Source organism: Cajanus cajan, chromosome 4 (genome assembly GCF_000230855.2).
Source record: "Cajanus cajan strain Asha chromosome 4, NIPB_CcT2T_4, whole genome shotgun sequence".
NCBI classification, from domain to species: domain Eukaryota; kingdom Viridiplantae; phylum Streptophyta; class Magnoliopsida; order Fabales; family Fabaceae; genus Cajanus; species Cajanus cajan.
The window spans coordinates 9,743,213-9,865,277 of NC_138520.1; the positions used below are offsets into that span (position 1 = coordinate 9,743,213).

General features: G+C 29.9%; 10 protein-coding genes across 11 annotated transcripts; all 10 read right to left on the reverse strand.

Annotated features, from left to right (window-relative positions):
- Window positions 1–1,556: 1,556 nt before the first annotated feature.
- Window positions 1,557–6,097, reverse strand: LOC109802420 (BTB/POZ and MATH domain-containing protein 4). The gene is made up of 5 exons (XM_020363789.3): window positions 5,506–6,097; window positions 4,661–5,006; window positions 4,239–4,524; window positions 2,310–2,588; window positions 1,557–1,902 (listed from the first exon to the last, which is right to left on the reverse strand). The coding sequence occupies exons 1-4, from the start codon at window positions 5,898–5,900 to the stop codon at window positions 2,314–2,316; spliced, it is 1,302 nt and encodes a 433-aa protein (XP_020219378.2). The 5' UTR covers window positions 5,901–6,097; the 3' UTR covers window positions 1,557–1,902; window positions 2,310–2,313.
- Window positions 6,098–15,667: 9,570 nt separating this feature from the next.
- On the reverse strand, window positions 15,668–18,649 carry LOC109801709 (BTB/POZ and MATH domain-containing protein 4). The gene is made up of 4 exons (XM_029272002.2): window positions 17,804–18,649; window positions 16,859–17,213; window positions 16,468–16,747; window positions 15,668–16,085 (listed from the first exon to the last, which is right to left on the reverse strand). Exons 1-4 carry the CDS (start codon window positions 18,184–18,186, stop codon window positions 15,850–15,852), a joined length of 1,254 nt encoding a protein of 417 aa, XP_029127835.2. The 5' UTR covers window positions 18,187–18,649; the 3' UTR covers window positions 15,668–15,849.
- A 7,448-nt stretch (window positions 18,650–26,097) lies between these two features.
- Window positions 26,098–30,482, reverse strand: LOC145956691 (BTB/POZ and MATH domain-containing protein 4-like). Its single transcript, XM_083072205.1, has 2 exons — window positions 29,528–30,482; window positions 26,098–29,154 (listed from the first exon to the last, which is right to left on the reverse strand). The coding sequence occupies exons 1-2, from the start codon at window positions 29,977–29,979 to the stop codon at window positions 28,644–28,646; spliced, it is 963 nt and encodes a 320-aa protein (XP_082928331.1). The 5' UTR covers window positions 29,980–30,482; the 3' UTR covers window positions 26,098–28,643.
- Window positions 30,483–34,376: 3,894 nt separating this feature from the next.
- Window positions 34,377–38,479, reverse strand: LOC109803038 (BTB/POZ and MATH domain-containing protein 4). Its single transcript, XM_083072204.1, has 2 exons — window positions 37,502–38,479; window positions 34,377–37,128 (listed from the first exon to the last, which is right to left on the reverse strand). Exons 1-2 carry the CDS (start codon window positions 37,951–37,953, stop codon window positions 36,618–36,620), a joined length of 963 nt encoding a protein of 320 aa, XP_082928330.1. The 5' UTR covers window positions 37,954–38,479; the 3' UTR covers window positions 34,377–36,617.
- A 3,879-nt stretch (window positions 38,480–42,358) lies between these two features.
- Window positions 42,359–47,745, reverse strand: LOC145956690 (BTB/POZ and MATH domain-containing protein 4-like). The gene is made up of 2 exons (XM_083072203.1): window positions 45,484–47,745; window positions 42,359–45,110 (listed from the first exon to the last, which is right to left on the reverse strand). The coding sequence occupies exons 1-2, from the start codon at window positions 45,933–45,935 to the stop codon at window positions 44,600–44,602; spliced, it is 963 nt and encodes a 320-aa protein (XP_082928329.1). The 5' UTR covers window positions 45,936–47,745; the 3' UTR covers window positions 42,359–44,599.
- Window positions 47,746–59,085: 11,340 nt separating this feature from the next.
- On the reverse strand, window positions 59,086–61,556 carry LOC109802458 (transcription initiation factor TFIID subunit 13). Of its 2 annotated transcripts, XM_020363839.3 has the most exons (6): window positions 61,363–61,556; window positions 61,072–61,212; window positions 60,964–61,001; window positions 60,800–60,859; window positions 60,640–60,714; window positions 59,086–59,294 (listed from the first exon to the last, which is right to left on the reverse strand). In XM_020363839.3, the coding sequence occupies exons 2-6, from the start codon at window positions 61,178–61,180 to the stop codon at window positions 59,199–59,201; spliced, it is 378 nt and encodes a 125-aa protein (XP_020219428.1). In that variant the 5' UTR covers window positions 61,181–61,212; window positions 61,363–61,556; the 3' UTR covers window positions 59,086–59,198. The 2 variants fall into 2 exon arrangements, with proteins under 2 accessions (XP_020219428.1, XP_020219427.1); XM_020363838.3 differs by having other exon boundaries at window positions 61,072–61,555.
- A 3,041-nt stretch (window positions 61,557–64,597) lies between these two features.
- On the reverse strand, window positions 64,598–67,936 carry LOC109802248 (Ribosomal protein L25/Gln-tRNA synthetase, anti-codon-binding domain-containing protein). Its single transcript, XM_020363530.3, has 3 exons — window positions 67,461–67,936; window positions 67,254–67,383; window positions 64,598–65,378 (listed from the first exon to the last, which is right to left on the reverse strand). The coding sequence occupies exons 1-3, from the start codon at window positions 67,872–67,874 to the stop codon at window positions 65,155–65,157; spliced, it is 768 nt and encodes a 255-aa protein (XP_020219119.1). The 5' UTR covers window positions 67,875–67,936; the 3' UTR covers window positions 64,598–65,154.
- Window positions 67,937–79,371: 11,435 nt separating this feature from the next.
- LOC109802119 (guanosine-3',5'-bis (diphosphate) 3'-pyrophosphohydrolase, putative (DUF2215)) lies at window positions 79,372–85,309 on the reverse strand. Its single transcript, XM_020363333.3, has 10 exons — window positions 85,114–85,309; window positions 84,721–84,943; window positions 83,506–83,663; window positions 82,967–83,112; window positions 82,793–82,855; window positions 82,620–82,712; window positions 81,749–81,913; window positions 80,978–81,084; window positions 80,216–80,385; window positions 79,372–79,977 (listed from the first exon to the last, which is right to left on the reverse strand). Exons 1-10 carry the CDS (start codon window positions 85,214–85,216, stop codon window positions 79,661–79,663), a joined length of 1,545 nt encoding a protein of 514 aa, XP_020218922.1. The 5' UTR covers window positions 85,217–85,309; the 3' UTR covers window positions 79,372–79,660.
- Window positions 85,310–90,217: 4,908 nt separating this feature from the next.
- On the reverse strand, window positions 90,218–92,977 carry LOC109788788 (Formyl transferase). The gene is made up of 7 exons (XM_083072206.1): window positions 92,799–92,977; window positions 92,023–92,583; window positions 91,668–91,779; window positions 91,275–91,451; window positions 91,046–91,172; window positions 90,732–90,859; window positions 90,218–90,615 (listed from the first exon to the last, which is right to left on the reverse strand). Exons 2-6 carry the CDS (start codon window positions 92,405–92,407, stop codon window positions 90,746–90,748), a joined length of 915 nt encoding a protein of 304 aa, XP_082928332.1. The 5' UTR covers window positions 92,408–92,583; window positions 92,799–92,977; the 3' UTR covers window positions 90,218–90,615; window positions 90,732–90,745.
- A 1,733-nt stretch (window positions 92,978–94,710) lies between these two features.
- On the reverse strand, window positions 94,711–102,068 carry EGY1 (Peptidase M50 family protein). The gene is made up of 10 exons (XM_020363397.3): window positions 101,563–102,068; window positions 100,369–100,830; window positions 100,041–100,181; window positions 99,320–99,421; window positions 98,406–98,617; window positions 97,524–97,574; window positions 97,311–97,380; window positions 95,448–95,516; window positions 95,036–95,086; window positions 94,711–94,929 (listed from the first exon to the last, which is right to left on the reverse strand). The coding sequence occupies exons 1-10, from the start codon at window positions 101,899–101,901 to the stop codon at window positions 94,771–94,773; spliced, it is 1,656 nt and encodes a 551-aa protein (XP_020218986.1). The 5' UTR covers window positions 101,902–102,068; the 3' UTR covers window positions 94,711–94,770.
- Window positions 102,069–122,065: the final 19,997 nt, after the last annotated feature.

The window sequence follows — 122,065 nt, forward strand, 5'->3', positions numbered from 1 at the left end:
GAATATAGTTTATTTATTTAAACGAGTAATTTAAGAATTGACAATAACAAACACACAACCAGTGTTTTAAAACCCGGACCCACCCGGCCGGTCGGACCGGTTAGACGGGGAACCGGTGGTCCAGCCGGTCCGAATCTGAAGTTGGATCAGTTATGCAGTCGACCCGTTTCAAACCGGATTGAACCGGTCAATTTTTCGGTTCAACCGGTGAACCGGTGGGTCAAACCGGTTCAACCACTTTTTTTTTTTTTTAATTTTTTAAGGGACCATAAATCACAAAAATAATAATGAAAATTGAATCTCTTAATGAAAAAATAAGGAGTCTTATTAAATATAACAATGACTACTTGTTCTAATATATTTGTTTACAATATATACAACTTAAATAACTTTTATAGTATATTATTAATTTTAAATTATATATTTAATAATTCAATATCTATGTAAATATTACATATATTATTTTGTGATATTAATTACAAGCATATTATATATGTATATATTATTTATATTTTTAATTTGTATTAATATACCGTTTAACATGTAATTTTTTATGTATTTTTTTACAAAATAAAAATAAAAATATTTTAAATAAGATAGAAAAATTTAAATTTAAAATAAGATATGAATTTATTAAAATTTATAAGTATAAATATATTTAATATGAATATTTTTTAATAAAAATAAATAAAAATCGAGTCATGCGGTTCAACCAGTGACCCACCGGTTCAACTTTTGACCCACTGACCCAATACCTTAACCGGTTCGATGACCTGTCCGATTTTTAAAACTATGCACACAACACAAACTACTTTAAGCTGGACTGAAATGAAGCGCATAAACTTTACTACGATTTGTATAACTTATATATAAATCAATTGTTTAATATCCCTATAATATGTTTAAATTTATTTTATTTATTTATTTATTAATCATCAAAAAAAATTATTTTATTAAAATTTGACAAGCCAACCTAAACCGCATTACCATGGTAGGTTGGTAGTTGTTATGATTTCCAACCTAGTTTTCAAATAGTCTAACTTAACCAAACTTTTTTTTTTTTTTTTTGACAAATTAAAGACAAGTTGAATTACATGTAAAATTGTATAAATGATATAGTGGTTTATATTTATATATTACCTCCATCCTTGTATAAAATCCATTTTAACTGGCCCATAGGAATTAAAATATTTAATTGATGGCATTAAATTTTCTTAGCCATTTCTACCAAGTTTGCAAAATTACCTTAAAAGCTATTGAAACTCGTCATTTCACCTTCTACCCAATTAATTAATGTGACTAATCTTTCTCAATTCTATAAAAAATATTAATTTACAACATTTGATGCTTATTTATTAAAAAATTTACACAATACTTAAATCCCTTGAGAAGTAAAAAAAATTAATACAATCTCTTTTTGAAGTCTTATAAAATGAAACAAATAAATTTAAGAAAACCCTATCTAAATGGATGGAGGTAGTAATTTCCGTTTCTTGACACAACATATATATAGGGAGGGAGGGAGAGAGAGAGAGAGAGAGGAGGGAGAGATAGGGTGCTTCACAATTCACAAGGATGAAGATTCCCACGGTGTAAAACTACATCAATCGTGCATGAAATGTCCTGTGTTCACTAACCAGGGTGGACAACCTCCCACCCTAAGAAAAGTTCTAGATACAACCAATGTTCAACTAGATACTGTTTTGTCCCTTCATGTCATTTTGTTAACTTGCTACCTGCTAGCACCCATTGGTGTTGAAAGATACATCACTATGGTTACAAGATTAATCTGCTATTCTTAACCAGTTCCCCCCGAAAAGAAAAAGAAAAAATGCGGCTTGCAATGGAATCCCTGCAGGCTGGTCTTGTACCAATGACCGTTTCCTTGTCCCAACGGAATCCCTGCATGCAACGATTCATGGTTTTCATCATTTTTTAATTGAATTGGACTTTGAAGAAACAAGACCAGACCAGAAAATACTGCTAATTGGTCCTTTAATTTTTTATAGCCAGAAAATAAATTTCATTATGAAATACAACCATCAAGTAAAGCAAGACCAGTTCTTCATGAAACAAACTTCCATACAATGATCAATGTTATTTCTTATTGCTACCATTTTATCTCAGAAATTATCAAAGTAAACAATACAACACATGTTACAGTGGTGGCAGTATCTCAGCCTTCTTCATTTACATTGTTTTTGGATCCCTACCCCTTTGACGGCCAGCCCACATAATGGGTTAATTTTGTCCCTGCAGTAGCATTTAATCTACCATTTAAGTTTAACTGATAAATGATGGTAGCTTACCTTCTCAAGCTTCTTGCCCTGGACTCCTATCATTGTTGTTAACACCATCAGAAAGGTGAACCCATAAGCTTTGACTTCTTTCGACTCCATTTTCCCAGGTTTGTTGTCTTACACTCCTATCATTGGTGTCACCACCATCAGAAAACTGGGCCCACACACTTCTACACTTTCCTTCTCCACTAAATTCCTCCTCGCATCCTGCCACAGTCTTTAGCAATTCTGATTGCAGCAATGGACAATTTTCCTTGAGATACTCGAATCCATCAGATTGCATCACAGCTGCAAGAGACAGAATAAAGAATGATATGAGAATCAAATGTTCTACATCTGAGATCGGCTTGATTGTTACATGATGTTTAGGCTGTTAACAGAAACGAAAATCCTAAAAGACAAACAGAACTGAATACAAGATGAGATGCCAATATTTGATCGAAAAATCTAGGGAACACAAATTGATATGCATACAATCACAAACTTGAGAAGTGCATAATACTAGTAAATAGAGAGCAAACAAACATAGACCCGAGCAGCGGAGCAGCCATCAATTAAATTCAGAATAAAATGTATGAGGTGAAGTAAAATGAAATGAAGAAAGCTATAGATAAGCCGTTTCCAGAAACTTCCAAGGGTAGAACATAGAAAAGAAATAGAAAATGAAAGACAGATGATAGAAACTAACTATTGGTGCCTCTGTGATCTTTTCTCGCTACCATGGGTCAAAATGCCTGTTCATCAGGCTCAAATAATATGGGAATAATACAATCAATCAAAATGAAAAGAACTTCTCCAGAAAAGGATACTACTTCTTCAATTATCAGAAGTATAAAAATTTTAAATTAAAAAAAAATAAAATCAATCAGTTGTCGATCAATTAAAAAAAAATCTGCTATATAATATAGCAGATAGCATGGCGGGCCAATAATGAAAGCTGCATAGCAGCTTAAATATAATGTCTAACAATTATATAAAAATAAGCTTAGAAGAAAAAAAAACTTTTAGAAGAGCAGAAAAAACTGAATTTAGAAGCGAAAAAAATAAAAATAAAAAACTTAAATCTAGAATAACTGGATAAAAAAAATACTTCAAATTTAGAAAAGTTAAAAAAAAAAAAAAAAAAAAAAAAAAAAGAGCAAAACTTAAAATTTAGAAGGAAAAAAGACAAGAAATAAAAACTTATAATTGAGAAGAAATAGAAGGAAACAAAAAAAAAAGATTAAAAAACCAGAAAGAGTCAATAAACGGAAAGATGAAAGAGATAGAATTGGAAAATAAAAGATAGCTTAGGCTATTTAATTTAAAAATCAAGTAAACCCAATATAAACAAAAACAAAAATACTACAAGATAATCATTATAGAGCCACAATAGTCATGCTATTTGACAACACTAATACAATCCTTATGAAAGAAACTTAATCATGAATTCATGATTCAAGATAAAAGGTGCTGCTATATCTGCTCATGATACTGAGAATTAAAGCTTATTTCCATACAAACATGTCTGCAAGTGGTGAAAATTTTCATTAGCGTGAGAATGAATTCAAAACAATGAGTTCGTTTACATATAGCATGTTAAGTGTGATACTCTGTTCTGTGAAGTGCATGCAGTTTCTATCCTGTTCCTGTTATATATCAATTTTTACATATAAGAAAATTTTTAAGAAAGTTAAGTCATTTATGCATGCCACCAGCCTCATTATAAGTGAGGTCCTTCAGACAAGTTTTTGGGTAGAAACCAAGTAGATAGCCAGAAACAAAAAGACAAGCAAAATGTATGTATGATACAGTGGTTAGTCAAACAACAAATAAAATATCACTGAAGAATATTATACAAAATACTACAGAGACCAAACTAATGAGAATATATTATTTGCTCAAAAGTAGCTGTGACTATAAGTTCAAATGTAGACTTGGATAAGCAGGAAAACTCACCAACAAGGTTTTCAGCAGAAAATTGCAGACAGACAGACTTCAATTCTGTAGCTTGATAACGATCAGCAAGAGCCAGAATATAGGCAACAGAATCTATAGATATGTCTTTGCAAAGTACAGACTCGCACATCAGTTTAAGTCTTGGCAAACCATACTTTTCTGCAGCAGCTAACAACTTCGCTGCAAATGATTCAGACACCGAAGGCAAGAATGACGAAGACGATCGTGACGTAAAGAGCTCTTCATCATCAATAAGAGAGTCTCTATAAATAAAATGAAGCAAAGCCTGCTCAACAATGGAACACAAGAAACATTAGATGGCCAAGCCAATGATATGCCACACTGAAACTGAATTAATTAGCATGTAATAACTGCAAAAAGATAGGAATAAATAAGACAATTTTAAGGAATCTATATTCTACCTTGAAAACCTTAGGTTCCATATCAGTAACAACTATGTCACGATCATCTTCCTCCATCCCATTAAAAAACTCGGTTTCAAATGCAGTTGACCGGGCAGCCAAAACAAGCTTATGCGCATGAAACCTTTCTCCACCTACAGAGAAAGTAACATCCGACCCCTCCTCATTCTCTAACAGCATCCCGAAATGCGCCCCAATATCAGACTCAGGAACTTCTATCGTGTTTAACTTAGAACAATCAATGGACGACACCACCACACCAACAGTGCAGTTTATCTTCAAGCAATCATCCTTGAGGAAAGTCGACGCCTCGAGTTGAGCCCGTTTGAAAAACCGCTTATACCCCCTATCACAACCAATTCATCATTCATCACTCCATAACGTACACCACATAAAACAGCTAATGAATCAGGATGACATCCAAAACACACAACAAAATGACAAAAGGTTGACATTAGCGTGTTAAAATCTAAGCAAAAGTGATATGGTTTTAGTCACCTCACCTGGACTACATCCAACATGGATTTCTGTTAAAGAGTAAAGACTAAAAACCTACTACATTTTCATAAGAATTTCAAGATCATTAACTACCTAAAGCATATTTAACCATTTTTTTTAAGGAGAAGCAATCAAGAGTGAACATAACATACAGCTTCTTATTCAGACACACGCAGCCACAGGAAGTAAAATCCATCCAACAAAGCACTAGCACAGTCTCAATTTCAACATCCGCCGAAACCGTGAGCACTTAATTTTGACCTAAACCTCACGTAACGCTAAAAAACAGTCACCGAAGCAAAAACCTAATCAAGAAATGAAAAAGCAATCGAAGAAGCAACACTAACCACATGCTGCCGCGGTATTTGAGAGTGTAGGGGCCGCTCTCGAGCGAGCGATCGAAGTGGCTATGGACCTTGTGCTTGCCGTTGCCGCTCTGGTCGAGCAGCGTGAGTTCGAAGAGCGCGCGAACGTCGGTGCCCTCGGAAGCGAGCGCGATGAAGACGGAGACATAGGCGGAGTTGTCCTCGGGGTTCTTGCCGTCGGGGTAGAAGTAGATGGCCCACTGGTAGCCTCCGACGGTGAAAGTCTCGCTGGCGATGTGCTTTCCGACGCCGATTCCCTTCGCCAGAGAGTAGCCCTTGATCACGAACTTGTGGGAGCCGTTCACCGTCTCCGTCACCGACCGCGAACTCGTGCGCGACGCCAGGACGCTCCTGCTCGCCGCCGCGGGGTTGTACATCTCACGCGCGATGACGATCAACACCAGACCATGTACGGATTTCTAGGGAAACGGGATTTTTTTTTATTTTTTTATTTTTTATTTTTTATTTTTTGGGGGAAGTGGACGAAGATGGATCTGCGCTAGCTCGTTGGTTCGAATCTAATCCACTTCTGGCTTTCCTTCGCTTCTTTACTTAAAATAAATATAAAAAGCAAGAACGAAGAAAATGAATTAATGATTTGAAGATTTTTTCTTTTTTCTTTTTCTTTTTCTTTTTTCCTTCTTTCTTTGATCTTGAAGCTTCCGTCGCACGAGACAACCGGGTTTTTTCCGTCCCCAATATCCATTGCACAAATTAAAAAGAAAAAACTTTAATCTTTTAAAATTGAGATCAACTTATTTTTAGTATTTAAATTTAAAATTAGTTTCTTTTAATTTTTTTAATTTTAAAAAGTTATTTTAGTTCTTCTATATTACTAATGACGTGATTAACAAGAACAATAATCACGCATTATTTACAAGTTTAATGTAATATTTTTATTAAAAATATATTAGTAAATAAATTTTGTATGACAAATTTGATAATGATAGGTGGATCCATTTAACAAATTCAATAAGGAATTATAAGTAAAGAAATTGAAATAAGATTTTCTTTGAATTTCAAAACTAAAAATATATATATATAAGGAGCACGATAAGTGCTAAAAGAAGTACAAGAGAGGACATAAGGCATTGGGATATTAAGGAACTAGACATCTTAGGATATACAAAGAAACATGCATATGCCAAGATACGATTTCTATAAGGAAAAAATCTTTGCAAACCAACACCTCAAAAACATGCAAACACAAAGTCTAACCATTAGGTGATAGTCCTCCACTACAAAAACAAGCCACCCTAACGATAGTAGGTAGATGGTCCTAAAATTAAAAGACTTAGTTGTCTTAAAAAAAAATCTTGGGTGAGATTCTAAGCCTATAGATGCATAACAAGGGATTGGATTCCCAATAAGAAAAAACTACATTTAAACTCCTTTTCTTGGCTTTAAGCCAACTCCAAGAGACAAATTTGATATTAGCCACCAAAGAGAGACACATGCATTTGTTGAAAAGTGGATGATGTTATTAGATATGTGCTATGTAATTGCTTCGTGATATAAAGTGTTTCTGATCTCTTTATCCTTATACGAAAATATGACTCTTTTTTTTCTCTTAGAGGTTATCCATCATTATCCAAGTCAAATTAAAATCATTTGTCTCACACTCCTTAACTCACTTTTTGTCTCACCAATAATATTTTGTCACATCAATTAAAAAATCACATAACTTACTTTTACTTCCCAATTCCAATCACAAAACCATGTTTCCCTTCCACGTGCTTGCTCCTTCCTTTCTACGGTGACATCTTCCTTGCATTATTTCACATGATTTTTGGTTTGATTTTAGAGTCAAAGTCTGTACGTCAAGTTTTGTAACTCCCCTAATGGATGTGAATAGACGAGCATAGGTCTGAAGTGAGACGAGAAGCCAAAAAGAGATAGATGATTTGAGTAGTCACATTCATCAACCCCTTACTGTGTCGAGCACAAACCATATAACTTCTTATTGTTCACATCAAACCTTTGTTTTCTTACGTTCATAAACTAGCCAAAGTGGTTTTAAAACAATGGTTTTGACGAAATGTCACTTATAGATGAGGATTAGTTATGTGTTGGTGTTATAAGTGAAACTTAGAGTTTAGTTTGATGTTTTGGATACCTTATTCTAATAAGACATAACATCATAGTATGGAATTCCATTTTAGTTATAGTTGGATTTATTATATGTCATTTTACATTCTAATTATCTTGGTTTTTGAAACATTTGTATGACCTTTGAAGTGTCACAAGTTTATTTGATTGTTATATGTTTTCTTTTATTCAAAGTTTGGTTCCAATTAGCTTGTGTATATGATCATGTGATTATTTTACCACCTCAAAAACGTTTTAATGTTTCAAAACTTTCACATATTTTTGTTTTAATTTCCTTAATATTTATATATATATATATATATATATATATATGAAAGATCTACTTACTCTAAGTGTAAGTCTACCTAAACTCACTTTACTCAGTAACTCAGGTTTTACACAATTTTTTTTTTTGAAATGGATGTTAAGCAACAAGAAGGAAGGTTGAATTGTTATGTTATTCAAAAATTAGTTCTTTATGAAAATATATATTCAAAAGGTAATTTATTTAGTGTTCAAACTTAAGTTGTTTTATGAAACTAGTTTCTTAGCAAGTCCGTTTGCACAAAAAAATATGTAACAATATATGTAAGATGCAATAAAGTAATTGAAGCAAGTAACCTTGTGAGATTTTCTACTATCACAACCAATTGTTGTTCAAATTACAACTTCGACCACCTACTGATACAATCACTCCTCTACACAATCACATGTTGTTAGTTTTTCTTACTTAGTTACCTATTGAGATTCCACCCTCAACAACATGTTGAGACACCTAACTTCACAACCACTTGCTATGAGATTACACAACCACTTATTGTGATTTATTTCTTTCCTTCCTATGCCTTTGCAACTCAAGTTTAGGTAGGATAGGGTGTTTATAAAAATAGGTTTGTGTATCCTAGCTGGAGCTTTTGCTAAGGAAGATTACACTTTGTTTATCTATTACAAGATTAATGCAAATGTAGAAGTGGAGTTTTCTGAAAAATAGAGTGTGAAGCAATGATTATAGATTTGATAACTTGTATTTTGATTACTCTCTTTTATCTTGCTCTCTTAAAAAATGTAGCCTTGGTCTTCCTTTTATAGCCTTGAAAAATAAATTCATTAATGCTAGCTTAGTTTTAAGTAGTGATAACATCAACTGTACTTTCCTTTGCTGGTCCTGTCAGTTTTTTCTTCATAAGTTGTTATATTTTAGGTTAAATACCTCTTTTCATCCCTGATAATAATTTTTTATTTCAATTTAGTCCTACTTTAATTTTAGGTCTCAATTTGGTCCCCAATAACTTAAATCATTGCAATTTGGGACTTTCGTTCAAATGATTTAAACGGGGTTAACTCCTGCTGACGTAGAGGCCAGGTGGATGCCACGTAGATGCATAGGTGGATGCCAAATGACATGAATACACCTGGAACCAGAACGGGCCATTCTAAAACCAGAACGGTCCATTCTGCATGCACATGTTATGTGTTAATTTTGCAAATGGAACGGGTCGTTCTAAATGCAAATTTAACACAACATGATTGCAGTAGAACGGGTCGTTCTGAAACCAGAACGAGTCGTTCTGCTCTTAGAATGGGCCGTTCTGAATTCAGAACGGCCCGTTCCAGAACGCCAACTTCATCCTTTTGTTCTATTTTTTTAAAATTATATCTATATTAATAAAAATATAATAAATAAAAATACAATAAATTAATATTTATTTATGAATAAAACTTAAAAAAATTCAAATAAGATAAGACCTTCCAAAATCTTTCTTTGATTTGAATTTATCCAGTTCAAAATCTTGATCCTAAAATGCCGCAATGTGATTCAAAATTTGAAAATAAAAATTCATAATATATCATAAATTCAAAGACAAAAACATGGTTCAGAAACTGAAAATAAAAATTCAGAATATAACATATATTAAAAAAGTTCAAAGAAATTATTTCACTCTAGTTTGACTAATAATGAAATAAAACATGTTACCATTGTCCTTAGTGATACACTGTATCATCCTTAATAATACATTGTATAGCCCAAATGTTTAGCAATTGAAGTTACCAATCTCCATTAACAATATTACCAAATCTAGTGTTTGAAATGCTTTGTACCGTGTTTTTTTTTTACGAAATTTTGGAACCAGAACGGCCCGTTCTGGTTACACTGTTAGTGTGTTAAATTTGCATCTGGAACGGCCCGTTCCAGGTACAAATTTTACACACTATTTGTGTAACCAAAACGGGCCGTTCTGGCTCCAAGTGTCTTCCAGTATTTTGGGATCCACCTACGTGGCATATACGTGGCATCCACGTGGCCACCAGTTAACTTCGTTTAAATCATTTAGACGGAAGTCCCAAATTGCAATGATTTAAATTATTGGGGACCAAATTGAGACCTAAAATTAAAGTGGGACTAAATTAAAACAAAAAATTATTATCAAGGACGAAAAGAGGTATTTAACCTATATTCTAAGTAAACTTTCTCTTTAAGCCTTCTATGCAGAGAATTTAGTTTAGTACCAATCTTCTGAGAAGTTAAGTTTTAATTGAAACTTTATAGTGAATGGTTCAAAGAACTAGTCTCTTGAGCCAAGTCTTGAAGGCATTTTCCTTGAGAGGAAATTTTCAGCTTAAACTTTCTTGATAAGTAGACATTTTGTGCTCCTTAAAAAACTAAGACCTTGGATTTACAAGACAACTCAAGTAGATTGAATGCTATCTATCGAAGCTTATGGATTGTAGTACTTTGTTAAACTTATGAGTACTAAACATAGTAGTTTTGAAACACTTGAACAAATTTGTTAGCAATCCACACAAGAACTCTTCAACATTAAAACTTGAAACTAAGAGTTTGTCATTGTAAAAGAAAAATTATCTCCAAGCAGGATTCAACAATTTTAACAATTCAACCATTAAATTAAAAGTTCTTTATGCATAAATCAAGTTTGTAATTTTTTTTAAATAAAAACTATTTAATACTTCATTTCATTAATTCAAATTTACAAATATAAACTTCATTACAAATTGAATAAACAACATTGATAAAGTTGGATATACAAACTTAGCTTTAAGAGAATATCAACTTCTTCATCAAGTTTTTGTATAACTATGTTATTTTCACTAATGTCTTCAAGGAAAATCCTATTCAAACACATGCCGAAAATGCTCAACCCATACAAAGGATAAGATGCATTCATATATAGGATAAGATTCACTGCCTTCAAAACTTCAATGTTGTGCCTTCAAAACTTCAATGTTGTGAAACACATTTGGGATTATTTTTGTTGATATAGAACCTTATTTTCACTATGAAATTTAACATTCACATATGAATTCGCACACATGGAAATTAATGACATCCTTTTCCTATTAATTCTTTGGTAGACATCTAGGATTGGGAACCTAAAATTTCACGAGAATATAGTACCACCATTATCTTGAAGAGGGTGCGGACAATTGAAAATTTGAAAATTTTGAAGCTACTACCACTCGCTTCGCCCATTAAAAATACACTACAACAAAATTTGTTATTAAAAACAATTATTTAATGACAATAATTTAATTTTCGCTATTTAATTATATAATAAAAATATTAATGACTAATATATAATAGTCACTAAAAATGTATTTATATTATACTAAAGTTTACTATTAACAACAATTATTTATTGGAAAAAACTTAAGTCTCACATCGATTAGAGATAAGATAATTAAATAGTATATAAGTGAGTAATAATTATCACCTTACAAGTTAATTTTATAAGGTTGAATTAGACTCCTAATTTACTATTCTAAATTGATATCAAATCACTCATTATTACCAAGTTCAATAGTGTTATAAAACAATTAGAGAACAACTTTCACCTTATAAATCTCACATCTCTTAAGAGACAAGACAATTAAAAAAATATATAAATAGAAGACAACCGTCATCTTACAAATCTTATATTGACTAGAGATAAAAAAAATATATATAAGTTATGAATTTAGAAAAAAAAATTATAGGAATAAATTATTTAAAGTTTTACTAGCAAAAGATAAAAGTCACTAAATGGATAGAAATGAGACAATTAAAAAAAATAACTTTTAATAGCCTTTAAAATGGTTGCTAGTCTTTACCAGCATTTTATATAAATGTTGGTAATAGTATTAACGACCCTAGATACACCAATCATTATTTAAATGCTGGTAAAAAAATAATGATCATTTATATGGCCATTAAAAAATAAATTAATTGCCACAAAAAATTAATTTTGGTGTAGTGATAGAAGTGTTAATAGATATTTTAATAGTTTTTTAATGTGTGTCCTAAGATACACTTTAACAATTATTAAAATTCACTATCCAATATATCTTTTTAGTATATTTATGTAAAAGAGTAAACAATAATAAATAGTATATATTAACTCTGATTTTAAAATTAATTTGATGTCATTTTTAACTCTGACTTTCCATTTAATTTTTTCACTCTCAATCAAAACAATAATAAAACATATTTTAACAATATTATACTTAAAGTAATAGGCATTGTTTTATATTTTTTTAAACTCTATTATATTTTTGTTGTTGTTTGGTTTTTTCTATTACTGTCATTTATATGTTTCAAATTATACTCTTATATTCAAATTTTAATTTTATTAAAAATTTTAATTCTTATATTTAAATTTTAATTTTATTAAAAAATTATTAATTATTATCATATAATATTTTATTTATTAATATAAAATATTATTAAACCAGTAACAACAAAAATATAACATTGTTAAAAAATATATAATAATGTCTAATATTTTAAGTGAAATATTGTTAAAATCTATTGCATTATTGTTTTGATCGGGAGTGAAAAAAGCAAATAGAAACACATGATTAAAAATAACATCAAATTAGTTTTAAAATCAGAGTTAATATTATTTATTATTATTTACTTTCTCACATAATAAATATATTAAAAAGAGACATTAAATAATAAATTTTAATAATTATTAAAGTGTACCCTATGACACGCATTAGAGAAACCGATATTTTAAAAACATGGTATGCATTTCAAATATCAACGGAAATGTATTAATTAGAATCTTAAAGAGTTCATTCAAATAATGGTTATATAATATAGTGTTGTTCATTTATTACAAGAATATAGTGTTATTTTCATAACTGTTTAATTTGGTTATATTTATTACTAATATTTTAATATTCTATGCGGTACAAACTAAATATTTATTAAATGTAATTATAAAATTTAGGATAAATTATATATATATATATATATATATATATTATGTTTGAATATATAAATTATATTTAAATTATGTATATATACTACCTTGTTTTCACTATGAAATTTGTAGAAGAACATATGCACAAAGTTTTGATAATGTCAAAACATTGTTGAAAATAAAAGGTCAAGTTAAAGTAAGTTGATCAAGAAACAAGATACCAAGAATTAACTAGATAAGTCTTATTAACTTAGTTAAATATGTAAAAGGAACTTTTAAAAATTGCAAATTTTATTTGACCATTAAAACTATAATTTCAAGAAAACCTCAAATAATCTTTTTGAATATAAGAGTAAGTTTTTTTTATATATCTTTTTGAAAAGAAAGTGAAAAGAGTGTTCAAAAAGATTTTACAAAAATATTTTTTTACTGATAATTAGAAAAGTTTCTTATATCAAAAGTTTGTACAGCAAATGTTTTAATATGTGTCTGGTAATCGATTACCAGTTTAAGTAATCGATTACTAGAGTAAGGAAACTTCAAAGTTCGAATTTCAAATACAAAAATAAGTTACGGTAATCGATTACCATCCTTTGTAATCGATTACCAGACGAGGGAACTTCAAAAATTTGAATTTAAAGATACAACGTTTCAAATTATTTTTTAATTTAAAATCGTTGTGTATATTTTCTGAAAATTATAAAGGGTTACAACTTTTCATGAGAAGACTCAACCATAGGAATACTTGTCTATAAATACCTATAATTCTTTTAGAAAAGGTTATGAACTCTATTGTGAAAAAAAAATATTTACAAAACTTTTTGGTTAAAGTCATTTGCATTATTCTCCAAAGAGTTCAATAAGATCTTAAAAGTGTAATATCTACTCTTCAAATAGAGTTACTTTGTTATACCCACTTGATCATTTGATCTGTAAAGGAGAAATAGTTGTTCTCCTTAGTTTGTTGGTTTTTGAATCTCAACACAAGGAAAGAGAATTCCAACGTATTGGAGGATTCAAGTATTGTAAGTATTACAATAATAGTAAAAATCTCAAGTAGGAGAGTTGAAGACTAGACGTAGGCAAGATTGGCCGAACCAGTATAAAACAAGTTTGCAATTCTTCTTTCCCTATACTTTTAATTACTTGTTATTTAATTGTGTTTGAGTAATTTTGCATTAATAAACTTTATATATAATTTGTCTAAGAAATTAAATTTATAAGAAAATATTTCTAAAAACTCATAAAAAAGAAAAATTGGATAACTTAATTCACCCCTCTTAACTTATACAAAGGCTACTTGACTAACAAAAATTTATCATTCACAGATAAATTCACACACATAGAAGTTAATGGCATCCTCTTCCTACTAATTCTTTGGTAGACATCTAGGATTGGGAACCTAAAATCCCATGAGAATATAGTATATATAACCACTATCTTGAAGAGGGTGTGGACAATTGAAAATTTTAAAAATTTGAAGCTCCTACCACTCGTTTCACCCATTAAAAATAGAATTGTTATTAGATATTTTAAAAACATGGTTTGCATTTCAAATATCAACGGGGAATGTATTAATTAGAATCTTAAAGAGTTCACTCAAATAATGGTTATATAATTTAGTGTTATTTATTTATTTATTACAAGAATATAGTGTTATTTCCATAACTTTTTAATTTGGTCATATTTATTACTAATATTTTAATTTGTATAATATAAAGACTAAATATTTATTAAATGTAACTAAAATTTATGGTAAATTATATATTTAAATAAGTATTATATTTGAATATATAAATCATATTTAAAATTTGTATATATAGATATTTTTAAACATATAAATTATATTTTAAATTTAGATAAGTAATTTATATTATTGGGCAATATTACTTTTATTTATTAAAAATTTATTTTGAAAATATTAAAATTTAGGTAATAAATAAAAAAATGAATTAGAGAAAAAATTTTAAAAAATTTCTAAAAACCCTCTCATCGAATAAATGTCTCTAAAAACATTCTTACGATAGAAGTTTGTGTTTAATATATAGGAAAATTCATTTATTGATTTTAAATGAATTGATTTATTTGCATTTTGAAAAAACTAATTGTAACTTTGTAAAAAAAATAGTTATAACAAAGACTAATTGAATAAATAAAATTTATTCTGTGGAAAAAATTTCACCCACACAATATATAATTTATATGTGAATAAAAAATTGATTAAATAAAAAATGAATTAGATAAAAAGTTTAAAAAAAATTAAAAACTCTTTCATAAAAAAAGTCTATAAAAATGTTATTGCAATAAAAGTTTGTGTTTAACATATAGGAAAATTGGTTTATTAATTTTAAACAAATTGATTTATTTGCATTTTGAAAAATTGTAAAAAGAATAGTTATAACAAAAACTAAGTGACTAAATAAAATTTATTCTATGCAAAAAATTTCACCCACACAATATATCAGATGCGTTAAAATTTAAGAATCTAGAAAAAAAAATATTTTGTGAAATATATAGTAAAAAAATAAAGAAATTAGTATATTCATAAGTATCAATATAATAATAGAGTAGTTTTTTTAAAATATTAATTATTCCTAGAAAACAAAATTTCAAGTTTCAACATATCATAATTATCATAATATGCATACTTGTTCAGCACACTGTCATGATTTAACTACGTACGTATGTAGCCTTCGGATATTAGTTTAAATTTAGTTATAAGCACATTATTCATCTGTATGAATATCTATTTCATATTCATCGGTTAACAGTCCAATAGATATATACCAATATACCATAAAAAACAAACATATATATATTGAAATAGAAGCTACCAAATCTCACTTCAATGTCGTCATTTGGTATATTTTGAAATCTTAGATTTTGAAGATATCATTACCACCAAAGAAAAAACTCGTTTCCATTAAAATCTTTCATTCATTTAAATGTATTTAAGATAAGCAAAGCAATATTAAAGTTTTTAATTAGTAATTTTTACTTAACTCCTAGCTAGATAGTTAATGATTATATATCCCTAAATATCTGCAATGTCTTCAATAGTCTTTCGAGATCTCTTTCTATTTTTCTTCTTGTTAATCCTCTTAGTTTTGCTGATATTACCACCATAAAGTTGGCCACATACACTACTTTGACTTCCTTCTTCACACGAATTCTCTCCACTTTTGTATCCTGTCACAATCTTTTGCAGTTCAGTTTCCAACCAGGGGCAATTTTTCTTAAGATACTCAAAACCTTCTGATTGCACCACAGCTACCAGAGACAAAATAATGAAAGAAGTTATTTAAGAATCAACTATTATACATTTTAGGTCGGCTTCACAGTTTCATTGAAAGGTAGGAAAGGAAAGAAATGAGTACAGATGGTAGAAACTAAATATTGGTGCCTCTACAATCTATGCTCACAACCAAACAGGTTTAAAAAATGTTAAAAAAATATGGAAGTAAATATAATACAAACACTTAAATGTAAGAATTCAATACTCCAGAAAAGGGTACTTCCAATTAGGCCATAAAGAACATAAAATGTGGGATAATGCATACACCAAAATAACCATGAGAATATTTACAAGCCAAAATGTAGGTGACTATATGAATTCAAATATGTAGACTTGGGTGGGAGGGTTAAGACTCACCAACAACGTTATTAGTAGAAAATTTTAGACACAGGGACTTCAATTCTTCAGCTTGATTACGATCAGCAAAATCCATAATATAACCAACAGAATCTATAGATATTTCTTTGGCAATTGCAGATTGGCACATCAACTCAAGTCTTGGAAAACCATACTTTTGTGCAGCAACTAGCAACTTCCCAGGAAATGATTCAGATAACGAAGGTAAAAATTCTGAGCATGACATTAAGAGCTCTTCATCTTCTTCAAGAGTGTCTGTATAAATAAAATGAATCAAAGCCTGCTCAACAATAGAAATCATTATTAGATCACCAAGCAAACGAAATGATATGCCAATTGCATGAAAAAGAAAAACAAAAAAAGAAAAAGGCATTTGTGAGGAGTATGCTACCTTGAAAACCTTAGGTTCCATGCCATCAACTACAATGCATTTGTCACTATTAGGACCCTCCTCCTGCTTTCCAGTGAGAAACATAGTCTTGAATGCCGTTGACCTAGTAGTCAAAACAAGCTTATGAGCACGAAACCTTTCTCCACCAACCAAGAAAGTAACATCTGATCCCTTCTCATTCTCTAACAGCTTCCCAAAATATGATCCAATATCAGACTTAGGAATATTCACCAGGGGCTTGGGAACTTCTACGCTCGTTACCGGAACCCCAACAACGCAGTTTATCTTCAAGCAGTCATCCTTGAGGAATGTCGACTTCTCCAGTTTATCCTTTGCGATAAAATGCCTGATCCCCCTATGACACAAACCATTGATTCATCATTCATCACACCAAAAAAGATAATACTATATATATAATTTAAAAATCTATAAAAAAATTAACCAAATAGAGAAAAAATCGAGTCATTGGTATGATTAATGAAATTGATATAGATTTTCTTAAATAAGGTTTCAAATATCCATATGAGAATGAGCTTCCTTAAATAACATCTTTGATAATGTGTTTTTATATAAAATTTAAAACCATAATAGACATTAATCAAATAGAGAGATAAGTCATAAATTTCTTGGTCCGAGTAAAATTAGACTGATTAATCTTATATTTAATTCTTATAGATAAAAAAAAAATATAATTAAAAGAGAAATTTCATTAAAAATTATCATCAAGACTTTCTAAAAAAGATTAATTACTGATAAAATATACAGATACATTACATTAATAATAAAGTTAAAATAAATGGAAGAGAAAGAAATAACCAAGACTTCTATTTTCAACCAGCCACAAGTAGAAAAAGACAGTTGAAAGAAGAGAAAATGTTGAAGTTGGTGCACATTTGGCATTGACAAGATATTTAAAAAGAAAAGCATGAAAGAGAGAAGACGAACCAGAAGGAGCCAAAGTGGAAAATTTGGGGTCCATCGATGAGGTTGGTGGTGAAGTAGTCATTGACCATGTGCTCCCCTTTGTCGCTCTGGTCGAGCAAGGTGAATTCAAAGATGGCACGAACATTGGTGGCTAAGGAAACGAGTGCAAGGTAAACAGAAATGAAAACGGTGTTATCTTCGGGGTACTTGCCATCAGGGTACAAGTATATGATCCACCTGTGTCCTCCCGCGTCAAACTTCTCACTCTTGACGTGTTTTCCAACGCCGATTCCCTTCAACAGAGTGTAACCTTCGACCACGAACAGGTGAGAACCGTTCAGGGTTTTCGTCACTGACCACGACTCACTCTCCATGTCTCTAAAAATGGATCTTCTGGATCGCATACAATGAGAATGAATGGATGAATATGAATTCACTTTGCGTTTCTTTAATCTTTCTTTGCCTGAAATAAATGCCGAGGGAAATATTTAAAGCCTTTAAAATGTTAAATATTTATTTAATGCTCCTATTTACTCATGTGCATGAGACAACTGCGTTGTGCTGCCCTGGCTGGCCGACTCAACGTTCACTAACAATAAAATTAACAATAAAATTATGTGATTATATTATAATTTTTGTATGTTATTGTATGTAACACTTTTTGATAGTGTTTATGTTATAATTTTTTTCTTTATTGGTATATATATATATATATATATATTATTTCTAAACAAAATTGTCTTGTAAATTGTGTTGTGGTTAAAATATTTTTTTAGTTTTTATATCTTCACTTATTTTATCTTTTAGTTTTTATGATTTAAAATAAATATTTTTAGTTTTTAAGCTTATATTTTTTAATTTTTTTTAATTTTTACAGTTTAAGATATATATTTTAATTTTAGTATCTATAGTTGAAAATTTTCAATCATTTTAAATTCTATTATTAATTTTTTGTAATGTTAACTATTTTGTGTTGATGTGGTAAATGTCTTTAATTTTGTGAAACTTAAAAAAGTCTCAACAATGGATATCACAAATAAGATACAAAAAAGGTATGAAGCATTAAAAGATTTAATTTAGAGTAATTTTAATAAAGTAAATTCAATATTAGACATACAAAGTTGAATTAATATATATATATATATCATGTCGACACAAAAAAATATATCCTTTTAATTTATAATGTTAATTTTCTTTTGTAATATTGTCTATTTTGTGATTGATGTGATAGAAGTTTTTAATTTTGTGAAAGTAAAAAAATGAGTATTTTAACATTAATGAATATTATTGGTAAAGTACAAAAGAGATACGAAATGTTGAAATATCTAATTTAAAATAATTCCAACAAAATAAATTTAAACTTATAAAATTGAATTAGTACATCTATCATGTTAAAACAAAAGATATAACATTAAAAAATAATAATAATAACAAGACTATTTTTTTTTATATAAAAAAAACGGTTATTATATGGTCTAAAAAAATTATCTTAAATTATAGGGACAAAAAATAATTAAAAAAATAAATATATGACTAAAAATATAATATTTTTAATTAAAAATTATTTTTTGTTTATGTTATAATTATAATATATGTTGATATATAATTCAAAAAGTGTATATATTAGTTATAGTAACATATAATATATATATATATATATATATATATATTGTTTAAGTGTTGAATTTCATTTAAACTTAGCAAAAAAATTGTGTAACTATATTATCAATTTTTGTATATCATTATATGTAACACTTTTTTGTAGTGCTTGTATGTTATAATTTTTTTTTCTCTATTATTGGTACATTATTTTATTTTTCTAAACAAAATTGTCTTGCTCATTGTATTTTAGTTAAAATATTTTTTTAGTTAAAATATTTTTTTAGTTTTTATAATTTTACTTACTTTAACTTTTGTCTTTATGATTTAAAATAAATATTTTTAGTTCCTAAACTTTTATTTTTCAATCCTTTTTAGTCTTTATAGTTTAAGATAGATTTTTTAATTTTAGTTTCTATACTTGAATTTTTTTTCATCGTTTTAGATTCAATTATTTTTTTTTTGTGTAACATGAACTATTTTGTACTGATGTGATAAAGGTCTTTAATTTTGAAAAAATAAAAAAGAGTCTCAATAATGGACATCACAAGTGACATACAAAAGAGGTATGAAGCGTTGAAAGATTTAATTTAGAGTAGTTCTAATAAAATAAATTTAATATTAGACACACAAAGTTAAATTAATATATCTATCATGTCCATACAAAAATTACATCCTTTTAATCTCTATTGTTATTTTTTTTTTGTAGCATTATATGTTTTGTATTGGTGTGGTAAAAGTCTTCAATTTTGTAAAAATAAAGAAATCAGTATCACTGATGAATTTCAAAAGAGATACGGAACATCGATAGATCTAATTTAGAATAATTTTGATAAAATAAATTCAACATTAAACTTACAAAGTTGAATTAGTACATCTATCATGCTAACATGAAAGAGATAACGTTAAAAGAATAATAACAGAGACTAAAAAGATTAAAAAATTATTATTATATGAATTAAAAAATTATCTTAAATTATAGAAAAAAAATGATTGAAAAGATAAGTATATGACTAAAAATGTCTATTTTAAACAAAGTAATAGGAAAAAATAATCCTTTTTTATTGTACATGGTATTAAGTATTAAATGTTGAATAATAAATTCTATGAATTTAATTATTTGTTCACTAAGTTTTTATGATTTGAATTTTAAAACATATATTTAATGAGACATAACTGCTGACTTGAACAGAAAAAAATTACTATGAGGGTTTTTTTTATTATAAATATTTTGCATATGTTTGATTTTACGTTTAATTTTATAAAATTATAATAAAATACTAATTTTAGGTAATTTTTTTATATTTTTAATTTTATATTGAAGAATTGATTTTAAGTTCATAATTGATTATGAATTGAAAATAACTTCAGGCAGCAGTTTGGTGTAAGAAAAAAAAAACTTAAAGTAGTTTTTTGGTTCAATAAAAAATTTATATTGAATTCTACTATTACAATACTAATTTTTTTAAAAAAAATTAAATATGAATAATGTCACTTCAAAAATCAGTTATACTGAAAATTTTCATTTAAAATTAATTTTTTAAATTATCGTCCCAGTAGACTCTTACCAATAGCAATGTTATAATTTTCTTTAAAAAAAATTTTATGTCTAAATTAACTTTGTATGATTATCACTTTCATATGATTTTCTTATTAGAATCAATCTAAAATTTTTCTCGTATGAATTATTTTCTTAAAAAAATACCTTAAACTAAAGTAATTTTTTCTTGATTCAATAAATAATTTGGTGAAGTAAGTATTTCATTAATCTTAGAAGTAGTTGTTTCTAAATATATAAATTTAGAATAAATTTAATATTATTAATAAAATTAATTACTAATTTTCTTAATTAGAAAAATTAAGTAATAGGTCTAATCACTACAACAAAATTTATTATTACCGATAATTATTTAACGTCAATAAATTAATTATTTTTATTTTATTATTTAATAAAAGTATTAACGATTAATATATAATGGCCACTAAAGAGTATATAAATAGATGATAACTCTCAGCTTACAAGTTTGTTTTGTAGGGTTGAGTTAGACCTATAATTTACTATTCTAAATTGGTATGAGATTACTCACAATTATCAAACTCAATAGTCCCTAAACTTGATGGGACCGACTATTAATAAGAAAATTTAAAAAATATATAAATAGAAGACAACCCTTATCTTACAAGGCCCACATCAACTAGAAATAAGAAAATTAAAAAAAATATATATAAGTAGAAGACAACCCTCATCTTACAAATCTCACATCGACTAAAGATAAAGTAATTAAAGAGTATTTTTACTCATCTTACAAGTTTCACATCGACTAGAAAGTAAAAAATGTTACAAAAAGTTAGACATTTTTTTTTTACTATTATAAAAGTTTTTACCAGCATTTAGAATAATTGCTACTAAATATTTTAGCGACACTGTATATAATGACTAATATGAAAATGCCGATAAAAGATTTTATAACAATTCTTATTGCCATTAAAAATTTATTTTATTGTAGTCAATAAAGTTGACGCGTTAATATTTTTTATTTATTTAAGAATATATAGTCAAGATGATAAGAAATATAATTATTGCCAATGAAGCATTTAATTTAACGTGTACTCTTTAAAATAAAACGCCCATAGTTTTTTTAAAGTTTTTACCACTTTCTAAATGATAATAGTTTAAATTAATGCTTTGAAACTTGGTTCAGAATCCGTTAACACTAAGCGTAAAAGTTAGTGAAATTATAATTTTAATGTTTTATAAAATGAAAATTTATTCAACCTGATTACTATATTTGATTAATTACATCAAGCATTCAAAATTTTATACAATTTCAAAAGTTATTTTAAAGGTTCATCATATTACTTAATTTAACATGAAATATAATATTCAATATATATATATATATATATTATTAGTTTTAGTTGATGAACAATTATTTTTTATTAGTTTTAGTTCATTAACTTTTGTAGGTTTTCAATTTTAGTCTTTAGTGTTTGACATCAAATTTTTTATTTTTATGGAGAAGATTTTTAAGGATTAAATTTAAATAAAATTTTGTCTAAAGAGTTAAAAATATGTTTAATCCTATTGTGGTATAAATGTTTTCAAAATTAGACATGTCATTGAATAAGTCTAAACACTAGTTCAAGATCCAATAGTTCAATCATGATCGTACTGTGATCAAACTAGTATTAATTAATTAATTATTATTATCATCATCAATGTAAAATTAATATTAAATAAATATAATATTATAATTTCATAACACTAAATATTAAAATAAAATGTTATTTATAGATTCTTAACGTATAATATACACGTAAAATTTTAAATTATATACATAATATAATATATTTAATTTTAAAATTTTAATAAAATATAATAATGTCCACTAATAATAACAAGCTTATATCTAGAATAAAAATTATTAAATTAATATAATATAAATTATTAAAATAAAGATATTAAAAAGTATAAATTAACATAAATTATTAAATTATATTTATCATCAAAGTAGTATAAGAGAAATTCATTTACTCTAATAATATCTCTTAATAGAGTTAATCCACATAATAACTCATAGAGTACATTAAATTTCAATTATTCAAGTAGTAAATTAATAGTTCTTATTGTATAGGCAAATGTACAAATTTTTGCAAATTAAAATTTGAAATCATTTTGATGTTTCATTACATGACCTCTAATTAACATAAAATATGTTTTTTATTGATATATGTTAATTTGAATTTACTAAACAAAATATCAAATAATTTTCAAATTTTGCAAAAACTTGTACACCTAACCTATATAATAAGAATTTTTAAACTTAGCATTTAGATTGTTGAAATTCAGCGTAGACAATGAATTATTGAGTGAAATAAATTTACGAAGAGTTATTCAATATAAACTTGATCTAGAGAGTGAGAGAGTATATCCAATAATAATAAGTCTTATTATGAGAGATGAAAAAGCTAAATAATAGATATTTTATTATAAATATAAATAATTAATTCTAAAATTAAAATTTAATTATATATACACACTCACATGTAAGATCATTATTATTTTCGCCTCCGCAACTACCACTATCACCACTACCATTATCACAATTATCACTACTCCTATTATTGTCGCCACAACCATTATCATTAGTGTTGTTATCATCACTTGACAATGTCAACAATGGTAGTGACAACATCAACAACAACGACGAAGGTGACAATGGTTGTAGTGGTAATGTTTAATGGCATTGATGGTGGTTGTGGTGGTATGTCATTGCTAACATCAGTGTCGTCACCACCACCCACATTTGCCTCCACGTGACGATGACGATAGTGATGATGATGATGACAATAATGGGTGGTGATGGCAATGCCAACAATGGATGGTGTTGATGATGGTAGTTGTGGAGGTGACAATAGTAATCATCCTATTGGTGAGTGTCTTTAATTAAAGAAGGAGTACGAGACCTTGTCACATGTGTATCTACGTGGCATCCACGTCATCTACATTTAACACCGTTTGTGAAATTTGGATGGAAAGTCTCACATTGACATTTTTTTAAATTATTGGACCAAATTGAAACAAAAAATTATAGAAGGACGAAATTGAAACTATTAATTATTAAAAGAGACTAAATTAGGTGTTTTGCCATTATTTTTATATATAATTGTTTGTCAAGACTTATGTAAAGATTCGACTACCCTAAAACGATGACTAAGAAGTGTCCAATTAGTTTTAAAAAAATTTATATAATTGTGAGATGATTTTTTTATATTATTTTCTTAAAAATTATCTCTAATATATTTATTTTATCTAAATATAAAAACTACAATATGATTGTAAATTTCTATTTTTATATCATTAGTTTTTAATGTATTATATTTAGAAAAAAGTGTAAAATATGATTTTGATCTCTATAAAATTTTTCAAATTTTTTTTATTCCTTAAAAGTTTTATCTTATTTTGATCCTTTTAATTTGGAGATGTATCACTTTTAGTCTTCAAAGCTATTTAATTATGAAAAATTCTACAAACTCCAAAAACGTATTCCGAAATACGTTCCAAATCTTTAAAAAATTAATTTAAATTATAAAATATTAAATTAAATAATTATTCAATAGTAAAATTATTATAAAATATTAGTATTTTAAATTTTCGGACGTTGTTTCTGATCCTTTTCAGAGGATATAGCACTCCTCTTTAATTATATATAGCGTGCTTTATATATAATAAATGATAATAAAGAAGTAACTAAATTAAATGAAAATTATAGTACATAATTTTTTTTAGATTTGTTAACATTATATTATCTATTTAATGTAATCAAACATGTCACACCAGTCAGATTTGTTAAAATTATGTTAAATATTTATATATAAGGACTCATGCACTCAATCTTTTTAAACAAAATATCAAGATAACTAGCTAGATTCTTAGGTAGAAATTACTCACTAGTGAAATCGATGGATACATTGTATCAATAACATGAATATCAAGAACTATAAAGGTCCATATCTATCAATTCATTTAAGACCCATAAAAATATAAAGACCTGCGTCCTAGACTATTATTTAGTCTTCTCATCTCTCATAATAAGATAAAACATATATATTATATAACTCTCTCTATCTATATATCTATCTCTCTCCCTCCCTCCCTCTAATATATATATATATATATATATATATATATATATATATATATATATATATATATATATATATATATATACACACAAACACAAAGGAGCATTCAATGATATAACAAGTATGTCTTATTATATGAGATGAGAAGAGTAAATTGTAACCTTTAGATTATAGATAAATAATTAATGGTTAAGATTTTAAAACTCAATATTATAGACATCTCCTTACAAGATTATTATTATTTCTTCCATAACTATCAATATTATCACCATGCACTGTCACAACTATCACCAACGTCATTGCTGTCATGTGGTGCATGGTGGTGGTAATTGCATCAATGAATGGTGATGATGATGATAGTTGTGTTGGGGATTAAAAAAAATAATTTTGTAGTTAATTGTATAATTGAATTTTAATCTTAACTATTAATTATTTTTATATAGAAGTGATAGTGATGATAATAATAATAACAATATTGACTATGACGATGGTGGCGATAATGTTGTCACTAATGTCATCATCATCATCATCACCACCACTATTAGTGTTGTCATGTGATGATAACGACAATAGTGACAATGACAATGATGATAACATTGATAACATTGCTCGACAACATAACATTGATGGTGTTGACAACAATAATCGTAGTAATGATGATTGTAATAACAATACTAGTAATAATAGTAATAATCTTATATATATATATATATATATATATATATATATATATATATATAATTGAATTTTAATCTTAATTTTTATATATAATTTAAAGACTAGGATTCATTTCTTTCATTTCTAATTACTATCAACATTGTCATCATCTCTATTATTATCGTTTTCATAATTACCATTGTTATTGATAACAACAATACTGGTGAATTGGTAATGACAATGGTAATTTTAGTGGCATCTTCATCACTATATCATTACCATTATGATTATTACTAAAATCATCATTGCCAATATTGTCAAATTAAATGATGTCACCAACGTTGTAAACATATTAAATAAATAAACATGTTTTTGTTCAAATTAAAGAAATTTATCTCATATCTAAAAAAATTGAAATGTTATTTTGACGTACTAAATTTGATTACAGAAAAGTATCATATTTGTAAATATATTAAATAAATAGACATTTGCATTTGCTGATTACAAATGCAATTAATTAATGTGGGATTTGAGAAAAAAAAATCAATGTAATAGGAGTTGTCCAAAGAAAAATTAAATGCAAAGAAAGTGTCAACCCTAATTAGTCAGTTAATAGTTAAAACTAAATCTGACAGAATGCATGACTTTTTTATCATATGAATGCGTGACTTAATCGTATAAATCTTCATTGTAGATATTCCTTTGAAATTTTAGACTTTAAAGATATTACCCTTCATAATTTACCATTAAAATCTTTCATTTAAATGTATACAAAGGATAAACACAGAGAAAAGTTATAATTTGTGAAACTTTTGTGTAATTCCTAAATATATGTTTAATTTGAAATGCTATTGTGTAGTGTATACATCATTTAAGATTTTGAAATATGTGTCTTCCTTGAACTCTTGACATCATGTAAAACTTGTTAATACATTATGAAAAATGATACTTGTAAAAAAAAATCATAAAATTAAGAGAGAGAAAAATAAAATAAATAATGTAAAGAAATTTTTTTTTAAAGAAAGATTAACAACACATAAATTGATATTATATAAAGTATACTAGAAGAGGCACGTTGTGTTTTTTTTATATATTTATTTTAAAATAAAATAAAATAAAAATAAAAATATACAATCACGATACAAACTACAAAGAAAGGGAAAAAAAATTATTTGTCTTTTCTTATATGAATAAATGAGGAAAGTTAAAGAGGGATATAGCAGTTGGTTTTTTAATTTAAAAAAAAAAAAGTAAAAATGAAAATAAAAAAGTGAGTAGTGAATTATGCAAGTTTTCATTTAACATGATAATAATAATTTGAAAGTAAAAATGTCTGAAAGAAATATTGAACACAAAACATACTACAATATATATGTACCCCTTCATATATGAGTAAAGATTATTATATGTATAATTTATTTTTATATACATCACACTTCATCCTCATGCTACAATCACCTCCTCCGCGGCACACTTCTATGGTCTCCCACTTTCCACTTTCACGACTATCTGAGTTGGCAACATCCTTCCATTAAAAAAGAATGGTAAAAACTTAAAAGATTCAAAACTTCTACTACTAAAAAAAAAAAAAAAAAAAAAGTCTAAAACTAAAAAAGTAAGATAAAGAACATGAGTCTTACAGGAAGGGATAGAACAGATAAGAATGCACGGTTCCATTTTTACTTTTTCATGTATTTTGATATATACATGAAAAGAAAAGGAAAAGAGAGGGGGAAGGGTTTGCGTTACCAATTTTATGAATAGGGTCCATGATGACTCCATGAGAGAAATAGGTTGTCAGCAGATAAAGATGTGATTTTAGAATAAAACTTTTTTGTTTTCTATTAATATCCGGGTAATCATACAAGCTAATTAAGTAAAAAAGTCATAAAAATTGTAAAAACCAAACTCAAATGTTATGTAATAGATAAATTTTTGTATATATATGTCACACTTCATCCTAATTGTTGTCGTCAACAATAATAAGTGAGACATTTTGATTTTGTTCTTCTACCCTAGCTTCTTCTTCACCTACCGGCACATCATTTGTTAATTTGCCCTTGCATTCAGCCACATTCTGCACGCATTCCATCATTTCCAGTTCTGATAGCAGCAATGGACAATTTTTCTTAAGATACTTGCAACCTTCAGATTGCAACACATCTGCATTGTAGTAACGAAAATAAGACAAGATGTAGGATAATGCTAAAAAACCAAAATGATGACAATACATTAGTTAGAGGCTAAAAAGTATCAAGTTTAAATTCAAATGTAGAGTTGGGTGGGAGGGTTAAGCAAGAAAACACACCATCAAGGTAATCAGCAGAAAACTCAAGACATTTGGACTTCAACACTATAGCATCATGACAATCAGCAAAAGCAAGTAGATAGGCAACAGTCTCTACACATATGTCTTGACACAACAAATATTCGCAAAGACTCTTGAGTCTTGGCAAACCATACTTTTCTGCAGCAATTAACAACTTCGAAACAAATGATTCAAATACAGACTCCAAAGATGCCGAACAATGCCTAAGGAGCTCTTCATCCGGTAAAAAATTGTCAATATAAATAAATTGAAGCATAGTCTGTTCAACAATACAACACAAGAACATTAGATAACCAAACAAACAATACGCTGCAACATTTTAAAAAGCAAAATAATAAACATCAATCTTCATATATAAACATTTTTAAGTATAAGCATTAATAATATATAAATAAACACATCATTTAATTAAAGATCACATGTTTTATTGCATTAAACAAATAACATGATGTTTACATATTTTTTTTAAAAATGTACTATAATTTTTATAAAATTTACTTCTAAATTATCATTTATTATAAAATATTATATCTATAATTTTGAGATTGTGTATATATCTTCAAATTAAAACATTAAAATAAAATAAAAAACTAAAACCAAATTAATTTAAATTTTAGGATAAAGCATATTTTACCCTTTTAATGATTGTAATACGTACATTAAAAAAGTTAACAATAGAAATAACAGGATTATGTCCCGGCTGGCTCTGATTGGCCACACTGAAACTGGATTTACCTGCACATTCGTATTCAAGTTGCAAGGAAAAAATGTCATTTTAAACGAATGTGTTACCTTGAAAACCCTAGGTTCCACGTCTGTAATAACTATTTCACTTTTATCTAACCCTTTCCCTTCAAGAAACCGAGTTTCAAACGTTGTTGAGCGTGTAGTCAGAATAAGCTTATGTGCATAAAACTTTTCTCCATCAACTACGAAAGTAACATCCGATAGCTCCTCATCGTCAAGCAGCATCCCAAAATGTGCCCCCATATCAGACTCAGGAACTTCTATTGGGTTCAAGTTAGAACAATCCATCGACGATGACACCAAAACCCCAACCACGCAGTGTATTTTCAAACAGTCATCCTTCAGAAACCTCGACGTCTCCAGCACTCTCCGTTTGAAATACCGCCGAAACCCCCTGCAGACACACAAACTCACAAACACTACATCATTAATATATCCACAAAACACACGCAACATTCTAGTTAGATATAAGTTTAGAAGAGTTCACGAGAGCTTCTTAACTCAGTATGAAACTCTCAAAAACACTTCTAACTAGTATTCAAAGAGACTCTAATTTACATCAGAAGTCTAGAATCTAAAATCTTATTTAAATACGATATAATAACTAGTATTCAAACAAACTCTAATTTAGATCAGAAGGGATCTATAATCTTATTTAAAGAGATCAAATTCAGCACGATATAATAACTAGTATTCAAACAGGCTCTAATTTAGGTCCAAAGGGATCTAAATTAATACGATATATAGTTAAGAAGATTTTTACTAACCACATGCTGCCCTTGAATTTGAGGGTGTGAGGGCCAGCGTCGGGGGTGCGGTCGAAGTGGCTGTTGATCTTGTGGTCATCTTCACCACTCTGGTCGAGCATGGCGAGTTCAAAGAGGGCACGAACGTTGGTGGCGTCCGAAAGGAGCGCTACAAAGATGGAGACATATTTGTTGTCCTCTAACTTGGAGCCATCAGGGTAAAAGTATATGCCCCACTCGTACCCTCCCACGCTGAAACTCTCACTCTTTAAGGGCACCCCTACGCCCATTCCTTTCGTCAACGAGAAGCCCTTTATTAAGAAATCATGTGACCCGTTCACCGTTTCTGTCACGGATCGTGAACTCGTATGAGTAGACTCTATTCCGTTCCATCTCGCCACGGTTCTTTTCTGCATCTCCATTTGTGAAAAAGCGACACAAAATGGATACGTGTTGCCTCCAATGAATCTCATTCACTACAGCTGGTTGTGGATTTTGGCTTCCCTCTGTCTGAACTAGCTCTCAAATAAATAATCCAACAGAAGGAAAACAATTTAATGCTTCGAATTTTTTTATTTATATTTTTCTTCTTGTTATACTTTGACCTTTTTTGGATTCTTACACTCCAGTCATATGCTACGTACCCTGGAACAACAGTCACACTTCACAAACAAAATATACGTTATAATTTTTTTTCTCTTATTGTATATTTTATTAATTAAATGACATGCATTATAATGAAATTAGTTATTTTTTTTACTATAGTAAATACATTAATTATTTCAATGAAAAATTTATTGTAATATTATTAATTAAGAAATAAATGTTATATAACATATTAATTAATGAATGTATTAAATGGCATATTTAATGATTTAATTCAACACTTGTTGACTATATATTGTTGATTTGATTTGACCACAAATATCTTTAATGAGAAATTAATAATTGTGCCTGAAAGAGTATGACTTGAGTTAAAATTCTTTTTTAAATATTTTATTCAACGATTTTACAATTTATTTTTGGTTTTAAGAAATGTTCGAAGAAATGGTTGTTGACTTACTCTTTCAAAAAAAAAAAAAAATATATATATATATATATATATAGAGAGAGAGAGAGAGAGCTCTAATTAAACTTTTTTTATCTGGTTTTTTATTTTTCAAATAATGGAATATTATCATTTTTGTCTAATTTAAATTAATAATATTAAATTTTTATACATATGATGATACATGTCTCCTTTTTGAGCATTAGAGCATCTCTATTGGCAGAATACATTTCAGATCTAGAAACAATTTTCGTATATCTCCCAATTTCATATAAAATTTAAGAATTTTCTTTATTAATTTTTTTTTTAAAATTTTGAAAGAACCTAACTTCACTTTTTAATCCACTTTTAAATATTTAACTTAAAAATTTTATAATTTATTTTTACTTTTATGAAATGGTTGTTAGGTAAATTACTTTTTTAATATATATATATTGTGTGTGTGTGTGTGTGTTTGTGTGAGGAGAGATTTACTTATTTAAAGAATAAATTTACTTCACTCAATAATTTATATTCTACATCAAATTTTAAAATTTAATTGTTAATTAAAAGTTCTTAATGAATAAATCAAGTCTACAAATTTTTTGAAAACTTTAAAGTTATTTAATACTCTATTTTATTAATCTAAAATGACAGATAATTATAAAAACATTTTATGAATTGATTTAAATCTACAGTATCTATGATTTTCAACTTTTTTTTTAATTTGTAAATTTGATCCATGCATTAATAAATTTATTTCAACGGTTGAATCATTAAAATTTGATGTAAAACATGAGTTATTGAGTGTAATAAGTCTACTGAGACTTATTCTTAAAGTAATTATATACATAGTTAGGATTTGTTGACACTAAGTGTAAGTCTAAACACTTACACCAAATCTTATATATTCAATAACCTTTTAATACAAATTTAATCGATTTAACCTTTGAATTATATAATATTATACTCAAAATTATTTATATAAAATTTCACATGATTCCAAAATTATTTAGTAGTTTATCACATTTTTTTTATTTTAATATATAATAAGATATTTAAAATATGTGTAAATATTCATTTTTGAAAAACATATCTAAAAAAGTTATATTCATGTGAAATTTGATATACATAATCTTGAATATAATATCACATGATTCAACGAATGAATTAGTTAAATTTACATTATATAAAAAGTTATTAAAGACATAAGATAGTTTGGTATAAGTGGTTAGACTTACACTCAGTGTCAACGGACCCTAACTCATATATATATATATATATATATAGGCATTGATGACTTAAGTACGAGTTGGTGGGTCCAAGGCCCCATTTTTTAAGGGACACCATAAAAATGCTATTTAATATTCTATATAATATAAAAATTAAAATTTATTTAATTAAATTATATAAAATGTATTAGTGAAAATAAAATAACTGTGAACAATTAATAATATATAATTAATTTTCCTACTAGTCAACAAAAAACTACCCATAATTTTACGGAAAAAAATCAGTAATATTAAATGTAACGAGAAAAATATGATATATCACTAAATTATTTCTTTTCCTTTTTTTCTTTTGTCGTGAATTTCCTAATTGTTAATTTGAAATCATAAATAAGGATTGTCTTTAACTTTTTTCCTCTTTTGTTTCTAATTTCTTTAATTCTCTTTCTAATTTTCAAATTGTTTTTCATCTGCTAAAATCTCAAAATCAAATTGTTGACTTTCACCTCTTTACTATAAGCTTATTTGTGATATATCACCGTTATCAATCCAATTTTTCAGTATTTAGTAATTTTTAATGATAACTCACAATCTCATACGAATTTAAGTTTAGTGGTTTATTTTAGCAATTGCATGTTTTATTGTTAGTGTACTTTATACTTTTAGGTTTGAAAATAAGATCATAAATAGTATTCAAATTCAAATAATTATATAGCATCATTCTTTCACTTCGCTCATGCACAAAAAACTCAAGGTTGGTCTTATATATAGGAAGGATACACTTACTCTAAACGGGTGTTTGGAATGTGAAACATTTTTTACTTTTTTGGGAAAATTAAATTGGGAATCTTGGTTTCCCATGCTTGATAATTGTTGAAAAAAAGGATTTCCAAGAAAATAATTTCCCGGAAGCTATTTTTATTCCACTTTTCCACAAAAAAATTTTTTTGGGGAGGTGAGAATCTAAGGGCATTTCCAATGGAAGCAACTCGTTTTTGAGTTGCTTCATGCATTGAAAAATGAAAAAAGTGGTCCTTAGTGTGTCATGTAAGTATTAAACAACTCAAACACAAATTTATTCCAATGGTAAGAAACTTTAAGAAATTCAACTTTTAAAATTTTTTTTCTAATCATTTATGAACCAATTTTAAATTCTTATTAAAAAAGATAATTGCACTACAATGAAAGAAAATAAATTACGAGAAAAAAAATACACAATAAGTAGATATTAAAAATAAAATAAAGTAATAGTAAATAGATAGACATTATACGAAATTATTTTTCATCATTATTATTTTCGAAATATTCCCAAATATGTTTAATAAGATCTGGTTGAAATCTAGTAAGAAACAGTTGCTTGAGGAAACAACTCTCTCTCTTCTTCAAGCAACTCATGTTGCCACGTCAGAGTCCTCCAATGACAAGAAACGGGGGCTTGAGTTGCTTCATGGGACAAACAACTCCCATTGGAATTGCTCTAAGGGGGTGTATTAAATTAGGATTTTAAAAGACTTTTTTAGTTAAAAAAAATCCTGCGAATTTTAAAAGACTTTGCATCTTATTATTTCTTGACCTTGCCAATTTTAATAATATTATTAGAGTCTATTTTATTTTTATAGTTTAATAGTATTTGCTAATACTTTTTATTTATTTATTTAAATGAAATGAAATAATATATTTTTGTCTTTCTTAATTATAATGTAGTCTTTTTATTTGTTCACTTCTTTTGTTGAATTATGTATTTAAATAATTTTAACTATAAGGGTTGTATTAGTTTAAGATTTCATAGAATTTTAAAAGACTTTTTTAAGTAAAAAAGTCCGTTAGTATTCGATAAGGATTTTATGTCACTTAAAAATAATTCAGTGGTATTCAATATGGATTTTCAAGATTTTTTAAAGAGTCCATTAAAATTCATTGGTATTCATTTGAGACTTTTTACAACCTAAAAACAATATATTGGTATTCAAAAATATAAGAATTTTAAAGGATTTTTGTATTAGAGGAATTTTGAAGTACTTTTTAGTGGTATCTATAAATACTAAATTCATAAAATAATCTCATTCAAACCCATCAGATTTTGAAAGATTGTTTGAAGTGACTTTTCAAGAGCTTCAAGAATTTCCAAGTGAGTTTTCATCTTTTTGTTTTTCTATGCTCATGTCTTCTCCATTTTTCTCTTGCTAATAATACTGCACTACTGCTCATATATAATATTGTACTACAGTTTCCATTCTATTCCCCTATTTGGTGAAATTTCTATATATAAATGATAGTGTCATTGACTTGCTCTATTTTTTTCTCCATTCTCTTTAATTGACTTGCTCTATTTTGTTCTGTTTAGTTGAGATTGTTCATCGGTTATATAACACAAAAAATGCTTAAATTTCAACTCTATAATTTTTTTATAACACGCATCAAGATAAGGGAAAAGTGAAAGCTAAAATTGATATCATGATCTCTATAATCAACTGTAGATCTTCAAGACCTTGTAACCAATTTAGATTTATTAGAACAAGAAAAAATAATATATATATATATATATATATATATATATATATAAAAGATGAACTTGAGTTAAAGTTTTTGTAAGTAGAATGAGATAAGAATGAATCTTAGCTGCGGGAAGAATCCTTTCAGCACAAAAACTATGATCTCTTTCCCTCTCTTGAATTTGTTACTATTATCCTTTCCCTTTTATGACTCAACAATTATTTTATTTCTTTTTCTACTATTTTATTTTTTAAATTTTTATATTGTAAAATTAAGATTTTTTATATTTTAAAAAAGAAAATTAACATAAGACATTGTAGTATCTTATAATTCAATACTAAAAATATTTCTTCATGAGTGAATAATTGAAAGTAATTAAAAATTAAAAAAATTGTTTTGTACCTGTAACAAATTTCAGATATATTTTTTTTTCTAGTTGATGTTTGTAAATTTCTACTTCAGTATCAATATAAAATGAAGGAACATATTTAGTTATAAGAGAGTAGGACAACTGTTTTACTATTTTTTTAATCATTTATAAATTTATAAATAAAATATTTTGAATCACAAATTATAAAAAATTTGAAATATTGTTTAAAATAATTTTTAGCATGTGCAGTACTACATAACTTTCTTCGTAAAGAATGTCATTCCGATGAATTTTCAATTGGAGTGATGGACGAACCTTCATATCTTGCAAAAAAATATTTGCAGAAATTTTTTGCGAATTTTCCTGCAAAAAAATATTCGTAGAAATTTTTTGCGAATTTATTTGCGAAAAATAATTTACATATATTTCTTACAAATTTTGCTACAATTTTAATGATCAAAGAAATTTTTTTCCATGGTAAAAGTTTGCAGTAAATATTGTAAGAATTTTATTTTATGTCTTGCAAAAATAAATTTGCAAGTAATGTTTACTAAATGATAGAAAAATTTTGCAAGTAACTTTTCTTGCGAATTTTCCTGCAAATTTTAATCAGTAGGAAAAATTAAAAAAAAAATTTATAAGTTTAATATTTTAAAAAAACTTCAAGTCTCACATCGATTGAAAATAAAACAATTAAAGAGTATATAAGTTGAGGCAACACTTATCTTACAAGTTGATTTGTATGGTTGAGTGTTAGGCTTATAATCTACAATCTTAGAATTTAAAAGATTATGTATCACATGTTGGAGGCATGAAAAAAATGCTTCGGATGAATTCATTGTGAGCATTTGAAATTTTAAGAATTATTGATAGAATTTATAGTAATTTCTTTAATTTTTTTTCATAAAAATATTTCTGTAGAATTTCTTGCAAAAACCAAACTCAAATGTTATGTAATAGATAAATTTTTGTATATATATGTCACACTTCATCCTAATTGTTGTCGTCAACAATAATAAGTGAGACATTTTGATTTTGTTCTTCTACCCTAGCTTCTTCTTCACCTACCGGCACATCATTTGTTAATTTGCCCTTGCATTCAGCCACATTCTGCACGCATTCCATCATTTCCAGTTCTGATAGCAGCAATGGACAATTTTTCTTAAGATACTTGCAACCTTCAGATTGCAACACATCTGCATTGTAGTAACGAAAATAAGACAAGATGTAGGATAATGCTAAAAAACCAAAATGATGACAATACATTAGTTAGAGGCTAAAAAGTATCAAGTTTAAATTCAAATGTAGAGTTGGGTGGGAGGGTTAAGCAAGAAAACACACCATCAAGGTAATCAGCAGAAAACTCAAGACATTTGGACTTCAACACTATAGCATCATGACAATCAGCAAAAGCAAGTAGATAGGCAACAGTCTCTACACATATGTCTTGACACAACAAATATTCGCAAAGACTCTTGAGTCTTGGCAAACCATACTTTTCTGCAGCAATTAACAACTTCGAAACAAATGATTCAAATACAGACTCCAAAGATGCCGAACAATGCCTAAGGAGCTCTTCATCCGGTAAAAAATTGTCAATATAAATAAATTGAAGCATAGTCTGTTCAACAATACAACACAAGAACATTAGATAACCAAACAAACAATACGCTGCAACATTTTAAAAAGCAAAATAATAAACATCAATCTTCATATATAAACATTTTTAAGTATAAGCATTAATAATATATAAATAAACACATCATTTAATTAAAGATCACATGTTTTATTGCATTAAACAAATAACATGATGTTTACATATTTTTTTTAAAAATGTACTATAATTTTTATAAAATTTACTTCTAAATTATCATTTATTATAAAATATTATATCTATAATTTTGAGATTGTGTATATATCTTCAAATTAAAACATTAAAATAAAATAAAAAACTAAAACCAAATTAATTTAAATTTTAGGATAAAGCATATTTTACCCTTTTAATGATTGTAATACGTACATTAAAAAAGTTAACAATAGAAATAACAGGATTATGTCCCGGCTGGCTCTGATTGGCCACACTGAAACTGGATTTACCTGCACATTCGTATTCAAGTTGCAAGGAAAAAATGTCATTTTAAACGAATGTGTTACCTTGAAAACCCTAGGTTCCACGTCTGTAATAACTATTTCACTTTTATCTAACCCTTTCCCTTCAAGAAACCGAGTTTCAAACGTTGTTGAGCGTGTAGTCAGAATAAGCTTATGTGCATAAAACTTTTCTCCATCAACTACGAAAGTAACATCCGATAGCTCCTCATCGTCAAGCAGCATCCCAAAATGTGCCCCCATATCAGACTCAGGAACTTCTATTGGGTTCAAGTTAGAACAATCCATCGACGATGACACCAAAACCCCAACCACGCAGTGTATTTTCAAACAGTCATCCTTCAGAAACCTCGACGTCTCCAGCACTCTCCGTTTGAAATACCGCCGAAACCCCCTGCAGACACACAAACTCACAAACACTACATCATTAATATATCCACAAAACACACGCAACATTCTAGTTAGATATAAGTTTAGAAGAGTTCACGAGAGCTTCTTAACTCAGTATGAAACTCTCAAAAACACTTCTAACTAGTATTCAAAGAGACTCTAATTTACATCAGAAGTCTAGAATCTAAAATCTTATTTAAATACGATATAATAACTAGTATTCAAACAAACTCTAATTTAGATCAGAAGGGATCTATAATCTTATTTAAAGAGATCAAATTCAGCACGATATAATAACTAGTATTCAAACAGGCTCTAATTTAGGTCCAAAGGGATCTAAATTAATACGATATATAGTTAAGAAGATTTTTACTAACCACATGCTGCCCTTGAATTTGAGGGTGTGAGGGCCAGCGTCGGGGGTGCGGTCGAAGTGGCTGTTGATCTTGTGGTCATCTTCACCACTCTGGTCGAGCATGGCGAGTTCAAAGAGGGCACGAACGTTGGTGGCGTCCGAAAGGAGCGCTACAAAGATGGAGACATATTTGTTGTCCTCTAACTTGGAGCCATCAGGGTAAAAGTATATGCCCCACTCGTACCCTCCCACGCTGAAACTCTCACTCTTTAAGGGCACCCCTACGCCCATTCCTTTCGTCAACGAGAAGCCCTTTATTAAGAAATCATGTGACCCGTTCACCGTTTCTGTCACGGATCGTGAACTCGTATGAGTAGACTCTATTCCGTTCCATCTCGCCACGGTTCTTTTCTGCATCTCCATTTGTGAAAAAGCGACACAAAATGGATACGTGTTGCCTCCAATGAATCTCATTCACTACAGCTGGTTGTGGATTTTGGCTTCCCTCTGTCTGAACTAGCTCTCAAATAAATAATCCAACAGAAGGAAAACAATTTAATGCTTCGAATTTTTTTATTTATATTTTTCTTCTTGTTATACTTTGACCTTTTTTGGATTCTTACACTCCAGTCATATGCTACGTACCCTGGAACAACAGTCACACTTCACAAACAAAATATACGTTATAATTTTTTTTCTCTTATTGTATATTTTATTAATTAAATGACATGCATTATAATGAAATTAGTTATTTTTTTTACTATAGTAAATACATTAATTATTTCAATGAAAAATTTATTGTAATATTATTAATTAAGAAATAAATGTTATATAACATATTAATTAATGAATGTATTAAATGGCATATTTAATGATTTAATTCAACACTTGTTGACTATATATTGTTGATTTGATTTGACCACAAATATCTTTAATGAGAAATTAATAATTGTGCCTGAAAGAGTATGACTTGAGTTAAAATTCTTTTTTAAATATTTTATTCAACGATTTTACAATTTATTTTTGGTTTTAAGAAATGTTCGAAGAAATGGTTGTTGACTTACTCTTTCAAAAAAAAAAAAAAATATATATATATATATATATATATATAGAGAGAGAGAGAGAGCTCTAATTAAACTTTTTTTATCTGGTTTTTTATTTTTCAAATAATGGAATATTATCATTTTTGTCTAATTTTAATTAATAATATTAAATTTTTATACATATGATGATACATGTCTCCTTTTTGAGCATTAGAGCATCTCTATTGGCAGAATACATTTCAGATCTAGAAACAATTTTCGTATATCTCCCAATTTCATATAAAATTTAAGAATTTTCTTTATTAATTTTTTTTTTAAAATTTTGAAAGAACCTAACTTCACTTTTTAATCCACTTTTAAATATTTAACTTAAAAATTTTATAATTTATTTTTACTTTTATGAAATGGTTGTTAGGTAAATTACTTTTTTAATATATATATATTGTGTGTGTGTGTGTGTGTGTTTGTGTGAGGAGAGATTTACTTATTTAAAGAATAAATTTACTTCACTCAATAATTTATATTCTACATCAAATTTTAAAATTTAATTGTTAATTAAAAGTTCTTAATGAATAAATCAAGTCTACAAATTTTTTGAAAACTTTAAAGTTATTTAATACTCTATTTTATTAATCTAAAATGACAGATAATTATAAAAACATTTTATGAATTGATTTAAATCTACAGTATCTATGATTTTCAACTTTTTTTTTAATTTGTAAATTTGATCCATGCATTAATAAATTTATTTCAACGGTTGAATCATTAAAATTTGATGTAAAACATGAGTTATTGAGTGTAATAAGTCTACTGAGACTTATTCTTAAAGTAATTATATACATAGTTAGGATTTGTTGACACTAAGTGTAAGTCTAAACACTTACACCAAATCTTATATATTCAATAACCTTTTAATACAAATTTAATCGATTTAACCTTTGAATTATATAATATTATACTCAAAATTATTTATATAAAATTTCACATGATTCCAAAATTATTTAGTAGTTTATCACATTTTTTTTATTTTAATATATAATAAGATATTTAAAATATGTGTAAATATTCATTTTTGAAAAACATATCTAAAAAAGTTATATTCATGTGAAATTTGATATACATAATCTTGAATATAATATCACATGATTCAACGAATGAATTAGTTAAATTTACATTATATAAAAAGTTATTAAAGACATAAGATAGTTTGGTATAAGTGGTTAGACTTACACTCAGTGTCAACGGACCCTAACTCATATATATATATATATATATATAGGCATTGATGACTTAAGTACGAGTTGGTGGGTCCAAGGCCCCATTTTTTAAGGGACACCATAAAAATGCTATTTAATATTCTATATAATATAAAAATTAAAATTTATTTAATTAAATTATATAAAATGTATTAGTGAAAATAAAATAACTGTGAACAATTAATAATATATAATTAATTTTCCTACTAGTCAACAAAAAACTACCCATAATTTTACGGAAAAAAATCAGTAATATTAAATGTAACGAGAAAAATATGATATATCACTAAATTATTTCTTTTCCTTTTTTTCTTTTGTCGTGAATTTCCTAATTGTTAATTTGAAATCATAAATAAGGATTGTCTTTAACTTTTTTCCTCTTTTGTTTCTAATTTCTTTAATTCTCTTTCTAATTTTCAAATTGTTTTTCATCTGCTAAAATCTCAAAATCAAATTGTTGACTTTCACCTCTTTACTATAAGCTTATTTGTGATATATCACCGTTATCAATCCAATTTTTCAGTATTTAGTAATTTTTAATGATAACTCACAATCTCATACGAATTTAAGTTTAGTGGTTTATTTTAGCAATTGCATGTTTTATTGTTAGTGTACTTTATACTTTTAGGTTTGAAAATAAGATCATAAATAGTATTCAAATTCAAATAATTATATAGCATCATTCTTTCACTTCGCTCATGCACAAAAAACTCAAGGTTGGTCTTATATATAGGAAGGATACACTTACTCTAAACGGGTGTTTGGAATGTGAAACATTTTTTACTTTTTTGGGAAAATTAAATTGGGAATCTTGGTTTCCCATGCTTGATAATTGTTGAAAAAAAGGATTTCCAAGAAAATAATTTCCCGGAAGCTATTTTTATTCCACTTTTCCACAAAAAATTTTTTTTGGGGAGGTGAGAATCTAAGGGCATTTCCAATGGAAGCAACTCGTTTTTGAGTTGCTTCATGCATTGAAAAATGAAAAAAGTGGTCCTTAGTGTGTCATGTAAGTATTAAACAACTCAAACACAAATTTATTCCAATGGTAAGAAACTTTAAGAAATTCAACTTTTAAAATTTTTTTTCTAATCATTTATGAACCAATTTTAAATTCTTATTAAAAAAGATAATTGCACTACAATGAAAGAAAATAAATTACGAGAAAAAAAATACACAATAAGTAGATATTAAAAATAAAATAAAGTAATAGTAAATAGATAGACATTATACGAAATTATTTTTCATCATTATTATTTTCGAAATATTCCCAAATATGTTTAATAAGATCTGGTTGAAATCTAGTAAGAAACAGTTGCTTGAGGAAACAACTCTCTCTCTTCTTCAAGCAACTCATGTTGCCACGTCAGAGTCCTCCAATGACAAGAAACGGGGGCTTGAGTTGCTTCATGGGACAAACAACTCCCATTGGAATTGCTCTAAGGGGGTGTATTAAATTAGGATTTTAAAAGACTTTTTTAGTTAAAAAAAATCCTGCGAATTTTAAAAGACTTTGCATCTTATTATTTCTTGACCTTGCCAATTTTAATAATATTATTAGAGTCTATTTTATTTTTATAGTTTAATAGTATTTGCTAATACTTTTTATTTATTTATTTAAATGAAATGAAATAATATATTTTTGTCTTTCTTAATTATAATGTAGTCTTTTTATTTGTTCACTTCTTTTGTTGAATTATGTATTTAAATAATTTTAACTATAAGGGTTGTATTAGTTTAAGATTTCATAGAATTTTAAAAGACTTTTTTAAGTAAAAAAGTCCGTTAGTATTCGATAAGGATTTTATGTCACTTAAAAATAATTCAGTGGTATTCAATATGGATTTTCAAGATTTTTTAAAGAGTCCATTAAAATTCATTGGTATTCATTTGAGACTTTTTACAACCTAAAAACAATATATTGGTATTCAAAAATATAAGAATTTTAAAGGATTTTTGTATTAGAGGAATTTTGAAGTACTTTTTAGTGGTATCTATAAATACTAAATTCATAAAATAATCTCATTCAAACCCATCAGATTTTGAAAGATTGTTTGAAGTGACTTTTCAAGAGCTTCAAGAATTTCCAAGTGAGTTTTCATCTTTTTGTTTTTCTATGCTCATGTCTTCTCCATTTTTCTCTTGCTAATAATACTGCACTACTGCTCATATATAATATTGTACTACAGTTTCCATTCTATTCCCCTATTTGGTGAAATTTCTATATATAAATGATAGTGTCATTGACTTGCTCTATTTTTTTCTCCATTCTCTTTAATTGACTTGCTCTATTTTGTTCTGTTTAGTTGAGATTGTTCATCGGTTATATAACACAAAAAATGCTTAAATTTCAACTCTATAATTTTTTTATAACACGCATCAAGATAAGGGAAAAGTGAAAGCTAAAATTGATATCATGATCTCTATAATCAACTGTAGATCTTCAAGACCTTGTAACCAATTTAGATTTATTAGAACAAGAAAAAATAATATATATATATATATATATATATATATATATATATATAAAAGATGAACTTGAGTTAAAGTTTTTGTAAGTAGAATGAGATAAGAATGAATCTTAGCTGCGGGAAGAATCCTTTCAGCACAAAAACTATGATCTCTTTCCCTCTCTTGAATTTGTTACTATTATCCTTTCCCTTTTATGACTCAACAATTATTTTATTTCTTTTTCTACTATTTTATTTTTTAAATTTTTATATTGTAAAATTAAGATTTTTTATATTTTAAAAAAGAAAATTAACATAAGACATTGTAGTATCTTATAATTCAATACTAAAAATATTTCTTCATGAGTGAATAATTGAAAGTAATTAAAAATTAAAAAAATTGTTTTGTACCTGTAACAAATTTCAGATATATTTTTTTTTCTAGTTGATGTTTGTAAATTTCTACTTCAGTATCAATATAAAATGAAGGAACATATTTAGTTATAAGAGAGTAGGACAACTGTTTTACTATTTTTTTAATCATTTATAAATTTATAAATAAAATATTTTGAATCACAAATTATAAAAAATTTGAAATATTGTTTAAAATAATTTTTAGCATGTGCAGTACTACATAACTTTCTTCGTAAAGAATGTCATTCCGATGAATTTTCAATTGGAGTGATGGACGAACCTTCATATCTTGCAAAAAAATATTTGCAGAAATTTTTTGCGAATTTTCCTGCAAAAAAATATTCGTAGAAATTTTTTGCGAATTTATTTGCGAAAAATAATTTACATATATTTCTTACAAATTTTGCTACAATTTTAATGATCAAAGAAATTTTTTTCCATGGTAAAAGTTTGCAGTAAATATTGTAAGAATTTTATTTTATGTCTTGCAAAAATAAATTTGCAAGTAATGTTTACTAAATGATAGAAAAATTTTGCAAGTAACTTTTCTTGCGAATTTTCCTGCAAATTTTAATCAGTAGGAAAAATTAAAAAAAAAATTTATAAGTTTAATATTTTAAAAAAACTTCAAGTCTCACATCGATTGAAAATAAAACAATTAAAGAGTATATAAGTTGAGGCAACACTTATCTTACAAGTTGATTTGTATGGTTGAGTGTTAGGCTTATAATCTACAATCTTAGAATTTAAAAGATTATGTATCACATGTTGGAGGCATGAAAAAAATGCTTCGGATGAATTCATTGTGAGCATTTGAAATTTTAAGAATTATTGATAGAATTTATAGTAATTTCTTTAATTTTTTTTCATAAAAATATTTCTGTAGAATTTCTTGCAAAAACCAAACTCAAATGTTATGTAATAGATAAATTTTTGTATATATATGTCACACTTCATCCTAATTGTTGTCGTCAACAATAATAAGTGAGACATTTTGATTTTGTTCTTCTACCCTAGCTTCTTCTTCACCTACCGGCACATCATTTGTTAATTTGCCCTTGCATTCAGCCACATTCTGCACGCATTCCATCATTTCCAGTTCTGATAGCAGCAATGGACAATTTTTCTTAAGATACTTGCAACCTTCAGATTGCAACACATCTGCATTGTAGTAACGAAAATAAGACAAGATGTAGGATAATGCTAAAAAACCAAAATGATGACAATACATTAGTTAGAGGCTAAAAAGTATCAAGTTTAAATTCAAATGTAGAGTTGGGTGGGAGGGTTAAGCAAGAAAACACACCATCAAGGTAATCAGCAGAAAACTCAAGACATTTGGACTTCAACACTATAGCATCATGACAATCAGCAAAAGCAAGTAGATAGGCAACAGTCTCTACACATATGTCTTGACACAACAAATATTCGCAAAGACTCTTGAGTCTTGGCAAACCATACTTTTCTGCAGCAATTAACAACTTCGAAACAAATGATTCAAATACAGACTCCAAAGATGCCGAACAATGCCTAAGGAGCTCTTCATCCGGTAAAAAATTGTCAATATAAATAAATTGAAGCATAGTCTGTTCAACAATACAACACAAGAACATTAGATAACCAAACAAACAATACGCTGCAACATTTTAAAAAGCAAAATAATAAACATCAATCTTCATATATAAACATTTTTAAGTATAAGCATTAATAATATATAAATAAACACATCATTTAATTAAAGATCACATGTTTTATTGCATTAAACAAATAACATGATGTTTACATATTTTTTTTAAAAATGTACTATAATTTTTATAAAATTTACTTCTAAATTATCATTTATTATAAAATATTATATCTATAATTTTGAGATTGTGTATATATCTTCAAATTAAAACATTAAAATAAAATAAAAAACTAAAACCAAATTAATTTAAATTTTAGGATAAAGCATATTTTACCCTTTTAATGATTGTAATACGTACATTAAAAAAGTTAACAATAGAAATAACAGGATTATGTCCCGGCTGGCTCTGATTGGCCACACTGAAACTGGATTTACCTGCACATTCGTATTCAAGTTGCAAGGAAAAAATGTCATTTTAAACGAATGTGTTACCTTGAAAACCCTAGGTTCCACGTCTGTAATAACTATTTCACTTTTATCTAACCCTTTCCCTTCAAGAAACCGAGTTTCAAACGTTGTTGAGCGTGTAGTCAGAATAAGCTTATGTGCATAAAACTTTTCTCCATCAACTACGAAAGTAACATCCGATAGCTCCTCATCGTCAAGCAGCATCCCAAAATGTGCCCCCATATCAGACTCAGGAACTTCTATTGGGTTCAAGTTAGAACAATCCATCGACGATGACACCAAAACCCCAACCACGCAGTGTATTTTCAAACAGTCATCCTTCAGAAACCTCGACGTCTCCAGCACTCTCCGTTTGAAATACCGCCGAAACCCCCTGCAGACACACAAACTCACAAACACTACATCATTAATATATCCACAAAACACACGCAACATTCTAGTTAGATATAAGTTTAGAAGAGTTCACGAGAGCTTCTTAACTCAGTATGAAACTCTCAAAAACACTTCTAACTAGTATTCAAAGAGACTCTAATTTACATCAGAAGTCTAGAATCTAAAATCTTATTTAAATACGATATAATAACTAGTATTCAAACAAACTCTAATTTAGATCAGAAGGGATCTATAATCTTATTTAAAGAGATCAAATTCAGCACGATATAATAACTAGTATTCAAACAGGCTCTAATTTAGGTCCAAAGGGATCTAAATTAATACGATATATAGTTAAGAAGATTTTTACTAACCACATGCTGCCCTTGAATTTGAGGGTGTGAGGGCCAGCGTCGGGGGTGCGGTCGAAGTGGCTGTTGATCTTGTGGTCATCTTCACCACTCTGGTCGAGCATGGCGAGTTCAAAGAGGGCACGAACGTTGGTGGCGTCCGAAAGGAGCGCTACAAAGATGGAGACATATTTGTTGTCCTCTAACTTGGAGCCATCAGGGTAAAAGTATATGCCCCACTCGTACCCTCCCACGCTGAAACTCTCACTCTTTAAGGGCACCCCTACGCCCATTCCTTTCGTCAACGAGAAGCCCTTTATTAAGAAATCATGTGACCCGTTCACCGTTTCTGTCACGGATCGTGAACTCGTATGAGTAGACTCTATTCCGTTCCATCTCGCCACGGTTCTTTTCTGCATCTCCATTTGTGAAAAAGCGACACAAAATGGATACGTGTTGCCTCCAATGAATCTCATTCACTACAGCTGGTTGTGGATTTTGGCTTCCCTCTGTCTGAACTAGCTCTCAAATAAATAATCCAACAGAAGGAAAACAATTTAATGCTTCGAATTTTTTTATTTATATTTTTCTTCTTGTTATACTTTGACCTTTTTTGGATTCTTACACTCCAGTCATATGCTACGTACCCTGGAACAACAGTCACACTTCACAAACAAAATATACGTTATAATTTTTTTTCTCTTATTGTATATTTTATTAATTAAATGACATGCATTATAATGAAATTAGTTATTTTTTTTACTATAGTAAATACATTAATTATTTCAATGAAAAATTTATTGTAATATTATTAATTAAGAAATAAATGTTATATAACATATTAATTAATGAATGTATTAAATGGCATATTTAATGATTTAATTCAACACTTGTTGACTATATATTGTTGATTTGATTTGACCACAAATATCTTTAATGAGAAATTAATAATTGTGCCTGAAAGAGTATGACTTGAGTTAAAATTCTTTTTTAAATATTTTATTCAACGATTTTACAATTTATTTTTGGTTTTAAGAAATGTTCGAAGAAATGGTTGTTGACTTACTCTTTCAAAAAAAAAAAAAAATATATATATATATATATATATATAGAGAGAGAGAGAGAGCTCTAATTAAACTTTTTTTATCTGGTTTTTTATTTTTCAAATAATGGAATATTATCATTTTTGTCTAATTTAAATTAATAATATTAAATTTTTATACATATGATGATACATGTCTCCTTTTTGAGCATTAGAGCATCTCTATTGGCAGAATACATTTCAGATCTAGAAACAATTTTCGTATATCTCCCAATTTCATATAAAATTTAAGAATTTTCTTTATTAATTTTTTTTTTAAAATTTTGAAAGAACCTAACTTCACTTTTTAATCCACTTTTAAATATTTAACTTAAAAATTTTATAATTTATTTTTACTTTTATGAAATGGTTGTTAGGTAAATTACTTTTTTAATATATATATATTGTGTGTGTGTGTGTGTGTTTGTGTGAGGAGAGATTTACTTATTTAAAGAATAAATTTACTTCACTCAATAATTTATATTCTACATCAAATTTTAAAATTTAATTGTTAATTAAAAGTTCTTAATGAATAAATCAAGTCTACAAATTTTTTGAAAACTTTAAAGTTATTTAATACTCTATTTTATTAATCTAAAATGACAGATAATTATAAAAACATTTTATGAATTGATTTAAATCTACAGTATCTATGATTTTCAACTTTTTTTTTAATTTGTAAATTTGATCCATGCATTAATAAATTTATTTCAACGGTTGAATCATTAAAATTTGATGTAAAACATGAGTTATTGAGTGTAATAAGTCTACTGAGACTTATTCTTAAAGTAATTATATACATAGTTAGGATTTGTTGACACTAAGTGTAAGTCTAAACACTTACACCAAATCTTATATATTCAATAACCTTTTAATACAAATTTAATCGATTTAACCTTTGAATTATATAATATTATACTCAAAATTATTTATATAAAATTTCACATGATTCCAAAATTATTTAGTAGTTTATCACATTTTTTTTATTTTAATATATAATAAGATATTTAAAATATGTGTAAATATTCATTTTTGAAAAACATATCTAAAAAAGTTATATTCATGTGAAATTTGATATACATAATCTTGAATATAATATCACATGATTCAACGAATGAATTAGTTAAATTTACATTATATAAAAAGTTATTAAAGACATAAGATAGTTTGGTATAAGTGGTTAGACTTACACTCAGTGTCAACGGACCCTAACTCATATATATATATATATATATATATAGGCATTGATGACTTAAGTACGAGTTGGTGGGTCCAAGGCCCCATTTTTTAAGGGACACCATAAAAATGCTATTTAATATTCTATATAATATAAAAATTAAAATTTATTTAATTAAATTATATAAAATGTATTAGTGAAAATAAAATAACTGTGAACAATTAATAATATATAATTAATTTTCCTACTAGTCAACAAAAAACTACCCATAATTTTACGGAAAAAAATCAGTAATATTAAATGTAACGAGAAAAATATGATATATCACTAAATTATTTCTTTTCCTTTTTTTCTTTTGTCGTGAATTTCCTAATTGTTAATTTGAAATCATAAATAAGGATTGTCTTTAACTTTTTTCCTCTTTTGTTTCTAATTTCTTTAATTCTCTTTCTAATTTTCAAATTGTTTTTCATCTGCTAAAATCTCAAAATCAAATTGTTGACTTTCACCTCTTTACTATAAGCTTATTTGTGATATATCACCGTTATCAATCCAATTTTTCAGTATTTAGTAATTTTTAATGATAACTCACAATCTCATACGAATTTAAGTTTAGTGGTTTATTTTAGCAATTGCATGTTTTATTGTTAGTGTACTTTATACTTTTAGGTTTGAAAATAAGATCATAAATAGTATTCAAATTCAAATAATTATATAGCATCATTCTTTCACTTCGCTCATGCACAAAAAACTCAAGGTTGGTCTTATATATAGGAAGGATACACTTACTCTAAACGGGTGTTTGGAATGTGAAACATTTTTTACTTTTTTGGGAAAATTAAATTGGGAATCTTGGTTTCCCATGCTTGATAATTGTTGAAAAAAAGGATTTCCAAGAAAATAATTTCCCGGAAGCTATTTTTATTCCACTTTTCCACAAAAAAATTTTTTTGGGGAGGTGAGAATCTAAGGGCATTTCCAATGGAAGCAACTCGTTTTTGAGTTGCTTCATGCATTGAAAAATGAAAAAAGTGGTCCTTAGTGTGTCATGTAAGTATTAAACAACTCAAACACAAATTTATTCCAATGGTAAGAAACTTTAAGAAATTCAACTTTTAAAATTTTTTTTCTAATCATTTATGAACCAATTTTAAATTCTTATTAAAAAAGATAATTGCACTACAATGAAAGAAAATAAATTACGAGAAAAAAAATACACAATAAGTAGATATTAAAAATAAAATAAAGTAATAGTAAATAGATAGACATTATACGAAATTATTTTTCATCATTATTATTTTCGAAATATTCCCAAATATGTTTAATAAGATCTGGTTGAAATCTAGTAAGAAACAGTTGCTTGAGGAAACAACTCTCTCTCTTCTTCAAGCAACTCATGTTGCCACGTCAGAGTCCTCCAATGACAAGAAACGGGGGCTTGAGTTGCTTCATGGGACAAACAACTCCCATTGGAATTGCTCTAAGGGGGTGTATTAAATTAGGATTTTAAAAGACTTTTTTAGTTAAAAAAAATCCTGCGAATTTTAAAAGACTTTGCATCTTATTATTTCTTGACCTTGCCAATTTTAATAATATTATTAGAGTCTATTTTATTTTTATAGTTTAATAGTATTTGCTAATACTTTTTATTTATTTATTTAAATGAAATGAAATAATATATTTTTGTCTTTCTTAATTATAATGTAGTCTTTTTATTTGTTCACTTCTTTTGTTGAATTATGTATTTAAATAATTTTAACTATAAGGGTTGTATTAGTTTAAGATTTCATAGAATTTTAAAAGACTTTTTTAAGTAAAAAAGTCCGTTAGTATTCGATAAGGATTTTATGTCACTTAAAAATAATTCAGTGGTATTCAATATGGATTTTCAAGATTTTTTAAAGAGTCCATTAAAATTCATTGGTATTCATTTGAGACTTTTTACAACCTAAAAACAATATATTGGTATTCAAAAATATAAGAATTTTAAAGGATTTTTGTATTAGAGGAATTTTGAAGTACTTTTTAGTGGTATCTATAAATACTAAATTCATAAAATAATCTCATTCAAACCCATCAGATTTTGAAAGATTGTTTGAAGTGACTTTTCAAGAGCTTCAAGAATTCCCAAGTGAGTTTTCATCTTTTTGTTTTTCTATGCTCATGTCTTCTCCATTTTTCTCTTGCTAATAATACTGCACTACTGCTCATATATAATATTGTACTACAGTTTCCATTCTATTCCCCTATTTGGTGAAATTTCTATATATAAATGATAGTGTCATTGACTTGCTCTATTTTTTTCTCCATTCTCTTTAATTGACTTGCTCTATTTTGTTCTGTTTAGTTGAGATTGTTCATCGGTTATATAACACAAAAAATGCTTAAATTTCAACTCTATAATTTTTTTATAACACGCATCAAGATAAGGGAAAAGTGAAAGCTAAAATTGATATCATGATCTCTATAATCAACTGTAGATCTTCAAGACCTTGTAACCAATTTAGATTTATTAGAACAAGAAAAAATAATATATATATATATATATATATATATATATATATATATATATAAAAGATGAACTTGAGTTAAAGTTTTTGTAAGTAGAATGAGATAAGAATGAATCTTAGCTGCGGGAAGAATCCTTTCAGCACAAAAACTATGATCTCTTTCCCTCTCTTGAATTTGTTACTGTTATCCTTTCCCTTTTATGACTCAACAATTATTTTATTTCTTTTTCTACTATTTTATTTTTTAAATTTTTATATTGTAAAATTAAGATTTTTTATATTTTAAAAAAGAAAATTAACATAAGACATTGTAGTATCTTATAATTCAATACTAAAAATATTTCTTCATGAGTGAATAATTGAAAGTAATTAAAAATTAAAAAAATTGTTTTGTACCTGTAACAAATTTCAGATATATTTTTTTTTCTAGTTGATGTTTGTAAATTTCTACTTCAGTATCAATATAAAATGAAGGAACATATTTAGTTATAAGAGAGTAGGACAACTGTTTTACTATTTTTTTAATCATTTATAAATTTATAAATAAAATATTTTGAATCACAAATTATAAAAAATTTGAAATATTGTTTAAAATAATTTTTAGCATGTGCAGTACTACATAACTTTCTTCGTAAAGAATGTCATTCCGATGAATTTTCAATTGGAGTGATGGACGAACCTTCATATCTTGCAAAAAAATATTTGCAGAAATTTTTTGCGAATTTTCCTGCAAAAAAATATTCGTAGAAATTTTTTGCGAATTTATTTGCGAAAAATAATTTACATATATTTCTTACAAATTTTGCTACAATTTTAATGATCAAAGAAATTTTTTTCCATGGTAAAAGTTTGCAGTAAATATTGTAAGAATTTTATTTTATGTCTTGCAAAAATAAATTTGCAAGTAATGTTTACTAAATGATAGAAAAATTTTGCAAGTAACTTTTCTTGCGAATTTTCCTGCAAATTTTAATCAGTAGGAAAAATTAAAAAAAAAATTTATAAGTTTAATATTTTAAAAAAACTTCAAGTCTCACATCGATTGAAAATAAAACAATTAAAGAGTATATAAGTTGAGGCAACACTTATCTTACAAGTTGATTTGTATGGTTGAGTGTTAGGCTTATAATCTACAATCTTAGAATTTAAAAGATTATGTATCACATGTTGGAGGCATGAAAAAAATGCTTCGGATGAATTCATTGTGAGCATTTGAAATTTTAAGAATTATTGATAGAATTTATAGTAATTTCTTTAATTTTTTTTCATAAAAATATTTCTGTAGAATTTCTTGCAAAAAAATTCGCAGGAAACTTTCCTGCGAATTTTCCTGCAAATTTTTTTTTGTAGGAAACTTTCTTGTAAATTTTTTTTTTTGCAGGAAACTCTCTTACGAATTTTTTTTTGCAAGAAAATTCGCAAGAAAATTTCCTGCAAATTTTAAAATTCGCAAAAATATATTATCCACGAAGGTATTACCTACAAATAAAATTTCGCAGAAAAATTTGTAGGAACAACGATTCCTGCGAGTTTTTCATAAAAATTTGTAAGAAAAGTCGCATGTAATAAAAGAAATTCTAGTAGTGTCTTCAACATTACCGATTAATGACAATTATAATTTTGAGCCTATTATTAAAACCTAAGAGCAAGAGCGAAAATATGCTAATACAATACTTAGAGGACTGGTATAGTTATGGATATGTGAGTGAATGTTATTTAGAAGGACATGATAGTACAAAAAAATTATTATTATTATTTATTCAGACATTATTTTTTTATTATTATTTTTGTCTTTGACTCTTTTTAAATTTGAATGTATGAAAAAAAATATTGAACTCTTATCATATGTCAAAAATCTACAAAATTCTGCAAAGTTCACAAAGTCCCGTAAAATACATTAAAATCTTAACTTAAAAGTCATGAAAATCCTACAAAGTCTTTTAAAATCCAAAGACCTTTAAATTCCTAATCTATACACCCCTAAATTTTTCACTTTTTAAAATAATTTAATGTCATAATTGTAATAAGATATGAGTAAATAAGTATATTTAATGAGTTTATTCCAATAAAGAATATTTTTGCAAAAAATATTCATATACCCATAAGCATATACTATTGTAACAAAACATGAAAATCTTTAATTTTCGAGAATTTTGTATGAATATTCTCAAGAACTTTTATAAGCAGCCAAACAAATTTTAACTATTATCAAGAATCATTCCTAGATTTGTAATTTACAGGAATCATAATTTTTAAGTATGAAAAAACTTCTCTCCTACCAAAAGTCTCCTAAGAATAAGTCTTAATAGACTTACTTTACTTAATAATTCATTCTACATCAAATTTTAATAATTAAATCGTTGAATTAAAAAAATTTAATGTATAGATCAAGTATGAAATTTTTAAAAAAATTTAAAACTATATGATATTTTATTATATAAATTTAAATTAACGCATAAAACATTTTTATAAGTTATTAAATGAAATAATTTTACAAAAATTTACTTTTAAAATAAATAGTCATATATATATATATATATATATATATATATATATATATATATATATATATGCGGGTGTATTTACTAACTTACACTTACTTATTTTTTTAAAGGAGAAAGTTAACGAGTTATAACTAATTCTTTTTTAAAAATGTACCGATGTGTAACTTATTAACTTATTTCTTATAATAATAATAAAAGGTGTCAATTAACAAATGTTTAAAATTTAGAGTGTTACTTGGGTTACCAAATATTAATTCTGGATTTTATTAACATACACTTAGTACGTATGTGCGTATATTTACAAAGACTAAAAATATATATTCCTACATGGGAAACAATTAAGAGGGAATTAGAACAATCATTATACATGTAAGAAAATGAGGAATAAAAAAACAAAATAAAGAAAATAAGTGGGAGATTCTCTTTATGTAGGCTAGGTCAATTGGACAATGTCATATAGTTTTTTAAAATAAACAAAATTCAACAATGAGTAAAAGTGCAAGCGGGTTGGATTTGGTCGAGTTTAGATAATTCGTTACTCGATTTGATCAAAAGTTAATAGATTGGGTTGGATTGAATTTGTGCAAATTTTTTTTAAAATTTCAATCCAAACCAACCTAACTACCAACGGGTTATATTAGATTGGGTTAATCGGGTTAACATAATTATATTTATTTATTTTTTGTAAATTTTAAATATTTTAAAATAGATATAAATTCCCTTAAAAAAATATATAAATTATTTGATACATTATTGCAAATTCTAGGTTATCAATCTATAAAGCAAATAATGATACAAATTAAATTTTAAAATAAATTTATTAATTTTTTTATATTATTACAAACTCAAAAAACCAACATTAATTAATATAAAATAAAATTTAAAATAAATATATTATATTGTTATAATATTATTAATTTAAAACACAAAACTTGTGTTATTAAGTAAGAATGATAATGAATATTATTCTGAGCAAATAATCATTCAAATATTATTATTATTATTATTATTATTATTATTATTATTAATCGGGTTGGGTTGAGTTAGAAACACAAAACTCATTACTCGGCCCGTACATTACCGGATTTTGATCGGATTAGATTGGATCTGACCCGAACAATAAAAAAAAATTAATTCAAATTCATTAAATTGATTTAAATCAATTTAAATCAATTTAAATTGATGGATTATTGTAACCCGCTTACATCCCTAACAATGAGTATTATTCCCTTAAAATAATCCATATATCAATCCAACACATCCCCGGACAACATATGCTTGAAACTTGAACATAGGAACTGACCTTATCCTTCAACCTAAGCTAAGTCCAAGTACCTATAAGCCAGTCTAACGATATTCCTCTATCAATCAAAGATAATTCACACCAGATTCTTAAATCTTGACCTGGTGTCAAGTTAAGATATGTTTATTCATTAATTTATGTTTTATTAACTCAATAAGGACAACAACTTGGCCAAGGTTTTCCGCCAACCATTTTATCATCCTACCCTTTTAAATTGATGAAATGAAAGTATTAATAAATTTCATAGTATAATACTTAAATAGGATGAAAATAATATGATAAATTCTTGCACCGATAGATATTATTTCTCTTAGTAGATATTATTTATGATGTTGATAAATGATGCATGCAAAATAGAAATGGGAAAATTAATGTACCTTGCACATAATTATTACACGAAACTAAATCCAAATTATTGTTTCGAAAGACTAAACAATTACTGATATCGTAAGATTGCATTCTATCTATCATTTAGTTAAATTCTCTACTTATTTCATAAATAATTTGTCAATAAAAACATTAGGTTCAAAAAGATTTGTTACCCTAGTAAGTATAAATGAAAGTGAGAATTGTTGTGGTCATTCAATGACCCTAGGCTTGTATTGCCTTTTAAATCTTCTAATTAACTATGAATGACACACAATAAAACTAATAACCCTAATGTAAAGGGAATGCACAATTATATTGAAAATTGGGGGAAATATAGGACTTTAATCACAAGATCGATTACTAACTTACCCATAGATTTAGCTAATTATTATAAGAGAAAATCAAATCCTAAAAATATCAATAATTACAACAATAAGTATCTAACTACGTAAGAATAAGGAAGACGTACACAAATTTCTTTTTCAAATTAATGATTACAACCTTAAATACTCAAGAATCCTATCGCGCCCATGAGTCTCAAAGATCCCTTACGAAACTCAAGAAAAAAGTTAATGCCATGTATAGATGTAAAACATGCTCAAAGATTACCGATATCAGATAAAGAAGTAAAAGAATAAGTTAAATATGATGATATATTTAAATGAAAATTCTTGTGCTAGACAGGAGTATCATTAATATTTAAAAATCAAGATTAGGCTTAAAATAAAAATAAAAAAGACCAAAATTACTTATTTAATAATCAAAACAGGCACAACCACTTTTGTTTATATGCATAATTGTGCTAGAAATAAACATAGTTGTGCCACCACTTTCTTTTTTCAATTGAAGCTAAATGGTTGAACATGGCATGTTGATGGTTCATTAGCCGAAAATAAGGCATAAAAGGTACATTATAATTCAAAAACAATGCATGTTTCCTTCCCACTAAATATGTACAAGTCATTAGTCACATCAATCTTACAGCAAAATAAAGAAAGTTAGGTGAAAGGCAGGGTAAAACTTATGATAACATTAAAATTAGCGTTGTTTCACTTCGATTAACACATAAATAAGGGGTTTATTAGTTACGTTCCTTCCACACATATTTTTGATTAACATATTTTAGTGTAATATGTGAATTAGATTAATACGATGGGGGCAATTATTTACTTCTGTCACATTAATTACAGAAGGTATTTTTTTTAAAATATTATTTTTAATTTTTAAATATTTAGATACAAATTTTAATATATATTAATTTATATTATTATTGTTGTTGTTATTATCATATAAGGATAATTTTCTTTACCTTGAGTTATTTAGTTACAAGTTGGGTCATAATTTTTTTTAATGAGTTATTAGGTCATTTTTTTCTTTGGTCATCTTCAACCTTTCTCCTTTAATGAGAAAATTGTTCTTGAAAAAATTAGAACAATATCTAACAATCCTAAGTAATAGTATACTTGTCTTAAAACTTTTTTACTATCTTCACCAATTTGAAAAGAACAAAGATTCATCATGATACACAAGTTCACTACCGTCGTTACTAATTATAAAAATCTTAAAAATAGGTGAGTTTATTCTTTTTGTTCTAAGCCCCATTTTGAACCCATCTTGATTTGCTAAAGTTATCTTTCCTTCTCATTTCCATGTTTGTTACATTTGAATCGAGGAAATATGTGACTTAGGAGTATTGTTGTCTCTATTACCATTGCAAATGGGTAAAAGGAAATTCTAAACCATGTTCTTATATCAATTGATGTTACTTTAATTTGATTTACTCTAAAATTAATACAAGAACATGGTTTAAAAATCTCATTTGTCTACCTCTATTTGTAATGGTAACAAACACAAAATACCTAAAAAAATGTCATGTATTTTTTTTATGCAAACATAACAAACATGAAAGTGAGAAGTATAATTAAAAATAAGAAGGAAAAATAACTTAAGCAAAACATGGAACCGATTCAAAATGGAGTACGGTGCAAGAAGTATGAACTCACCTATTTTTAGAGTTTTCACAATTAGTGAAGACGTGGGTGACATTATAGTGAATATTTGTTATTTTCAAATGGTGAAGATAGTGAAAAAATTCCAAAATAAACACACTATTGCTCGAGGCAACTAGATCCTATTCTAGTTTCTTCAAGAATAAGGGTTATATCTCCATTAGACAATAAGGGTTAAAAATAATCCAATGAAAAAAAAATCTTAATAATTTATTAAAAAAATATGATCTGAAGTAAATAATCCATAATAATTTTTTTATCCTTATATGATAATAATAATATAAATTATATATATATATATATATATATATATAATATTTAAAAACTTGTCTTCTATAACTAATGTGATAGAGGTAGATAGGTGATCATACTCTATTAGTATAACTTATAGGAGATACCAAAACATATTAATGAAAAGATGCGTGAAGATAATAGTCTAATTAATATTGATTTACATTTTAGATTTATGTGAAAGAGTTAATAATAAATGTATGCATCATAAACTAGTTTACTAAAGTATATCTCAATCTGGGTTAACTTATTATATCCCATATCCTTCTTTGGAATAGTTTTAAATAGATTCATAAACTATATTAAGTTTCTTTAGATATATAGGGATGGATTTAAGTTAAAGAAATTGGTCTAATCATATTTTAGGTCCAAGTTAGAAAACCATCTCATTTTTTTTATCAGCCAATGACAGAACTATATTATATATAGGTACATGGAGAATACCCTAACCATCTATACGATATCCAAGATTTTACATACCAGTCTAATAACGTTGCCATCAAATTACATATATAACATGCAAGCTACCTGCTCATTCTAATAAATCAAGAGATGATTCAAGTAAGCACTAGTAAAGCAGAGACACAACACCACTAAAACAGGACCATAATGCTACATGATAGACCTACAAACTCTTCAGGCATTCCCAAGGGTTCATTGACCACTGAAAGAAGGAAGATGAAAAACCTTTTACTTTCGCCGTTAACCATGGTCTAAATTTAATCAAGTCAAAGACATACCCACCATATATAAGGTGTGACATTGTTAGAAATGACAGCATTCCTGTATAACCATATACACCATATAGAAAAACCATCTCATGATCATTCCCTGTTGAATGCTATAAAAATCCTAATGACATTTATTTTACGAATAATTTAATCAACACGCATTATATGGTTTATTAAATTTTGAGAAAATATTTTATGAAATATAGTAATAAAAGATAAATTAATTCATAAATAATGATGATAATTAAATAGAGTGAATTCGGAAAAAAAAAATTAAAATAAGAATGTTCCTAGACATTAAAACTTCTATATCATAATTGTCAAAATATGCAAATTAGATCGACAAACTTGACAATATTTAATTATCGTGGACTCAAGAATTAAAAAAAAAAAAGTTTAGTTGATTAATACTTTAAATCCTCTTTTATTTTATTTTTTTCATCAAACAAAAAAAATTGAATTTAAAAATAAATAAATAAGGAATTTAACTAATGTAATCTTTATACTATTGGCAAAATTTAAATGATATTTCAATGTTTTCCTAATTTCATTAACGACCAAGTTTTAATTTTTTTTAATTTTTTATGTTGGTGGCATCCAAAATAAAAGTAACAGTCACAAACTAAATTATAAGATGGAGTTCATCGGAAATCCTCTAAGGTTTGCTAACACAGTTGGTTGAAGTTCTGGTATGTTTTTCTTTACTTGCCAAGAAATAAAAGATAAAAATATAAATAATAATAATAATAATAATAATAATAATAATAATAATAAAATAATTAAAAAAAGTTAGGGCCTGCCCAGTAGTCTATTGGCCATTGCCTTTATATTGTTGTGTTGGCCTGTTGGGTTTGGTTATCAAATACTGCCACTTGGTAATTCTGGCATAAGTGTCGAGATTTGATTATAGACCAATGTACTGAGTCTTTGTTCTGAAGAGGAAAGCTATGGAGTTGGTTGGATGTTTATTACTTGTATGGTTGTGATAGCATGCCATTGCTGTAATATAACGGGGTGATATGGGTGCCCTGTCATGTGTACTCTAACCCTTAATACTTTGTTTGGATAATGACAAAATTATAGCAGAAAAAAGTAGGATTAAAAAAAGAGAAATAAGTAGAAAATAAATAGTTTTAGAATGTTGAAATTAAAATAAGAGAAGTAAAACAAAATTAGTAAAAAAATTATTTCAAATGGGTCCCACAAATTTTATGAACTTTTTACAAAATCTTTACATTCATGAAGAATTTTTTTTTTTTTTTTACTATGGACCTCATTATCTTTTTTCGGTCTCTCACTTCTCTCCTCTTAAAAACAATTAAAAAGTCTATTTTCACTTCCACTTTCTCGCATACTTAAAAATCTCTTGAAACAAACAATAGGTAAAAGCTAGTACAGATTTGACCCATCTCATCCAAATCTAAAATTAGATTCATAAATGTATTGATAAAATTCACTTTTGCCATACTTTTTTTTTTGTCAAATTTTATCATATTTAATAATAAAGAATGCAATAAATGAAAACATATAGTAATTATTAGATTGTTTTAACTATATAATTAATCTAATTATCAAGCAATCAAGTAGATTTATAATTTTTTCTAGAGCAATCAACTTAATCTGTTTATATAAGAAAATAATAAACAATACATATTACAATGTATACATTTTTATACCAAATCACATGAAATTGAAATATTTTATAAACTATCGTCACTATTTAATAAAACTAAATGACTATTTGTTTTTAGGATTTTTTATTCGTCAATCGAATTCTTCTGATTCAAAAACCTTTCTTGCTTGTTTCAGCACTTCATTCATAGACAGGAGTTCTGTACAGCGGTTAAGTTTTGACAAATCCTGCAGTACATAATTATATATTATAGATATTAGACAAACAACAAAAGATTATCATGAAACGACAAACAAATATTATGTTGTAGTGTAATCTTGTTGTTTTAAGGTAGATGTTATGAACTTATGACAGCCTAATGCCATGTTGGCTCAAGATTTTCCCTGTAAAGACTACAACATTTCAGATTTTTTTGCCTGAGCTGCATCTAGGCTTGTAAGACAATTCCAGATTTCTTATGTGACTTTGATAATTAACAAAAAGATTATCATGTACTTGCAATTAAATATGACGGTAGTGAGATCATGTTTAAAAGGTAGATGACATGAACTTATGACAGCATAATGCCATGCTAGCTCATGATCTTGTCAATGAAGGCTACAACATTTCAGGGTTTTTTTTCTGAACCAAGTCTAGGCTTGCAAGACAACTTAAAATTTCTTAACTGCTATATCCGGGATAAGACCATCCAGAAGTTTGTTGGGTAATCAGTTCTCCGTACCAACCACCAAAGCAGTGGATTCATTTTTTTCTTCACTTTTTGAACAAAAGATTATGAGTTAGTCTTCATTAGCTTCTCATAATATCATGGTACATTTGCTCAACTTAAACAATGGTGCGGTAATGTTAATGTAGGAAGGGTTTCTGCCAATGCTTATACCTTTGGGGAACCAAACTAACCTCTGCTAGTGTCAGTAGGGTGCTACTTGCCTACTTCTACAATCTATGGTACTTACTGAGTACCGACATTTAATTTGTTCGCAATACTTAATGTTAATGATCATTAAGACACTGATAACTCGGCCTAAATTTTGATCCATGGAGATCTAATGCTAATGATTGATGCTACAAAAACCAAAGAGGAAGTCTAGAGAAAAGCGGAATATAAAGAACATAATTATTTATGCATTATGCATGAGTGGTTCTCCGTTCCCTGCAGACTCAGGGTCAAATAATAGTACCTCAGTCCCTAGTATTAAAATGAGGGTGCAAGTACTAAATAGTCACCGAAATATTCTTCAGATTCCTTGGCTGGTGAAGGTAATAGAATGCTAATAGTGATAATATTGATTGCTAGAATGCAAATCTGATTCCAAATCAACTAGGAAATAAACACTTATAAAAAGATGGGTCAATACTGTTCTAAATATTTAAGTGTTAAAGAGGAATTTTCCTTTAGCTTGCGCTGGATTCCTCTTTAATTCATTTATTCAGTTGTGTTTTCTCTTCCAATACATAATATTGGTTCTATATTTACTAAAAGGATGGACTATATGAAAAGAGATGCAGAGGAATTCAAGGTTCCCCAATAATTATTAATCTTGGTAATAATTATTGAGAATAAAAATGTACCTTGCGAATCAAATAGAGGAAATCCTCCACTGATAGCTTCCCCCTCTGAGATCCAATATCTTGGGCTTTATGTACCTTTGCAGAGAAAATTAGCATGAGGACAACAAAGCTAACTAACTAGTCAAACTGAGCTGAAGAACTAAAGGGTTAGGAGTCTTACCAATTCTGTGACATATTCCACAGCAATGTCCTCCATAAGTGCCACACTTTCAGGAAGTGGCTAATTACAGTGGCAAACAAGAATAAAAGTTCAAGTTAATAGACATTGCTCTTTAAAATTTACATGAAAAGAAGATGTATAGAATGATAACACTAGAGACTTACATTAGGGTCATCTCCAAAGCCATACATCATGTGCTGCACTATAGCAACCAAAGGAGACTGATAAGAAAGTAGGGTTAAATGTTGAAAATTATGAAGAAAAAAGCTTACATTCTTTTTGGAAAACTCCTCTTTTGCGCTTGGATGAAGTTTCTGATGGTTGCGAGGAAGCTGCCCTCGGTTTTGATGATGTTCCAGTTCCAGAGGAGGAATTGCTCATTGCAATTACCCAATGCTTGCACAGTGAGGGTTCTGCTCAGCACACAAAATGAAAAGAATTAGAGAACCACAGCCAGTGTTATTAAAATCGGAGATAGGATCGTTGGGAGGTAGGATCGTAGCAAAATCGCGATTTTTCTCGTAAAAACGTATAATCGTGGATTCCCAACGATGTTGAAAAACCTGAAAAATAATTCCCCCAATTGAGAATCACTCATTGGCCACACAACCCTATTTCGGTATTTCCTTTTCCATTTGTGACCTCTTTGCTTCCATTGAAGCAGCTGGTTATCAAAGTTGCACTGTCACCACTAACTTGCCTCCAGAGACCATACCGAGTTGTGTTCCGCATGAAGTCATAGAGATAAATTTAAGAAAGGATTTGGGTTTAGGGAATTGGCCCATGAGCTTTCAGTTTTTTTTTTTTATGGTTAGGCTTTTTCTTGAAATAAGTTTAACTTCTTTTAGTTGTTTTTAAAATCTTTATCTTTATTATAATAAAAGAAAGGAAGTTTGTAACTCATTTTTCTCTCAAAATAAGGATATTTATATAACTTTATCTTATCATAATTATTCTGAATTTTATTTTTTTAATTTAATAAATTCTAAACTTGTAGTACTTCTGAATAGAAGAAAAACTCTTTCTCTTTCTTTTTACTTTATACGTTTCCCATCAAATTGCTTTCACTTTATCTTCTAGAGGAATTATGGATATTTATTTCTTATGCATTGATTATAGTTTTTTAATGTCAATTGATAATTCTTATTAACAAAGAAACATTGCACGAGATCTGAACCCAATCATATAATACCATAAACCCTTCCTCTTCCTCTTATTCTCTGCTTCATAGGTTTTTCATTAAATTGTTTGCGCACTTTGTCTTTCACTCAGAGAAGCAATTATGGATATTTATTTCCTATGTATTGGTTGCAGTTTTTCAATACCAATTGATCTCAACTATCTTCTCATTTTTAAGGCATTTTTCTTTTCAAAACTTCATTCTGATTGTCTTATTCCATCATAGTCTCTATTTCTAAAAATACTCTCTCCATATATACATTGTCCACTTTCTGATTTGGGTACTTTTGAATTTTTAATATGAGGATTCACACTTTCTCTATCAATCATAAGAAAACCATTTTTAGGTAAGTCTGTATGAAGTTTTAATTTTAAAGGTTGGTTGTTTCAATGTTGATGTATAGTGAACATATTATTAAAAGTTTTTTTTTTATACTTTTATCTTCTTTTTAGAGGACATGACTCAGAGATTTACATTACTAAAAGATATTGCAGCAGAGAAAATTGATTGGAAGATAAGAGTTTGTATAATAAGATTGTGGAGGCTGCTAGAGTTTAAGAAACTACTGTAAACAAATTTCTTGGAGATGATTTTGGTGGATGAAGAGGTTTTTTTTTCTTCATAAATTATAACAATTATAAATTTCATTATTGGATAGTGTAGTTTTTTGTTCTTGCTTCTGTTTGAAATTTTTATCTTCACTAAAAAATTATGATTAGTAAGAACATTGTTTTCAAAATCAATTACAATGAGTCAATGATTTTAGTAAAGACATTGATAAACTTTTTTGCACGTATATTATTTTTTTAGAAGCTAATGTATTTTTTCCCTTTATTCTTTTAATTATTTTTACCTATTAATAATAACCTTATTTTAAAATAAATGAAATTAGTTTGATTCAAATAATAACCCTTTGTAAATATATTTCTTTAATTCTTTATTTTTTATTCATATTAATATATTAGCTTTTACTTAATACTCTTTCCTTAATAATTATTATTTCTGGATTATATTCTTGCATTTTTAATTGATAAAATCCTATTTAGTCTTACTAGATTTTTTCCAATTTGACTTTTCTATCTTGCTGCCAAATCATTACATGACCTAAAGTTCAATTTTTTCTTCTGATAGTATTGTTTTAACCTAAATAAAAAATATTTATACATAAGTTGAAGCATTTTTTAACTTGATTGTATATTAAATAGATATTAGTCTTTCCTTAATATGTTTTTTAAGTTCATTATTATTACTATTAATTAAGTAGATCGATATTACAAGGTTTTAAAATTAAATAATTCTTATTTCCTTTTCATTTCAAATTTCTTAATATATTTTTTAGTCGATTGACATAATTTTATTCTTTTTAGTTGATTTATATATTACTCTTTGCTGAGACTTGAGTTAACACTGATCACATACAATTATTAATGACCTTAGTGTAATTGCAAATTTACTGATTTGATTCAATTAAGATATGAAATAATATTTTTAATCAATTTTTTTTATTAAAATACAACATGACTACTTTTTAGAAGCTAATGTATTTTTTCCCTCTATTCTTTTAATTCTTTTTACCTATTATAATTCAAATAATAACCTTATTTTAAAATAAATGAAATTAGTCTGATCCAAATCTTTCAAATTTTTTTCTTTTTTTACCAAATCTTACAACTCAATATCTTTTTAAAAAAAGACTTACCGTCACTTTTGTATGTACAAATCATTTGTTTAAGGCTAATTACTTGTTCCATTATCTTCTCAAACATTAGACAAGATCATAAGGATTAATCAGTAAATCTACCAAACGAGACACAAACAAAAAATAACAAATTTCTAACATCCTCATAGAATTTGGGAAATTGTGTATCGAATACAGACCACACACTGTTTTTTTTATACTTACATGAGTTGGGTAAGGTAATAAATGCTAAAAGTGAGGAGAGAGGAGATAATAGTAAGGAAATTGAAAGAGGAGGGAAGAGAATAATGTAAAACTAAAAAAATTAAAACTACCTACCAAAATAAGTAGGGTGAAAAAAAGGTAAGAAGGTATATGTGAAAATTGAAAAAAGGAGAGAAGATGTGTGAAAAAAAAGAGTACTAAATTAAATGTTATGGATGTAAAATAAAAAAATTAAGAATATTTTAAAAATTTAATTATTTTTTTTATAAAAAAAAGTGTACTTATAAAAAAAACGAAGTGTATATATCATGAACCATCTGACTTTGTACCCAAACAAAGCCCAATAACCTAGTTAAATTAGAATGACCCGGAATGGGCCGAGTCAGCGCATCAGGCGACCTCCATTTGCTTCTGCTCATATTCTCTGCTACAAAACTTGGGGGGAGTGGAGGCTGAAACTAATCTTGAAAACACAAAAGGCCAATAAGAGAATTTTTACTACTTTACATCTACAGATTTTTGCGCCGGCTAGAGTTTACCTTAGTAAATTACTTCCACTCGTCGGTCGACCTTTGAATGCTAGATAGCTGATTTTGTAAACTATAAGACACATTTCAGCGATTGAATTTCTGATCATTATGAACTATTTATCCGGCTACGGCATAGAATCACAAGTCACAACTAAAAGGATTACTTTACTCATAAAACATGATAATAAAACATGACAAGAGAGTTATACCTCCTATAATTATACAAAAAAATTATGGACTATTTATTTACAAGCACACTTTTTAGAACTTACACAAAATATAAAACCAAATATTTGGGCAAACATCGACTAAATGTAAATAAGTTTATAAATACCCTGTCAGATATCTTAAATCCAAACTGGAGTTCTAGACAGGTGGACTTAAGTATTTTATTAAGGACACGAGGACATCAGTGGTAGTAACCCTCTCTGCTTGTACGCAATATAACCCAAAACAGAACAATCGAAATTGCATACAAAAACTCGACGCATCAACTTCCTATTCGCATCCCCTAGGTATTTCGTTTTTGCCAAAAGAAACGGCGGAAACAAATAATTGAAGAAAGATGGGAAGGAACTGAATGAACACAGCAAAGGAAGCTAACAAAAGCCTAACATTGGAATTCTAGAACCCTGTCCTCACTGCTTCCAAGAATCAACTAATAAAATGACCTTGAGTGATACATGTTAGCTATCAAATGCCTCAGTGCAGCACCAATAACCCCCAATGATACAAAAAGCAGTTACTTAGATTTCTTTTGTATTTCAGAAACTCTTTGGCCCATAATTTTACAAACAGCTTCGTCTTTTGACTGAAGTAGTTTTAAAGCAGGATGAACATTGAGATCTCCCATGACTAACTTCTGGCCGACGTCCAACTCACTTAAATCCACATCAATATACGGGGGAATAATGTCAGCAGGGCATAAGTACTTGACAGTCCTTTTGATGGTATTCAAAGCAGCACCTGCCAAATTTGTACGGTGATGAATAATACTCAACAAAGTAAAACATTATGCACACAAACAACGAGAAAAACAAAATGTTGTGTGATGAAATTATTTTCATAATGTTGAGGCATTAATATCCATACATACAGGCAGCACAATTGAAATCAGTTAGAAAAATAGGCGCCAGGAAAAAGACAAAAAATGTTGAATAATGAGTTAATAACCAATCACTTTGCACCATCAAATATAAGCATACACAAAATAACTCCATTGCGTATTAGCTTTAATAGAACCTTGAATCATTCGACAAACTGACCTTCTAACCTTCTAATAATAACTCACATCAGGCACTTCAATAAGACAACATGCTAATTTGTTTGTTAAATCTACAAGTTAGACAAGTACATTGTTAAGTTTCCAAATCATATTCTCAACCAGCCTGTCTTCTAAATCTTCTGTCCTTGTAATAATAACTATCACCTCAGGAATTTCAACAAAGACAATACACTAATTCACTATACAAATTTACAAGTCAGACAAATATCCTGTGAGTTGCCAAACCATATTCTCAACCATAGTCTTTCCAATGCAGATCGACCTTCTAAAATTTGCAATAAATGCTTATAATTGCCCAGAGGATCCACATTGTTCTTAAACTGAGTGAGTAAACATTTATACAAGCACTCATCAGCTGGGACTACTAGGAAGTAACAGCAGATCAGTTTGCTTTAGAAACAACAGCTAATTAACAGGTCATTATTGGACAAAAAGGAAATCAAGGAAAACAGGAACAAAAACTAAACCAAAGAATTATTGGACATCTCTAGCAGTGTTACTCAAAATAAACTTGTTCATAGTTGAAATTGTGATAGAAAAACGTATACTAGTGCTCAAGGTCTCATAGTCTATTACAAAAAACTGCATATTTTAAAATACCAAATGGCAATATCATTAGTATAAGCAACTTGCAGTCAGGTTACAATAGTACATACCTACCATAGATAACAAAATAAGATAAAGAGCATCCATTTTACCTTTACATGAATGTTATACAGGAAAAACTTGAATGGCTTATTAAATCAATAGTAGTAAGGTTACTTGATACCTAGTGACCTTGGTAGTTATGGTGTCACATAAACAGCTTCTCCACTCAGACCTTACAATGGTGGGAGCCTCATGCACTAGATCATCCCCCTATCTATTTAGCCTTTTCACCTAGTTAATAAAACGCAAGGTCTTAGACCTATTTATATCTACCAAATACCAATTATCATCGTCAAAATGATTATCAATATTCCGTAGCACTTAGCATGACTTTGGTATGGAGACAGAGATCAAAACTCAATTCTTACATAAAAACAAAATCCATCGCATTCACAACTTAGCATGAAACTTACGAGCATTAAATTGAACATATCCAGACCTGTAGGTTACACCAGGCCCAGCCAAATTGATAGAATTTTCCGATGATAATTGAGTGAAGAAATATCTTACAAAACTTTAATCTCAAGCTTCTCTCCTTGCCCCCAATTCAAACAGAATATTTACAAATACATTCCCACACCAAAAAAGTTTATAGAAATCAAGAAGAGATGGTGTAACGCAGTAAGTGAATATCATAAAATTATGCCATGCTTACTGCTTAGATAAACATCGGCATAAACACTTATAAGAGAAAAATTAAAAAGGTAGAATAATTGAGATTTTCTCATATGTTAAACTCAACTTATGTACCTCATCAGAAATTTTTAAGTGCATAAGTTGATTTTAACCTACAAGAGAGTTCAATTTTCATTTTACATTTTTTTATTTTATATTCTTCTGTAAAAAAAATCGTCGAAACATTCCTTACTTAACAAAGAAAATTACATCGCAACGATGACAGTGCATACCTTTCTTGAGTCCAGGCGACACATCTTCTCCTCTGAAGACGAGAGGAACCTCGACTTTCAACAAAGCATGCGACGGAGCCCTAATAAACGTCACATTCAACGGCGCGTCCGAACCAGCTTTCAAATGAACCTGCGAAACGAGAGAGGATTTTCAAAAGTTGAACACGCTTCGCATCATCATCAAATACAGAGAGAGAGAGAGGTAACCTTGCGCGGCAAAACGCGAACGCTCTCGACGACGTCGTCGGAGTCGAACTGCGGGCGTACTTCGAGGTGGAAGAGGCGGGAGAGGAAGAAGGAGCGGCCGAGGTGGCTGACGAGCTTCCTGATCTGGTCGGTGCGGACGGAGATGAGGCGCTTGTTGCCGCCGTGCTGGCCGTCCTCCTGCTCGAACACGATGCTCGGCACGCGGCCGGCGCGGCGCTCCTTCGCCGAGATGTTTTTGCCGGAGTCGGCGCGGGGGACGGCGAGGATCGTCTCGTCGTACTTGGGATCCGGCCGGGGAAAGCCGTCAAGGTAGGTATGCTCCGGCTCCGGGGGGTGGAGGAGGAGGGCGGCGGAGTGGGAGAAGTGGCGGCGGTGCGGGGAGAGTCCGGTGAGGATGCGGCGGGGGAGATACATGGTTAAGGGAAAGGCAGAAGAAGAGTTAAGAAGGGTTTTGTTTTGGTTTGATACTTGGTCACTACCACCTAAACAAAATGAAGTTCTACACGTGACATGCACGTGATCTCCACTATAATACATTTTTTTCTTTCTTTCTGAATTCTCCCCTACAATACTTGTACTAATGTTTGTTGATAAAATAAAACAAAAATGCATCAGACTCTCGTAAGATGGATTCACTCATTAAAGGAATAGAGGGAAACAGGTTGATCCATCAAAATAAATAATAAGTTAACACCTTAATCTATTTTAGTGAGTTTATAAGTTAAAAATTATAAGTTGGTAAGTTGATTCAATTTCAATTTATCAATTTTTTTTTTAAAAAAATCTCATTTAAAATTTTTAATTTATATTATCACTTCAATCTATAATTTTATTATTTTTTGTAAAATTAATTAAAGGTGTTATACTTTTTCACACAAAATATATTTTTTTATTAAAATAAGCGTTATACTTGAAGATACTAATAAAAACATTGATTAAATAATATACGTCTATTTCTTATAAAAAGAATAATTATTTACAATAAAAGTTAAGTTATAAAATAAAAATATTGATTTAACACAAATATACTATAAATTTATCTTTTTAAAGCATAAAGTAAAAAAAAAAAAACAAAAAACAAAAAGTGGGTTGATAATTAACTCACTAGATTGGCGGGTTAACCCATCGAGTTGGTAGGTTGACTAAGTTGATGGATTTATTTGTCTAATCCAACCTATCAAAAATAGGTAGATTGATGGGTTGTCTACTAAATTTAACCCATATTATCATTCATATACTATGTTAGGCATTCCCTTTAATATATATTTTAGTAAAATGATTTAAATTTGCATCATGGTATGTGGGTCATGTGCAACTTAATTTTTGAATTTTAAATATATATATTTTGACCGTACATTTTTTTAATAAAAATATCATATGTATAATTTTTTTCAAAAATATTTTTAGGAGACTGGAGTCATCTATCTCACTTCTCTATATCCTAGTAAAAGAATAATTAGAAAATTGATAAATTGGAAAATAAAATATTATTTGTTTTACTACAAGAAAAAAAAAGTTCAATAATTAAAAAAAAATAGAAGTTAAAGTTTTGAAATAAAATGAAAGGAAAAACAAGTAGAGTGAAAAAGACAATGTGAGTAAAGATAACTTAGGAATGAATGAATCATGTTTCAACCACTGGTGGATTATCTTAAACATTTTTAAAATAGTGATAATTTAAATACAAATTTTCTAAAAATAAGTGACTAAATTGCACATGACTCACAATTGTAGTGTTAATCTACATGGTTTTTAAAGGAATTTAGGGAGAAGTGTAATCATGCGGCACTCATTTGAATCTATCAAATTTTAATAGACAAATTGATAGAGGAGTTGTTTTGTGCATATTAAAATGAGGAGGGTTCAAACGACACCGGTGTAACTTTTACTAAGTGTTACACCGTTCAATAACTTTATATTAAATGTGAATTTTATAAATCCAATCGTTAGATTGAAAGTTCATATCAATTTATATGTGTATGTCAAATTTTATTAAAATTGAACAACAACTTTAGGGTAATCAAAGTGTTTATATTTTAGTATATTTTAAAATAAATATATTACGTCAATTTTGTTTTATAAGAATGAAGTATTAAATCATCTTGGATTACTATAAAATTTTGTATATATGATCTAAGAGTAAAGAACTTTCAATCTAACGGTTAGATTTACAAAATTCACATTTAATATAAAGTTATTGAGCGGTGTAACACTTAGTAAAAGTTACACCGGTGTCATTTGAACCCTTCTCTATTAAAATTATCAAGAGTTGAAATAATTTTTTTAAAGATCAACAGTGAAGTTTTTTATTGTCTTTAGATTTGTAAAAGAATTTTTGGCAAACTTGCTATGCGATTGGGATCTTTTCTTACTAGACTTGTGATGTGAGGTGGGAAACCCTTTTTTGGATTGATTTAAAATTAATACAAATGTCTATTTGAAATAAACAAAATCATGTGCTATTGTAATTAGGAATGTTGATGGTGGTTGGGTTTTAGGATTTGGGAAGAACTTAGGATACTCAAATGTCCTTATGGCAAAGATGCGAGCTTTACTTTTTACTCTCGATGTGACTAATTCTAACACCATGATCATATGTGATAAGTGTCTAACTAATCTGATTAAATATGAATTTGAGACACTTATCTAGCACAAATTTTGTACATATTGATATAATTTTGGTTTATAAATACTTAGAATCAAAGAGGGACTTTTGATTTATGTTAGTACACGAAGCGATGAATCTTTTGATCAAATTTTGTGTTATTTTGTAGGTTTTGAAATCTGGAGGCAAACGGCTGAGCGCCTTGAAACGGCTGAGCGCCTTCAAGCCAGAAAGCTCAACAAATGCAGCAAAAGAGAGGCGCTCAGCCACTATAAGGCGCTGAGCAAATTTGGCCCTGGAAGAAGGAGTGCTCTCTGCCTCCTAGGCGCTGAGCGGATATGAAGCGCCCAGCCCCTTGTGCTTGCTTAACAATGAAGAATCTCTCAGGCGCTCAGCGGATTTGAATGGCTCAGCCATTCAGATTACTTCATGGTGAAGAATTCTTCAAACCGCTCAGCCGTTTCAAGGCGCTGAGCGGATTCTTCTCTTTCCTGCCTACTCTGTTTTAATTCTAGCAATTATAAAAGGGCAGGGGAGAGAGAAAAGGGGGAACAGAGACGAAAACAACGAGAAAAACAAGAGCTGGGAGCACAAGAGGAAGAAAGAACAGAGTGGGAACGAAGATTTGGAGGCTGGATCACTTGGGAACGAGGATCAACTCCTTTTCTTCATCTCTTCCTTTGTAATTTCTTCTTCCACTCCTTTGATCTTGTAAATGGCCATGAGGGGCTAAATCTTTGAGGATTGGTCTAGATGTAACTACTAACTCTTATTCTTCTTAAATATATATATGCATTTCATTTTCATTACTTGTGTTTGATTCTTCTCTTAATGCTTATATCGGCTTGATCACCTGTTGTATGATTTTTGGTTTTTGAATCCGGTTGGAAAACGTTTTTGAAAACCCGAACTGAATCTTGCACCTAAACATCTCTTGCTCTAGGAATAGACTTGATTTGTTTAGTCACCTTGTTCAAGTCATTGCTCTTAATGCAAAGTGTTAATCATAAAACATAGAGGAATCATGTTTTAGATTAATTACTTTAGGATTCAATTTTGAGGGATCTTGTTGAATTACTAAATGAACGTGGAAGTCATGAAGATGAAATCATATTTATTTTAAGGAAATTTAGGAGTTAGCAAGTGCTCTAGGGTCCAATCCTTGTTTCATATAATTGTTCTTATAACTTTTACATTATCGTTTTAATTTTGCCTCACATTAGCTCACTTCCAATCATATCAACATCTCTATATTAATCATTAGAGTAAGAATTACTAAATTCTCAAATCCCTGAGGACGATACTTAAATACTACATCGAAACTTGGTCCGCTTGCCAAGTGGAGAGATTGCGAAAATCTTCATCAAGTTTCTGGCGCCGTTGCCGGGGATTTGGTGTTATTTAGTAATTCTTGTTCTTGTGATTTTGTAATTTTGTAAATAATTTAGTTTGTGAATATTTATAATATATAGATATATTTGTTTTGTTGTGTTTTGTGGACTCACCTATATATTTACAAGTCAAATCATATGGGGCTATTGAACTTGAAAATCCTGCCACTGGAAGGATTTGGGTAGTAAATGGTCAAAGGCTCAAACAATATTTGGGTGGCGAGGTGAAAGACTCACCACCATTACTTATCTGAAGGAGCCATGGTCATACAGGAAGTGTCAAGCTAATGACAATAAAGAAGCGCTTACTGGGAGGCAACCCAGCTATTTTGGTTTGAATTCTCATTTTCATTTTAGTTTAATACTTTACATATGTAGTTATGCTTTTGAAGAGTTGAGTTTGTGATTTGATGTTTTGATGATGCATTCTATCAAATGTTTTGTTCCTTCAACATTCTCTTCTCTTGTGTTATGTTTTTTATAGTTTATTGAAGGTAACTGGAAGTGGGAGTGTGAAAGGAGAACAAAATGTGCTTCTTCCAGGTAAGTTTACAAAACTGACAAAACGGCTCAGCCATTAAAAACGGCTCAGCCGTTTGGCTGCAGTGTCTACTTTGTAGATAAATTTTCCTCACAGGGGGTAAACGGCTCAGCCGTTTCAAGGCGCTCAGCCGTTCATATCAGCAAAACATTTTAGTTGAGATTTCTGCATCAAATGGCTGAGCGTTTTCAAAGCGCTCAGCGCTTTTCTTTATAATGCTCTCTGTACCCAAATGGCTGAGCGCCTCAAAAAAAAAATTTGAGAAAGACCAATCCAAGAACAGAAAAGAAGTTATCCCTTTCTCTCGCTTTCTTCTCTTTCACACACACCATCATTCTCTTTGATTCAAGGTAAGTTTTAAGTTCTCTCTTTTGATTTCTGTTGTGCTTTCATGCAAATATTGTATTAGTATCTAATGTGTTTTGTGTCCACTTGTGGTGATGACAAAATTCTTTTTGGGAATCAAATTGATAATCTTTCTGGAATGAGCATTTTCATGGTTCAAGTTTTCAATGAGCATTGTTTGCTAATCTGGAAATCTACATTGTTGCATAAGTGATTGTACATTTTTGACTTTAAGTATGTGCTTCAAGCATGTTCAAGTGAAGTTGAAATGAGTCTGAAGTTGTTGATGTCTAGGGCACTTAACCAAGTCGTGTGAGGGAGTGAGCCAAACAGTTAAAATTCAATCATTGAGAGTCATCACTGATTCATGCAGTCAGTTTTGTTTGAGTCTCCCATGAGTTACAGTTAAGCTATGCTTGGAACTTACTAAGGCAATTGTTTATTATATGTAGCCAGTAGCCAAAAAAGCCGACCCATGAACTACATAAACCTTTAATCAAACAGTTTTGAGCCTAAACAGAACCCCTAAGCTTAAAAAGAAAAACCATGATTGTCCTTAGCCTTGTTGGTAAGAGACATTCTCATGAAACAAGTGGGTTTTGAACCAAGTTGGGGGTAGCGTGTATGAAGAGATCATATGGTTGGAGCTGAATTGTACAGGCAAAGTGTGTTTCTTGTGTATATCCATTACTTTAAAAAAAAAATTTAGAGTTAATTTTATAATCAAGGTTCCTTGTTATCAGTTCATCAATTTGTGTACAGTCTGAAAGAGAAGGAACCAGTAAATTCAATCAAAAAGAGGGATGAAACATAAAGAGTCAAGAGAGTTCAAGTTAGTGCAAGAATTTGGAATTAACCCATATGAGTGAGAATGTCTCTTGTCAAACAGGCCTTTAGTTTCCTAAAGAAAAACCAAATCTCTGATAACCAGGCCACATTACAACCCTCTTAAATCCTTAGTGATTCATGTTTAGTTTTAACAACAAACTTGTGGGAGATGGGTAACAAACCAGACTTAGCGTGTTTTGGTGCATGAAACGAGAGAAACAGTCACCCTTCACAGAACACTAAAGAGAGATACACATTGGTGAGGAAAATTTTAGTGCCTTTGATTGAAAACAATGGAAGATGAGTAGATGTTTCCCTTGAGTATGCTTGATGTTCATAATTTTTGTTATTATGTGGGCACCATTTGTAGTAACATGTACTCACTGGATTTTGCAAACAAGTCCTTATTGGAATCTTTGAAATCATGTAAATGCATTAACATATTTTTTGGGTGAAACTTTTAGTATTCACTGGATAGATAAGTTAGTTATATTATACTCTCAATTAAGACCTTTTGTTTGAGGACAAACAAATTTCTAAGTTGGGGGTAGCTTGATAAGTGTCTAACTAATCTGATTAAATATGAATTTGAGACACTTATCTAGCACAAATTTTGTACATATTGATATAATTTTGGTTTATAAATACTTAGAATCAAATAGGGACTTTTGATTTATGTTAGTACATGAAGCGATGAATCTTTTGATCAAATTTTGTGTTATTTTGTAGGTTTTGAAATCTGGAGGCAAACGGCTGAGCGCCTTGAAACGGCTGAGCGCCTTCAAGCCAGAGAGCTCAACAAATGCAGCAAAAGAGAGGCGCTCAGCCACTATAAGGCGCTGAGCGGATTTGGCCCTGGAAGAAGGAGTGCTCTCTGCCTCCTAGGCGCTGAGCGGATATGAAGCGCCCAGCCCCTTGTGCTTGCTTAACAATGAAGAATCTCTCAGGCGCTTAGCGGATTTGAATGGCTCAGCCATTCAGATTACTTCATGGTGAAGAATTCTTCAAACCGCTCAGCCGTTTCAAGGCGCTGAGCGGATTCTTCTCTTTCCTGCCTACTCTGTTTTAATTCTAGCAATTATAAAAGGGCAGGGGAGAGAGAAAAGGGGGAACAGAGACGAAAACAAAGAGAAAAACAAGAGCTGGGAGCACAGGAGGAAGAAAGAACAGAGTGAGAACGAAGATTTGGAGGCTGGATCACTTGGGAACGAGGATCAACTCCTTTTCTTCATCTTTTCCTTTGTAATTTCTTCTTCCACTCCTTTGATCTTGTAAATGGCCATGAGGGGTTAAATCTTTGAGGATTGGTCTAGATGTAACTACTAACTCTTCTTCTTCTTAAATATATATATGCATTTCATTTTCATTACTTGTGTTTGATTCTTCTCTTAATGCTTATATCGGCTTGATCACCCGTTGTATGATTTTTGGTTTTTGAATCCGGTTGGAAAACGTTTTTGAAAACCCGAACTGAATCTTGCACCTAAACATCTCTTGCTCTAGGAATAGACTTGATTTGTTTAGTCACCTTGTTCAAGTCATTGCTCTTAATGCAAAGTGTTAATCATAAAACATAGAGGAATCATGTTTTAGATTAATTACTTTAGGATTCAATTTTGAGGGATCTTGTTGAATTACTAAATGAACGTGGAAGTCATGAAGATGAAATCATATTTATTTTAAGGAAATTTAGGAGTTAGCAAGTGCTCTAGGGTCCAATCCTTGTTTCATATAATTGTTCTTATAACTTTTACATTACCGTTTTAATTTTGCCTCACATTAGCTCACTTCCAATCATATCAACATCTCTATATTAATCATTAGAGTAAGAATTACTAAATTCTCAAATCCCTGAGGACGATACTTAAATACTACATCGAAACTTGGTCCGCTTGCCAAGTGGAGAGATTGTGAAAATCTTCATCAATATGGCAAGGGATTCAAATTTATTTTGTTCTTTCAATCTATCCAGTATCCATTCTTTAGTTACCCTTGTGAATGGGTTTAGTGTTCATGTTAAGGGGAGTGGATGTACTACCCCAAATTCCTACTTTACCATTGTCTTCTATTTAGTACTTACCTGAATCCTTGTGCAATCTTTTCTCTATTAGTCAAATCACACATTCATTAAATTTCTTTGTATTTTTTTTTATTCTTGCGTATTTAAAGATTTGTAAACACAAAAGATTATTGGTAAAGAATGAGTATCTAATGGGTTGTATTTGCTATAAAAAGAAGTTTTACATGCATTTCCAACTTCTACAGTCTCTACATTTCAACTTCATTATCAACAAGGTCATCTATCTTTGGGAGTACTTAGGAAATTATGTCTATAGTTAGAGTCTACATCATTGTAGTGTTGATGTTCCTTGTTGAAATAAAAGAGCTCTTGCTCTTTTTGAATTGTTTATTCTTATGGATGGGGTCCTTGTCCAGTTACTTCAAAGTTTGATTATAAATATTTTGTTACCTTTGTTGATGAATTTTCTTATGCCATGTGGTTATATATCATGGAATCTAGATCTAAATTACTCACCATATTTTGTCATTTTTTGTGTTGAAATTCATAGTCAATTGGTTGTCCCATATGTATCCTTCACAACGATAATGCAAAAGAATATTTTTCCACACTTTCATGAGTGACCTACAAGAGTTGGCGTATATAGAGCAACCACTTAGGTTGTTCAAAGGTATTTTGGTAACATGTGTTGCCCAATGAAGTCATTATACAACTTGAAGCAATAACCTGAATTTTGGTTTTGGAGATTTAGGATGTGGTTGTTGTATTTGGAATGTAGTAAAGTCAAAATGATCACATAGTGTTCTTATAAAAATACTAACCTTGGTAGAATTTTACTTGTCGTGCATTTTGATGATATTGTGATTACAAGAAGTGGTAACAAAGACATTGATAAAGTTTTCTTCAAATTCTATTTTAGACTAAAGACTTTGGGGCCTTGGATTACTTCTTGGGTATTGAGGTTATATACTCAAAAATAGGATCTTTTATCATAAAGGAAGTATGTTTTTGGACTTGTTGCATGAGAATAGTTTGATGGGAGTCAAACCATGCAAGACCCCTAAGTTACTAGGAGTTAAGATATTAGTAAATGGAGTTTCATCTTCAGGTCCACAAAGATATAGGCAATTGGTGGGCAAGCTTAATTAGCTCATTGTCACTAGGTCAAATATTGTCTCTTCTAGTAAGTGTTGTTAGTCGATTCATGTCCCTTTTTATTGACACTTAATGGGAAACACTTATCCGCATTGTTAAGTACTTGAAGAAAGCTCTATTAAAAGGGATTGTGTATCTTTATCATGGGAATATGTAGGTGGAGGCTTTCTCTAATGCAAATTGGGTTGGGCCTCCTATGGATGGTAAATCTACCACAAACTATTGTGTATTTCTGGGAGATAACTCAATCTCTTGGAAAAGTAAAAAAGAAAAATGTGGTAGCGAGATCTAGTGCAAAGGCAAAATAAAAGGATATGACTCAAACAACTTGTGTGTTGATGTGGGTGGGGAATTTTAGAGGAGATAGGATTTGATAATACCCTTCCTATGAAATTAAGGTGTGACAATTAAGTTGTCTTACATGTCACATTGGATTTGATTTTTTTGAAAGAATAAAGCATATTATTAAATTAAAAGGCGATCTTAGATTCCTTAGGCCTTAAGTTTTAATGATAATAAATATAGACGTTTTTATATTGAAAAGATTTCAGAATAAATTGTTATAAGGCTATTAGTTATCTTGATATTAAGTCTAATAAGCAAAGTACTTCATCTATAAGACATGTTTCGAATCTATATCATTTATGATATTTGTAAACTAAATCAATTTTTTCACATGATTCTTTAACAAATCGAAGTGAAAAAGCTTCTTTAATACTCATAAAAAATGAAAGGAATAAAAGACATGTTTTTATGTCAAAAAAGGACAAATAAATCTCAAATCGTGGAAATCTTTAGAAAAAAGTTGCTTTGACTAGAGACACACTTGTTTCCACTCTTTTTACCTAAAAGATAATAAGTAACTTTCTTGATTAGATAAGAAGTAACAATTTGATGAAATGCATTTAATACACCAACACACACTTTTCCTCACAAGGAACAAAGATGAAACAAACAAAGCAAGTTTATGAGAGATATTCAAGGATTTGCAATAATCATCTTTATAAAGCACATATATAAGAAAGTTTGATTATTCAGAAAGAAGAGAAAACATCCATTGTAAAAATTGTATTCATTCTTTCTGTTAATAAGCTTTGTTCTTATTTGATTGTATCAAATTTTGATAGTAAGATGAAACAACATAATCTTACTTAATTTTAACTTAATGTTATTGCTTTGAGCTTGGAGAGGCTTGATTGTAAAAAAAAAAATTTGACTGTAAAAGAATATTTAACTGTTCAAAGTCTAGAGAGGCTTTATGTTCAAAAAATACTTGGGTAGTTACTTGAAAGGACAAGTCAAAAAATACTTAAGTGAAAAATGACTTGTGAAAAAATACTTGTATCTTTGTAAAAGATACTAGAACCTAATCGAGTTGATCAAGAATTAAACATAATCTCGGTAGTTGAAACAAATCAATATAAAATACTTTATGTTCCTTCCACTTATCTCTTTGTCTGCACTCCTAAAGTTACAATACTACTTCACTATTTTAAAAAAGTGAGTTTTTGATTGATACTATACACCCCCTTCTAGTACCTCTCTTTTCTTTACACATATTGACATTGGTTCTCACTTTAAATGAGAAAAGGTACCACAAAACCTTATATCTACCTTCTATGTAAAGATAGGAGACCAACTAAGAGATGTGTTACAAAAATTTTGAAAAATGTGCGTATTTTAAAATTTTAAGTATCTATTAATAATTTTTCATGAAATAATAATTTATTTATAAGTTAGAACTTGACTAAAATGTTTACACAAATTCCTCTCCAAAATTCATATATTTAGTTTAGAACACAACTTTCAAAATAATTTAATGAAAAAATATGTCTAGTTGATTTGAGTGTAACAACTATTTGAACACCTTCAACATCAAAACATAGCCTCAATAATATAAGTTTAAAAAAAAGCTTATTAACAAATAATATTATCTTAGATGCTAATTATTAGATCTAAATAATTAATTCTCCAAAACTAAGAAAAGTTAGTTTTAGTTATGATCAATAAATGTATCTTAAATTTCTATTTCTTTCAAAAATTACTCCCAAATTAAGACACTTAATATATGTTTCTTAATATTAATTCTTAAAAAAATGAGACTATATTTTGAAAGACATAAATTTAATAAATTGCACTTCTTTGATAAACTCAAAAATATATTCAAAAATATATTGCCAAAATAATTAAAGAGGGATCACTTGCTCTAAAAATAAGTTTGCTTAGACTTATTTCACTCAATAATTCAAGTTTTACATCAAATTTAAACGATCTAACCATTGATTTAAAAGTTTTATATACAAAGATCAAATCTGTAAATTTTTATTGATTTGAATTAACAAAACGTAATATCAAATAGTTTTTAAATTTTTTAAAAAATTTATAGACATAATTTACGCATAAGAATCTTTAATTCAATAATTAGATGTTAAAATTTGAGTTATTAAGTAAAATATATTTAAATAAATTTACAACTAGAATAAGTAAATTTCCCCTCAAAAGATTAATGTTCAAACGATATATATTTAGTTTTATAAAAAAAACTAAATCAATTTAAAATTTTGAATCCTATAATAAAAACTAATTATCTTTTTATTTAACTTTTTCCTTACAACATAAAAGTCCAAATTGAATTCTTAGAGATAATAAGACATTTTTATAAGTCCATATGAACTCTTAAAAGACCCGTTAAAACTAACTCCCAAATAAAAATCTATACTAATATATAAAAGAAATATCACTTTTAATAATTATTTTTTATTTTTATTTTTACATAGATCATTTTATCCTTTATTTATTTTTCATAACTCTTTAAAACTACTTTTTTCTATAAGTAACTTCTCCTTTTTTTTCTTTTTTCTATTTTATTGTAAAAATATTATAATTATTTATAAAAATAATTATTTTTTCCTTTCAATATAATACAGGCACGCCTTTTTCCGGCTAGTAATAATAATAATAATAAAAGATAAAAGAAACCATCAATTATATATGCAATTTCTATAATTCTATCCAAAGACACTTGATAATCGAAATCCAACTAATAATAAACATTTAAAAAGAATTACACACTACTACAAACTAGAAATAACATAAGAGAAGCAACAAAAACATTGCAGGGAAAAACAAACTATGCTACAATAAAATTTCGTAGATTGCCCAGGCTTTGCAGTTTGAAAAATCCGGGCATAGAAATAAAACTATCTACAGCGCCGGTTAAAACTAAACTCGTACCTAAAACATTCTTGTCAAATTGTGATTGCTCCCTAATTCACTATTTCTGCAGGTTAATACACTCTACTTCTAATTCACAAGTCACTGCCAATTAAAAAGCCGATATCCACTTCCACTTCCTAGATCCGTGGAATCCGATTCACTTCCCATTGTCTCGTCTGAACTCTCACTTGGAAGGACTTTAATCCGATCTGCGTGCTCAACAATCCAATCAGTGAATTCTGGAGAAGCTGCCCATTCTGCTAGTGCCTGCTTTGTGGATTCTCTTGTAAACTCATCCCACTCTTGCTTTGTGAACTTCTTTCTGTTGCGGGTCTTGTGGAAGGTTGAATAATAATCCTGCCCTGTTTGAGTCCCTGAAGATTGTGACGAAATCCCAGAATATGGTGATACAACACCTGCAATAGACAAATAACATACAACATATTCATATCGTCTTTTTTGTAAACAACATATTTCTCCACAAACTTCACGCGTTTCAACAATAGTGTAAATTTCTGAATGGAACAGGCATCAGAAGTGCAATACAAATTCAGAAGATTTAATTTAAAGATCTTGTTTAATTTGCAGGGAAAAAAATGAAATCTTGCTTGGACAATACGTAGTATATCAGAAGATTGGAATTTTAAACAATACCTCGCACAGGAGAATCGGACCATGCTGATTTTTTAGGGCTATTCCACAATTTTCCTTTAGGGCTTTTCCATTGTTTTCCTTTAGGGGTTGACTTGCTAAGAAATTCTGCCCGACCAGGTCTTCCTCTCAACCGTTGCAGCGAATAGTCATCATTTCCTGAACTTTCATACCTACATCAAATCATAATGGCATATTTAGAAGTGAAAAGCTGAAGCTTTGAATGCAGTGTCATTGACAGACAATGACGGAAAAAAAAAACAAATAAAATAAGACCAGCATATGTTAGTAGATCCCACTTTCTCTTGGTTTTTTCTTGTACCAAAGGCAACAATGAGCCTTGAACCTAAAACCTTATACAAACTACCCAAACCCCCCACAACCTAAGCTAATGTATTATGGACAAATGGTTTACAATGTTCAACCATCTAATCAGATCAGAGTGACCATTTCCTACAATAGGATTCTGTGCTTTTAAATTCTACAATAGCAAAATATAACAATGCATGAAAACATCCAGGATGTGATATAAATAAATTATTAGCATCGTGACAATCATCCAATCTATTGCTGTTTAGACAAATACCATGCCCATTCAAAAGAAGAACAATACCCTTACTTAAAAGTGAAAGGTGAAGAAAGACTCAGGTTAGCTGGCATAATAAATTGAATGAAAACAGGCAAATATGGCTAACTGCTAACATGTCCAGCAGATATGATTCTACACGAAAAAATAGAATAAAACAGAAGAGAAATCAGACTTACCATCCATGAAACAGTTTTATCGCAGAAAAAAGTTTGCAAGCAGCTCCACAATAAATCAAAGCTCCAATTGCTGGAAGAGGAATTGCTAGAAGAGGATCAAGAGTGCTCTGACAGACAAAAGAAAATCAGAAAAGAATAGGAAAATGAACAGCATCCTTAAAATAGTAGTATGTAACAGACCAAAATGGACAGACATCACTATAGAACAGTCTTAATTAAAAATAAAAAATAAAAATAAAATTTAAAACAGATAAACAGATCCATCTCAGCACCAATTCATATATGGATCCAACAGACTTCATGAAAATCAGGTAAAATGAGTAATGGCATTATTACCAAACCATGCCACTTCATAAAAAATATTATCAAGTTATGCTATATTTTATATTTAACTTCATTTTCACTATTTTCAGTTTTCAAAATACTCATTTCACAACTATGCTATATTTCAATCATTTTTAAATCAAAAGGAACAGACCCATTTTACAATTTGTAATGTATTTTCAATTACTTTTTTTTGGTAACAATATTTTCAATTATTTTCTTTGCTAAGTTTTATATTTTATTTGCTTATGCTTAAAATATTTTCTAATTTATATAGTTTTTTCCCCTGAATGAACATATCAAATGATTCCAAAAGCCAAATATTGTATTTTTTATGGATTTATTAAGTTTAATTTATGCTGTAAATTTAAAATATACTAAATTCTCACACATTGACAACTTTAAAATATATTTTCAAAGATTAAAAACAAAATACTTGATGTGAACCTGCAAAATGGAAGTGGTTCCGACAATGTACATTGCCCATTTCACAAACTGAGCAACCCCAGCATCCACACTACCATCTTCTTTTGAAATAACAAACCTCCTAACAATCCAGTAGCCTAAAGCAGCTCCAGCCAAGATGATACCCAGTATTACAAAAACAGCAACCTGAAAAGCATCAAGGACAATTATTTTATGAGAGAATTGAAGATATGTCTGATAAACAAGCCAAAGTCCATAGTATGGGATACAGTTGATGATAATATATGTCCAACAAACAAGCAAAGATGGCCAGCATTCCAACAATCATCAAGAATACAAAGTATTAACAAAAGGGCCAAAGAAAGGAAAAGATAGTGTGTAAAGTGATAGCTCGAGGGTAGGTGGGCAAGCACGGATCAGGGACTAACCATTGGTGAGTGAAAGTTGCAGCAAATATCAGGGTAACAAGTATACATACAAAGGGTGAGATTCCTCCAAAAAATTAAATGATTATAGTGGCAAAGAGGAAGTTATTTCCACCTCAGCAGTATTTTCTGTTGACCAAAACATTTTTTGCTAACCCAAAGAGAATCAAATATGTATAAAGGTTATTCTAAATGGACAAAAAGCTAGCTCAATATATTCTAAAGATCAGAAACAAGGTAGGGAAGAAATTTTTATGAATGATGCACTGACTGCAAAAACAAAATGTTTCAAATCAGTCCAAAAATGTTATCTAATCATACATGATAAATATACGTAAAGGTCAGAAGTAAAAGGTAACAAAAAGGATTAGAAATCCAGATGTGGAAATAGATGTTAGCCATTCAGCATGCATTGTATAACTATAATACACAGATATATCTAAAATAGAAATGGACTGTATACTTACTGAATTGTGCATCTCCTCACTCAGCCCAAGGCTCTGAAAAATTGAATTTAAGATCAAAGAGAATTGGTGCAAAAGGAATGACCCTGCTCCAACCTGAAATAGAACAAGTATAATATTAAGACCGTTGAAACATGACAATCTGGAACAATGGCCGAAAGTTACATCAAACTCACCACTGATCCATATATGGTAAGGTATAAGATATTTTTTCTTCCAGTTGGCATTAATTTCATACCCTACACCATAATTAGAAGAAATTAGTTAGAAAACATGTCAAACAATCAAGGAAAACTCGTAAGCAATAAAACAAAATGAAATCCATATATGGAGAGTAATTATTTATATACCTGAAAAAGAATGATTATAATGACAAGAAAGATCCCTATAGCCATTGACGTGCTATAATAAAACGGAACCCAACTGCTAACAATTGGAGCCAACAACAGCAGTATCAATCCCACCGCAAGACAAATGAGGCGCCATTGCTGAAATTCTGCAACATTTTCGTATAACATAAAAAAATTAGCACCAAAAGTATAAAAAAAATGCAAAGGAAAGATACAACATAAGAATAAGGATTTGTTCAATTCTCTTATCACTTTTTTGGTTTTATAAACTGTTAATAAAATAATTCCACACTGCTTTCAGAATAAGGATTTGTTCCATCCTCTTGTCGTGCTTTCAAGTGTTTTGTTCAAGTGCTCAATGGGCAAAATTTTAGAAAATAAAAATGGGCTCAGTGAACAAGATATTTCAAATGTGATCAAGGGACAAACAAATTTTACAAAACACAAACATTTTTTTGAAAACAGTAAACAAAAAAAGCCTAACTTCCCCCAACCCACCATCACCCACACACCCCTTATTTAAGGTAGAAGAAACTAACCTTCTTCAAGAGCAACTGTAACAGAACCCGATATTTCTCCACTGATCCTCACATCAACGTATCTGGTTTGATAAGGTGACATAACACCATTCCAGACCCCCTTTTGCACACTCATCCATTCATCCTTTTTGCACTGACACCATCCAAGTTTATCATTCCTGCACATTATAAACAAGAAATGACAATCCTAACAGGCTTCACAAGAAGTAGAAACAATGATTATGAGAGAGTTTGTGTGCCAAGCATGCACCGGAGTGAAGTACGTGCAGTGACAGCAATGTCATAAGGCTTAATTACATTTTTATCCCCTAATTTCTCAATTTTGCAAATTTCATCTCGCATTATCTTTTGTGAATTCATCCTCCAACTATTTCAATTGTACAATTTTGGTTCAGCCGCTAATTTAACATCTAATGTTTAGCAAAAAAATGTCAATGTCATAATCTAACACACTTCTGTGTCAGTGTATACATGCTAACATGATACTCTACTACACTGTCATTTCAGTTAAATATCGATTGTTACTTTTTTCTTTTATCAGCAGGAAAGATTACACTTAATTGCATTTTTGATCCACTAATTTATCAATTTTGCAAATTTCATGACCTATCTTTTTTCAACCTCCAACTAATTTAATTGTACAATTTCAGTTCAGCTGCTAAATTAACATCTAATATTTAACAAAAAAAAGCCAATATGATAACCTAAAGCACTGCCACATCAGCATATCCATGCTAACATAACATTCTACTACACTATCATTTCAGTTAAGTATCCGTTGACAAGTTCTTTTCATTAGTAGGAAAGATTACACTTAATTGCATTATTGTCCCCTAATTTGTCAAATTTGCAAATTTCATCTCCTAATTTTTTTTCGTGAATTCATCCTCCAACTGTTTTAGTTGTACAATTTCAGTTCAGCCGCTAATTTAACATCTAATAATTAACAAAAAAATGCTGATTTGATAATCTCACACATTGCCACATCAGCATATCCATGCTACATGACAATTTACAAGGACGAAAAATCAAACTTTAATCTTCATGCATCTACTCCAGCCCTACCCATTAGGTCAATCTTAGTGGGTTGTTAAGTTTATGTGCACACAATTAAAATATAGAATAAAAAAATAAAAGGAGTAAATTCAAAAAAAAAATTGAGAAAATAGAGGACCAAGGAAACCAAAGAATACTATGTTCAAGTGGCGTGCTCACCTGTGGAAACAAACCTGAATTCTGCTATGCAACTTCTCCGGAATCGAAACAGACGGAGCCAAAGTAACATGCAACGCATTAGCGTAGCTCCCAAGTTTGAGCCTGGATTTACCCGAAACTCGAACACGCTCACATCGTAAAGTGTCCTTAGCACCTTGAGAATCCGAGTGCCCTAAAAGCACGGAAGGGGTGACCTCCACAACCGGGTTTTCAATACCAACACCTGCACAGTAACAACAACCAGTGAGAACAGACATTTGAAAAATCAAGCCAAGAAACAATTCAGAAAAATCCTAGGTTTAGCAGTGAGATTCAAAAAGGGGGAGAAGAAACCCTAGGAATCATTAATAAGTGGAGAGGCATTGGTATTGAGTGGGAAGGAGGGGCTCTTACCTTTGAGTGTGAGAGGGTCATGGGGATTGGAGAGTGACGAAGAGAAGAAGAAGAAGAAGAAGAAAAAGAAGAGAAGAAGAAGGGAAGAGGGGAACGATCCCATGAATGAGTATGGGATGAGAGCCTCGAAATTGCGCTCTTTGCCTTCAATTCGATTTTTCTTCCTTTTGCTGCTGCCAGTGTAACAACTAAGGGCACAATTTGATTTGGGTGTATTTATATGTTATTATGTTTATTTATTTTATTTTTATTTTTCACAGCGTTGCGTCGTTTCAAGGCAACTATGTTTTTCTTTTACGCGGGGAATTGAATTTCGTAAAGCGTATACGGTACGGTACATACATGATACACACACCGCCCGTATCCTTTATACTCGTTTCAATGTTATTGTATTTGTCCATAATTAGTAAATTACTGTAATGCCAGAATTGCTGCAGATAATTAGTAAAATAATTAATATTATATTGAAATATATTATTTTACTTTTTAAGTACTTAAAAATAAGAATTTTGATTTTGGTTCTAATATTTCTATCTTATTTTTCAACCCTCTAAAATATTATTTATTTTTAGCCGTTGTAAAATATTATAAATAAATCTTAGCAGTTTGTATTTGGTTTTTATTCTTCTAGAATATGAGGAATCACTAATTTTAGGGGGGTGTATTGGTTTAGGATTTCGTAGGATTTTAAAAGACTTTTTTTGAGTAAAAAAGTCCCTTGGTATTCAATCAGGATTTTATGTCACTTAAAAACAATCCAGAGATATTCAATTTGGATTTTCAAGATTTTTTAAAGAGTCCATTAAAATCCACTGGTATTCATTTGAGATTTTTTACAACTTAAAAACAATCCATTGGTATTCAAAAATATAAGGATTTTAAAGGATTGTTGTGTGAGAGAGATTTTGAAGGACTTTCTAGTGTTATCTATAAATACCAGATTCATAAAACAATCCCATCCAAAGCCATCGGATTTTGAAGGATTGTTTGAAGTTATTTTTCAAGTGTTTCAAGAATTTTCAAGTGAGTTTTTCATTTTTTTTATGCTCCTGTCTTCTCCATTTTTTCTCTACTAATAATACTACATTATTGTTCATTGCTCATATATAATATTGTAGTACTGTTCTCATCTCATTCTTTTATTTATTTGGGAAACTCTGATATGTAAGTGATAGTGTCATTGACTTGTTCTATTTTTCTGTTCGTTCTCTTTAATTGACTTGCTTTATTTATTCTATGTAGTTGAATATGTTCCTTTATATAACACAAAAAATGCTTGAAATTTCAAATTTTAAGTGGTAATTTTTTTTATAACACACATCAAGAAAAGAAAAAGGTGAAAGATGAAATTGATATCATAATCTCTATAATATATATATATATATATATATATATATATATATATATATATATATAAGATGAATTTGTTAGGGTTTCTGTGAGTAGAATGAGATGAAAATGGATCTTAGTTGGGAGAAGAACCCTCTCAACATAAAAACTGCGAACTCTCTCATTCCCTTGAATTTGTTACTCTTATCCTCTTCCTTTTATGACTCAACAATTATTTTATTTTTTTTACTATGAATTTTTATTTTTTATTTTTATATTGTGAAATTAAGATTTTTTTATATTTAAAAAAAAGAAAATTAACATAAGACATTGCAGTATCTAATTTTTTAAGGTTTAAGATTTATGCCTTCATTAGCTTATTTTTTAAAAAAGAAAATATTGTTAAAATATTTGTTAAAATAATTTACATTTATAAATATCGTTAAAAATTATTATATAATATATAACTAAAATAATATATATATATATATATATATATATATATATATATATATTCTCTATATCTAAATACTTTCGTTTATATAAAAAAATTATATATTTAAATATTTTCTCAGTATCGAATATACTAATTTCTTTTTTATATAAAAAATTATCTTATGTTTCTATATTTTTGTTTTTACATATTTTTTTTATAATGACTGAGGTATTTGATCCATTTGGATAGTCAAGATATATTCGATCTTGTATGATTGGTGTGCTTCTAAAAATAATAATATAATTTTATTAATTTTGTCTCTTATCCATAATTATTTATATAACTAGTTTTCAACATATATTGTTTTAGTAATTCAAATGGGAGATTCACGAGGAAATAATAAAGAAAAAGGAAAAGAGAAAGAAAACTATAAAGCTTGGACTAAGGAGGATTCCGATGAATTGTTACAATTGATAGTGAATGCTATAAAAAGAGGATAGAATATTATGGAGAATTATCATTATTATTTATCTAGACATTATTATATTTTTTTATTATTTTTGTCTTTGACTCTTTTTAATTTTGAATGTATGCATTTTTTTTAAATCTTATTAAATGTCAAAACTCCACAAAATCCCACAGAATCCATTAAAATCCTGGTTTAAAAGTCTTGCAGAATCCATTAAAATCCTGATTTTAAGTCTTATGGAATCCTGCAAAATCTTAAAAGTCATGAAAATCCTGCAAAGTCTTTTAAAATCCGCAAGATTTTTTTTAACTAAAAAAGTCCTTTAAAATCCTAATCCAATACACCCCCCTTAGTCTTAGTATTTATCTAAATTCAGTTGATTAATTTAAAATTATAAAATATACAATTTTTTAAAATTCTAATTATTATAAAAACATTTTAAAGAAAATATATAAATAATAATTATTTAATAATTAGTATTTTAATTAATAATGTACTTTAAGTTTACATGTTAAATATATATATAAGATAATATGTTGAATACAAAATTTATATAATATCTATTACATAAATTAATTTATATTATTATATGTAATATTTAACATATTTTATATATAAAAAGAGAGAATCTGTCTTATCTTGTTATTTCCTAATTTAGCTCCTTTGTAATACAAAAAAATATATATTAGACTAATAAGATACATTAAGATTATCATATCCTTTATTGCTACAACAAACAACAAATTATAATTGTATTTGTATCATATCATATTAAGCCCACCAAATGAGTCATTCATTTTTTTTATTTTAGTTGATAATTTTCTTTGGGTGATATCATTTACATGAAACACTTCTTGATGCATCATCTCGCTCAAATGGATAGTTTTAATTAATTATTATAGAGTAAAATGAGAACATTTTTTATTAGTAAAATTAATTTAATTTTTTGTTCTTATTTAAATTTCTAACAACAATATTTTTTAACTAAACTATAATATATATATATATATATATATATATATATATATATAAGGTAAATATAGTGAGAAAATATCATTCCTGCATAACCATACTAAAACTTGTCTACTGAGGTATAGATAATGCATACCAAGTGTGATATTGGTAATACAAGTCCAAAGTACAATATGAAATACAATCTTCTATGTATTAATCTATATATGAAAGATATATAAAATCATCAAAAAGAACTCTGATGAGATTGAGTGTGATGGAAGAGGTTAGTCTCTCACAACGTAGTGAATTAAAATTTAAAATCTCACTAGAAAAATACATTTAATATATGATTATGCCTGAAAAACAATTAGGAGCATCAAATCTTTTTTTTGTCTAAACCCCTCTCAATATCACTTTTACAAAAATAATTTCACTTTTAATGAAAATCTTGTTGACCTCAATTTTTATCATACAATTCAATTCATATAATTTTTTAATCCTTAATTTGTTTGAGCTCAAAATAGAAACTTGCATTTTTTTTTCAAAAACCAGTATATAAAATTATTAAGAAAAATATAATAAAATATCATTGGGTACTTTATTATTTTAAGCTCAAATTATTGATGGAAGTAAGATGTGAAAAACTGTTTTTTTTTGCTATACATATTTTAGTAATTGTTTAAAGATAAAAAATGAATTAAAATATGTTCATATATTTTAAAATATATGGAAAGATAATGCTTCAAAAAACCTTGCATTGCAGCATATTCTATGAGGAGTCATTCTTAAACATGTAAACAAATTGAAACTATCGAATAGATTCATTAATTATACATTAGCGTGAAACGTAAGCTTTTATATCGCGTTTGTTGTTAGAGGATTACGGGTGCTTGGTAGGTTGTATTTGTGGTTTGTCAGCATTATATCACATTTTAAAGTTCATGCAGTGTTGTACTATTTTTAATTTTTGGTTGATATAACTAGATAGTATATTTCTCTGTTGACAAATCGACCCATTTAAAAACAAAGTAACATCTCACAACTTCATACTAAAACCATGATCAAACTGTTAATCCTTCACTAATAAACACAAAATGTCAAATCACTTAAGTTTTGAATCAAAATATGATGGACTTGAGTGAATTATTGTGTTCATGTTTTTAAAATGATTTTTTAACAATTTTTGAGCATTTAATTTAACTCAAATTTCAACTGTATATTAAATTGCATGTATCTGAATTGGTCGTAGAACTTATTGGAATAATAATGACATAATAATTCTCCCTTGGCTGTCTGGAAGAGGTGGAGGTACTTGTGCCTCGTAGCCTCTTCCCCTAAATTATGTTCGAGAGCACATAGGTTCCACAATAATGAAGGCACAAATTTGCATAAAATGACCCTAACTTTGCATGAAAAGCTTGAATTAAGTAATAAAAAATCGGAAAAGTTTACAATTAAAAGCCTTATGTTTTAAGTTTCAATGGAACAAACTACTTGCGATCCTGATTTGTTGAGATTATTAGCAAGGTTATATAGGCTCTGTCAGAAAAACCGGTACTGCAAAAATGAATCAAAATTTTAACATGATTAAAAACCGGTACTTAAGATGTGATTTGGAATCTGATGCATGTTAAAAAAAGGCTTATATGTCAACCTTCCACATTAACATGAATCAAAATTTTAATTGAGACGCAGCCTTATCCGTCTTCAAATCAAGCATACTCAACAATTCAAGTAGTAAGAGAATACCCGTAAATAAAGTTGTCCAAAATTTGAATCTTAACCTTAAGTTTGGAATACACTCTTGGAAGAAAAATATCAACCTTATATAGGCTCATGATCTTTGGCAATAAATACTTCAAAGTTCGTACCACTACTAATAAAATGTTAAAAAAAATAGGAAATAGCAAAAGACGGGGAGAATAGCAGTAGCAGCTTTGGCATTCGTTGACAGTTCCGTTTGCTCTACAAACTCTATTTATAAACTAAGAAATGTTGTATGGCACATCAAATTTCTTATCCAGATAGTATAGTAGATAATTTCTTTATTAAGGAGCAAAATCATGATATGTTAATGGAATTTTGTGTGGGGAATGAAGGACTCCAAAAGTATGCTCAGCAACCCGGTATCAAAATCCACTGAGCATATTAACAGTTTGTGCAGAAAAGTTTGAGATTACCTGCTTATTATATTCTTGGAGGAGATGTGACATGAGTGCCACCGGAAATTACCTGCCTAATAATTACAATTCAATAGCTACAGATTTGGGGCAAATGTGAAGATTGCATAAGCAAAATCTCCAACCAAAATCCCCTACAACAGAAACAAAGGTCTTATCAGATGCAAGGCATCATCGTAGTAAAAAGATGAAGTAGAATATACAGATATTTTTACAGTATTCAAAGAAATTTAAAAAGTGATTTTCATACCATATCAAAGATAATCAGCGAAACTCATTGGGGTTTTCTTTGGTTTGGATGAGAGGAACACCATCTTTCCTCCAAACCACACGCTCTTCACATACAGCCTCCACTACCTCCACATATAATTGGTGCTCCTAAATTTGGAAATAAAAATAAAGTCAATCTGCTAAATTGCTAGTCATTTGACTGCATAAATGTCAAGGTTCGTGAATGTTTCTTATCACAAATATATTTGTTGAATTCCATTCAGGATTAAAGCCAGTCATAGTTTAAAGTGCCACCATTTTTGGGAACTGATTAATGATATAGTCTGACATTACCTCATTGAGAACCCTTGCAGCCAACTCCTCTGCAGTATCATTGGCAAGAACAGGGACCACACGCTGGGCAAGGATACGCCCTGTGTCATAGTGTTCATCAACAAAATGAATTGTGGGACCTGAAAATCTAACCAACACAGAAAAATGAAGCACAAATAAGTAAACACAAACCAAGTACAACAGTGTTTCATAGATAAAACATGCTTGAGATATTTTATGAAAAGTATACCTTGCTCCAGAAGCAATTACTGCTTTATGAACCTTCATGCCATAATAGCCCATGCCTCCAAAAGCTGGAAGAAGTGACGGATGAATGTTCAATATAGATTTTTCATAAGCTCGGATCAATTCTGCTGGTATAAGTTTGAGGTATCCAGCTAAAAGAATAAAATCGACCTCGAATTTCCTGATCAAAAAATGAATTATATGTTAATGTTAATACTGTAACCACATCTCCATGCAGCACCTCTGTTCCCTGCCATATTTGTGCTACACTTGTTTTTTTTTTATTTGCGTTTCAACTTTAAAGCTGATAATCCACTCATTAGATTCATTAAAACAACAAACACCAAAGTCCAAAGTTAAATACAATTGCAGGAAATGAGGTAAAGAACGACCTGACCTTAGTGTATCAACAACGTCACTGGGAGATAATCCATTGGATTCATCCTTTGCTTTAGGGAACAATATAACTGGGATACCATTATTTCTTGCATACTCCGCACCACCACACTCTGGTATTAAAAAAATTATATAAAAAAGGAGGAATTTTAGTAGACCAAGGCTAATCAAAACATAGTCCCAACATCCCAGGTCACAAAAGGTTGCTTCTTAGAGCCACATGAATAATAAAATGATCTTTGGGGCATGGGATCTTAATCCAGTTACTAATGCCATCTATTTAAGAATTTAGCTAAGGAAAATGAAGACACAAGGTCAAAAAATGAAAGTACAGGGTTAGTAAGATAGAGCATTACCACTTTTATTTGTGACCAATACAAGAACATCTCCATGAAGTGAACCCCTTTTGGAGGCCTCATGAATTGATTTGAAGTTGGATCCTCCACCAGACACAAAAACCGCTAGCTTTTTCCTTCTCACTGTGACCTGAGCTCTCACCTCATGGCCCTCCTTTGGTTCTGCACCACTACTACTGCTACAACATACTCTTCTCCAAGAGCTAGAACACACTTCTTTGCGCGCAATGCTGATAGCACGAAAAGCTCCAGACTGAACGGAAGCGTATGAAGATGAAGAAGGCAAAGGAGGGCACATCAAAGAGAATGATTGTTTCACAATTGTAACTGATGGAGCTAACGATGATTTTGGACAAAACCTGGGAAGAATCTGTTGGGCTTCCATGGAAATCTTAATTTAAGCAAAAAATCACAAATCTTAGTTTAGTACAAGTTTGATGTTGTTGGGAAGGATGAAAAGGTCGAGGTTGTAGCTAGGGTTCTGGTGGCAGTGGTGGAGCCAATAAAGGTGAAGTTGGTTAAAGGGGGCAAATGGAACAAAGAATCTCGCATCAATCGCAACTATTGACAGAAGAAAGCAAAAATAAATAAATAAATAAATAAATAAATAAATAAATAACCAAAATGAGAAGGAAAATCCCAAATCGCAAACAACATAGCAACAATCACAAATGATAAGCACAAATTCCAATAACAGATGCGGAATCACAAAATGAACGGCAACAATCGTTGCAAGCGAGAGAATAGAAGCAGAAATCTTGAGCGTTAGAACTTACAGAGGAGCGAGACGATGGTTGCGCTATGAAGCGGGTGGCGGAGAAGGAAGGGCTAACGAGAGATTCGGCGGAGGAATGGTCACTACGCGAAGTTGGTCATTGGCGAAAGCGAAGAAGCACACTCTGGCTGGGGGCGGCAACGGGGATTTTTTTTCTGAAGTATTATTTTTTTTAAAAAATTACCAAAAAAGCATTTTTAGTAGTCGTTTTAAATATTATTTTAGTCAAAAATTCCAGAAACGGTTCCTTTTCTCTTTGTTGAAGTGTTTTAAATTGAAATAATTAAAATAAATATTTTAATTTAATAATTTATAAACTAGTATTAATTTTTAACATGTACGAATAGGATGTATGTAATAAATATTTATTTTAATTAATTAAAATTTATAACAAGTACATATTTATATATATATATATTACAATAAAATTAGTGTACCAAAACAAATATTACAATATATTTAATTTTTAATGAATAAATATTATTAAGTATATAAATCATGTTTTAAATTTATGATAAATTTTTTTTATTGTGATATGAGTTTACTTTTAATTATTTTGATAAAATTAAATAATATTTAAGAATAAAAACGCAAAGAATAAATTGAAAAATAAATAATTAAGAAAAATTTATAAAACATATTTTTGTTAAAGAAGAATTCTTACAAATACTCTTATTAAAAAGCATTCTCAAAAATGTCTTTGATTAAAGTAATTATTCTAATTAATATATTGAGAGAATTAAATAGTAATAAAAATAAAAATTGGTAGTAATAAATTAGAGTATTAAAAATTAAGTATAAAATTTAAATTTATAATAAATTAGTATTTTAAATTGAGAAAATAAAAGTAAATGTAAATTAAAAATATAAAATGAGAGTTTTCAATAATTGCTTTGTAAGAGTAAAATAAATTATTGGAGTTCTTAAATCTTATTTGGTGTCGTTAAAGACTGCTAAACTAAGTAAAAGCTTTAAACTTGTTTTTTAAAAAAATAAGATAAAATCAAGATATCTTACTAAATGAAAAATAAAATACATATTAGAACATTGATATTTTCCACCATGAAAAGTGCACGAATCCATTTTTGCTCTATTTTCACTTGTCTTGGACTCTTGGTTCACTATGAGTGTGTTTGCATTGATGTTCTTTTTTTTTTTTAAGGTATTTGCATTGATGTTCATACACCATTCAATGCAGTCAAATGCTATTGGAAATAATTGATGGATAGGTATTCAGCATCTCTGAAAGAAATACAATTTGCTCAATAAATCACTTAGCTCAATCTGATTCACATTTTTTTTTTACTAACATGCGGTTACTTTGAATAAAATTATATTCATATCCTTCAAGCAAAATATCCGGGACAAATTTTATATATAAAAAAATAGTTTGGAAATAAAATCCTACTAAAGCTAACAACTAAGTTTCTCTAAAAAAAATAATTATTAACAAAAAAATAATAATAAATACTTCACATTAATAAATAGAAAGAAAAAAATATCTGATTCTATTTTTTTTTTAAAGAGCAAAGCATTTCATGCATAAAATCAATAATTCCTTCTCAAAAAGTAACTTTCTTCTCTCGAAATGTATTTTACATTTAGAAAAATTAACATTGAAACGCCAAAGATCATCCAAATAAAAAACAAATCTATGCAAATTGATATTCTTTTTTAATTCTGGCTTCTAATGATACCGAAACATCAAACAGGTTAGGACTGTGCACCAAGAATGCAACGTAAAAAGACCTTAATTTTTTTATTCTTTTCGGAGCAAAGGATGAAATTAGATTTTTCACATTTTCGCCCAATAAATATTTCTTTTAGTCAATTTTTTTTTGCACGATTTTACGAGGTATCGCATTTAAATTAGTATAAATTAGTATTGAATCGGGCTTAGCTTTGCAACGATATTACCTAAATATTTCACTACTCAATTTTAATTAAAAATGGCCTTAGTGTACACATAACCATCAAAATGCAGTTACAAGACCTATACCCAGTTCCTCTGCAAGCTCATCCCCAACAGGAACAAGAGTCAAGACAACAAGAAAAATAGCAACTGCCACAAGTGCCTTTCTCCATGTTCCAACTTCTGTCACATCATTTAAGCACTGTTTCTCCGGTGTCCTCTGGAAACAAAAAAAAAAATACAATAAAACTCATCAGAAAAAATTGCAAAAACAATTAATTCAATATCATCATTTTCTTTCAAATTCAACACAAGTACTTGCCTACCTGACATAACAAAACATAAAGCCCCCATGGAAGTGAAAGAGGTCCGCCAAGCTGTTGCAAGGAATTAAAAAAAAAAAATGAAACTTAACTTTTTTAATAAAAATGAAAAAAAAAATAATAAATCAAGAAAATGACTAAACTATGAGAAAATAGGGACTCCATCTTTTTTAGTGCACATGTGCCTTATTTCCTTTTAGGGAGGAACTAGGGAGTTTTTTTTTTTTTTTTTTTTCTTTCTGAATGGACTAGGGAGAGTGTTAGTGAACTTGAAAGTGAACAAATGGCTCGCACTTCTACTACCCCTTTAGTCATATGATAAATCAGTGCAATAAAATCATGAAATGGTTGAACTTTTAACAATGGTATTGAACAACTGTATGCTTTGTTTAATCTGAGCAAAGATCAGACATACCACTCCTAATCCAAGCAACGTGTAAGTGGTTAAACCAAAGCCAACTAGTGCACTTTTTCCAAAAGCACCCTGCAAAAACATGTAACAGAATTAGCATATTCTTTTTCCATCACTATGGACCTAAATTGTAATTCTCACCCCATCATATTATAGATAATTTAGAACAACAATTAGAAAAGGATGATGCCTTTTTACGTGTGAGAAATATATAAAAGATATCTAATCATGTGAATGAGAATATTCTTATTGTGAGTTCAATATATTCACCTCTTCCAATGAAAAAAATATACATGTCCATGCCATAGGTTGTAAATAGTATACCAAAGCTCAAAATATCTTTTAACATCTAGTAATTATCATGTCATAAAAAATACATATGAAACATGAATTAAAGCTGGTTTGAATTTTGAACTATGTAACCCCTGGAGACACATAGGTTGTAAATTTTTATACCTAAGGTCAATATAGTATTACCTTTAACATCAGATCATTATCAAAAGTCATAAAACAAACATATGAAATATGAGTTAAAGCTAGTTTGAATTTTGACCTTATGGGATCCCTGGGGACACCAGGAAATAAATCAAAAAGTCCAAAACAATCATCAATCATCCTTAATAACAAAGGAGTAATGCCATGAATCATACATACAGGGTTTTATTCTTCAAAGACTTACCTTTACCTCCTATACTAAACTACCTTAATAATATATATGTTATTATTCCTAGATCCATGTGAAAAGTATTTGACTAATATCTCATTCTAGTTTCCCATTTCAAACCTTCCCCTTTACAGGTATGTCCCCACTTATTAAAATCTGACGTGGGCAAAGCCATGTCATAGCAATGTCTTCCCTTTTAATTTTTTAAGCATTTTCCCCAAGAAAGGAATAAATAGAAATAATTAGGTCTTTTCTTATATCTCCAATTTCTGACAAAGGCCCCACTGTTGGTCCTAAAATGATTACATATCAAAAATCAGCTCAGTGATTCCAAAACCACTTAAACACCGTAACCCTTGGTACCAAAACGGCCAGCCCATTTGTGATTTTCATGATCTATAAATATATCTTAAAATATTTACTGCATTCCAATGTGTTCATAAAAGGTCATGACATCAAGAGGCACCAAGGAATAAGCATATGTTGAACCTAACATTGGTTTTCTTTTTCATTCGTTCATTCATGCCATGTCAGAAAAATCATTTGTCCTCTTATTTTCTGTCTCTCCTCATTTCATTTCCCGGACAATACATTCAAATAAGCTTTATGTTCTTCTTAATCCCATCCCCCCTACTTGGAAAACTAAGTTTTGAGTCTTTCAACTCATTGACTGCACTGATAACAGTCATAAAATATACAAATTGATAATTGATATTAGGATTAGGAACTGTAACGATATAAATAAATTAAAACAGATGACATAATGTCCTAATTTAAAACAAAGGAATCTAGAAAGCAAGGTTGTTAACTTATTAATAACAAGTGTGTGTGTGTTTGGTCATATATCTATAAATTGTTAAACAAGAACGGAATATATTAAAAAGATCTTTAACTCCTAAGCATCTACTTGAATTTCAAAACGTGCTAAAAGCATTGTCCTAGATTGAAGCCAACACCCTAAATGGCCATCGAATTTATGTTGCTTTATCCTATTATCCTAATTGGAACAGATAAATACCGAGACTCTGAGGGAAAGTTTTAGTTTAAAAATGGAAATAGACAAATACTATTTTTCCTTTGATTCCAACACTGACCCAAATAACTTTAAAAAATGACAATCTACCAATTCTTGTCCATGCCTGGTAAATATTGTTAGTAATGTATTTTTCACCAGGTAAAGCTTAAAAGGTGAGACAAGATACCTGCACTGCTCTTCCACCATCAAGGCACCCCACTGGAAGCATGTTAAAAGCTTGTATGGTTAAGCCACACCTGCAAAATCATAATAAATAAATTAATTAAGTAAATAAGGCATATTGTAAAAAATGAATGGTCAACAGTGTTTGGAACCACAAATTTATTAAATTGATTTGTCGATGAAATTAAATTAGGATACAGGAGGAAAAGTTGAATACCAGCCTGCAATCACAAGAGGGTGAATTGGAACTGTTGCAGCGTGCATTGTTCTGCACATTGACATTAGCAAATAGCAATGTATCAATGTTTATTGAAGCCAGAATAAAAAGTATACACACATAAGCCTCAATTGTAATTAACATAAGGTAGTGTTGGGCCCAACTTATTTTGGGTTTCTCTTCTCCTTAAAAGCAGAAGCTGGGCCAAACAAATTTTTTAAGAAAAGGTGCTTCAATAAAAGTAGCTTTCTTTTGAGTTTAATGGCTAAGCAATGTTGGTGTAAAAAAATTTTACACTGTCAACTAATCAAAAATTACATTTGATATGACTTTTGAGGTAATTATTATAAAAATCAACAAGCTTACCAATGGTAGTTTGTGATTAAATGATAGTGTGAAACTGCATTTACACTGTCAAAACTTATTTTTCTCTTTATTTTATTAAAGAAAACTTTGTAAAGAGGAGCTTTTAAAAAAAGCTAGTTTTAATAATTTTGGCTTTTACTTCTTTTCCTTTATTTCAAATCTCAACATCCAAGAAGACACCACAATAAACTTTACCTCCAAGGTAACTTTTGAGCTTAAAAAATTATAAAATTACTAAACAATTTTATCTTGAAATTTAAAGCTTTTATTTTAAACTTTAAAGTAGTTTTTAAGCTCTGAAAAAGCCAGGCCCAGCAGGCCAAACACTACCTAAAACCATAGGCTGCAATCAAGTCATACACTTAAAAACAGCTTGATCTGGTAAATGCCCCAAATGTAACAATCCATTAGTCAACATTAACTAAATTAATGACAGAAAATCGAAAGCACTGGACCTATATTTAGCTATTTATGTTGTTGATCCATAAAAATAACCACGGAAAGAAGGAGACATACGCATAACCAAGAGTTGCTCTACTGATTAATCCAAGAAGCAAGGAACCTTGAAACAACAAGCTAGGAACTTGCACCAAATCTCCTGTTGTATCTGGATTTGATGAGAGAAGAAGGCCAACAGCAAACATTGAAAATGATAACACGGCTCCAGCAAAGGGACCCGCAAGTGATACGTCTACTTTTGTACTTCTATCAGGAAGGATAGATTTAAACTACAATGAATTTTAAACAACCATAGATCAGCATTTAAATGCATACTAAAACATAGAAAATGAACTTCAGTCTAACTAACAAGTATAGTCAATATTGTGTTAGAGATCTCGTATAAACTAGAATTAAAGTCATAATAGTGTGTATAAGTGATAAACAAATCTCACCTTACAAACCGATTTTGTAGAAATGAGTTAGACTCAAACCTACATTTCTAAAATAACATCAAAGTCTATTCTAGCAAATGTTGTTGGGGCTATCGGACCATTATCAGACCACCCGCAAATGTCTAATTTTGCCTAATTCACACTTGAGATATTTAGTTCTCAGCATAGAAGATGTGCTGGAGATATCACAACGACTAAAGATAAGACCATAATAATGTATATAAGTGGAGAGTAACTTATACCTTACAAACTGGTTTTGTAAACTTGAATTAAGCCTAAACTCACATTTTTAAGATATAGCATTGGTCATATTTAGTAGCAATAAATACAGTTAAAAGATACTACTAATGACTATTTGGGTGATAAATGATGCATTATATTTACATGATCTGAGTAAACAAGATACTTGTAACTCTGCAAACGATTAAATATAACCCCAGATAGGCAAATACACTAACCATGCTATTGTAATAGCTTGAGCCAGTAGTTGCAAATTCAATGCAAAAGTGACTGGTAAGAAAAAATAGATAATCTCACCTGAGTAATAGCACCAAAGCTGCCAAGTGTGATGTTTGGAATGAAGAAAGGGATGCTTAATTTTACTTGTTTAGGAAATGCTGCTAGAAAATGTCCAACCTCCTGCACATAGCCATAGCCACCAGGTCGAATATATACAATGATCCAAGAAGCAATAAGGGCAATTTATGGAATTTTGTAAACATGTGGAAAGAGAAAAATAAACAAATAAGATAGAAAGTAATGCATTGGATCATTGGGCATAGAAAATAAATAAGTGACCTTCAACACAACCCACATGGCAGGTATTCCTATTTGATAGGTTCTTATGACAGATTGCTTAATGGTATTGTGGAAATTATAGATTTAGGTAAAAGGAAGAGAAAAGTAGATAATAGAAACTAAAAATTATATGATAATTTGTTTATAATTAATTATCATAGGAATCACCTTCAACACAGCAACTCTAAGGTCTGCACAAATTACTTGCACCAACATAAGGTTTACTTGTTTAAGCTAATAGTCTAAAATGTAGTAAGTTTATTCAGAACATTCAGATCCCACATTTCTATAATGAAGAAAGTAAGTCTAATAAAAGCAAAAGAACATAATCCCAGACAATTCTTTGAATAAAACTCACTCCAATTTGTTGTAATACAGAAAGATAAATAAAAAGTTTCAATTTTATTGTAAGTATATTAAAAAAATATGCCAAAAGAAAACAGTATGAATGAATGCTTACATGAAACAGAAGAACCCCCAAGACACCATATGCTAAAGGTAAAGCCGAGTCAACAAATGGAAGTAGCAGCTCCATATCTGGAGCTTCAATAGCATCTGGATCTGTAAAGTATTTCACAACTTCTGGGGGAAGTCTGTTGATCTGATTAATCAAAAAGCATGGCATCAACAAAATAGCTAGAAATGATAGAAAGAGTGTTGTGAAATATCTAGACAGCAAGACATCAATGCAATTAATGACATTCAGAGAGATACCGTAGAAACAGTGTTGTTCACAAGCATTTATCAATCACCACCTGATGTTCAATGACTATCAATAAGTAGCCTACCTGAGATGCAATTCCTAGCTCCACTGAGGAACCAATAGTTAGGAGAAACAACAACAATGCAATGACATATTGCCAAAGCGTCGTTGGTCCAGGATCAGAAACCTCCTTCCTCAACAAACCAAAGCTAACACGTGGCCCACCACGTGGATCAGGACTGTCTGAATTGGGTTCCTCCACCATAAAAAGGTTGTACTTATCACCCGTGATCTCAACTAGCTGATTCTGAAGTTTGGCAAAAACATCCTCTCTCTTGCCCCTTAAATTCCCAAGGAAAAGAATGCCTTCCCCCAAATCTCCGAAAGGCTCCTCTTTGGTCACCCAGAAGGTTGAATACCCAAAAAGCTTATCCTTAATCAGCTTTACATCAGCAGGATCAACCTTCTCAGGCCCAAGGAGCTCAATAAGTTTGAAAGAATCAACTTGAAAGGTGTTGTACACAGGTCCTAGCGACGACAAAGATGACTGAAGAAGTAAAATGATGGAAACACAGAAAATCAGCAATCACAACATATGATTCAGACACATAAACTGCAACAGAACGTATGCCACCAAATAGAAATTTTAGTCTTCCAACTTCCCCAACGACTTTAAATTAGTCCTTGGATTTAAAAATAGAAAAAAAAACTTAAATACAACTCTATAAGTACTTTTAGTATTGTTCTCGAATCAGAAATGAAGTTTTATCTTGATAACCAATGTTGACCTTTAATACAAACCTTTATTATGTAAATTAAAGAGATAAACTCTAATTTTGATCGTAAGACAACACCAAAAACATCTAAGGAACTACCTCTAAGTTTTGTTCAATAAGACAAAACTTAAATACAGTTCTGTAAGTAATTTTGATGTTGTTCTCCGACCTAAATTAGAGTTTCATCTCAAAAATCAAAGTTGACCTTTAACACAAACCTTCATTATGCGAAATCACTTAAAAGAAACCCAAATTTCGATTGAAAGGCAACACCAAAAGTACCCATGAAACAGTATCAAAGTTTTGTCCTAACTCCCCAAGCAGGTCCTCAAGGAAAGGACTAATGTGAAGTAAAGTTTGAGAACCAAAGTAGCAACTTACAATGTTCGAACAAGCTTTGGATGCTACATATTTCTACAGTAAACAATGAAAACTGAAGCTACGCAAACATAATAAACCAATAACTAATATTGGTAATGAATTCTTAAGCCATGAATTGGTACCCTGTGAGAAGTGGAGGGAGGCGTCGATTTCTCGGAAGTGAACCCTCTCTCTTCCTCGGGCATCGTTGTCGTAACGTTAGACTTAGAATCGTCGGCAGCAGTGTCCTCTCCAGCAGCGCCAACGTTGTCGTTGTCATTGTCGTTGTTATTGGAAGCAAAACACCGAAGGCTATCGAAGTTGCCCCATTTGGGTACTCGCGCGCGTGAGAAGAAAGAGGTGGCGCCCCTCAATCGAGTGAGTTGGTGGCAGTGAATCCTCTCCCTGAAGGCGCGGCGAACGGGGTTGGAGCGGAACTCCGAGTTGAGAGGCATGAAACTGCAACTCGTCAGAGTCCCCATTTGAGAAGGGAAGGAAACGACGGTGGTTGAAGGAAAGAGACGTTTCAGAATGGCATGGAGAGTGTGACACGCATGAGTGAGCGAACGAGCGTGGCTTCCAACGGAACACCGTCGTCCAAGGTTTTTTTTCGTTTGGATGTGGTTGCTGCTGGTGCCACTGGATAAAAATTATTATTATTATATTATTATTATCTTCAAAATATAAAAAGATAGGAAAAAATAAATAATTGATTAAATATCTTTTCCCGTTTTTTGGTCGTTTTGGTTGGGATGGTCGTGTGGAGAATGAAATATCTGTTTGTGTTTCATGGTACTAAAGTCCCAACCCATTACCAACTCCTCTTTATAATATTTTGACTAGAGGTGAAAATAGGTTAAGTTGGATGAGATTTAGATAAATTTATTATTTGATTTAATTAAAATTTAATTGATTATATTGGGTTGGATTTATGTAATTTTTTTAAAATTTTAATTCAATTTAATCTAATTTAATTATGAATAAATTAGATTGGATTGAATTAATTGAGTCGATATAATTATATTTATTTATTTTTTATAAAAATTTAAATATTTTAAAATAGATGTAAATTATTTGATATATTATTGTAAATTTAATATTATCGATTTATAAAACAAACAATCATACAAATTAAATTCTAAAATAAATTTATTAATTTGTTACATTATTATTAACTTAAAAAATTAACATTAATTAATATAAAATAAAATTTATAATAAATATATTATATTGTTACAGATCTATCAACTTAAAGTACAAAATTTGTTACTAAATAAAACAGTGACGGGGATAACACTAATTAATTAATGGGACAATTTTTATTTTTTATGGGGTGATATTGTAGTGTTTCAAACATTTATAGTGCACAAATTGAAGAACAGACTGAATTAGGGTTTTCTCTGCTCCACGTATGGTTTTAGAAACGGAGATTTTGCCTGATGATGATCCTTCTTTTCGAAGCTCCAAAAAAGTCAAAACGAAGAGGGGTGATCATGAAGACCCGGTGATGATTGAAGAAGGAAGCGGCATGGAGGGAGTTGAGAACGAGTGCACTAAAAGCCCCGCTAAGTCATACATGGAAAGCTTGATGTCAACCGGTGGAGGGAAGATTTTCACAGATTTCAGAACTCTGATCCAAGAGATGGAAAACCCTGAGGATGAGTTTTATAAGGAACAAGATTTAGATACCGGAGATGGTGAAGAGCTAGATCCATGCCTAAAAATTCATGTCTCTCAAGAAGAGTTTGAAGAATGGTGTGCGCCTTGGAGAAGTTTGTTGGTGGTACATGTACTTGGAAAGAAAGTTACCTATAGAATGCTAGATAACAAAATCCAACGAGAATGGGCCAAGACTGGTGTAGTAAGGTTGGTTGATCTATCACAAGAATATTATCTGGTCCAGTTCGCTTCCGAAGAAGACTATAAACATGCGTTATATGAAGGACCCTGGCTAATTGCTGACCACTACATTGTGGTCCAACGCTGGCGGCCATTCTTCACAATCACTGCTGCACAAACTCGGAAAGTGGCGGTCTGGATAAGGATTCCTGGTTTACCTATTGAACTCTTTAATGATAGATTCTTATGGAGAGTTGGTAGCAAACTAGGATCAATGCTAAAGATTGATAAGCTTACGTCAATTTAATCCCGAGGACGCTTTGCTAGAATCTGCGTGGAGATTGATCTACAAAAAAAGCTTGTCCCACAGATTAATGTATTGGGCCATATCTTGAAACTCGAATACGAGGGCCTCCATTCGATATGTTTTAAATGTGGACGCTATGGACATAAGCAGTCAAATTGTCCCCATGAAAGGCTTGGAGAAGAGGACCAGCCCGAAAGGGCGAAAGATCAGGTGTCTATGGAGGTGGATAATGGCTCAAACGGGGCCAAGGTGAAGACGATGAACCCGAATTCGGTTAATCAGAACCAAAATGAGATAAAGAATATTTCACAGCAGAAAACCAAGGATTCGGAAGACCAGTATGGTCCATGGATGGTGGTGAAATGAAACAGAAAACCATATAAGAATATTCGGGAACCTACCGATAAGGCAAAAAATAAGGTGGAAGATATGAAGGATTCCCACTTTAATGATGAAGATTATGACCCAAAATCTCAACCGAACTCAATAGCAAATAAGGAAGACTATGTTCCAATTAATCATGCTGACATGGGACAAGGTGATTCCAATCAAAAAGTGGTCAAGATTCGCAACAAGATAGGTGGCAAGAATTCTCAATCCTTGAATAAGTCGAACCTTCAGACTGGGACAAGCGTTCCATCAAAGGGAGTCAACATGGAACTAAAGAAGGAAAATTCTATGAAGGGAAAGACCCAAGGAAACCCTCATGTGGTTGTTGATATGTCTGCATGGGAACGCGAAGCGCATGCATCACGTGAAACCCTTAATACTGATCGTGTTCTACAAGGCATCAAGAATACAACCTCATATAAAGGCGATTGGCAGAATGATGGAACGAATTTGATAACTCGTGTTGTTCATCCGGACGAGCAAACAATGGCGTTTGCCAGCTTCATGCGACGACATCTAGATCCTAGTGGCATGCATGGTCCTGCGCCCCAAATGGATCAAAAGGTTGATGCGAGTAAGGAGGCTATTAGGGTTTCAACACCCACTCTTCAAAACAGTTTTATGAATTTATTAAGTTGGAATTGTAGGGGTGCAGGGTGTAGAGGTTTTGTGAATCTTATTAATGATTTGATTGATGAATTCAACGTGGGAGTTTTATGCCTACAAGAGACGCACATTAGTGGTGCTAAGGCACATAAGATTCTTAATCAGATAAAGCTTGATAAGAGTTTTGTTGTTGATGCGATTGGACAGTCAGGTGGTCTTTGGGTTCTTTGGAATCCATCACTATGGAAACTTGACGTTCTAGAATACTCCAAACAATATATTCACTTTGCTATTTCCAACAACTCACATTCCTGGACCTTTACGTCAGTGCATGGAAGCCCACACTCTCAATTTAGAGTTGAGTTATGGAGAGACCTCAGAAGAATTGCAGGAGGCATTCAGGGTCCGTGGAGCATTATGGGAGATTTCAACGCTGTGCTTCATGATTTTGAACGGCAAGGAGGATCTCATACTGCATCTTACAGGGGTGATCGAGCTTTCAGGGAGGTGGTGCAAGACTGTGATTTCATTGACCTTGGTTTCCAAGGTGAACAATTCACATGGAAAAGAGGAAATTTATGTGAGCATCTTGACAGAGTTTTAGCTAACATGGCTTGGCAGATGTTGTTTCCACAAGCTGTTGTACTACACCTAAATCGTATGAAATCGGATCATTGTTCATTACTATTAAAACTTGATGATTCCGTGCAAATAAACAAAACTCGTCGCCCCTTCCGATTTGAGGCTGCTTGGCTTACACACCCGGATTTCCCAAATATAATTCGGACTAACTGGGGGAAGAAATCCGATTGGTTAAGCAATGTTAAGGATATTCAACATTGCCTCCAGACTTGGAACCGCGAAGTTTTTGGTAACATCTTTTACACAAAACGAAAATTGTTAAGAAGACTAAATGTGATAGCTGCTAAACTAGGACAAGGCTACAACCCTTTCCTTGAAAGCCTCTCTAAAGATCTGTGGGCTCAATATGAAAATATTCTTATTCGAGAAGAGATTCTATTGTTCCAAAAATCTAGGTGCAAGTGGTTGGAGTTAGGTGACCGCAACACGAACTACTTCCATGGCAGTACAGTGGTAAGGAGGAGGAAAAATCGCATCATTAAATTACAAGATGAAGTTGGTGTTTGGGTTGAGGACAAGGCTGAGCTTGAAAACTTGGTTAACCGGTTTTACATGGAACTATTTACGAACTCTGGTGGGCATGAACCATTTTGTTTTTCCAAATCCTTCCCCGAGTTAACTTCTGGTGATATTCATATTTTAGAAGCTCCTCTTTCCGACCATGAGATCTTCGCAGCTTTGAAGCATATGGGCAGTCTCAAGGCACCTGGGCCTGATGGATTCCAAGCGATTTTCTATCAAACGCAATGGAGCACGGTAGGGGAATCTCTCTGTCAATTAATTCGAGACATCCAGGTAGAACCATCAAAGGTTGCAACGCTCAACCACACGTTAATTACTCTAATTCCTAAGGTAGATAACGTGTCCTCCTTAAAGCAAATGAGGCCGATTAGCCTGTGCAACGTGGCCTATAAGGTGTTAACCAAGGCTTTGGCAAGTCGCTTACATGGAATGATGGCGGGGCTGGTGGGGCCAAACCAGTGTAGCTTTGTTCCAAACAGGCACACAAATGATAACATTATTATCACCCAAGAAGTTATTCATTCGATGAATCATAAAAAAGGGAAGAAAGGGTGGATGGCCATAAAAATAGACCTAGAGAAAGCTTATGACAGATTAAGCTGGAATTTTATTAAGGAAACCTTGTTGGACATTGGATTTCCTTATAACTTTGTGGAGCTAGTCTAGAACTGTTATTCTACTGTTTCTATGCAGGTTCTCTGGAATGGTGAAGCTTTAAAAAACTTCCAGCCAACTCGCGAAATCCGTCAAGGGGATCCTTTATCACCATATATTTTTGTCCTATGTATGGAACGCCTTTTCCATCTCATAGATATAGCAGTCACTCATAAGCTATGGGCTCCAATTAAGATAGCTAAGAATGCTCCTCCCTTATCCTATTTGGCCTTTGCTGACGATCTGATCTTGTTTGTTGAAGCCTCTCTAGAGAAGGTGGATATTATTAAAACATGTATGGACCTGTTCTGTAAAAGTTCTGGCATGAAGGTGAGTGAAGAGAAAACCAACGTATTTTTTTCTAAAAACGTTGGCTGGGTAGTCAATTCTGAAATTAGCTCAAAACTTGGGTATCAACGCACAGATAATCTTGGCAAATACCTAGGTGTGAATCTTCATCATTCAAGAGTCAATAAAAGAACTCTTAGCTCGGTAATGGAGAAGATTAACAATAAATTAAATCAATGGAAAATGAAGCATCTTTCTTTTCCTGGCCGACTTACATTAACTGTTGAGATGCCTTGAATTTATAATTTTGTCTGTTACTATTTCAATCTTATTTGGGTTGTAATGAGGTTGTTATATTTTATCCTTGTTATAAGGCTAAAAGGCATCTGTATCAGATATCTCTATTCATTCAGAAATAAGAAACTCTTGAACTGCCCGTGGACGTAGGTCACACTGACTGAACCACGTAATTTGTGTGTCGTCTTCTTTCTCTTCTCTTTCTTTTACATATTGTCATAACAATTGGTATCAGAGCTCTAGGTTACGCTAGGGTCTGATATGAAGAAACGCAATGTCTTCGTACAAATTTGATATTGATAAATTCAATGGATCGAATGATTTCACTTTGTGGAAATTGAAGATGAAAGCGGTTCTTGTGCATCAGGGTTGCGCTGCAGCACTGGAGGGTGTGGATAAATTACCCATAATTATGATTGATGATGAAAAGAAAGCGATGTTGGAAAAGGCGCATAGTTTGATTATCTTGAGTTTGACTGATGAGGTTCTGCGAGAGGTAAGTGAAGAGACAACGGTTGCAGGGATGTGGAAGATGTTGGAAGATAAATTCCAGCAGAAATCCCTAACCAATCGGTTGTATCAAAAGCAACGTCTCTATACCTTGCAGATGTCTGAGAATATGTCTGTGAGAGATCATCTTGATAATTTTAACCGAATTATCTTGGACCTACAGAGTATTGGAGTTAAAGTTGATGATGAGGATCTAGCTATTATTTTGTTATGCTCTCTGCCAAAATCATATGAGAATTTTATTGATACTATGTTGTATGGCAGGGATAGTATTACTCTCAACAATGTGAAGGACAGCTTACAATCTAAAGAATTGAAGAGAAGAGTAGTCTCTAGTTCTAATGTGGATGATGTAGGTCTGACAGTTAACAGAGGCAGAAGCATGGAGAGAGGAAATAGTAGCAAGGGTCATACACGCAGTAATTCACTCTCAAAGTCAAAGAAAGTGAGATGTTACAAATGCAAAGAGATGGGGCACATAAGGAAGAATTGTCCACAACTGAAGAAAGATAGAAATAGTAACGCTAGTGCAACTGTTGTTCGTTCTAGTGCAACCGTCTCTGGTGAGAGTTCAGATGAAGGAGATGGCGGAGATGTTTTGACTGTTAGTACTACTAGTTTTGCTGATACATGGGTCATGGATACCGGAGCTTCTTATCACATGACTTTTAACAGGAAGCTGTTCAATTCATTTAAAGAATGGAATGGTAGTGTAAAGTTAGGTGATGATGAAGAGCTTGGAGTAAAAGGTAGTGGTGTTGTACAGATAAAAATGTATGATGGCATGGTCAGAACATTTGATGCTTGGTATGTTCCTGGCTTACGGAAGAATTTGATTTCTATTGGCACCTTAGATAAACAAGGGTACAGTTTTTCAGGAAATGATGGACAGATTACAGTTTCTAAAGGTGCTCTAGTTGTTATGAAAGGAAAGTTACAACATGGAATTTATGTTATGTTTGGCAATTCCTTTCAGGGAACGATGTCTATATCTCATTCCTTAGAGCAACATGTTGATAACACAAAATTATGGCATTGTAGGTTGGGACATATGAGTGAGCGTGGACTTGCAGTGTTGAGTAAACAAGGACTGTTGGGTGGAGCGGTGACAGGGAAATTGAATTTCTGTGAATCTTGTGTTATGGGTAAACAACGCAGGCTGAAATTCAGTCATGGTAAGCACACTTCAACCGAAATATTGCAATATGTTCATTCTGATTTATGGGGTCCTTCCCCAGTGCAGTCCCATGGAAGGAGCAAGTATTTTGTGACGTTTATTGATGACTACTCTAGAAAGGTTTGGGTGTATTTTTTGAAGTCCAAGGATGAAGTGTTTGGGCGTTTCAAGGAGTGGAAGACTATGGTTGAGAAACGAACCGGGAAATTAGTCAAGACTCTAAGAACAGATAATGGATTGGAGTTCTGCAATGCATTATTTGATGATTACTGTAAAGAAGCAGGTATAGTCAGGCACCTCACAGTGAGACATACACCACAACAGAATGGTGTTGCTGAACGAATGAATCAAACACAACTTCAGCGTGCTCGGTGCATGCGTTTAAATGCTGGTCTCTCAAAAGAATTCTGGGCTGAAGCAGTTAATACTGCTGCCTATTTGGTGAACAGGTCTCCATCTACTGCAATTGACTTAAAGACTTCTCAGGAGGTATGGTCTGGTAAACCTTCTGATTATTCTGGCTTACGTATATTTGGTTGTCCTGCTTATGCTCATGTTAATGATGGTAAATTAGAGCCTAGGGCAATGAAATGTATATTTCTTGGGTATCCTACGGGTGTCAAATGATATAGATTATGGTGTACTGAAAATAACATAACAAAAAAATTTGTTATTAGCAGAGATGTTACTTTTAATGAGTCTGCTATGTTTGGCCAGAAAGAGGAAGTTGAAAATCTTGCAGGAAATAAAAGTACAAATAAAGGAGTTCATCAGAAGGTGGAGTTTGAGGTTGAAGATTCAAATAAAGAAAATTTGAATCCTGTGGAACAATCCAGTAATGTTCAAGAAGAGCCTCAAAGCATAGCAACAAGGAGAACAAAGAGGGAAATCAGAAAACCTACGAGGTATGCAGATGTTACTAGTGTTGATACTAACTCTGTTGCATATGCCTTGCTAGTAGGTGAAAATCTTGATTCTGATGAACCTAAATCCTATAAGGAGGCGATTCAAAGTAAAGAAGCATCGAAATGGCCAATTGCCATGGATGAGGAGATGCAGTCACTTAAAAAAAATCAAACCTGGGAGTTAGTACCATTACCTAGAGGTGTGAAGCCAGTGGGATGCAAATGGGTGTTAAAAAGGAAAGAAGGGATTCCTGGTGTTGAACCATCCAGATTCAAGGCAAGACTTGTGGCAAAAGGTTTTTCACAGAAAGAAGGAATTGACTACCATGAAGTGTTCTCACCTGTGGTAAAACATAAGACTATTCGAGTTCTGTTGGCTATGGTGAGTGCTTTGGATATGGAGTTAGAGCAGCTTGACGTGAAAACTGCATTCTTGCATGAAAATTTAGAAGAGCAGATTTACATGTCACAGCCAGATGGATTCCTTGAGGCCGGAAAAGAGAACCATGTGTGTTTGCTGAAAAAATCCTTGTATGGTTTAAAACAGAGCCCGAGGCAGTGGTACAAGAGGTTTGATGCTTTTATGATTTCCTATAATTTTGTCCGAAATGAGTTTGATAACTGTGTTTATAGTAGGAAGCTATCAGATGGTTCCTATATATATTTGTTGTTGTATGTGGATGACATGATAATTGCAGCTAAGAGCAAGACTGATATTGATGCTCTTAAAGCTATGTTGAGCAGTGAGTTTGAGATGAAGGATTTGGGTGCTGCCAAGAAGATTTTAGGAATGGAGATTTGGAGAGACAGGAATGCAGGTCTACTTTATGTATCTCAGAAGAAATACATTGAAAAGTTGTTGCAGTCTTTTCAAATGGAGAATTCTAAGCCTGTTAGGACTCCTTTGGCAACACATTTTAAACTTGATGCTAGCACTCTTCCTAGTATTGATGAAGAAAAGGAGTATATGAATACGGTTCCTTATTCTAGTGCTGTTGGGAGCTTAATGTATGCCATGGTTTGTACAAGACCAGATTTGGCTCATGCTGTGAGTGTGGTTAGTAGATTTATGAGTAATCCTGGAAAGGCTCACTAGGAGGCTGTGAAGTGGATTATGCGATATTTGAAAGGTACTTGTAATATCTGCTTAGTTTATGGTTCTAATGATATTGGGTGTGGTCTTATTGGCTATGCAGATTCTGACTATGGTGGAGATCTCGTGAGGAGAAGATCTTTGACATGTTATATCTTCACTCTTTATGGTTGTGCTGTAAGTTGGAAAGCAACACTTCAACCTACTGTTGCTTTGTCTACCACTGAAGCGGAATACATGTCCTTGACAGAAGGGGTTAAAGAAGGTATATGGTTGCAAGGTCTTATTGATAGTCTGGGTTTGAATGTGCAGAGACGTATACTTTATTGTGATAGTCAAAGTGCTTTGTGTTTGGAAAAAAATCCAGTCTATCATGAAAGGTCAAAGAATATTGATGTTAGATTGAATTTCATACGAGATGTAATTGAAGAAAAATTGTTCTCCATAGAGAAGATAGCTACTGTAGACAATCCAGCAGATATGTTGACTAAACCTTTGTCTTTTGAAAAGTTTAAGCATAGCTTGGACTTGGTGAATGTTCGCATCGCTTGAGACCATTCGGGGAGAATAAGCAGGAGAGTTGTTCTTGGTTACTGGTGACTTGGGAAAATTCAAGTCAAGGTGGAGAATTGTTGAGATGCCTTGAATTTATAATTTTGTCTGTTACTATTTCAATCTTATTTGGGTTGTAATGAGGCTGTTATATTTTATCCTTGTTATAAGGCTAAAAGGCATCTGTATCAGATATCTCTATTCATTCAGAAATAAAAAACTTTTGAACTGCCCGTGGACGTAGGTCACACTGACTGAACCACGTAATTTGTGTGTCGTCTTCTTTCTCTTCTCTTTCTTTTACATATTGTCATAACATTAACAAAATCAGTTGTTGCTGCTATTCCCACATACACGATGCAATCAGTCTATTTTCCAAAACTACTATGTGATGAGATTGACAAATCGTGTCGCTCTTTCATATGGGGTCAATATGGGGGTAATAGACATTTGCACGCTTTATCTTGGCCCCTTCTTTGCAAACCAAAGACAGAAGGTGGCCTTGGTATGAGGGAGGCTCGCAAGGTGAATCGTTGTTTTATGATGAAGAATTGTTGGCAAGTTTGTACACAACCACAAAATCTTTGGGTAAAGGTCCTCGGATCCAAATACGGAGATGGAGAGTTGATCATTCCAGATTTCAGGAAAAAAAAGAAGGATGGTTCAAATATTTGGAGAGGAATATGTCAGGCCTGGGAAGAGGTTAAGCCTCGTATTGCATGGAATATTGGAGATGGGAAAACAATTAAATTTTGGTCGGATAGCTGGCTACCCTCACGTGTGATTCTTGAAGAGGTTATCTTATCCCCGGTTCCTGAGAACGACAAGAAGAAAGTAGTATCCGAATATATACATGACGACGACAACTGGAATATTGACGACATTCGATCTGTTTTACCTGGCCAAATCTGGTGGGAAATTATGGGCACTGCTCCCCCGTCTTCGGAAAATGATGCAAATTGTATGGTTTGGCGAGCGTCGGCTGATGGGAGCTTTTCCATTAAGTCAACTTATAATGCACTTAGTACACAATTTGATCACCTAAATCATCAGTTATTTAAAATGGTTTGGAAATGGCCGGGACCAGAGAGAGTGCGTTGCTTTATGTGGAAGTTGGCTCACAAAAGTTTATGCACCAATGCTTGGAGACTATCACGTGGGATAACAAATGATGATGGCTGCCCGATTTGCTTTTCAGAAAGTGAAACTTGCACGCACATCCTCCGGGATTGTAGATTCGCAACAACTGTCTGGAAAATCCTATTACAAGGGAAGAATGATCATAATTTCTTTACTCTCCCGCTCCACGAATGGTTAGCTACAAACTTGGGGGAAACCTCAGGATCTTGGCCAAAGATTTTTGCAATAGGTCTTGACTCCATTTGGAAGACTAGAAACAACTATGTCTTTAACCATGTTCTAAATCAACCTATTCAAGTAGCTTGTGAAGTTACAGGCCGAGTGACAGAATTAAATAAGGGCACAGGATGGCTAAACGACCATTGTGGGGCAGTTTTAGAAACTTATTACCAAAATGGGGCTGTTTTGAAACATTTAACACCTTTGGAGCTCTTTTATTGGGTGTCGCTATGGACCATAACGACACCCATGACACGTGCCTTTTTTTTTTTTTTGGCTTGGTTGGGCTGGACCAGTGTCGCTATAGGCTGGCCCACCACAGCTGATGGGCTTAAAACAATTATGTAGCCCATAGCGACACTGGGTAAAGAAAAAAATAAAAAAAAAAGAAAATAATAATAATGTAAAATAAATATAATAAAGTGAACTATTTATTATATAATTATAAAAAGAAAATTAAATTTTTAAAAAACGTAATTTTAAAATAAATAAAAAATGTATTTTTTTAATGTGGCCCATAGCGCCTGAGTAGAGCTATGGGCCATAGCGCCCCAATTTTTTTTTTTTTCGTTTTTAAATTCTTTTTTACATTTTATTACTTATTTTTTAAAATTAACATTTTTCTTATTTCAATCCTTTTTTTTCCTTTTACTCGTTATTTTTTTTATAAATTTGTAAAAAAAATTATATTTGAAAAAATATTAGATATATTTTTATAACTGGCGCTATGAGGCATAGCGCCTGAGTGGAGCTATGGGCCATAGCTCCCCAATATTTTTTTTTTCGTTTTTAAATTATTTTTTATATTATATTACTTATTTTTTAAAATTTACATTTTTTTCTTATTTCAATCCTTTTTTTCCTTTTTATCTGTTATTTTTTTATAAATTTCTAAATACATTAAAAAGTGGAAAAATGAAATACATAAAAGGAAAAAAAATATTTAAAAATAAAAATGGAATAAAACATAAATTTAAAAAAAAATTGAAAAAAGTTAATAATATAAATAAGAATAAAAGAAAATAAAATAAATAATTTATTGAAATTAAATAAATTTTTATAATAATAGAAATATAAAATTAATATTTTAAATAAATTAATAATATAAAATTTGAAAAGAAATGAAAAAAAAAAACAGAAGACAGATCGCTATGGCCTATAGCGAATTTTTGGCGCTATAGGCCATAGCGCCTCGTGAGGAAAGGAAATATTCCATGATTCCGTCTCTCTGCTCCGTGTTCCACACTGCACGTTTTTTTTTTAACTTCAAATGTATCTTCTTTTTCTTATACGAAATGCTTACTTCCAATTTCATCCTTATATAAAAGTAATTTAATTATATAATAGAGTTTTACTTATCATCGTTTACATCACTGTTACAGCCAGAAAATTAGATTAAATGAAAGTACTGTACGTAATAATGCCACCAGAGGCGCTATGGGCCATAGCGCCCCAGAGGCGCTATGGGCCCTAGCGCCCCAATTTTTTTTTTCTTTTTGTTTTTAAATTATTTTCATATTGTATAACTAAATTTTTAAAAATTTTATTTTTTCTTATTTTAATTCCCTTTTTCACTTCTATCCGACATTTTTTTTTATTTTTAAACAAATATTATATTTATAAAATAATACATATATTTTTTAAACTGGCGCTATAGGTTATAGCGCCCCAGTGGAGGCATGGGCCATAGCGCCCCATTTTTATATTTTTCAATACTTATTTTAGTTATTATTTTTTAACAAAATTTATTTATTTTTAGCCAGATTGAGTCGCTGTAGCCTATAGCGCCTTGTTTTGAGACTCCACCAGCTACAACGACTCTACTAATATGACTTTCATGGCTTATAATCAGACCTAGAATTGCCACGTGTCATGGGTGTCGCCATGACCCATAGCGACATCCAAGAAAATAGCCCCAAAGGTGTTAAATGTTTCAAAACAGTCCTATTTTGGTAATAAGTTTCTAAAACTGCCCCACAATGGTCGTTTAGCCGCACAGGATCACTGCAGATCACAGAATTTCGTACGGCTCAGAATACGAACATGACAGGCTGGACTCGCCCACCATCAGGATCTATTAAAATTAACTGTGACGGCACGGTGGCTTCCTCCAAATTGGCTGCTTGTGGTGGTGTCATACGAGACAACAACGGATCCTTCATTCTCGGATTTGCAGGAAAGGTGGGAGTTTGCTCAGTGTTACAAGCTAAACCGGGGGCCATTTTTCATGGTTTGCGTCTCTTGAAGGAAAAGAGTATTGACATGGATATCATAATAGAAAGCGATTCAGCTGTTGCCGTCAAGTTCTTGAACGAAGGTTGCCTAAGGGAGCATCCATGCTACGCTTTAGTTAACCTGATAACTAGAATGGCTGGAGATATAAACTATATCGAGTGTAGACATGTTTCACGTGAGGCCAACCAGGTAGCAAACAGCTTTGCAAAACACGGGCTATCCTTAGTTGAAGGAGTCTCCTCTTTTACTTCCCCACCAAGTTGGGTGTCCTTTATATTATCTGCTGATAATTCAGCTGTACCTTTTCCTTAATTAATTTAATTATGTCTTTGGGCTTTTAAGCCCCTTTATTCACAAAAAAATAAATAAAATAAAACAGTGACGAATTCATAAATTTTAGATAGTGAGGACAATATTTATTCACATATTTGTAATATTAAAAATTTTACATATAACTTTTAAAAGCATAAATATATATCATAATTATTTTTTACAAGTTTTTATATCTACGATTATAATTAAAGATGAAAATAAATTATGTCAGACTATATATATTTTATTATAATATAGTAAGTTTGAATCTAACTTTCTTTAAAAATATATATCCTAAGTATGAATTATTTATTTATCATAGATATTTATTATATGTTTGGTTAGAACTACAGTCCTAAAGACCTACTTTATAATAATTTAAAACTATTAAAAATTAAAGAAAATGTTAAATCTTATAAAAATCAAGTTTAATTTATTTATGATATAAACATGTTTTTAATATCTAATATATATTTTTAGATGATAATTTATTTTAAAATATATTTTATAATAACAATTCTAAATGGAACATAAATCTTTCGATCTTTCTTATTTTAATTTTTTTTAATCAACATATACAATTTTATTATTCTGATTTTTTTTAATCAACGTATACAATAAATAGAAAATACAAAAGGTAAACATGCATACCGCAAATTTTATTTTATCAAAAATTAATTTTTTTTAATATATTACATTATATATGTGAGTGTTAAGATATATATATATATACACACACACACACACACATATATATATATATATATATATATATATATATATATAATAATTAAACTTTTTTAAAAAAATTGATTTGTTATTAAGGAGTATTCTTTATCACATAAGAGAATTAATCTCCTTCAAAAGTTTTACAGACATCAAATAAATAAACATCTTCTCTGAATCTATATTTTATACAAATGATAATTTAAAACACATATATTTATTTTATTATAATATAATTTTATTTTTTAAAATATATAATTTTTTGAATAAAAAATATGTATGTGTCAAATAGTAGTGGGAACAAGTGTCCCCACTCTTGACAATGTAGATCCGTCCCTGAGTAAGAGTGATAGTGAGTATTATCATGAGAAAATGATCATTCAAATACTATTATTATTATATATGATCGGGTTGAGTCGGATTGGTAATAGGTTGAAAACATAAAATCCATTACACGACGTGTACAATAGCGAGTTTTGATCGAATTGGGTTGAGTCTGACCCGAACATTAAAAAAATCCGATCCAAACCATAAGGTTAGTTTGGGTCAGTTCAAGTTTACGAGTTACATATATCCATTTACACCCCTACAGTTGACTACAGTCAGTAATAATAATTTTAAATAAATTTTATTAAAATTATAAAATAAATACGTGAAAATACAAATAATTTTAACATAAAAACTCACATATTATTCCATTAAAATCATTAATTATGATCAAAAGTTATTAGTTTCAAGTACTTCAGCACATATTTTTTAATATAGATTAAGAGTTCGAATTTTATTTTGGACGTGAAATTATAATTAGAGGTATTTTTATAAAAGTTGACATGACGAACATGAGTTATATCTCATTATCTAATAAAAAAAATTATTTGTTATGTAATTCATTGATTACAAAATTATGTGAATTAATAAATTTAAAAATTTAAGAACAAATTTAAATTATTAAATTCGGCCATTAAGCACAACTGTGTGTCTCTTACACAAATGTGCTTCCTTCAAGCACGATCTGGTACCTCTTGGGCAAGCAGGCTTCCTTCAAGTAGGATCATGCTTGTCAATCCAGAGCTACGATATCGAATCGAGCTTCACTACTTCGCACACAATTCCCTATCTTACATCAAATAATAAAATTAACCGACACTGATATTATCACCAAAATTAAACATCATACTCTAATAATTTTTCTCAATTAAAAATGAACCATACTAAACGCCCAAATTATGCATACAACCTAAAACCTAAAAATTCATACATAACGGTCTTAATCCTCAAAATGCATAATTTCAATATCATTTTAATCAATTCAACACATAAAAATCATAACATACAACAACAATATAATTTCAATCAAATTCATACTCAAGAAATTTCCCTCAAACAAATAACCTAAAAGACTTAGGGTTCGTCCCTCTACCCATATACCTCATACATACTTAAGATTTGATAGTTATCATCCCCTTCCTAGAGTGAAGGATATCGAAGAATGGTGTCCCTTCAATAGCTTCTTCCGTCAAACTATGTTTTTCCCATGCTTTCCTTTAGTTCTACTCTTGTGAGCTCTTAGGATTTCAAAAACACACAAACTAACTTAACTTTGTCTAACCTCTTTTATTTAAATTAGTCTTCAGGTTAGACCCAAAGTCTAGTCTAAATATTTCTAATGTGTTCCTCCTTTATTTATTTAATAAAACATATTTCTTTTTTATTTCTGATTATTCTAATTATTTTTTAAAAAAGGGCTACATTTCCCAAGTATACAGGTATATACACAACACATTAACATGATTCTTTTTACATACATGTAATGTTTATAAAAAGTAATAAAAATATTTTAAATTATTGTTATTGTCAAAACCCTTTTTTTTTAATTATTTTATTAGATTTATTTAAGATAAATTATATATGTTACAATATAATGATTGAATAAATTACCATTAAATAAAACTTAAAATTATTTTATTATTAAATCTTAATTAATAGATTTGTAGTCCAAAAAGTTAGGATAATAAAATAAATTTGATGAATTATATTATAATGTCTCAAACATAACCAACAAGCTCTGACATGGTTGTAAATAATTTTGTTCCTTAATTATGTAGTCATGAATTTGTGTTTTTTTGTTAATATGTATGAAAAAAAATATTTGTTGGGAGATGTTAATCTCTTTAATAAATATCAGTACCTCAAAAAGTTAGTCTTTAGCTTTTAGCTAAGGAAACCTTAGTTTACCAAAAATGAAGATGACTCAAAATTTCTTAAGGTCTCAAATTTCCTAAATATGATTGTGCACACAATGAAACCCTCAAAAAAAAAAAAAAATATATATATATATATATATATATATATAATAATTTTAATAATATGTCAAGTGTATAGGTTGTATTGAGTTGAGTGTCGCAACCCGAAAATTTCCGATCTTGCGACCTATGGTTTAGATATCCTTTCAAAAATCACATCAATTAAGGAATGTCCGGACATCAGACTAATCCTTAATTAATGATTTTGAAAAATAGGTTCTTACGAGTCGCCACCAGTATTTTGCTCAAAAATATTAGAAAAATAAAAGGTTTTCAAAAGTCCAATAATGACCTTGATAACCAAAATTAGGTTCGGGGTCGGTTATGTGTAGGGAAGGTGTTAAGCACCCCTACAACACCCTCAATCGGTACCTTTATGATGAAGTTAGCATAGGAAGAATTAATGAGTTAAATATTTGATCCCCTTTATTAATGGTTATTTACATGCTTGAAATTTAAATTACACAATTGACCCTAAAATGTCTACATGATTGCTTTTATTATAACAATGTCTATTGAAGATGAGAAATAAAAGAGAGAAAAAAAGATTGAATGAAATACCTCATAGCAAGTTTTGTTAGATCTTCAAATATGGAAGTTCTAAGTGTTTTGTAGCAACCTTTCACACTACACAAATGTCTCGCAGATTTCAAGAAATACAAAGAAAAAGATAGAAAAAGAGAGGAATTTCGAGCTCAAAGGAGTCTTATACGAAATTTTCAGGCCCTGTCTGAGTCTACTATTTATAGACATCAGAAATGGCCAGAACGGCCCGTTCCGGATTTGGAACGACCCATTCTAGACTAGTCTATTGAGAGAATTTTGAATCTGGAATGACCCGTTCTAGAAGCAGAACGGCCCATTCTGAATTGGAATTTAATTCATGACAAATTGTTCTGGTACGGCCCGTTCCGGTTTTGGAATGGCCCATTCTGGACTACTAAAATCAGCTTATTTGGGCTTTAGGCCTTTTAGTGTCATGTTCTGTTGTTTCTATACATGGGAACTTCTTTTCTTTGATAATGAATGTCCATTTCCATGTTTGTATGCTTTCGGACGAAATTGGGTGTCTATGATAAGTTGGATTAAGTTTTACCGAAATACCAAAAAAAAATTAATCTAAAATAATTGGATTGATTTAAGTTAGTTTGAGTTCACAAATTATCCAAACTTGTGAAAAGTCCTAACTATGATAATAAATTTATTACACGTTATTTTAATTTAATTAATTGTTAGCAAATAAAATAATGCTAAAAAAACCATTTTTAGAAAAAAAGTTAGCATCTCTTAAAATTTTCATTGTTGATATATGGATTAATTCCTAAAAATAAGACTAAAAAAGAATACAATATTCTATTTAAAAAGTTCTAGCACCAATTTGTTAATATAGATTTGTAGTTTACAATACTTTTGCATGTTAAAGGATTGTTCATATATAGTGCCACAATAAAATTATTTTCACATAATTTAATATTAATATGAAATATAATTTGACTTAAATATATTTTTATTCTTATACTATTTTTTTTTTTGTTTTGGTCCTATAATTTTTTTTTAAAAAAATCCTTGTAAATCTCACATTTTTTATTTTAATCTTTGTTAATTTGTTTCAATCCTTGTAATATATATTTTGTTTTGTTTTTTTTCCTTATAATGTATAAATAATTTGTTTTTAATCTTACCATTTTTTCCAAAAGGATTAAGTAAAAATGAACAAAATATTATTGGGACTAAAATGAAAAATTATATATATATAAAGATTAAAATAAAATAACAAGGATCATAATAAAATAAATAAATTTTACAAGGATCAAAATAAAAAAAAATTGGTACATTATAAGAAAAAAAATATATTTGAATCAAATAAATTTTAATTAAATTCATGCAATGCCTTAAACATGAACATATAATTTACTGTGTATTTGCTTATATATGACTTATATTTTATAAAAACATAGGTTTTTAAGGGTAAAATAAACATTTATAAAAGTAACATTTATTTTCGCATCTTATGAGAGATATGTTGTAGGGTAACACTTCTTCATATTTGACGTCTTGATAGTTTCACTTCATGATATTTTACATGATGATACTTCACACAACTTCTCAATTATCAAAGTCTTTCACCTGTTAAAACCCTTTGTGGATAGTCATTTCTTAGATGTTTGACCACTCCAACCACTTTTAAGATCAATGATTATCCCTAAAAATCAATACAAGAGTTTTTAACATGTTTTTTTCTCACTCACAATTTCTATGAAACTTCTAAGATTGTCATTCATCTCTAAATTGTTTCAAGTCAATCAAACTTAACTATGAGGATTTTAAGTGATGAGCAATTGAAAAATCGATGCATATTTTTTTTATAAATAGTAATAATTAATTTCTTTAAGTCATCATCAACTATACGGTCTCACATTTGTACAAATCATTAAATCTCTTTCATTCTAGTGTGTCTAGGCTATTACAAGTCAATCAACTTTCGCCTATTTTTCTTCAAACACATTGTACTGGGAGAGAATACCTACTCTAATACTAATACCATCTGTAACACTCTTGCATATTTGACTTCTTGTTGAGCAAAACCCTTCAACAGTCAGAACCTTCCATAAGTAACCCTTTTTAAGATGTCTAACGACCTTTAAGATCAATGTCTTTTCCTAAAAACCAACACAAGATTGTTTAGCATGGTTTATCTTCACTCACACTTTCTAGTAAACTTCCTAGAAGATTACTCATCTCTAAATTGAATAAAGTCAAACATGCTTAACTATAGAGTTCTGATAGACTATGGCCAAGGCCAAGGAATCCAAGAGATGATATATTAAAAGAACCAAGAGGAATAGGATGATATTAAAGACCTTTCATATGTTTGTACATATAGTAGTCTCTTTGTATAGGCTTATTTTTGCCTTTGTATTTGTGAGACACTTTACTTGATTTTAACTAGTGATTGTATATTGATTTTAGGGTGGGTTACTTGGAGAGTTTAACTCCATTTAACCTCCTTTGTTGATACATTCATTTTATATTTTTTCAGTAGGGAAAAAGGGGTGGCATTTAGCAATGCTTGAGGGTGTGATTAGTAATTGGGTCAGAACTGGGCCTAGGCAAAATTTTGCATATTAGACTCATTTTGCTCCTAATTTTTCATAGATTTGATTTAGCTAGGTCTCATCATCATATGATGAACCTAACTAAACCAAAACAAATATTTTTTAAATAAATCATGGAGCATTTTTGAGCCTTGGCCGCCTAGCTCATTCCTTTTATTCTTGGCCAAAATTTCTAGCTTCTTTTTACAAGCTTTGAAGCTTGCCTTCCAAGCTTCTAAACCTTAGTAGGTTTGGCTGACCTTACCATGGTTCTTAAGTGAACCATGGTTAAGGTTAGCTTCTCCTACAAGTTTTAGAAACCATGGATGGTTAGCTACACCTTACCATGGTTCTTAGTGAACCATGGTTAAGGTTAGCTTCTTCTACAAGCTACCTCTCCCTATATATTTCTAAATTGCTCATTGTACTTCACTTTTTGAGATATGAAATCAGAATTTGACTCAAATTCTCTCCTCTTAAAGTCCTAAATTTCATGGAGAAACTTTCTCTCTAAGTTTCTCTCAAAGGTTTCCAACCTTTTAGCTTGTTCAACAAGCTTCATCCCTCTTTCATGGAGTAACCGAACCTCCTTGGTGATTCTTCTCCATTGAAACTTCTTCAAAGGAGTTCCTCATCCAAATTCGTGGTCAACCTCAAGAGTTTAAAGGTCTTGGAATGGAGCACTTGAAGATTTATCAATCTTCTCCAAGTAGTTCCATCAAGTTCTTAATTGATGAGTTACCAAAAAGTAGATGCATCTTGTTAGTATAGGTAATATTAATAAATTCCTTTAAGTTATCATCAACTATATAGTCTCACATATGTGTAAATCTT

What these genes read in the sequence shown, in the direction of transcription:
- LOC109802420 (XM_020363789.3), bottom strand. Translation starts at nt 5,900, where the DNA reads ATGTACAACCCCGCGGCGGCGAGCAGGAGCGTCCTGGCGTCGCGCACG. An exon ending in TGGAACCTAAGGTTTTCAAG is followed by an intron (nt 4,525 to 4,660) that starts GTAGAATATAGA and finishes ATTGTTGAGCAG; the next exon opens with GCTTTGCTTCATTTTATTTA. An exon ending in TTCTGCTGAAAACCTTGTTG is followed by an intron (nt 2,589 to 4,238) that starts GTGAGTTTTCCT and finishes TGTCTCTTGCAG; the next exon opens with CTGTGATGCAATCTGATGGA.
- LOC109801709 (XM_029272002.2), bottom strand. Translation starts at nt 18,186, where the DNA reads ATGCGATCCAGAAGATCCATTTTTAGAGACATGGAGAGTGAGTCGTGG. An exon ending in TTCCACTTTGGCTCCTTCTG is followed by an intron (nt 17,214 to 17,803) that starts GTTCGTCTTCTC and finishes TTTGTGTCATAG; the next exon opens with GGGGATCAGGCATTTTATCG. An exon ending in TTCTACTAATAACGTTGTTG is followed by an intron (nt 16,086 to 16,467) that starts GTGAGTCTTAAC and finishes TGTCTCTGGTAG; the next exon opens with CTGTGGTGCAATCAGAAGGT.
- LOC145956691 (XM_083072205.1), bottom strand. Translation starts at nt 29,979, where the DNA reads ATGAGATTCATTGGAGGCAACACGTATCCATTTTGTGTCGCTTTTTCA. An exon ending in AAATTCAAGGGCAGCATGTG is followed by an intron (nt 29,155 to 29,527) that starts GTTAGTAAAAAT and finishes GTGTGTCTGCAG; the next exon opens with GGGGTTTCGGCGGTATTTCA.
- LOC109803038 (XM_083072204.1), bottom strand. Translation starts at nt 37,953, where the DNA reads ATGAGATTCATTGGAGGCAACACGTATCCATTTTGTGTCGCTTTTTCA. An exon ending in AAATTCAAGGGCAGCATGTG is followed by an intron (nt 37,129 to 37,501) that starts GTTAGTAAAAAT and finishes GTGTGTCTGCAG; the next exon opens with GGGGTTTCGGCGGTATTTCA.
- LOC145956690 (XM_083072203.1), bottom strand. Translation starts at nt 45,935, where the DNA reads ATGAGATTCATTGGAGGCAACACGTATCCATTTTGTGTCGCTTTTTCA. An exon ending in AAATTCAAGGGCAGCATGTG is followed by an intron (nt 45,111 to 45,483) that starts GTTAGTAAAAAT and finishes GTGTGTCTGCAG; the next exon opens with GGGGTTTCGGCGGTATTTCA.
- LOC109802458 (XM_020363839.3), bottom strand. Translation starts at nt 61,180, where the DNA reads ATGAGCAATTCCTCCTCTGGAACTGGAACATCATCAAAACCGAGGGCA. An exon ending in GCTTTGGAGATGACCCTAAT is followed by an intron (nt 60,860 to 60,963) that starts GTAAGTCTCTAG and finishes CACTGTAATTAG; the next exon opens with CCACTTCCTGAAAGTGTGGC. An exon ending in TGGAATATGTCACAGAATTG is followed by an intron (nt 60,715 to 60,799) that starts GTAAGACTCCTA and finishes TTCTCTGCAAAG; the next exon opens with GTACATAAAGCCCAAGATAT.
- LOC109802248 (XM_020363530.3), bottom strand. Translation starts at nt 67,874, where the DNA reads ATGTATCTCCCCCGCCGCATCCTCACCGGACTCTCCCCGCACCGCCGC. An exon ending in TTCGCGTTTTGCCGCGCAAG is followed by an intron (nt 67,384 to 67,460) that starts GTTACCTCTCTC and finishes CTCGTTTCGCAG; the next exon opens with GTTCATTTGAAAGCTGGTTC. An exon ending in GTCGCCTGGACTCAAGAAAG is followed by an intron (nt 65,379 to 67,253) that starts GTATGCACTGTC and finishes CAAATTTGGCAG; the next exon opens with GTGCTGCTTTGAATACCATC.
- LOC109802119 (XM_020363333.3), bottom strand. Translation starts at nt 85,216, where the DNA reads ATGGGATCGTTCCCCTCTTCCCTTCTTCTTCTCTTCTTTTTCTTCTTC. An exon ending in ATTCAGGTTTGTTTCCACAG is followed by an intron (nt 83,664 to 84,720) that starts GTGAGCACGCCA and finishes TATAATGTGCAG; the next exon opens with GAATGATAAACTTGGATGGT. An exon ending in TTACCATATATGGATCAGTG is followed by an intron (nt 82,713 to 82,792) that starts GTGAGTTTGATG and finishes GTTCTATTTCAG; the next exon opens with GTTGGAGCAGGGTCATTCCT.
- LOC109788788 (XM_083072206.1), bottom strand. Translation starts at nt 92,407, where the DNA reads ATGGAAGCCCAACAGATTCTTCCCAGGTTTTGTCCAAAATCATCGTTA. An exon ending in GACGTTGTTGATACACTAAG is followed by an intron (nt 91,452 to 91,667) that starts GTCAGGTCGTTC and finishes TTTTTTGATCAG; the next exon opens with GAAATTCGAGGTCGATTTTA. An exon ending in CTGCAAGGGTTCTCAATGAG is followed by an intron (nt 90,860 to 91,045) that starts GTAATGTCAGAC and finishes TTCCAAATTTAG; the next exon opens with GAGCACCAATTATATGTGGA.
- EGY1 (XM_020363397.3), bottom strand. Translation starts at nt 101,901, where the DNA reads ATGGGGACTCTGACGAGTTGCAGTTTCATGCCTCTCAACTCGGAGTTC. An exon ending in CCTCTTGTGATTGCAGGCTG is followed by an intron (nt 97,381 to 97,523) that starts GTATTCAACTTT and finishes ATGATTTTGCAG; the next exon opens with GTGTGGCTTAACCATACAAG. An exon ending in CGTTGCTTGGATTAGGAGTG is followed by an intron (nt 95,087 to 95,447) that starts GTATGTCTGATC and finishes TCCTTGCAACAG; the next exon opens with CTTGGCGGACCTCTTTCACT.